Raw genomic sequence first — 112315 nt, 5'->3', positions numbered from 1 at the left:
ATCCCGGTCTTAGCTTAGATAACTCCTGCTATGGAAAGTGATTCCATCCCCTTACACCCGACTTAGGTACCACTGCCTGTGCCCCTACAGAAGTCCCAGTTGTTTCATAATAATGTGCAGAGGTGCCACCTCCTGGACGCATTACTTTTTTGCTCAGGTCACATTGCTAACATGTTCAATACATTTGGCTGACTCTGTCAGGACCTTCTTCTGAATGAGATTATTACTGAACTTTGGATCCCAGCTCTTGGACCTATCCTCTAATGGAAGTGGAGTCTAGCTGGACACCTGTACTTGAGAAGGGTCCTCTTTTACTAAGATCCAAGTAACTGTGGCTGCTTTCTGGTCCCAGGCAGGTAAGCTTGTGCAGAAGGCAAGATATCATCAGGACTCTGCACCCAAGACTCTGGCCCTGCACCTCCAAGAACAAGAAAGCTGACACAATGAACTTGTTGATTTAAGTGTAATCCTGTGTACCCAGTTTTCTGCTGAAGGTGGCAGGTATATGATTTGATTCTTAATTTGATGTTCTCAGCTATCTTAAGAGAAATAAAGGAACATGCCAATATGTCTTAGAGCTTCTTTCTTCATCAAAAATCCAAAGGTCTCCTGTAAGAACCTGAGAAGCATGGAAGAATATTCTCAGGAAACACCCTGCACTGGTGTCACTTTGCATGGGACAGTGCCCATTTATGGGTTCTAATTTACTTCATTCTCAAGGTAAAATCCAGAATCTTGTAGAGGAAGTTCTGCTCCTCTCCACAGGAAGCTGCAGGTGGAGCCTGGTATCTCAGGGCCTGTCCCAGGCACAGTTCTCCAAGTTTTAACTCCCAGCTAGGGCTCTGTTGATTGTGGGGCCACAATGTAGACAGTCATTGCAGGGGTCAACCTCCCACTTCCTGCCATGCCAGGCAGGACAATAAGAAGCTAGGAAAATTCCTGGACAAGTGGAATGAGAAAAAACGGAGACAAACTAGCTAAAGCAGTGGTTCTCAACCTTCTGGCCCTTTAAATACACTTCCTCATGTTGTGACCCACCATAAAATTATTTTCATTGCTACTTCATAACTGTAATGTTGCTACTGTTATTAATCATAATGTAAATATCTGATATGCAGGATGGTCTTAGGCGACCACTGTGAAAGGGTCGTTCGACTGCCAAAGTGGTCGCGACCCACAGGTTGAGAACCGTTGAGCTGAAGGAACAGCTGAACAATTAACATCCAGCTGATAAATCACAAGTCCCTCTCCTCCCTAACCAAGGACCCTTAGGAGCAGATGGTTTACATGTCTCCTTCCCAACCAGAGAGCAGGGAGCTTAAATAACCCAGTCACAGAGATAGAAAACAGAGACCCAGTTAGTGCCATTAGTGCTAATCAAACCCAAATAAATAAAGTCAGGCAAATAAATGAAAGAAAAAACAACAACAATTAGAGCAGAACAAATCCAAGATAGAGGTGAATTTGAGCAGAGATTGCTGCATCAGCATATTGAAGGACACACCTGGAAAGCTGATGAATATTCTGAGTGAGGCCTCCCTTAAAATTCCCTGCAAAAGACAGAAATAGCTTCCCACAGGGCCCAGTGCATGCATGTGCCCCACCCCTTTCCTCATGCACATAAGTTTACTTTCTTTCTCCTAAGCTGTGGGAACCCTCCTCTTAATAACTTTTTAGTGAACACAAAGCAGACCCACCTAGGCTTAATTCTGTTACTATGACTTCCTTTCTGCTACTGTTGAGAAGGCTAAAAAGGGCTAATTCTAAAGTAACCCTGACATTTTGGGGCAGTGGTCAGCAAACTCATTAGTCAACGGAGCCATATATCAACAGTACAACGACTGAAATTTCTTTTGAGAGCCAAATTTTTTAAACTTAAACTATATAGGTAGGTACATTGTTATTAACTTAATTAGGGTACTCCTAAGCTGGCCTTTGCTAAAAACGTCCTCAATCTGATTGAGGTACATTCGCTGAGGTCGACCCCTTCCAGCTCTCCCATCCACACTTGTCTTGTATACTTGTTTCACATAGACAAGTGTGGATGGGAGAGTTGGAAGGGGTCGACCTCAGCAAACGAACCTCAAAACAATGTACCTCCCCCGTGCTGCGTATCCTGCGGCCCGCCTGTGCCCCGTCTCCCGTCACCCTACTGACTGACACCCCCACTTCTTCTAACGCCACTTCTTCAAAATAGACTTGCCCAGGCCAAAAACTGACTTCTGCACATGGGCCACGAAGTTTCAATCGCACTGTACGTGCGCGCCCGCACAGGGTATTTTGTGGAAAAGCCACACTCAAGGGGCCAAAGAGCCGCATGTGGATCACAAGCTGCGGTTTGCCCACCACTGTTTTGGGGGCTAGCAATTGGAATCCATGCCAGCAAGCTCAATTTACATTCTTGATAACCTTTAATTAAGTCATTACCTCCTTCCCAGAAACTTGTTTGCAGAACCTGTTACAGAGGCCATAAAACTGTGAACAGTTCACTGCCCCGGTAAGAGGGTTATTAACGCTGGCAGGAGACCAAACCATCAGATATGGCCTGGAGACCCCCAACACCTGAGGGCCTTCTTGCAAGGCCCGCAAAAAATACCGGAAGCATAGTCCATATTTGCGGGACAAAGACCACAGGGAGATAGAAAAAAAGAAGGCCCCTGCATGTTTCCATACTCAGATTTGGAAAGCTATTCCCTGAGTCTGCTGGCGTAATTAAACAGTGTCCCTCCATTTCTTTAAAGCGTCGCGTGGTTTTTCTTGGGTCTTCTGCAACACTGTGGTCTGCCTAGACTCACTTCTGGTACTGTGATCTTGCTTCTCCTATCCTAAGCCCTTCCTTTGTTTCACCATCCCACGCTTGAATAAACATAATCTCAAAATCACCTACACCCATGTCTTCAATTCTTTCCTGCACAAAGTCAAGAACCCATGCATTCCAAGCCATGCCAGACAGACCCATTTCAGGCCTGTCCTGGTCCCTTTCAGATGACAGAAGCAGTGGCTGACCTTTGGGGGCTCCAAATGGCCCTCAATGATTGCTGGGGGAATGGGGGTATTTTTAGTAGCCCCGGGTATGTTCAAAGAGCAAGAGAACATAGGCATCCATGAAATTGAACCCAGACAGGTGCAAACACTGAAGTTATAGTCTGCTAGTGCGGCCACCCACCCCTGTCCGAATCTTTAAGTATTGCATGTATAAATTATTTAACCCTCATGACAATCAGTATTAGACAGAATTCTCCAGAGAAACAGAACCAATAGGATGTGTGTATATATAAAGAGAGATTTAGTCTAAGGAATTGGCTCACATAATTATGAAGGCTGGCAGGTCCAAAATCTGCAGGGTGGGCTGGCAGCCTGGAGACTCAGGGAAGAGCTGATGCAGCAGTTTGCTGACAGAGTTCTCTCTAGCTCAGGGGACATCATTCTTTTGTTCTATTCAGGCCTTCCCTTGATTACACCGGGTTGACCACAATGTGTAGGGCAATCTGCTCTATTAATTCCAATGTTAATAATTCCAGTGTTACTAATTCCTGTTCATCTCATCTAAAAACCTGCTGGAGTCCATTCATTGTCTTCACTAGCTGAGTTTAGACAGAGACCCCCCCAAAAGCTAGTAGCCATTGAAAGTCCTAGCAAAGGTCAGGGTTGTGCACCACCCAGTTAATCTAGGAACCACTCAGTTAATTTAGGTAATAATAGTTGAAGCATCCCCACCTTAGTTCCCTTAATTCCTTAGATACTTATGTAGATCCTTGTTGATTATTGTTAATCAGATACTCCCGGAAATCTATTGATGAGCTAATCAGATACTTTTGTCTACTCCTGGAAATTGTCTGCTGATCTGTGTGTCATTGAAACTTCCTTACCCTAAGGGCTACTCCAGATCAATAAAAGATTGGAGCAGCCTGAGCATGGGTGGAAGTCCTTCAGGACTTGCCCGACTAGTCCCCCAATATTGCAAAATTATCTCCTGTCTTTTTCTCTCATTTGCTGTGCGGCTCCTCTTTCAGGTACCGAACCCTACTCCACGCAGAACGTGGAGGGAGTGTTAATCGACAAAAACCCCTCACAGAAACATCCAGAATAATGTGTGACCCAATATCTGGGCACTGTGGCCCAGTCAAGTTGACATAGAATTAAGCATTACAAATGCTATGATGACAGGTACTACTATTGAAAGGGGGCAGAAATAGAATGTTGGGTAACCAGCTAATATTGTAAGAAATATTAATCATGCTCTGTTAACTGTGATTGTTTTATTCAAATTGAAGAAGGCACATTCTAACCTGGCTGGCAGCTGCACTCAGGATCTGGAAGCTCACCTGGAAGTGCAGCCCACCCTCCCCATTTGGAGCTGCTGATTATCATGGGAAGATGAACAGCTTTGTTGCAGAAACCAGAATCTCTAGCCCTTTGAAGAACCCAAGCTCTGCATATCACCAAGCCCTTTGAAAATCCCCAGCCTTTTTTTGCATATCTGTAAACTGCCTATTTGCCCTTTTGCCTACTTTCCTTTGAACTTCTACCTATATAAGAAATCAGTTGAGAAACCAAGATGGCGGCATAGGTAAACCCCGGAGTTTGCTGCCTCGAACAACCACTTCAAAAATACAACTAAAAGACAGAACGGACATCAACCAGAACCACAGGAAGGCTGGCTGAGGAGAGACTCTTCAACTAGAAGGAAAAACAACAGCATTACGAGGATTAGAGGAGGCGCAGTGTGGAAAATTTAAAGGTATGGTGCTGCGGCGGTGCGCGCGCAAAGCGGGCTGGTGGCTGAGGGCGCGGTTGTTGTTTTCAATCAGGAGGGAGTCTCAGACTCTGGGCTACAGATCCGGGCGAGTCTCTAGGGACCCAGACTCAAACGGGAGAAGCGGGACTGTCTGGCTACGGTCCCTCCGAGGTTTGCAGCAGTTGTGGGGACAGAGAGGCAGAGCTCCTGGGGACGGACTGAGAGCAGCCATAGCTGCTCCCTCCCCCCGCCCTGTTGAGCCCGCCCCGCCCAGGCCCTGCGCAGAGCCATTTGCCGAACTCCTCAGGCAAAGGCTAGATAAGCACCTCCCCAGAGGACTGAAGTTTTCCACACAGCTGATTCCTACAGCCAGTCGGCCTGGTGGTCAAATCCCTCTAGTGTTAACTACAACAATTAAGGATTGGCTAGAACAAGACTGCGCACAAAGACCACAAGGGGGTGCACCAAGAAAGCATAAAAGATGCGGAGACAAAAAAACATGACAGAAATGGAGGATATGGAGCTAAGAATCGCAATTTTGAGGGTTTGCTATAAACTTGAGCAGAGCCTCACGAAAACTAATGAGACCCTCGATGCTACGATAAAGAAATTAGAAAGTAAGCATACACGGACTGAAATAAAGAATATTATACCCAATAGCAGACCAGAGGAGCACAAGAATCAAACCAAAGATTTGACAAAAAACACCCAACTGGAAAAGCAAAATGAAAAAAGAATCCGAAAGTGTGAAGACAGTGTAAGGAGCCTCTGGGACAGTTTCAAGCGTACCAACATCAGAATAATAGGGGTGCCAGAAGATGAAAGACAGCAAGATATTGAAAACCTATTTCAAGAAATAATGGCAGAAAACTTCCCCCACCTGGTGAAAGAAATGGACTTACAGGTCCAAGAAGCGCAGAGAACCCCAAACAAAAGGAATCCAAAGAGGACCACACCAAGACACATCATCATTAAAATGCCAAGAGCAAAAGACAAAGAGAAAATCTTAAAAGCAGCAAGAGAAAGAGACTCAATTACCTACAAGGGAATACCCATACGACTGTCAGCTGATTTCTCAACAGAAACTTTGCAGGCCAGAAGGGAATGGCAAGAAATATTCAAAGTGCTGAATACCAAGAACCTACAACCAAGATTACTTTATCCAGCAAAGCTATCATTCAGAATTGAAGGTCAGATAAAGAGCTTCACAGACAAGGAAAAGCTAAAGGAGTTCATCACCACTAAACCAGTATTATACGAAATACTGAAAGGTATCCTTTAAGAAGAGGAAGAAGAAAAAGGTAAAGATACAAATTGTGAACAACAAACATGCATCTATCAACAAGTGAATCTAAGAATCAAGTGAATAAATAATCTGATGTACAGAATGAACTGGTGATTATAATGAATCAGGGACATAGAAAGGGAATGGACTGACTATTCTTGGGGGAAGAAGGGGAATGGGAGATTCTGGAAGAGACTGGACAAAAATCGTGCACCTATGGATGAGGACAGTGGGTGGGGAGTGAGGGCGGAGGGTGGGGCGGGAACTGGAAGGAGGGGAGTTATGGGGGGGGGGAAGAGGAACAAATGTAATCTGAACAATAAAAATTTAATTAAAAAAATAAAATAAAATAAAATAAAATAAAATAAAATAAAAAATAAAAAAAAGAAATCAGTTTAGCCGAAACCGGTTTCGCTCAGTGGATAGAGCATCGGCCTGCGGACTCAAAGGTCCCAGGTTCGATTCCGGTCAAGGGCATGTAACTGGGTTGCGGGCACATCTCCAATAGGAGATGTGCAGGAGGCAGCTGGTCGATGTTTCTCTCTCATCGATGTTCCTAGCTCTCTATCTCTCTCTCCCTTCCTCTCTGTAAAAAATCAATAAAATATATTAAAAAAAAAAAAAGAAATCAGTTTATGGGGGTGGGAGGGGGCTGCAGAACAGATTTTTGTTAATGACCTGCTGCTCTCCCATACTGATGGCAATATTGGAATAAACACTCATATGATTCAACCCTGCTCTGCTTAACTGGATTGAGTAGTGACAGGCAGCATGGACCCATTGTTTGTCTGGTTACACTATCTTCCTCATTTTACAAAACAACAGAGACAACCCTGGCAAGTGTTGCCAAGTGGTTACAGTGTCAGCCTGCGCAATGGAGTGTCACAGGTTCAAACCAGCCCCAGTTGGGACACATGCAAGAGGCAACCAATTGTGCCTCTCTCGCATCAATGTTTCTCTCTCTGTGTCTCTCCCCCTCCCTTACACTCTCACTAAAAATCAATGAAAAAAATATCCTCCAGAGGAGTAACAAAAAATTAATTAATTAATTAATTAATTAAAGGAGTTCCAGATATCATAATTCAATAAATAGGACTGAGAGTTTCCCGATCCAATCAGAACTGTGCAGCTATATCCTCATTAGCATCTTTAATAACCAGAAGGGCTCTATTTCAACCAATCAGAACAGTGCATTTTGGACCAAACTGTGAACGTTTAGAGTTTTCTATTTTCTTTTTTTAATATATTTTTATTGATTTCAGAGAGGAAGGGAGAGGGAGAGAGAGAAACATCAATGATGAGAGAAAATCACTGATCTTCTGCCTGCTGCATGCCCCCTACTCGAGCCTGCAACCCAAGCATGTGACATTGACCAGAACTGAACCTGGGACCCTTATTCTGCAGGTCAACGCTCTATCCATTGAGTAAAACTGGCTAGGGAAGTGGTCAGCAAACTGCAGCTCGAGAGCCACATGCAGCTCTTTGGCCCCTTGAGTGTGGCTCTTCCACAAAATACCACGTGCGGGTGCGCATGTACAGTGCAACTGAAACTTCGTGGCCCACGCGCAAAAGTCAGTATTTTGTGGAAGAGCCACATGTGGCTCGCAAGCCACAGTTTGCCGACCACTGGTAGGGCTAGAGTCTTAAATTTTCATCAGAACAGACAAAACAGGGAACAGGGGCCAGAATTCTCTCTATATCAGTGATGGCGAACCTTTTGAGCTTGGCGTATCAGCATTTTGAAAAACCCTAACTTAACTCTGGTGCCATGTCACATATAGAAATTTTCTGATATTTGCAACCATAGTAAAACAAAGACTTATGTTTTTTATAATTATTTTATATATTTAAATGCCATTTAACAAAGAAAAATAAACCAAAAAAAATGAGTTCGTGTGTCACCCGTGACACGCGTGTCATAGGTTCGCCATCACTGCTCTATATAGTCAGCCCCCAGTGGAGCTCACATTCCTCTTCTCCTAAGACTGCATTTCCTGCTAGAGATGAAACAACAGAGACTATTCACTGGACAGGAGTAAAGCTGTCCTGTTTCTGCAGACCAGGGTGAACCAGAGCTGAGCAGAACTGGCTAGCTCAAAAGAGGTCAACCTATAAGACCCAGCCAAGTGGCAACCCCTGACTGAGGTACAACATTGGGCTGAGCCGGCTTATGCCCAGTGCCACTTCACAGATACGCTGTTCCACAGCCATGCTGTTTCATAATGGAGCTGTAACAACATTGAGCTATTCCACAGCCATTTGGTTCCCAGTCACGAGGTATCACAATTGAGATGTTTGTATTAAATAAAGTCTCCCCCTTCATCACACCCCAAATGGAAGATTTCTATTGGTGTTAAATTGGAACCAATGACCCTAACCGCTTCTGCCTCGGCACTGCCACCATGGCTTTGTCCAGAAGGATGTCCAGAAGGTCTCCCAGTCTAATTAGCATATTACTCTTGTATTAATATAGATTTTATAACCTTTAGAATCATAAGCTTCTCCATTGGCAAACACTCACACTTTCAAGTCACACATCTCCAACAAAGCACAGTACATTTATCAACAGTTTCAAAACCACTCTATAGACACTCTGCAATAGAACGCCAAAAGCAGGTGAATGTAAGACTTTTGTGGCAAACATTTTAGTAATTCATGTTATTTCAAAGTATGTAGATATTCAATAACTTTAGTCAGAATTAAAAAGGAATATCTAACAATCTACACTAATAAAAGAGAAACATGGTAATTGGTGTACGACCGCTACCCTTTTCATTGGCTAATCAGTGAGTATATGCAAATTAACTGTCAGCCAAGATGGCGGCTGGCAGCCAGGCAGCTGGAAGCGAACATGAGGCTTACTTGCTGCAGTGAAGGAGGACTCCAACGTTCCCGCCTCACTAACCGGCCTCTGAGCTACAACTCTAAGCAACTATGTACTATGTTGCAAATAAGAAGATAAACAAAAGCCCAGAAACCGGCTTTCATTCAGCCGGGCTTTAGCAACATTGTATCGATGTTTTCAGCAGCAAGGCCTCAGAGCTAAAGCTGGCCCAGAATAAAAAGAAAAAAGAAAAAAGAAAAAAAGGAGCTGTTGGAAGCTTCAGTAGCTCGCTTCCGGAAGACAGCCCTCAGCCCCTCACCCAGACTGGCCAGGCACCCCAGTGGGGACCCCTACCCTGATCCAGGACACCCTTCAGGGCAAACCAGCTGGCCCCTACCCGTGCACCAGGCCTCTATTCTATATAGTAAAAGGGTAATATGCCTTCCGGCACCGGGATCAGCGGAGCAACGAGGCTCCTGGCACTGGGATCAGCGTGACAGGGGGCAGCGCCCAAACCCCCTGATCGCCCTGCGGCTCTGTGTGTGACAGGCGGCAGGGCCACAACCTCCCTATCCGCCCTGCTCTGTTCGTGACAGGGGAAGGCGCCCCAACCCCCTGATCAGCCCTGCTCTGTGCTTGATGGGGGGAGCTCCCCAATCCCCTGATTGCCCTGCGGCTCTGTGTGTGACAGGGTAGAGCCATAACCTCTCCATCGGCCCTGCCCCAAGTGTGACAGTGGCGGCACCCCAACCCCTTGATCGGCCCTGCTCTGTGGGTGATAGAGGGTGGCGCCCCAACCCCCCTCCACTGGCCTTGCTCTGTGTGTGACAGGGTAGAGCCATAACCTCCCCATTGGCCCTGCCCTGAGTGTGATAGGGTGCAGCGCCCCAAGCCCCTGATCCGCCCTGCTCTGTGTGTGACAGGGGGCGGTGCCCCAACTCCCCTATCGGCCCTACTCTGTGAGTGACAGCAGGGAGCTCCTCAACCCCCTAATGGGCCCTGCTCTGTGAGTGACAGGGGGCAGAGCCCCAATCCCCTGATCGGCCCTGCTCTGTGCATGACGGGGTGGCGCCACAACCTCCTCATCGACCCTGCCTTGAGTGTGACAGGGGGCGGTGCCCCAACCCTCCAATCAGCCCTACCATGAGCGTGACTGAGGGTGGCATTGCAACCTCCCGATCTGCCCTGCTCTGTGCATGACGGGGTGGTGCCCCAACTCCCCAATCAGCCCTGCTCTGCACCTAGGGATTGGGCCTGCCCTCTGCCTCCCCGGAGCAGGCCTAAGCCAGCAGGTCGTTATCTCCCGAGGGGTCCCAGACTGCGAGAGGGCACTGGCCGGGCTGGGGGAACCCCCCCCCCACCAGTGCACAAATTTTTGTGCACCGGGCCTCTAGTCTAATATAATAAGGAATATCTGAAATAAGTTAAATTGATTTGCTCAGATAGACCTAAGGTTTTTCCCATTTTGATAGGACTTACTTCCCAGAGATTTGTATTTTAAAAGATGGCCCAGTCAGGGGCGTGTCAAGGGCGGGGGGGGGGGGGGGGGGGGAAGGACACTTATGTAATACCCTTTGTAATACTTTAAGCGAAAAATAAAAAAAATAAATAAAAAAAAGATGGCCCAGACAAGAGATCTTGAAGAAGATCAGGTACTTGCATTTCAAAGGTGTAGAGAAAGAAAATCAATCTTCTCCTAGAAGGACTTTGGTTTCATAAAGTCAATTATCTGTATGTTGTTTAAGACGAATAGAGGAGATATTAGAAGGTAAAAGGATTTGGTGGGCTTTGACCTTCTGGATTCACACCTCTGGCCTTGTAAAGACTTCACTTGTAGCCCTGGCCGGTTTTGCTCAGGGAGCAAGAGCAGTAGGGGCATGTGAGGGAGGCAACCAATTGATGTGTCTCTCTCGTGTTGACGTTTCTCTCTCTCCCCCTCCTCTCTCTCTTCTACTCCCTCTAGAAATCAATGGAAAAAATATCCTCTGTTGAGGATATTTTAAAAATACTTCATTTGTAAAACAAGGACAATCATTTTCAATACTTCAATAGTGGGTTGCCACTCAAATGTTGTTGGTTCAGGATGGACAAATCCATTCACCCATTTTTTTTTTAAATTTATTGATTTGAGAGAGAGACATAGATGATTTGTTGTTCCACTTATTTATGTATTCATTCGTTGATTCTTGTATATGCCCTGACTAGAGATTGTACCCACAACTTTGGCGTATTGGGATGATGTTCTACCCAACTGGGCTATCTGGCCACCCACTTTTGAATTTTTTTTTTCCCCATCTGGGTACATTTTTTAAAATACATACCACCCTTTTGGGGGGAAAAAAGATATGTGGGTGTCACTGATTTCAAGAAAATATCACACTATCAGGTGAATCAAGCAGATTTAATTAGTAAAAAGACATATTGTCCCATAACGTTCCCTACTTGGATAGGCAACTGGTTCCGATTAAAAAACAGACACTGATTAGATAGCCCTACCATTTGTGTAGAAGCTTTATTCTGAGGGAGGAGGCAACTTAGTTAGGTGTGGTTTAGAACAGATAAGTAGCCCCATGATCTATGAGGGTCCTAAGTGGCTTCCCTTTTAATGATAATTCCAAACTATCAGTGAAGAGAAGGGGAAATGCCCTCAGAGCAACTCTATGCTAACTTTTGTTTCTTTTCTCTTTCTAAATTCTATTTCCACTTCCCATAATCTTTATTACAGTGACCTGGCTTTCTTTAATAAATACAGACTTCTCTATAGTAGTTTTCCAGCAGACTCTATTTGCTAATTCTATTGATTTGCTCCCAGAAACCAGTAGGTATATTAATTGGAATAGATCAGAATGGCCAGAACCATATTCTCTAACAGTTAAATTCCTTTGCAAAACCCATCAAGGTCCCAGAGAAAGTCAGGGAAATCTTTATGAGGGTAGATTCCTTAATTGTGTTCTACTCCAAGTGTGGCAGGATAGTAATAGGCTAGGGAAATTCCTCAAGTGGAATAATGGGACAAAACAATTAAACAAGGCCAAACGATTTGAACTTCACACCCAGCTAATGAATCATAAGATTTCATCTTCTCTAACCAGGTATCTTCTCTAACTCAGGAGGAAATGGTTTACACACTCCAGACCTTCTCAGGATAGAACAACCTTAGTCCTGGTCCCTCTTCAATGATGTTCTTGATGACATCCTTTAAAAATTAAACAAACCAGAACAAAATTCTGACGCCTGTCTTTGGTTGCTGGCGCCATTTGGGGGCTCAGCCCATCTGGTATCCAGATGACCTAATCCTAAAGGCCAGGCGTCAAGACCAGAACCAGCTGGCCCCGCCCCCCGGAGCGGTTAGGGGCGACCCTAGGCAATGCGATAGGGTGCGAGTGTGATGGGGAAAAGCCGAAATGGAGGGGAAGGTCTTAAGGGTCTGCGGGGTTGGGGTGGTCAGCCTGGAGTAGGTTGGGAGTGTGCCGGGGAAGGGAGAGGAAGATCCGATTGGAAACGGCTCAGCACAGTACCTTTCTCCTTGCGAACCAGGACGGCGCCAGCTGTGGCCTGAATGGGCGGTTGTTTCCTGAGTGCGCTTGGGACCGACATGCTCATGGCAGCGGCAGTGCTCCCGAAACTTCACTGATTCCAAATAGTGAACAGCTATCAACGCCAAAACAGAAAAATCCTCTCCAACTGGAGGCTCTGGACGCCGCAATGCACCTAAAGGAAACACCACTTAAGGAGGAGCTAGAGAAACCGGAAGTGTGCGACCAGAGGATTGTGGGATTGCGGAGGCCGCCTGGGTGCCTGCGGTAGACTGTGAGCCTGTTATTGCGCATGTACATAGTGAGCCCTATAGTCCTCAGTCTCGCAGTATTTGGATGTGACTTCTGGCGAGAAATTATTTGTTTGTTACCTTGGTTTGAAGCAGGGGAGAAGAGCTGGGAGTACGACCAGCTCTATGGGGAGTACACACGCGAATCTCCCAGGAACTGCAGATGAAGCGCACAGCAATCAAGCCTTCAATGAAACCATCAAGAACTTGGAAGAGCAGGGCCAGACTAAAGAGAAGGGCAGCCAGGAGTACCTGGAGCGCTTCCGGTGTAAGGGCAATGAAAACGAGATGCAGAGGACCCTGCTGAACTCAGAACAGCTCAAGTCTCGCATCACCAAGGCCTACAAGAGCCACACGAAGCTGGAACAGGAAATGCGGATAACAGGCCTCGGACAACCAGGAGATCGATAAGCGCATGAACAACCTGAAGCCAGACCTCATGCAGCAAGCGCAAGATCCGAGACCAGTGCCGGGTATGGCTCACCCAGAAAGGCGCCCGGCAGAAGAAAATCATCGAGTGGTTGGGAATCAAAAATGAGACTGAAGACCAGTATGCACTGATGGAGGATGAGGATGACCTCCCCAACATGAGGAACAAACCTGGTATGTGGGCAAGATCAACTGCACGCAGGCTGAGGAAATGCTGAACGGCAGGCGGGGTGGTCCCTTCCTCATCCGTGAGAGCCGCCCGGGGCTGCTGTGCCTGCTCTGTGGTGATGGATGGTGATACCAAGCACTGTGTCATCTACCGCACGGCCACTGGCTTGGGTTTTGCCGAGCCCTACAACCTGTATGGGTCTCTGAAGGAGCTGGTGCTGTATTACCAGCACACCTCCCTCATGCAACACAACGATGCACTTACCGTCACACTGACACATCCCGAGCAAGTCCTGGCCTCCCTCCCTAACCCTGCCCCCCACAGCCAGCTGACTCATACAGAGCAGGACTCCATCTTTCTGTCTGTCTCTCTTTTTTTGTGAATCTTTCTTTCTCTGTCTCAATCTCTCTCTCTCTCTCTTGCTTTCTCTGAGTCTCTCTCTTCCTGTCACTCTTTCTATCCCCATCTCTGTCCTCTCTGTCTCTCTTAGTCTCTGTACCTCTAAATCTCTGTTAGAGGAGCATACCTCCTCCAGCCCATGCCCCCTTTCCCCATGGGCACTGCCCTCCCCTGGCTCTGGCTGCCCCCACCAGTTCCTACAGTTCCCCCAAGCTCCCCCTGCCTGTACCTGCCATGTTTACAAAGGCCCCTGGGGTGCTCAGCCTCAGCCTGGTGCTCTGATTTTTAAGCCACAGACCTGGGATCAGGCCAGGAAGAAGGCAGGAAGGAACTCCCTGGGCCACTTCCAAGAACCTCAGCTGTGACATTTGGGGGCGGGGCGGGATCACCCCACAGACCCAACTTCCCCTCCTGAAGTGAAACCTGCACAGGTTACCCCCACATGGAGCTGCTGCCCAGAAGCCCTCCTTCCCGCAAAAGCAAAATTATTAAAAACGTAACCTCAAGAGCTGGGCCCTCTCTGACCCCAGGTTTCCCAGGAACTGAGGCTGCTGCAAATACCGCTTGGCCAGCCGAGATGCACCACTGCCCCCAGAACCTCCACTCAAGGCAGTTTCAAGGCTTCTCCTTGATCATGTTGAGTTCTGCTTTTGTTTCTTTGACTGTAAACCCATTTTCTCCTCTTTTGGGACAAGAACCATGGTTTTCTATGCTCCCATGGACCCCCCTCCTGCATGCCCAGCTAGGCTGGCAGGTGGGTTTTGTATGATATGTTGATACTTATGTGGATATAAAACATTAAACTCAAAAAAAAAAAAGAAAGGAAAATGGGATAGTGACGAATAAGAAACTTTAGAGACAGTGAAGGGCAATTTGTCCAGACTGTTGAGAGCTAAGAATTAGAGTTTAATTGAGATAGAAATCCTGCTAACAGACCTGATCCCTGAAATCTGAGCACTCTACTTTTAGGTTTTCCAATTAAAGTTTTTGGAGACTGCCTATTAAAACATTCCTGGTTGGAAAGTGTTTATATAGAAGCCCATATGTATTAAGTATTTGCTGTGTTTACCATGCTTAGCTCTCTGTGAGGAATATGGAATAATGTTAAATGCATCATGTTCTCAAGAAGCTTAACTTTTAAAATAAAAAATACAGAAGAAATACAAATACTAAAAATAAAAATAAAAATAAGCTTGAGTTTTAGGGGTGAAATCAGGCAGCCAGATGAGCAATTAGGGATGATCAGGCAGGCAGGCAGAGCAGTTAGGAGCCAACAGACCCGGATTGCGAGAGGGATATCCTGATCTGTGGGATCAGGCCTAATCTGGCAGTCTGACATCCCCCAAAAGGACCCGGATTGAGAGAGGGTACAGGCTGGACTGAGGGACACACCCTCCCATGCACAAATTTCGTGCACCAGGCCTCTAGTAAATTTATAATCCCTTACCACTTTGGCCTCATGCGCCTCTCCTTTGGTGACCCTAACAATTAGTGCTGAAACCCCAGGGAGTTCCCCAGGAATGGGGAGCCATCACCCAGGCTTTGGTCACCCTGAGTTTGCTACTGGCAGAGCAGTAGGCAGCGGCAGCTCAACCTGGGCGTACCTCTGAATCCTACTCAGGTGACTCGATTGCCAGCCTCAATTAGGCCTCCATCCCTTATTGACCCTCCAAAACCAGCCAAGGAGGACGCACAATCAGTAATCTCCCCTCCATTGCTGACCCTCCATCCCACACCAGCCAATCTTCTCTAGGTCAGACCTCAGCCAGTCCTGCAAGGCTGCTGCCATCTGGATACTGCTTGGAGCTCCCAGACCTCCTGAGACTGGCCATGGAAGACTGAAGCTGCCCATTCTCTGAAAAGGCCCCACAGACTTACATCACCAGGACAAAGCCTTGGTTAATGATTGGGGTGGCAGATAACATCTAGGCCTCAATTGTGTTTCAGCTCCAGGCCCAGAAAATCAGCAAAACCAAACAAATGACACTGTGGCAGCCTCAGGAACAGCTTTTACCAAGTCATTCAACAGGACCGCTTTTGAGCCTTCATCATCCAGTCTCTCAGGGAAATCATACTGCCACAGGCATTCACTCCAACCAGGAGGTATCTATACAATGTTCCAGCTTACTACAATCAAAGTCCAACCCCTGTGATCTCGATGGCCCCTCTCAGCAGGAAGTAACTATGGAAGATATGACCTTCGTCCCTGTTCCATAAAACAAAAAGGCTGGCATGTTAAGTATGATCATATGTAAGAATCAATTCCCCCTCCCCTGGGAACTGACCTTTAGGCCACTTCACAGTGGACATTCCACTTGTTTAAACCACATTCCACTGCTAAAACCATTCTCTCTCCCCTCCAGAGTTTCCCAGAATCCCAACATGTCCAGAGAATTCTTCACCCAGAAACAGCCTGCCATTGTCCTTTAAAAACCTCTGACTCCCATCTTTGGGTGCTGGCACCATTTTGGGGCTCAGTCCATCTGCTATTCAGGTGACCTAATGTATTTATAATCCCTTACCAAAAAAAAATAGAAAATAACCCCTGACCCTTCTTACCTATGTTTTAATGAATCAACACATTGGAGGACACACCTGAAAAGTTAATGAATATTATGTTAAAACCCTCCCATTTGACCTCCCCTAGGATTCTGTCCTGCCAGAGAAACATAAAAAGCCTCAAGACAAAGAACCCATGGTGCACTCTTGCTGGAGCATGCCTCCACCTTCTGTCTCTGCTCTTTTTCTCTAAGGGTCCTCATGAGACTTGCAATCAGGAGAGCAGTGGGCAGTGGCAGCTTGTCCCAGGCTTATCCCCTGAACATGTCTCCAAGGCCCCCATTTCTCTGACTTTCTTTTGTTGCTTCTTCTATCCTAAGCACTTTCTTCATTTCACTGTCCCCAGCTTTAATAAACATACCCTACCTAGGGCATGCTGTTGCTAGAGCATGCACACAGCTCATATCACTGCTCTCTGTCTCCTAAATACTAAGGTACCCCTCAAGACTTGCAACCAGGAAAGCAGTGGGCAGCAGCAGTTCATCTCAGGCTTACTTCCTGAACCTGTCTCCAAGGCCCCCTTTTTCTCTGACTTTCCAGTGAGCTCACTTCTGCCACTGTGACTTCTATTTCTCAGTGAGCCAAAGCAGCCTCACCTAGACTCTCTTTTGTTTATTCTTCTGATAGGGGCAGAAATAGAATATTGGGGACCAACTATAATTGTAAGAAATAGTAATCATGTGCTGTTAACCCTGATTGTTTTATTCTGATTAATGAAGGCACATTCTAACCTGGATGGCAGTTGCCTGTGGGACCTGGGAACTCACCTGGAAATGCAGCCCATTCTCCCCATCAGGGAGCTCCCTATTCTCGTGGAAAGCAGAAACCAAAGCCAGAACCAGAGCTGCCAGCCCTTTGAGGACCCCCAGCCTTTGCATATCACTAGCCCTTTGAAGACCCCAGCCCTTTTGCATATCTGTAAACTACCCATTTGCCCTTTTTGTCTACTTCCCTATGTAATGTTTATCCTTCTACCTAATATTGTTATGCCCAGATTTCAGGATCCCCAAAAGACCACCAGGGAGCCAGCCGAGTCCAATGAAAAAGCAAAAGAGTCTTTATTCGAGCTAGCTCGAGCTCCTCATCTACCACACTTGCTGACACAGAGGCAGGAGGCAGAGAGAGAGCCAGCTCTGTGGGGAGAGGGGTTTTATAGGGGGGTTGGAGTAAGGGGAGGAGAGAGGACTGTGGGCCCTGCCGATTGGCCAGGCGCAAGTCTGGGTCTTGTTACACAGATTGTGGTTGTGTCTATGGCACGCACTTCCCTTGATTATCATTGGTTAATTTAAAGAAATGCTAGGTGTGGCTAGCAGAGGCTTGGGCTTCTGGGAAGAAGCTCCTTGCTGAGCACATGGCTAATGGCTGCTGCCCAAAAATGGAGGATCTGGGGCAAGATGGAGGGCGTAGCCCTAGCCCTTTCAGTATAAGAAGCTGCCTTATGGTGGGGTGGAGAGCAGATTTTTGTGGATGACCTGCTACTCTCCCATGCTGCTGGCAGTATTGGAATAAGTGATCAGATATGGTTCTACTTAATTGGCTCAAGTAGTGACAGGCAACAGGGACCCATTGATTGTCTGGTTACACTTCTACATTCAGCCTTTCCTTTGTTTCACTGTTCCCACTTTTAGTAAACATGGTCTCAAAATCATCTGGACTCATATTGCGAAACCTTTCCTACATGAAGTCAAGAACCCACACACTACCTTCAGGCACCCGTAATACAAGGAATACATCAATTGCTATTTTCCCTCTACTTGAGAGTGTTTTTTTTCTGGTTTTCTACTGTGAGTGTGATTTACCTATGCTTTTCCTAGGAGCTTCTAGTTTGTACTTAAGATAAGATTTCCATTCGTTCCGTTTAATTTTAGAGCCAGCTTTTTCTAATTTTGCATGCAAAATTTGATTTAGGCATCAAATAGCTATGTTTTAACATTACATTTCCCCATTTCTGTAAATACTTGCAAGTAAAGGCTTCCTGTTTATTGTATATCTGCAGAAATATTTTTTTTAAAATATATTTTATTAATTTTTTACAGAGAGGAAGGGAGAGAGATAGAGAGTTAGAAACATCGATGAGAGAGAAACATCGATTAGCTGCCTCCTGCACACCCCCTACAGGGGATGTGTTCGCAACCCAGGTACATGCCCTTGACCGGAATCGAACCTGGGACCTTTCAGTCCGCAGGCCGACGCTCTATCCACTGAGCCAAACCGGTTTTGGCACTGCAGAAATATTAAGGAGGGCTGAGGCTGGGAGTTAAAAAACAGCCATTCATTTTTGTCTACCTGTCCTGCCTTAGCCTGGGTTCTCTCAACCCTTAACCTTTAGCTCTACCACAAGGATTTTTAAAAAACAGATCAAAGAAAGTGAGCCTCTTACCTTAAAATAGGGGTGAGAGGTAGGTCCAGAATTCCAAAGGAACTCACCCAATGCAAAATGAGGAGCATGTAGGGCCCAGAGGGCCCCAGCTGGTACCTAGCATGGGTCTGAGTCTACGAGATGGTTCTGGGTGGGCTCCTCTGGAATCCTGCCACTCTATACCATGACAAGACAATCCCAGTCAGAGCAAGTGAGCCAGCTGGGTTCCATAGCCTCAGGAAAAAATGTCCCCTCTGGGGCACCAGATGTTATTAGGCAGGGGACCTGGCCCTGAGCAGGTTGGCATAAGGGCGGCCAGTATGTGTGTTCTTGACAACACAAGACCAAGTGACTATGAGGGTGTGTTTATTATAGCTGGGGACAGTAAAACAAGGAAGGGCTTAGCATAGAAGAGGCCACAGGAGAGACCTAGGCTGGGCTGCTTTGGTTCTCTAAAAATGTTATTGGAAATAAATGAGCCAAGGCAGGGCTGCTTTAGCTCACTGGGAAGTCTGAGAAAAGGGAGACAGGTTCAGGGGGTTAGCCTGGGATGAGCTACTTCTGACCATGGCTCCCCTGCTTACAAGTCTTGTGGGGTCCCTTAGACTTTAGGAGGTGTGTGCCTGTGGGGGAAGAAGAGAGAGAAGGAAAAGACCTGGGTGTGTTCCCCAGAGGGAGAGCACATGCTGGGTCCTTTGACTGGAGAGTTTTTTTCTCTCTTGCAGGTGGGAATCCTAGAGGAGGGTTTTAGCAGAGTATTCATCAGTTTTCTAGGTGGGCTCTTTCAGGGTCCTGGTCTCTACTGATTGGTCAGTGCCAGGGCAGGGGGTCTTTAGTCATTGCAGCTGGTGCTGGTGTCACCTACCTGGTTTTGCTATTTTTCTGAGCCTGGAGCTGAAATACTGAGGAGGAAACTGGTCTTGCAAGGTGTGTCAGGCCATAAAAACTGTAAACAAAGCACTGCCCTGGGGAGGCAGGTCATTATCACTGGCCCCAGGACAGATCATGGGATATTACCTGGGAACCCCCAACACCTGGGGGCCTTCCTGTAAGCCCCTGAAAGGGGGTGGAACCGTATCTGCAAGACAAAGACCCCAGCGGAATATATATAGATAGGCTCTGCATGTTTCTTCACTCTGATTTGGAAATTATTCCCGGAGTCCCCCCGCCCCCTGCCCTGCGTAATTAAAACAGTGTCCCTCTGCTTCTTTAAAGTGTCCCTTGGTTTTTTCAGGACTTCTGTCACAATACAACTGAGAACTAGGTGTTATCTCTAGGGAGGTGACCTCTGTGTCTGCTGTAAATTGCTCTGCCAGTTTGTTCAGATATCTGCTCAGTTTCCCTCTTCCACTTGTCCTGGCTTACTGACCTGTCTCATGCATTACCACAGTACTCTACCAGAACTCATGCCCATGGCCTGCCTGTACATGTGGCCTGTGGATGTCTGGCTATAAGTAGTACAAGCTCTGCAGGCCTGTACTGGCCCCACCTCTCCCCTGGTTACACCCTCTATTCAGGCTCTGGCTGGGTGAGGCCATTCTCCCCCTTTGGTTGCCTAGGGCCAGGAGCATTCTGAAGAGACCTGGGAGAAGCAGCTCTGAGCTCCACCCTGGGATCTAAAAACCCACCCTGTGCTTTGCCTCTCCCCTCACCCCATCTCCTGTCAGCATTAAAGCTCAAGGTGGCTCCAGAGCTCCGGGTCTCACAGGAGGGAAGACTGGAGAGCACAGAACAGTGAGTATCCTGAAGATCCCATCCTCCCATCCCCACCACTTCACTCTTCTCACTGCCCCTACCCCAGCATCTCAGTAACCTGACTTCTGCAAATGTCTCTGCCTTCTCTGGGCTCCTCCCTTTATGGCTTTCCCTGCCTCTTCCCTTCACCTCCCTTCTCCCAGCATCATCTATTGGAAGAAACCAAGAGGATTTCAAAAATGGGTTCATAGTGCTGAAGAGGAGTTTGCCAGGGAACCAGTAATGACCCCGGTGGGGCGGGGGGGGGGGGGGGAGTCTGGTATTGGGATATGGTAGGGGACAAGAATGACTGCTATTCTTTACCTGCCTAATGCCCTCCCCACCTACCTCATCTCCAGTGAACATCCCTGAGGCCCTCGGAGTCGGAACTGAGATGACAAGTGCAGCAAACATGGCCAGTGCAGCAGACATGGCCAGAGCAGCAGAGATGGCCCATCGAGTCCAGCAGCGGCTGGCCCAGATGTTAGAGTGTATGAGCAAGGAGCAGCTGAGGGAGTTCCTGCTGCGGCTGCCTGATAAGCATCTCTGCCAGCACTCTCCTGGGGTGACCCCAGCGCAACCAGAGGAGGTAGCCTCATGCCTGGTGGCTCAACTTGGGGAGCAGCAGGCCTGGGACCTTGCTCTGCAGACCTGGGAGCAGATGGGCCTGAGCGAGCTGTGTGCCCGGGCCCAGGAAGAGCCAGCTATGAAGTCAGGTGAGTAGACAACATATCCTCTGCCTGCTGTTGATATCCTTCCCACACACAACCCACTGAACCCCATCAGGGGACTGCCCTGTCAAAGGGGGGATCCAGGCTCAAGCTAGACTGCAGCCAAGTGCATTCCCAGCAACCCATGGGTCCTCACAGCACCTGGGAGGGAACACTCAGAGGGCCAGAGAGACAAGAGGCTGACTCTCAGGAGGCACCAGCAGAGGGTGTGGGTTTCACATCCACCTCCCAAGAGGCCACTTGCCTGGTTTGTGCTATAAGCACCGAAGGGAGTCGGGGAAAAGCAAGTTCCAGTCCTGGCACGACCACATTGGGCAAGTCGCTTCACTGCTCTCTGCATCTTCTCTCCATCTGTAAAATGAGAGGGTAGGAATCTGCTCCCTGGACTGTAGGAGGGTAAAGAGGTAATCCATGTTAGATACCTACCCAGAGTCCACTTCCTAGCAAGTGCTCAATGAACTGTTCTGTTGCTAATGTTGCTGCCCCCGCGATGTTATTACTACTGACAGCTGTGGGTGGCAGAGGCTCTCAGCCTCATGTGAGGGGACTTGAGGCACAGAGAGGAGTCATGACATATATGGGGAGGTAGAGGCAGAACCAGAGATGCAAAGTTCCTGAAGCCCACATCAGGACAGTTGCCCAGCAGTGTCAGGGCACCATTCTCCAATGAGAGGGTGGGGCAGGCTGCAGTGGGCTCACTGGTTCCTCCTGACCTCTCCTAGTTAAGACAGGGTCTCTTGTTTTCTGGTGCTGTTGACTGTGACGGCGAGAACAGCACCAGGTGTTAGACTAGAGGGGTCAGACCAGACCTTGGTTCACCAACCTTGGAATTAGAGTTCTGACTAGGGAAGAATTCAGAGGCAAGACTCAAACTGTAAGAGAACTTTTACTTAGAAAATTGCAGAGGTATCAGAAATGGATGGCAGAACAAAGGAGTTCAGAAAACAACTTACAGAAGCAAAAGAAGGGCCCCTGGAGCTTGGGAGTGAGGAAGGTAAAGGTAATGGTAATGGGGGATGGGAGGGGAGGGGATGGGTGCAGAAAGGCATGGGCATGCTTCCAGGAGGGAGAGCGCACTGGGTCCTCCATCCTAAAAGCTTTAAGAGTGGAGATCTTAGGGGAGATCCCAGGGAGGATCTCAATGGAATATCCATCAGCTTTCCAAGTGGGTCCTTTCAGGGTTGTGGTCTCCACTGATTGGTTTGTGCCAGGGCAAAGGGTCAATGCAGATGGTCCTGAGTGGTTTGGCTGCCTTTCTGGGCCTGGAGCTGAAATACAACTGATGCCCAGATGTTATTTCTAGGGAGGAATGAGCAGCAGCTGTTGACTACGACTGACTGCGAGAACAGCACCAGGTGTTAGACCAGTGGGGTCAGACCAGACCTGTCATAAGAGGGGGTCTGAACAGCATAGCCAGAGATATGAAAGGTCAGGGAGTCCAAACCCCATGACCAGTGATATGTTAGGGAAAGTAAGATTACCCTAGGGTTGAAGTCCTTGTTTTCCAAGTTTTGCCAGTTGCTAGGCCTCCAGAGCTCTCCACCCTGGTGACCTCTGTACCTGACTTATCGTCCTTGCTCTGCTCATGTCTTTCTAACTGCCAGCACAGTTCCTCTCCATTGAAAACCCCCAATTTCAATGCCTGGCTCCTGCCCATCCTACTAACAAGCATCAACCCCTAATCTCCTTCCCCAGTCCAATTGCTCCCATCCCCCTACTCCAGTGATGGCAAACCTATGACACGCATGTCATAGGTGACAAGCGAACTCATTTTTTTTGGTTGATTTTTCTTTGTTAAATGGCATTTAAATATATAAAATAAATATCAAACATATAAATCTTTGTTTTACTATGGTTGCAAATATCAAAAAATTTCTATATGTGACAGGGCACCAGAGTTAAGTTAGGGTTTTTCAAAATGCTGACACCCCAAGCTCAAAAGCTGGCCTACTCCCCAATTCCACCCAAGCAGAATTCCCCCAGAGGGTTCACCTCCACCAAGGTGCTGAAATTCTTTGACCCTGAGTCCTGAGTCCTCCAAGACATAGAGAGAATTTGAAACACTTGCCTGACATATGGACAGAGCTGGAAATGTGAGACTTGCTGAGCTGTCCTGAGGCCCCAAGTGGGGCTACAAGGCAGCAAGTGAGTTCCCAGCCAGGTGAGCCAAGAGCTGCATGAGGACCTGAGCCAATAAAACACCATAAGAAGAGGAGAGGAAAAATGGCGGAGGCTTAGACGGACGTGTTGGGAGCAGATAGGGGCGAGCAGCTGAAACGGGTAACAATCAGCCCGATCAAGCTGGGGAGGTTCAGCTGAGAGACAGTCTGCAGCCAGGAAAGACAGAGAACTCCTAAAAAATGCGGATGGTTAGAGATTGAGGCTGAAACTTCCCCCTGGGCGCCAGCGCAGCGGCGAGACCGCGTCATCTTGGGAAGCGGTTACCGGCATCCAGAGATCGGCTACTAACCCGGCAGCTACTAACCCGGCGGCTACTAACCCGGAGGCAACGACTCGCAAGCAGCGCGACTGCAAGAGCCAGAGGAGACCTGCACCCCTCCACGGAAAGGTTAGACTTACCCCAAAGGTGCGGTTTGCAGTTCAGGTTGGAGCGAGGAACGCGCGCGCGGGCGCAGGGGGAAATTTCCGCCCTCCAAAACCCGCGCCCATAGAGGCCAGCGTGACTCGCAAGAGGGATGGGCTCCCGCAGGGCTGCTGCCAGAAGGTAACACTATAAATGAGCCCATAGTTGGACTGGATGCAAAAGGGCTGCCTCAGAGTTTCCCTGATAGCCGCCTACTTGTTGCCAGGGGCTTGAGCGCGCGCAGACACTCCACGCAGACACTCCGCGCAGACACTCCGCGCAGCTCTGGAGGGTGGAACCCTGCGAGTTCGAACAGCTTCCCAGGCTCTTGTTTGCACACTTCCTCTTACTTCTGTGAGTTTGATTGTTGACCGCAGTACATGTGATTGCCCAGTTGGGGTCACTAGCAGAGCTTGTAGGGGAAGATTGTTTTTGGGGAGCCTGGGAAACAGAGCTGGGAGTGGTGCCTGGGGAACCAACTCTGGGCGGAGCTGGTTCAGGTACAATAGAGAACTGGTCAGAGAACTGGTCAGAGAGAACTTATAGCCTCGGAGGTCAATCCAGACACACTGCCACCCAGAGGCAGAGCCACGAACTGACTCTTCTGTAAATACAGATAAGGCAATAAGGGGATTTTACGGCCGACTTTAAAATCAGGACTGTGGCTTACAACACGGAGGAACAGTGTATCAGAGGGAAACTCAACATTCTCCTGAATTCCGGGCGTGCCAATAAGAAGAGTAGAAGATCTGAAGCACCTGCATTACTCCACATTTTTATTTTTATTTTTTTAAATTACTTTTTCTCCTTTTAACTAAGAAAATATTTTTTTTATTTTTTTTATTTTTTCTTTTTCTCCATTACCTGATTTTGCCCCTTCAGCTACTACATTTTTATTTTTAACTAGTATTATTACCGCTACCATTTTACCATTTTTTAAAGTGTCATTTTATTTTGTCTTTATTTTATTTTGGGACTAATGTTCTCCATTCTATTTTCATCGTTCCTTTAGCAACATTTTTCTCTACTTCAATTTGCCTCTGTGCTAAACAATCTTCCCCACTTTTTCCCTTTTGCTGTCCTGTTTCTCTTACCCTACTCCAGCTTTTGATTTTCCCTATTCTTTTACCCCCTGTCAAAATTTAACCCTGCTTATATATCCTACGTCCAATCCCCTGTTCCAAATCCTTATACACCTTTCCCTAATCTTCCTTCACAATCCAATTTTTTTTTTCTCTTCTTCTTCTTTTCTCTCTCTAGTGTTTTATTGTTGTTTGCTTGATTGACGAGTATATTGGGGTTTTTTTTTTTTTTGGATTGTTTGAGATGTTAGACTGCTTATTCTTTTTATTTTCCTGCCCCTCCCTCTCCCCCCCGCCCCCCTGGTTATTTCTGTGCTTCTGTTTCCCCTTGCGTCGCTTGATATTATTGGTTGTTTGTAGTTTGTATTCATCTCCAGGAATCTGTTGCTGTAATTTGTTGGTATTAGTGGTGGACCTATAGGAGTTTTCTCCGCATATAAATAGTCTCTTCCCCTTTTATACTTCATTCTCTTTTCTCTCTTACTTTTTTTTTTTTCCTCCTCTTTTTCCCCTCCCTTTTTCCAATTTCATTTTTGCACTCCTTTTTTTCTTTCTTTCTTTTTTCTCTTCTACATTTTGCTCTTCTTTCCCCCTTATCTCCCAACTCTCTTAGCTCGGGTGGCCACCTTTATTTGGGGTTAGTAATATCGTAAATACAATAGTGTTCAGTGCCTGGTACATTGTGCCTTGTTGTGTTGTATTTTGTGCCTTTAAATCAACGCAGCAGATTCAAGCAACAGTGGCCTCCTGATCACCACACGCTCTGCCTGGGGAACAGTTGCTGTGTGTGAAGCCTCCCTCCACCAGCCAGAAGAGCCACCACAACTGTGAACAGCACCCACCAGAGGCTCTGCTATCAACAGAGGAGCCGCTGCTACCACAACCGCCCAAGGAGCAACCACAGCCCGAGGAGCCACTGCCACCCAGGGAGAGGCCACTGCCACCCAGGGTCCAGCCACTGAACGACTCAACAACTAGTCATGTCAGTGAGATCAAACATGGGTAGACAAAGAAACCCCCAAAGGAAAGAAAAGGAGGACTTGCCAGAAAAGCAGCTAAGTGAGACAGAGATATGCAACATGACGGAAAAAGAATTCAGAATAAGGTTCCTAGAGTACATGCACCACATGTTCAAGAAGCAAGAAGAAACAGATGAAAAACTCAACTACTTATGCAAGAAGCTAGAAGAAACAGATGAAAAAATCAACAACTTAAGTAAGTCCCAAGAAGAAATGAAGAGCGACATAGCTGCAATAAAAAACACCATTGAAAGTATCAACAGTAGACTGGGAGAAGCGGAGGACCGAATTAGTGAATTAGAAGACAAGGAAGCAAAACACACTCAAACTGTACTGCAAATGGAGAAAAAAATTAAAAGACAGGAGGAGAGCCTAAGGGAACTTTGGGACAACATGAAACGAAACAACATACGAATAATAGGGGTGCCAGAACAACAGAAAGATGAACATGGATTAGAAAACCTATTCAAAGAAATAATATCAGAAAACTTCCCTGAGGTGGGGAAGAAAAAAGTCACACAAGCCCAGAGAGTCCCAAACAAGGTGAACCCGAAAAGACCCACACCAAGACACATCATAATTACCATGGCAAATGTTCAGGATAAAGAGAGAGTCTTACAGGCTGCAAGAGAAAGACGAAAAGTAACATACAAGGGAGCTCCCATTAGATTATCAAATGATTTCTCAACAGAAACTCATCAGGCCAGAAAAGAATGGACGGAAATCTACAAAGTGATGCAAAGCAAAGGACTGAATCCAAGAATACTCTATCCAGCAAGGCTATCATTCAAAATTGAAGGGGAAATAAGAAGCTTCACAGACAAAAAAGGGCTAAGGGAGTTTATCACCACCAAGCCAGCCATGCAAGAAATGCTAAAGGGACTGGTGTAAAAAGAAGAAATATCAAGCTCAGAAAGAAAACAGCCACACACACACAAAAAAAGAAATGGCTACAAACAAGTACCTTTCAATAATAACTTTAAATGTAAATGGACTAAATGCTCCAAATAAAAGACATCGAGTGGCTGAATGGATAAAAAAACATGACCCATACATTTGCTGTCTACAAGAGACCCACCTCATTAGAAGGGACTCACACAGACTGAAAGTGAAGGGATGGAAAAATATCTTTCACGCAAATGGAAAGGAAAAGAAAGCTGGGGTAGCAATACTTATATCTGACAAAATACATCTCAAAGTGAAGGCCATAACCAGAGATAAGGAAGGCCACTTCATAATACTAAAGGGATCAATACAACAAGAAGATATAACCCTGGTAAACATATATGCACCCAATGCAGGAGCACCCACATACATAAGAAAACTTCTGGAAGATATCAGGGGTGAGATCGACAATAATACAATCATAGTAGGGGAATTTAATACACCACTGACATCACTGGATAAATCCGCTAGACAAACAATCAGCAAAGAAACAGCAATCCTAAATGACTCACTAGATCAGATGGACTTTATTGACATCTTCAGAACACTTCACCCCACAGCTGCAGAATATACATTCCTCTCAGGTGCTCATGGGACATATTCAAAAATAGACCACATATTGGGTCACCAGCAAAGTCTCCACAAATTCAAGAAGGTTGAAATCATAAAAAGCATCTTCTCAGACCACGATGGCATAATGTTAGAAATAAACTACAATAAAAACAACCCAAAATACTCAAACACTTGGAAGCTGAATAGCATGTTATTAAATATTGATTGGGTTACCGATGACATCAAAGAAGAAATTAAAAACATCCTGGACACTAATGACAATGAAAACACAACAATCCAAAACCTCTGGGACACAATGAAAGCAGTCCTGAGAGGGAAGTTTATAGCTCTACAGGCCTATCTCAAAAAACAAGAAAAAATGGTAGTTAACCATCTAACTCTACAACTCAAAGAATTAGAAAGAGAGCAACAAGAAAACCCCAGACTGAGCAGAAGGAAGGAGATAATAAAGATTAGAGCAGAAATCAATGAAATAGAGACCAAAAAAACAATACAGAAAATCAATGAAACCAAGAGCTGGTTCTTTGAAAGGATAAACAAGATTGACAAACCCCTAGCCAGGCTCACCAAGAAGCAAAGAGAGAGGTCCCAAATAAACAAAATCAGAAATGATAGAGGCGAAATAACAACAGACCCCACAGAAATACAAATGATTGTTAAACAATACTTCGGGCAACTCTACTCCAACAAACTAGACAACCTGGAGGAAATGGACAAATTCCTAGAAAAATACAACATTCCAAAACTCAATCAGGAAGAATCCAAAAACCTCAATAGGCCAATAACTATGGAAGAAATTGAAGCAGTCATCAGAAAGCTTCCAGCAAACAAAAGCCCAGGGCCAGACGGCTTCACAGGGGAGTTCTACCAAACATTCAAGGAAGAACTAAAACCTACCCTCCTCAGACTACTACAAAAAATTCAAGAGGAAGGAACACTTCCAAGTTCATTCTATGAAGCCAGCATCACCCTAATACCAAAACCAGGTAAAGACATCACAATGAAAGAGAATTACAGGCCAATATCCCTCATGAACATAGATGCCAAAATCCTCAACAAAATCTTAGCAAATCGGATCCAGCAGTACATCAGAAGGATCATACACCATGACCAAGTAGGATTTATCCCAGAGATGCAAGGATGGTACAACATCCGTAAATCAATAAATGTGATACATCACATAAACAAATTGAAAGAAAAAAACCACATGGTCATATCAATTGATGCAGAAAAGGCATTCGACAAAATCCAACACCCATTTTTGATAAAAACTCTCAGAAAGGTGGGAATAGAAGGATCGTACCTCAACATAATAAAAGCCATATATGACAGGCCCACAGCCAACATCATACTCAATGGTCAAAAACTAACACCATTTCCCCTAAGAACAGGAACAAGACAGGGATGCCCACTTTCACCACTCCTGTTCAACATAGTACTGGAAGTATTAGCCATTGCAATTAGACAAGAAGAAGAAATAAAAGGCATCCAAATTGGAAAAGAGGAAGTAAAACTGTCCTTATTTGCAGATGACATGATATTATACATACAAAACCCAAGAGACTCCATCCAAAAGCTACTAGACTTAATACATGAATTTGGCAATGTAGCAGGATACAAAATTAACCCCAAGAAATCTGAGGCATTTCTATACACCAATAATGAACTTTCAGAAAGAGAGATTAGAAAAACAATCCCATTTACCATAGCACCAAAAAAATTAAGATACCTAGGAATAAACTTAACTAAAGAGGTTAAAGACCTCTACTCAGAAAACTACAGGACGTTGAAAAAAGAGATAGAGGAAGACATAAACAGATGGAAGAATATACCATGTTCTTGGATTGGTAGAATCAACATCATTAAAATGTCCATACTACCCAAAGCAATCTATAAATTCAACGCACTTCCCATTAAAATACCAATGGCCTTCCTCAAAGATCTTGAACGAACTCTCCAAAAATTCATCTGGAATAAAAAAAGACCCCGAATATCTGCAGCAATCCTGAGAAAGAACAAAGTAGGTGGGATCTCAATGCCAGATATCAAGCTGTATTACAAAGCCACTGTTCTCAAAACTGCCTGGTACTGGCACAAGAACAGACATATAGATCAGTGGAATAGAATAGAGAGTCCAGAAATTAGCCCGAACCAATATGCTCAATTAATTTTTGACAAAGGAGGCATGAACATACAATGGAATCAAGATAGTCTCTTCAATAAATGGTGTTGGGAAAATTGGACAGATATATGCAAGAAAATGAAACTAGACCACCAACTTACACCATACACAAAAATAAACTCAAAATGGATAAAGGACTTAAATGTACGACAGGAAACCATAAAAATTCTAGAAGAATACAAAGGCAACAAAATCTCAGACATATGCCAAAACAATTTCTTCACTGATACAGCTCCTAGGGCAGTTGAAACTAAAGAGAAACTGAACAAATGGGACTACATCAAAATAAAAAGCTTCTGCACAGCAAAAGAAACCATCAACAAAACAACAAGAAAACCCACCTCGTGGGAAAACATATTTGCCAACGTCATATCTGATAAGGGCTTAATCTCCAAAATTTATAGGGAACTCAGACAACTTAACAAAAAGAAGATAAACAATCCAATCAAAAAATGGGCAAAGGATCTAAATAGACACCTTTCAAAAGAGGACATTCAGAAAGCCAAGAGACATATGAAAACATGCTCAAAGTCACTAATCATCCGAGAGATGCAAATCAAAACAACAATGAGGTACCATCTCACACCTGTCAGAATGGCCATCATCAACAAATCAACAAACGACAAGTGCTGGAGAGGATGTGGAGAAAAAGGAACACTTGTGCACTGCTGGTGGGAATGCAGACTGGTGCAGCCATTATGGAAGGCAGTATGGAGGTTCCTCAAAAAATTGGAAATGGAACTCCCATTTGACCCTGTTATCCCCCTTGTAGGAATATATCCCAAGAAACCAGAAACACCAATCAGAAAGGATATATGTACCCAGATGTTCATAGCAGCACAATTCACCATAGCTAAGATCTGGAAACAGCCTAAGTGCCCATCAGTAGATGAATGGATTAGAAAACTTTGGTACATCTACACGATGGAATACTATGCTGCTGTTAAAAAGAAGGAATTCCTACCATTTGCAACAGCATGGATGGAACTGGAGAGCATTATGCTAAGTGAAACAAGCCAGTCAATGAAGGAAAAATACCACATGATCTCACTCATTCATGGATAATAAAGACCATTACAAACTTTTGAACAATAATAGATACAGAGGCAGAGCTGCCTCAAACTGATTGTCAAACTGCAGTGGGAAGGCCAGGGAGGGTTGGGGGGGAGGAGAGGGGGGGTTAAGAGATCAACCGAAGGACTTGTATGCACCCATATAACCATAACTAATGGACATAAGACACTGGGGGGTAAGGGAGGGCAGGGGCTTGTCAAGGGCGGGAGGGAAAAAAGGACACTTATGTAATACCCTTTGTAATACTTTAAGCGGAAAAAAAAAAAAAAAAAAAGACTCAAAATAGAAAAAAAAAAAAAAAACACCATAAGAAGAATGGAAAAACCAGGGTGGTGGGGTCAGTAGGCCTAGGAGTGATCTTTCAGGAACATTCCAATGTTGAGGTTACACCCCCTCCAATTTGAAAGATGGGTAAACTGAGATCCAAGCAGGCCAGGCAGGGAATCTTACCCAACCAGATGCCATGTGTAACATGGTCCTTGGCCAGGCACAGCTGGGGTCATAATAACTCTGAAGTTCCCTGGGGTCTGGGTGGTCCAGAAAGTTCCAAGGAAGACTCTGTTCTCCAGGTGAACCCCAAGAGGAGGGTAGGCCTATTCCTCAGCTCAAGCCAGTCCCCTCTCCTGACTTCTCTGATTTCAGCCTCCACATACGGAGTCACCTGGGCTGGAAATCTCAGCTACACCTTTGCCTCTTTCTCCTTTCATGCCAGCATCCAAATCTACGCTCACACAGCACTTGGAAACAGCCAGGGCTGGAACCCAGACCCAGTGATCTCTCCCTCCACCCTGCTGCTGCTTTGTGAGGACCTCACCCCCAGTTTCCATGTCCCCTTTTCTCTTCCTTCTGTGCCACTCTCCCTCCTCCTGCCCCCAGGCCCTGGCAGTGATGGTTACAAGCTCAAGCTTCATTGTCTGACATAATAATAGCTAATCCTGCTCTCTTTGGTTTTCATTTGCATTGAATATTTTCTATCCTTTTCCCTTAGCCCAAGTGTGTTTTTTAAGCCAAAGAGAGTCTCTTGTAGGCAGCATATAGTCAGATCTTGAATTTTATTGTGCTTTGTTTTTTTTTTTTTGTTTGTTTGTTTGTTTGTTTGTTTTTTTAATATATTTTATTGATTTTTTACAGAGAGGAAGGGAGAGAGATAGAGAGCTAGAAACATCGATGAGAGAGAAACATCGATCAGCTGCCTCCTGCACATCTCCCACTGGGGATGTGCCCGCAACCCAGATACATGCCCTTGACCGGAATCGAACCTGGGACCCCTCAGTCCGCAGGCCGACGCTCTATCCACTGAGCCAAACCGGCTTTGGCTACTTTGTTTTTATTTTTAATCCATTCAGTCACTCTATCTTGTCATTAGAGCAGGTAATGCTTTTTATTCAAATTATTGATAGGAAAGGATTTATCCATTGTTTTTGTAGCTGTTATATACTTCTTTTATTCTTTCTTCCTCTCTTGCTGTGTGTGATTTGATGAGTTTCTATAGTGGTATGCTATGATTCCTTTCTTTCTCATTTGTGTATCTGCTAGTGGTTTGTCTTTGTGTGTACCATGAAATGTTCATAAAATATCATATAATTATTAGTCTATTTCAAACTTATAACATCTTAATTTCAATCACATGTAAAAATTATACCCTTTTATTCCTTCATTGTGATCACAATTTACATCTTTTATATTGTGTATCCATTATCCAATTATTTTAATCTGCACGAGATATTTGCAGGTGTGTGTGTTTGTGTGTGTGTTTGCATGAGTTATTTTTAATACTTTTGTTCTTGTTTCCTCTTGGAGTTTCATCCAATAAATTTATTATTTCAATATAATAAAAATGTTGTGACAGAAATTAACACACATAACTAATAAATTTGTTAAACTCCTCCCTTTAGGCACAGAGTATTCAGTAATGGCTCAGTCATTGCTGTCACATCATTGAGTCAGAGTTTACCAAAGATAATCACACATAGTTTTGCCATAATATTTTTATTACAATAGCCAGAAAACTGAGCATGCAGGTTTAGGAGGTGTCAAGACCCCTTCTTCAATATAGGAGTGTCTTCTCAAGGCTGTTTATATTTTTTAAAACATATTTTTATTGATTTCAGAAAAGAAGAAGAGAGAGATAGAAACATCAATGATGAGAGAGAAACATTGACCGGCTGCCTCCTACAAAGCCCCCTACTGGGGATTGAGCCCACAACTCAGGCATGTGCCCTTGACTGGAATTGAACCCGGGATCCTTCAGTCTACAGGCTGATCCTCTATCTACTGAGCCAAAGCAGATAGGGCTCAAGGCTGTATATTTAAATAAAGAAGTTCAAATGTAAAGAGAAAAGAATGCAATTTCTTCATAAACATTCTGACTCCTATTACCAATCACATATTCTTTTGTAAACATTGAAACACTTACCTGTAAAGAAAATTTAAACATACACACACACATACACACACACACACACACAGTGGCCAGATTATTATGACCACCTGACGTTTGTAGGCAAATTAGCTGTAATTTCGCGCTGAAGTTGCTAGAGGGCCAGACCATTATAAATAGGGAAGCAAGTTGTTTACCACGACAGTAGAAGTGATTTTTTTCTGAAGATATGCGTAAACAACGCTATTTAACAGCCTTTGAACATGGCATATATATACACTGAGTGGCCAGATTATTATGACCACCTGACATTTGTAGGCAAATTAGCCATACACTGCATCATATGGGATATGGAAGTCGAAGGCCTGTTCGAACACCTTTGCTGTCTGCAGTTACCAAGATAAAACGTCTCCAATTCTCACAGGAACACAAGGATTGGACAGTCGAGCATTGGAAAAAAGTCATGTTGTCCAATGAGTCACGTTTCCAGTTGCATCATGCAGATGGCAGAGTGAGAATTTGGCAGAAACAGCATGAAAGCATGCACCCTACATGCATGAGTACAACCCTTCAAGCTGGTGGGGGCAGTGTTATAGTTTGGGGCATGTTTCCCTGGCATGATTTGGGCCCTTTAATTCGTGTGGAACAACATCTGAATAGCACAACATACCTAAGTATTGTTGCTGATCAAGTTCATCCTATCATGTTGATGGCGTATCCCAATGGAGATGGCTTCTTCCAACAAGACAATGCACCATGCCATGGTGTTCATATTGTGCAGGAGTGGTTTCAAGAACATGAGGGAGACTTTACCTTGCTTAGGTGGCCCCCACAATCACCAGATTTGTGGGACGAAGTTAAAAGAACCATCAGGCAGCTGGTTCCACAACCATCAAATCTCACAGAACTGGACAGTGCTATTCATCAGGCATGGTGTCAGATTCCTCTCATCACCTTTCAACATCTCGTGGAGTCAATGCCAAGAAGAACCTCAGCAGTATTGAAGGCAAAAGGTGGCCCAACAAAGTACTGATGGGGTGGTCATAATAATCTGGCCACTCAGTGTATATATATATGCCATGTTCAAAGGCTGTTAAATCGAGTTGTTTACCCATATCTTCAGAAAAAAATCACTTCTACTGTCGTAGTAAACAACCTGCTTCCCTATTTATAATGGTTTGGCCCTCTAGCAAATTCAGCGTGAAATTATAGCTAATTTGCCTACAAATGTCAGGTGGTCATAATAATCTGGCCACTCTGTGTATGGTATGTCTGTGTGAGTTAAGTGTTATTAGCTACCCTTCCCTAAGATCAGGTGTTTTCCTTAATCATTTGTATTAGTGTCCACAAATGAGCACAGATACATATTACTTTGAGAATTAAATACATAATTGTGAAATTTAAACAAGCCAGGGAAGGGGGTAGACAAGAGGATAATGCATAGGCAGGAAGTGTATTTGGGGGTAAAGTACCAAAACATCTGTCTTTCCAAGTGAGCTATCCGTCTTCCAGGTTGAATTCCAAGGAAATTCTTTCTTTATTGCAAGCACAACCCCAAAGGCACTGGACAACTTCCTCACTACTGTCTCACTGGTGGATCCAGTATTGCTACCAGCAAACTTGTTCACTCCCTGGACAGTCACAGAGCCAAGTATGGGCAAAGGACCCCAACAAAGGCTGCTGGGACCAGGGACCTTCACCATGAAGGGCACTTGGGTCACTTCACCAAGGGCAGCTTCAGTGCATCTCCATTGGCCCCACTATCGGGGTGCTGACAGTATAACTGTTTGGAGAATCTATGGCTGTTTCTAATTGAGAAGAATAAACTGGACAAACTTGCGCTCTTCCATCTTTCATTCTCTAAAACTGACCACAGTAGAGAGGGGTGGCATTGGACCCTGGAATGAGGGCCTGGGATGGCAAGGGGGAGGCAGTTAGAAATAAAGAACTTGGACAGAAACATCAACCAGGCAAAGGAAGCCAGTAGGGCAGCGGTTCTCAATCTGTGGGTCGAGACCCCTTTGGGAGTCAAACAACCCTTTCACAGGGGTCACCTAAGACCATCAGAAAACACATATATAATTACATATTGTTTTTGTGATTAATCACTATGCTTTAATTATGTTCAAATTGTAACAATGAAATTGGGGGTCACCACAACATGAGGAACTGTATTAAAGGGTCTGGGCATTAGGAAGGTTGAGAATCACTGCAGTAGGGGAAGAACCACTGAACAGATGAGACCATAGGGGAGCCAGTGACCCACCATGTCTTCTTAAAGCCACCCACTCAGCTCTGGGTTTGTAAGTGTGGCACCAAGGCCTGGAGGTGGCAGGGCCCTGGGAGGACATCACTGAAGCACTCCGATGAGGTACAGCTTCTCCCCATGCTCACTGGTGAGGATGGGTGCCTTTTTGTAGTGTTCCACCACCTGTCCCTGGTTGGAAACCTCCATTGCCTAATGCAGTAGATACCATATTTTTCCATGTATAAGATGCTATTTTTTTCTAAAATCATTAGATTGGCCCGAGCTGGTTTGGCTCAGTGGATAAAGCATCGGCCAGCGGACTAAAGGGTCCTGGGTTTGATTCCGGTCAAGGGCACATGCCTGGGTTGTGGGCTTGATCCCCGTGTGGGGCATGCAGAAGGCAGCCAATCAACGATTCTCTCTCATGATTGATGTTTCTATCGCTCTCTCCCTCTCCCTTCCTCTCCGAAATCAATAAAAATATGTAATAATTCTTTAAAAAATAAAATAAAATCGTTAGACTGAAAATCGAGGTGCATCTTATACACAGATGTCAGCTGAGGAGGGAGCCTCATTAGTGTGTAGCTGCCCATACCTTATCAAACAGGCTTCCTCCAATCACGAGCCTTATTGTTACTGACATCAGCTGATGCTATAATTGGAGGTGGAGGTGGAGAGTGTGGACTGGAGCATTCTGAGCCTATAAAGATGTCAAAAAATAAAGGTAAATACTGGTAAGCAATTGTCTTACTCCACAAAATTCAAAGTGAATGTAAAAAGTTATGCAAAAGAGCATGAAAATAGAGCTACAGAGAGACAATTTGGACTCCCTCCCACTGAGTGTATGATCAGAGAGTGGAAAAAACAGGAAGAACGACTCCTTAAAATGCCAAAAACGAAGAAGGACTTGAGGAGAAACCAAGATGGCAGCATAGGTAAACACCGGAGTTTGCTGCCTCGCACAACCACTTCAAAAATACAACTAAAAGATGGAACGGACATCATCCAGAACCACAGGAAGGCTGGCAGAGTGGAAATTCTACAACTAGAAGGAAAGAGAAAAGCATACCCAGACTCAGAGGAGGTGCGGTGCGGAAGTAAAATACTAAGGTACAGAGGCGTACACAGAGCGGGCTGGTGGCTGAGGTCCCGGTTGTCATTTTCAATCAGGAGGGAGTCTCAGGCTCTGAGCTCCAGTTCCGGGCGAGTCTCTGGGGACCCAGACTCATACTGGAGAAGCGGGACTGTCTGGCATGGGTTGGAACTCGAGGGCAGCTTTCTCTCAGAAGGGCTTGCAGCAATTGCCGAGACACTGAGAAGCAGGGACTCTGAGAGCAGCCATAAGTGCTAGCCCCGCCCTGTTGATCCCATGGGACCCGCCCTGCCCAAGCCCTGCAGGGAGGCTTTTTCTGGATAGCCTAAGGCAAGGCTAGATTAGCACCTCCCTAGAGATCCAGGAGCCAGTATACCCAGAGGTCAGAGTGGGACCATCCAGTTTGAAGCTCCATGGAACCATAAAGGACACACTCAGGGGGCAGACTCAGTGAGCAACAAAGCCCCATTGAAGCAAGTCTTGCCCCGGAGGGGTGTCTCCGGCACAGAAGTTCTCCCACTGCAGACACAGCTGATTCTCACAACCAATTGGCCTGGAGGTCAATTCCTCCCAGTGATACCTACAATAATCAAGGCTTAACTACAACAAGACTGTGCACAAAGACCACAAGGGGGTGCATCAAGAGTGTCCTCCTCAGGTAATCAGGAAGGCTGAACCACTGGGCCCTAGAGGACACTTAGCACAGAAAACCACTTTATCAACACAGGGAAGCATAAAAAATGTGGAGACAAAGAAACAAGACACAAATGACAGAAATGGAGGAAAGCAAATGACTGGATATAGAGTTCAAAACCACACTTTTAAGGTTTTTCAAGAATTTTCTAGAAACTGCCGATAAACTTAATGAGATCTACAAGCAATCTAATGAGACCCTCGAGGTTGTGATAAAGGACCAACTAGAAATTAAGCATACACTGACTGAAATAAAGAATATTATACAGACTCCCAACAGCAGACTAGAGGATCGCAAGAATCAAGTCAACAATTTGAAATACGAAGAAGCAAAAAACACCCAACCAGAAAAGCAAAATGAAAAAAGAATCCAAAAATACGAAGATAGTGTAAGGAGCCTCTGGGACAGCTTCAAGTATACCAACATCCGAATTATAGGGGTGCCAGAAGAAGAGAGAGAGCAAGATATTGAAAACCTATTTGAAGAAATAATGACAGAAAACTTCCCCTACCTGGTGAAAGAAATAGACTTCCAAGTCCAGGAAGCACAGAGAACCCCAAACAAAAGGAATCCAAAGAGGACCACACCAAGACACATCATCATTAAAATGCCAAGAGCAAAAGACAAAGAGAGAATCTTAAAAGCAGCAAGAGAAAGAAAGTCAGTTACCTACAAGGGAGTACCCATACGACTGTCAGCTGATTTCTCAACAGAAACTTTGCAGGCCAGAAGGGAGTGGCAAGAAATATTCAAAGTGATGTATGCCAAGAACCTACAACCAAGATTACTTTATCCAGCAAAGCTATCATTCAGAATTGAAGGTCAGATAAAGAGCTTTACAGATAAGAAAAAGCTAAAGGAGCTCATCACCACCAAACCGGTTTTATATGAAATGCTGAAAGGTATTCTTGAAGAAGAAGAAGAAGAAGAAGAAAAAGGTAAAGATACAAATTATGAACAACAAATACACATCTATCAACAAGTGAATCTAAAAATCAAGTGAATAAATAATCTGATGAACAGAATGTACTGGTGATTATAATAGAATCAGGGGCATAGAAAGGGAATGGACTGACTATTCTTGGGGGGGAAAGGGGTGTGAGGGATGCAGGAAGAGACTGAACAAAAAATCGTGCACCTATGGATGAGGACAGTGGGTGGGGAGTGAGGGTGGAGGATGGGGTAGGAACTAGGTGGAGGGGAGCTATGGGGCGGGGGGGAGAAGAACAAATGTAATAATCTGAACAATAAAGATTTAATTAAAAAAAATAAAATTAAGGGCATAATCCTTTGAAGAAGAAGAAGAAGGAGGAGGAGGAGGAGGAGGAGGAGGAGGAGGAGGAGGAGGAGGGGGAGGCCTTAAGAGGAAAAGCAGCAAAAATGGGAGCAGAGGCTTAAGACTTGGGCTATGGAGCAGCACCAGAGTGGCTTATGTGTGTCAACCAAGCTTATTCAATGTCAGGCAAGAATGTTTGCAAGCAAAATGAGTATTGTTGATTTTACAAGAGGGAAAATGGTACTTCAATTTCATGAGGAGAGAAGGGTTGGACATGAGAACGTGAACAAAGTTAGCTCAGAATATGGCACCAGTTTATGAGGATTATCTCACATATATATATACAGTGACTCAGAAGACAGCAGTGATATAATAGGAGTTGAAGAAATTGATATGTCTGGAACTGATAGTGATGAAGAAGAGAGCAGTGATGCAACAGAGGCTGAATAAAGTGATAGGCTGTATGATATCATAGTACTGGTATGTAAACATTACCTGTTGTAATTACTAAATAAAAATGTGTTTTGTTTTATGTCTAAAATATTGATTTCTTAATTTGGGGTTGGAAAAGTGGGGGCCATCTTATACACGGGGGTGTCATACATGGAAAAATATGTTATTCTTCACAAGCTGCACCTTGAAATGTTCATTCCTCTCTGATGCTTTGAGAGACACATGACAAGTCACTGGGTGAGGATTTGCTGTCCCCAATAAGGAAGTCACCCTCTGGCATCCCTATTGAGGGCACATGTGGCCTGGTGGCGTTTTATTTCCATAGTACCTGCAAAGCACCCACTGCCCTTACCTCAGGTATGTAATGTATGGGGCATTTGACGTGGACAGGGCAGGCCTGTGGCTGAAGACCACAATGTAGTTTGAGGGGAACAAGGCCTGCCTGCTCCCAGGCATTTTTGCATTTCCCCCTCTCCTGATAGTTCTTGGGCTTCTCAATTGCCTTCATGGTCTCTCTCTTCTGGAAGTTGAGTTTCTCGGTGGCCAAGCTGAAAGGGTACAATTTATGGACCACATGCAGGATGCAGTGCCCTGGCCTTTGCTTGGGGATGAGCCCTGCAGAAGGCTGAGGAAGCTGGGGGACTCGGTGGTCAGCTTGTCCACCTCCTCAGAAAGTGGTTTTAGGGGAACAAGCCCAAAGGCCAGTTGTAGCTGCCACACCACCAGCCATTGCTGCACTCCTCATGACAGTGACACCAGGCGCCTTTACCAGGATTAGTTCATCTACCCCTCCATCATGTAGGCAAATTTTCACAGTCCAGGATGTTAAGGTCCTGGATGCAGTTGGCACCACCTCCCCCCATTGTCAGGGTACTTAGCATTGGTGCTGGGTATTAGGGACAATCCCACATGCTGGTCTTACTCTTGGTATTGCCGAGGCATGGTGTGTCCTTCAGGTTCTTCATGAGGGAGCCCTTCTTCAGGCCGTTCTTCCTCTCCACATAGTTGGACAGCACTGTGGCCTGTTCTGTTGGCCACGTCCTCACCTGCCACCACATCTTGGAGTCATTCAGCAGCCACATACACTGATTCTTCTTGATGTAAAGTTTTTGGTCCTTCTGGACAATTTAGTCTCCTTGCCTATAACAATAACTTCTGTCATCTTTCACAGAGCCCTTTGGCACTCAGTTAGGAGAGATAACTGGCAAAATACAATTCCTCAAAAGATGAATGTTTGCTCTGACTGGTTTGGTTCAGTGGCTAGAGCGTCGGCCTGCAGACTGAAGGGTCCCAGGTTCGATTCCAGTCAAGGGCATATAACTTGGTTGCGGGCACATCCCCAGTAGGGGATGTGCAGGAGGCAGCTGATCAATGTTTCTCATTGATGTTTCTAATTCTCTATCCCTCTCCCTTCCTCTCTATAAAAAATCAACAAAATATATATTGTTTTAAAAGGTGAATGTTTTAGCTGATTGCACCTCTGAAGTTACAAAGCTGCAGGTATTCCCCAAATCCTCAAATCACACTCAAATCTCAGCAGAGAACTGTAATCTGCAAAATCACTTGTACAAAAGGAACATATAAACTCTGAACTGTCTAAAGTGATAGGGCCAATCCACTCACATTCTCACCTAGTCTATGAAGCTGTTACAATGCTAAAGTCAGGTGCCTGATCAGCATCCAATAACCCACTGCATACCCTGAAGAGTTTCTAAGACCAACATTACTGTCCTGTTCTAGTGCCTCCATGGCCCCCTTCACCAGCCCCAGGATTTGCTCCAGCCTGACTACCCCAGCCCCACAGCACTGGCCAATACTTTTGTCTTTGAACCACTCTACTAGAGATATTTACCATCATTACCGTACAGCATATTCTGAATTTGACTATATATTTACCTTTACCAAAGAGATGTATACTTTCACCTGTTTTCATGTTTCCAATTAGCATTCTTTATTTCAGCTTAGAGAATGTCTTTTTGCATTTGTTCTGAGTCAGCTCTAATGGTGTTGTATGAACTCCCTCAACTTTTGTTTACCTGGAAATACCTTTATAGCTCTTTCATTTCTGAACCTTTCCTGGGTCAATTATTCTTGACTATTTTTCTTTCAGCACTATGAATATGTCATGTACTGCCTCCTGAACTGTGAAGTTTCTGCTGAAACTTGCTCATAGTTTTGTGGGAGTCCCCTTGTATGTGATCAGTCATTCTTTTGCTGCTTTCATATTCTCTTTGTCTTTCATTTTTGACAATTTTATTATAATGTGATAGGTGATGTCCTTTTAGAGTTGGATCTGTATCAGAACTTAAGAGTTTCATGTACCTGGATGTACATACTTCTTTGCAGATCTTGAATTTTATATAATTTTCATGTCATGAAATAGTCTTCTTTGACTCTTTCAAACATCCTTAGGACACAGGTTGGTCATCAAGAGTTGGCCATAGTTTGCCAACCCCTGGTCCAAAGCCTAATATTAAAATGTAACTTGTTTGCCATAACCAGTTTGGCTCAGTGGATAGAGTGTCGGCCTGCGGACTGAAGGGTCCCAGGTTCGATTCCGGTCAAGGGCATGTACCTTGGTTGCTGGCACATTCCCAGTGGGGGCTATGCAGGAGGCAGCTGATCGATGTTTCTCTCTCATCGATGTTTCTGACTCTCTATTCCTCTCCCTTCCTCTCTGTAAAAAATCAATAAAATATATTTTTTTAAAAATGTAACTTGTTAGAATTATTGGTGGTGGGGGAGAATTTTGAAAGTTTTACTAAATCAAGAGGATTTAGATATGTGGAATGCAAGCAGATGCATTAAAACCAGGATATTTTGGAGAACATGGCACCAAAAGACCTAAGCCCTCTCTTGGCACCTCAGGCAATCACAGGACTCATATTGGGGTGAGGCAGGGCGGGGGGAAGGGGGCGGGCATAGCCATGACGCAGAGTGGCCATACGGAAGATCTTCATTTTGCCAGAAATGTTTTCACAAGAGACAGTAAGAGTGGATCATTAGATCATGATTCCAGAGGAGGGAGTGAGCCCCTAATATCCTATTCTCACCAAGCTACAGGTGAAAATTGGCCCCAGATGCTCTGAAGGTCCAGCAGGTTTCCCAAGATGAACTGGGTTTCAGGATCCCAGGTGGGTCACTTGCATCATCTCAAACATTCCCTTAAGAAGAAAGTAAGAGTCACTCAAAATATTCTGAAGGGAAGAGGATGTAACAGTAATTCGATTTGAAATCTGACTAAGACATGAGCTTGAGTTCCTTCCCAAGCACACAGTCCCTGACATGTGCTCAGCTTCTCACTGTTCACAAACCCCTTTCTTCTCTGTCCAGGTGTTTTCTCCCGGAAGCAGACCCTGACACTAAATTGGAGAGCAGGTGGCTTATTCAGGAAATGGTTTCCTGGAAGCACCATTAGGAGAGAGAAGAGGGAAGGTAAGGTAAGGTAAGGTAAGGTAAGAATGAAACCTGCATTGTAGAGCAACTGAGGTTCGATGTAATAGGGATCTCCAGGAGACAGCAGAGAACACACGTCAGAGATGTCTCTGCTGGGGGACAGGGAATTGCCTCTGTCAGGGGTTAAGCACTCATCCTGGAGCTTTAATTCCATGGGGTTTCTGGCCTGTCATGCTCATTGCCTTGGAGAGAGCCCTCAGACAGATGACCTGAGGTGATTGTAGCAGATTATCCTTGGCATGTACTTCAGTGGTGGGTGCAAAGAGAGTTCTGTCAGGAATCAATAGTATCTGTTTCACCATCCATTATCTCCTTCACTCGACCATGACCACTTACAATTTATTAATAAAAAATTGTAAGCTCAGTGGAGCTAATAGCTCAGGTCATGGAATTAATGAGAGCAAACAGGGGTGTCCATTTGTTCACTCTTTATCCCAAGCCTCTAAATCAGTGTCTGGCAGTGTTAGCCATTGATTAATATTTGCAGAAAGAAGAAGCATCACACTATGAGAATGATTTGCTCAAGTCAAAACTTGAGCAGGGATCTTCTCCCCAAAAACCCATATTTCCTCCACCATCTGAAAAGAATGTACCTCTATCAGCAGCCACCACAGTGTGTAGCTTCAAGTGACTTCAAAAAACAATTGTGGAATGAATAAATGGAGAAACCATTAAACAAATGTTCCATCTTTCTCTTGTTTCTGTAGGAATCAAAGAAAAATACCAGAACCAAAGAAGAGAGAGTTCCCACCCCACACAGTCATGGAGAAATGAATATTTGCACCAAAAATTCATACAGCTGCTACTTCTATTCAGATCTCAACCCAGGGGCTATGGTGTCCTGAATCAAGAGATAAGTGAACAAATACATTTGATGGAGATTGGAGACTTATTTGGCCCAGGCCTGAGTACCCAGAAACAGCCTCCCACTGTCGTGGTGCATGGAGTTGCTGGAATCGGAAAGTCAACCCTGGCCAGGCAGGTGAGGAGAGGCTGGGAGGAAGGCTGGCTGTTCAAGGACCTCTTCAAGCATGTCTTCTACTTCAACTGCAGAGAGCTGGCCCAGTCAGAGACCATGAGTCTCGCTGAGCTCATCACAAAAGACTGGGCAGCTCCTGATGCTCCCATTGGGCAGATTCTGTCTCAGCCAGAGCAGCTGCTCTTCATTCTTGATAACTTAGATGAACCCAAATGGGACTTGAAGGAGCAGAGTTCTGAGCTCTGTCCACACTGGAGCCAGCAGCAGCAGGTGCACACACTGCTGGGCAGTTTGCTGAAGAAAACCTTACTTCCCACGGCTTCCCTGCTGATCACAGCTCGAATCACAGCTCTGAGAAAACTCATTCCTTCTTTAAAGCATCCTCGCTGGGTGGAGGTCCTGGGATTCTCTGAGTCAGCCAGGAAGGACTATTTCTACAAATATTTCACAGATAGGAGGCAAGCGATAAGAGCCTTTACCTTGGTTGAATCCAACCTGGCTCTCTTCACCATGTGTCTCATGCCCTTGATGTCCTGGCTGGTCTGCACTTGCCTGAAGCAGCAGATGGAGCAGGAGCAACCACTCTCACTGACCTCCCAGACGACCACAGCCCTCTGTCTCCACTACTTTTTCCACATTCTCCAGGCTCAGTCCCTCGAGACCAAGCTGAGGGGCTTCTGCTCTCTGGCTGCTGAAGGCACCTGGCAAGGAAAGACTCTGTTCAGCCTCGAGGACTTCAGCAAACATGGGTTAAATGGGGACAACATCTCCAGTCTCTTAAACATGGGTGTTCTTCGAGAGCACCCTACCCCTCAGAGCTACAGCTTCATTCACCTGTGCTTCCAGGAGTTCTTTGCAGCAATGTCATGTGCTTTAGGCGATAGCGTATTCAAATGTGATAGCTTTAATGAAATCAAATTTATAACAGACTTGACAGATGTATATGACAGGCATGACCTATTTGGGGAACCAACCATACGTTTCCTGTTTGGCCTTTTGAGTGATCAGGGGATGAGCGAGATGAAGAGCATCTTCAAATGCAGCCTGTCTCAGAAGAGGTTTTCCTCTCTGATGCACTTGGTCCAAAGGGAGGTCCTTTTGAAGCAACTGAACCTAGACGCATATTCTTGGCATTTGCTGCACTGTTTTTATGAGATTCGGGATGAAAACTTTATGAAAGATATTTTCACTTTCTATGAAATGAGCATATGTGTCCAAACTGACATGGAGCTCCTGCTGTTCACTTTCTTCTTTAAATTCTGCCACCGCATTGAAAGGCTTCAACTAAATGAAGATGGACAGCACGGACAAGAAGAAAGAACTTCCACTGTATTTCTGTAAGTACTCTCCCTCTCTCCTCTCTCCAGCTCCTCTGTTGGTATCACTGTCCTGGCCACTGGGGGCACTCTCACTAAGCCTGGCCCCAGGGGCTAAAGGATTGATGTAACCAGTGACTTCTAACAGCCAAATCTGACCCCCATTCTCTGTCCACCTAGGATCCTCTGCAGCAGTTTCTGACCATGTGACCTTCCGTCTCTGCTTCTGGGCGGCCTGCTATGGCCCTGCCTCGCACTGCTGCTTCTCTTCCTGTCTCTGTCACAATGGCTACCTTCTCGCTTGGGTGCACTTTCAGCCCCATGCTGACATCAGCTGCCCTCCACCCAGCCCACCTGCCTCTGATTCTCCCTCACACATGCTTCCTTCATGCAACAGCTCACTCAGCTGCATCAGGCACCCCTTTGATGGCTGTTGACTATGACATTGGTCCTAAGTTCTCCCCTGTCTCCTCAGAATGTGTCTATCTGAAAAGGAATCTTTCTTTTTCTCTACAAAACCAGCTTCCCTGTTCGTTTCAATGATGCACTATTGCCCCAGGGACTCCGCTAAAACCCACCATCTTAGTATGACAGAGTAGATTTCTCAAATTACCCTCCAGCACCAGCAACCCTGTTATCTTCCACATCCGGGTTCCCCACCTCAGTGGCAGTTTTGATCCTTTAGTACTTCGAGGTGCCTATCTCCCCTTTAAATGACTCACTCCATAAATGTGTATTAAGAACTGATTTTACACCAGCTCCTAAAGATCACAGATTAGTAAAGCATAGTCCTGTCCACTACAAACTCAAATCTGGAAGAGAAGACAGATATCCATCCAATAACTACAACAGCGTGCAAAGTCCATGGTAAGAGAGGCGTGTACCCCTCCTGTTGGGCAAGAAGAGTGGGGAAGGGGTATTTAGTAAGATGCAGTGTAGAGGTGAGGTAGCTAATGACTGTGAGACTGATCCATCAACCGCCTTAACAGGGACTGAGGAGGGGACAAGGGTCCCAGCAAATTCAGAGAGGGCAGAATAAGTGGCCCGGGGGCCCCTTAAAAAGGAGATCAGCTTACCTGTCACCACAATCGTTACCCAAAGCACTCTCCTGGTGGTGTAAGTCTGTGGGGCCCTCTTGGGACCTGGGCAGCTTCAGTCTTCGGTGGCCGGTCCCAGGAAGTCTGGGAGCTCCAAACCAGATCCAGAGGGTGGCCTTGCTGAGGTCTGACCTGAAGGGGCCAGACTACAGTCTGATTTCCAGTGGCCTTCCCTCCCGAACCTTGGGCAGGACCCAGGCAGGGTCTCAGGTTTGGGCAGGACTTGGTCCTGTGTACTTTCTTGTTGCATTTGAAGCATGGGCCCGGAGGAGGCTTAGCCCCTGACTTACCCTTGGTTGGAGGACAGGCACTTTATTTGGGGTTTATGAGAGTGGTGGCTAGGGGCTGAAAAGCCTTCTTCTGGGCCTCAGCCTTGGCCTGATCTCATCTTCGTTTTTTGGATTTGGGTCTCTTTGTCTCTATCATTAAAAACCTTAAAGGTCATGTTTAAAAGTCTCTTTTGGGGTTTAGTTCCTTCTGGACGTATAGGGTCAAGGTTGGTGTATTTTCTCATGGCCTGTGTAAGGTGAGAGAGGAAGACTGCTGGATTTTCATGTCTTTCCTAGGTGACCTCTGCTTATTTTTAATAATTAACTGCTTTGTGGGTTGCCTTTCTCAGTCCTTCTAGCAGGCAGAGAACCATGTGGTCTCAAGACCTGTGATCTGTCTACTCTTCTTGATAATTCCATTTTGGATCCGGTTAGGGACAACATCTGCTCTGAGTGGGAGAGCAGGGGCTTGCCAGCAGAGAATATTCACGAGGCCCTGGGCATGAGGCCAGATTTGACACCAGCAATCTCCCCAAGGGGGCACTTTAAGACTAAAGCCAGAGTCGGGGGAAGAAGAGAGCCAAAAACTTGCTCCGGAGCAGGTATAAGATAGGATGGTGACAGTGGGATCCGCTGGATAGGGTGGTGGACTCTCAGGCTGTTGAGACAGGAGCTATAGGCTGGGGGACTGAGGAATGGTCAGCGGGATCAAAAGTGGTGAAGGAGGAGGAGGATTTGAGATGGGGGGAGGGGAGGCTTTGAGTGAGGAAGAAAAATCTGTGAGGGAGAGCAGCTGTTACAGAGAAAAGGATGTGTCCTTGAGTGTAAAAAAACCTGGCTATACGGGACCTCAGGCCATCTGCCCTGCTGGCAGCAGAAGTTACCAAGGTCAATGAGAATTTGGAAATCTAAAGTACCATTCTCAGGCCATTAGGACCCATTGTCTAATTTTTTGTTGCTGCCAAGCGGTATTGCAATAGAAAATGAGGTGCTTGGGACATAAGTCCTGAGCGAACCCTAGGGCCTGTAGATTCTTAAGAAGACATCCCAGGGTGTGGTGCAGGGAATGGCCGACTGTGTGTTCCCCTTAAGTGAGAGTCTAGTTTCCCGTGTACACCAAGTTAAAGAAAGGCGTCCCCTTCCTCCTGAGCGTCAGAAACATAGGGGCGATCACACCTCATCAGTAGGCGTCCCCATAGACAGGTGGACCAGGGAACCTGGTTCCCGGGGAGTGTGTCCTGACCAGCACTGGATGTCGGCGAGGGAGTGGCTGTGCAGTCACACCCCAGAGCCTGGCCCCAATTATCCCAGACAGAAAATGCAGGACAGCCCAAAGAGAAAGGGATAAGAGACTGGAGCCACTTACCAGTTAATTCAGTGTCTGCAGACATGAAGGGAAAGATGAATGGAGTTGGGGACATATTGGGTCAAGGTGCTACTGGGCTATCGAGGTGGATTTATCTGGCAATAAAATAGAGATGGCAGTTTGCATCTTGAAAATTTTATCTAATTTATTTGGGAGTAGATAAAATCACATAAATAGTGTGTGACATGTAGAATTTAAATTGGTGGAAATTATACAAGGCAGTCTATCCTATAACTTTCAAACAAAGCCCATCCTCCTCTCCCACATTCTGCAAATGTTCTCTCCTAAATCATTCCCTTTTGTCACCTCTCTCCTGGGGAACCTCTCTATGGTATTGCTATCCTGGGAAGGGGATATGGTCCCACACAAGCCAATCTGGACAACAGTATAGTATATAGTAATACACAAAAATCCCATCACAAAACTACCTTTCAACCACCTCTCCCAGGTTCTGTTCCCACCTCCCATCTCTTCCTTTCCTTTCTGGAAACTGGGACTTTACAAAATCTGTGCCAAAGGAAGAAAGGCATGTCTGCATTGATGAGAGGAAGACTGTCTGCATCCCCAAGGTCTTTGTCAGGCCCTGTGATGGACACTAAAGATAAAAATAAAAAAATGAACATCTGCCTCAGCCCACAAGAAATTCCCAGACTGAGGCAGAAACAGACACACTAAATGAGCACTGCAGTGTAGAATGGCAAGAGCTGTACCATGAGAAACCACAAGGAATGGGCGCAATTAGCCCAGGGTGGTGGGAACAGAGGGGCAGTTCCAGAGACTGATCACCCCTGGCAATAGCCCTGCCCATTGCAGCCTGGCACTCAGAGGGCCAAACCCAATGGTGTAGAGCACAGTGTGCACATAAGACCCCACACACACTGGTCACATCTCCCCTGTCCCTCTCTCTCCATCAGGTACAGCTGGGGCCCGTTTACAGATTCCTGGTGGCAGATGTTCTTCTCTATTCTCAAAGTCCCTGGAAGCCTGCGGGAGCTGGACCTGAGTGGGAACTCTCTGAGCTGCTCTGCAGTACAGAGTCTTTGTGACGCCCTGAAAAGCCCTCACTGCCACCTGGAGACCTTGAGGTAAGTCTGACCTGGGTTCTGATCTGAAACAGGGGTAGACAGGAGATCCAAGGTAGGAGTTGTGTCTAGGATGGGTGTGAGGTCTTTGTTTTTGTTAGGTTTTTAACATTATTTTTTATTTTTCAATTACAGTTGACATACAATATTATATTATTTCCAGGTATACATCCCAGTGATTAGATATTATAAAACTTACTAAGTGATCATCCTGAAAAATCCTTGTATCCAACAAATATTCATTGAGCCCTCTCTGACCATGGCTACTGCAGTAAGCAAACACAGACAGGATTCTATTTCCACAGAACTTGCAAATGATTGACATTAACCACCCAAACAAATATGTAATTACAGGCCCACATAAGGGCCTCTAGTGGAAAATGACCTTAATAAAGTGAATATTGAAGGACATGGGAAGACTACAGAGGGTTTACCTAAGTGAAGCAGGAGGGCAGAATGGTCAAAGGCCCTGTGGCAGGAGGGAGGATGGGCTGTCATGGGATTGAAAGCAGACAAGTGAGGCTGGAGGATGGAGAGCAAAGGAGCCACAGGAGGCTTCAGAGGTCATGAAGTAAGACTGTCTATGCAAGGCCCTGTTGGAATTTGGGGTTGTTTTTTCTAATGCAATGTGATTATAATCAAAAGGTTGATAAAACCAGTACATTTACAAAGTAGAACCAGACTGCCATATAAAACTGGGAGCGGAGGATAGCAATGGTAGAGCTTGGGAAACCAGTTCATAGGAAAGTTTTTGTTTTCCAATAAAGATGGTGAGAGGTTGCACTAAGGAACGTTACCATAGTTTCTGCAAGAAATAGTTGTATCTTGGACTATGGTGTCGGCCATGGAAATGGAAAAAAAGTGAATGGATTTAAGAGATCTAAAAAGAAAGTAAAATCCAATAGATTTGAATTATGGAGAAAGGGAGATGGAGATATAGAAGATAAACTTAGGTTCAGGCCAGAGATATGCATGGAATAGTGGCACCTTCACTGAGATGGAAATCTTGGAAGAGGAGTGAATGGGGGGTGGAATGTCAAGGCTGTGATTTTGTGCAAAATCTTCAAGTTTTTTTGAGATAACCAATGGGAGATGTCAAGCAGGTATCAAATTAACTTCTGTGCAAAAATAAGATGCCCCATAAGACAAATCTCAACAAATTTAAGAGAATTGAAACCATGCAAATTATATTATCTGAACATAATGAAATGAAATTGGAACTCAATAACAAAGGGAAATTTAGGAAATTTACAACAACAGACTCCTAAATAAACAATGGGTCAAAGAAGAAATCACAAGGGAAATTTAAAATGCTTTGAGATGAATGAAAACAAAAACAAAACGTATTTGATGCAACTAAATCAGTGCTTACAGGGAAATGTATATTATCATTGCCAGGATTTTAGAAATAAGGGCTACAACTACTCACCCATTAGAACTGCCAAATCTAGAACACTGACACCACCAAATGCTGACAAGGTTGTGGAGAAAAAGAAACCCTCAGACATTGCTAGTGGGAATGCAAAATAATACGGCCACTTTGCAGAATCCTAGTGAACTAAACACACCCTTACCATATGATCCAGCAACCGTGCTCCTTGGTATTTACTCAAATGAGTTGAAAACCTATGTCCACACAAAAATCTGCACAACAGTGTTTATGTCAGTTTTATTTGTAATTGCCGGAACTGGAAAGCAACCAACTTGTCCTTCAGTAGGTGAGCAGGTAAATAAATCATGGTATATCTATATAATGAAATATTATTTAGTATGTGAAAAAATGAGCTCTAAAGCTATAAAAAGAATGGGCGAGCCTTAACCAGTTTGGCTCAGTGGATAGAGCATCGGCCTGCAGACTCAAGGGTCCAGGTTCGATTCCGGTCAAGGGCATGTACCTCGGTTGCGGGCACATACCCAGTGGGGAGCGTGCAGGAGGCAGCTGATCAACGTTTCTCTCTCATCGATGTTTCTGACTCTATCCCTCTCCCTTCCTCTCTGTAAAAAAATCAATAAAATATATTAAAAAAAAAAAAAGAATGGGCGAAACTTAACTGCATATTACTCGTTGAAAAAAGGACATTCTGAAAAGCTATCTATGCTAATAAAAGGGTAATATGCTAATTAGACTGGACATCTTCTGGATGTCCTTCCAGACAAAGTCATGGTGGTGGAGGCCGAGGCAGAGGCGGTTAGGGGCAATCAGGCCAGCAGGAGAGGGCAGTTAGGGGCAATCAGGCCTCAGGGGAGGGCAGTTAGGGGTGATCGGTCCAGCAGGGGAGGGCAGTTAGGGGCAATTGGGCCAGCAGGAGGGAGCAGTTAGGGGTGATCAGGCCAGCATTGGGGAGCAGTTAGGGAGCAATCAAGCAGGCAGGCAGGTAAGTGCTTAGAAGCCAGTGGTCCTGAATTGTGAAAGGGATGTCCCCCAAGGGGTCCCGGATTGGAGAGGGTGCAGGCCTTGCTGAGGGACCCCCCCCCCCAATGCACGAATTTTGTGTACCAGGCCTCTAGTATACTATATGATCCCAACAATATGAAATTCTTAAAAAGACAAAAATATGAAGACAGTAAAAAGATCTGTGATTGCCAGGGGTTTGTGGGAAGTAAGGATACATATATGGAGCAGACACTATAATGGCAGCTACATGTCATTTTATATTTCAAACAACCATAGAATGTAAAGCACCAAAAGTGAGCCATAATGTAACCTATGGACTTTGGGTGATTATGATGTGTCAATGTAGGTTCACTGATTCCAACAAATTTACTACTCTCTTGCCAGATGTTGATAATGGGGGTGGCTGTGTATGTGGGGGCAAAGGTATATAAGAACTCTCCAGAAAGTTCCAGAGACATAGAAACAGAACAGATTGCAGAACCTCAGAGGGAAGGTGGGAGAGGGTGCCAATTTTGCTGAAAAACTAAAACTATTCTATAAAAGAGAAACAGTCTAGAGCCGTGGTTGGCAAACCGCGGCTCGCGAGCCACATGTGGCTCTTTGGCCCCTAGAGTGTGGCTCTTCCTAAGCCTTAGGAGTACCCTAATTAAGTTAATAACAACGTACCTACCTATATAGTTTAAGTTTAAAAAATTTGGCTCTCAAAGAAATTTCAATTGTTGTACTGTTGATATTTGGCTCTGTTAACTAATGAGTTTGCCGACCACTGGTCTAGAGGATTAAAAATTGTGGCAGAGCCCCCAGAAGACAGACGTTTTCCGCACAGCTGATTCCTACAGCCAGTCGGCCTGGTGGTCAAATCCCCCTAGTGTTAACTACAACAATTAAGGCTTGGCTAGATCAAGACTGCGCACAGAGACCACAAGGGGGTGCACCAAGAAAGCATAAAAGATGCGGAGACAAAAAAACATGACAGAAATGGAGGATATGGAGCTAAGAATCGCAATTTTGAGGGCTTGCCATAAATTTGTGCAGAGCCTCACGAAAACTAATGAGACCCTCGATGCTACGATAAAGAAATTAGAAAGTAAGCATACACGGACTGAAATAAAGAATATTATACCCAATAGCAGACCAGAGCAGCTCAAGAATCAAACCAAAGATTCGACAAAAAACACCCAATTGGAAAAGCAAAATGAAAAAAGAATCCGAAAGTGTGAAGATAGTGTAAGGAGCCTCTGGGACAGCTTTAAGTGGTCTAATATCAGAATTATTGGAGTGCCAGAAGATGAGAGACAGCAAGATATTGAAAACCTATTTCAAGAAATAATGGCAGAAAACTTCCCCCACCTGGAGAAAGAAATGGACTTACAGGTTCAAGAAGCGCAGAGAACCCCAAACAAAAGGAATCCAAAGAGGACCACACCAAGACACATCATCATTAAAATGCCAAGAGCAAAAGACAAAGAGAAAATCTTAAAAGCAGCAAGAGAAAGAGTCTCAATTACCTACAAGGGAATACCCATACAACTGTCAGCTGATTTCTCAACAGAAACTTTGCAGGCCAGAAGGGAATGGCAAGAAATATTCAAAGTGCTGAATACCAAGAACCTACAACCAAGATTACTTTATCCAGCAAAGCTATCATTCAGAATTGAAGGTCAGATAAAGAGCTTCACAGATAAGGAAAAGCTAAAGGAGTTCACCACCGCCAAACCAGTATTATATGAAATGCTGAAAGGTATCCTTTAAGAAGAGGAAGAAGAAGAAAAAGGTAAAGATACAAATTATGAACAACAAATATGCATCTATCAACAAATGAATCTAAGAATCAAGTGAATAAATAACCTGATGTACAGAATGAACTGGTGATTATAATAGAATCAGGGACATAGAAAGGGAATGGACTAACTATTCTTGGGGGGAAAAGGGGTGTGGGAGATGCGGAAAGTGACTGGACAAAAATCATGCACCTATGGATGAACACAGTGGGTGGGGAGTGAGGGTGGAGGGTGGGGTGGGAGCTGGAAGGAGGGGAGTTATGAGGGGAAAAAAGAGGAACAAATGTAATAATCTGAACAATAAAGATTTAAAAAAAAAAAATTGTGGCAGAGTAAGTGGATGCTGCATGGACATGCTCCCAGGCTAGCAATATATTAAAAAGATCATACACCATGATCAAGTGGGATTATTCCAGAGATGCAAGGCTGGTACAATATTCACAAATCAATAAACATGAACCCTCACATAAACAGATTGAAAGACAAAAATCACATGATCATATCAATAGACGCAGAAAAAGCATTTGACAAAATACAACACCCATTTTTGATAAAAACTCTCAGCAAAGTGGGAATAGAGGGAGCATATGTCAACATGATAAAGGCCATATATTGACAAACCCACAGCCAACACCATACTCAGTGGGCAAAAACTAAAACCATTTTCTCTAAGAACAGAAACAACACAGGGATGCCCACTCTCACCACTCCTGTTCAACCTAGTACTGGAAGTACTAGCCATAGCAATCAGACAAGATGAAGTAATAAAAGGCATCCAAATTGGAAAAGAAGTAAAACTGTCATTATTCGCAGATGACATGATATTATACATAGAAAACCCAAGGACTTCATCAAAAGCTACTAGACTTGCCCTAGCTGGTTTAGCTCTGTGGATAGAGCATTGTCCTGCAGACTGAAGAGTCTTGGGTTTGATTCTGGTCAAAGGCACATGCCTGGGTTGTGGACTTGTCCCCTAGTAGGGGGCATTCAGGAGGCAGCTGATCACTGATCCTCTCGCATCATTGATGTTTTTCTCTCCTTTTCCCTTCCTCTCTGAAATCAATAAAGATATATTTTTTAAAAGAACTACCAGACTCAAGGGTGGGGGGGAAAAAAAGGAAAAAAAAAAAAAAAAAAAGAACTACCAGACTTAATAAATGAATTCAGCAATGTAGCAGGATACCAGATTAACACCCAGAAATCTATGGCTTTTTAATACACTAATAATGAACTCACAGAAAGAGAGAAACTAAAAAAACAACCCCATTTATCACTGCACCAAAAAAATTAAGATACCTAGGAATAAACTTAACTAAGGAGATAAAAGGCCTGTACTTGGAAAACTATAGGGCATTGAAAAAAGAGATAGAGGAAGACATAAACAAATGGAAGAATATACCGTGTTCATGGATTGGTAGAATCAATGTCATTAAAATGTCCATACTACCCAAAGCAATCTATAGATTCAATGCAAACCCACAATGAACACTATACCTAATGCTGAAAATACTGCATGTTTTCCTCTAACATCAGGAACAAGACAAACTTCTCCACTCTTTCCAAGTCTATTTAACTTTACACTAGAGGTTCTCATCAGAGAAATTAGGTAAGAAAATGAAATAAAAGTCTTTCAGATTATAAAGGAAAAAGTAAAACTATCTCTATTTGCAGCTTTCATGATTATATGTAAAAGTCCCAAGGAAGGCACACACAAAAATAGCTATTAGAACTAATAGGATAAAAGTTTTCAGGATAAAAGGTCAATATATAAACATCAATTGTATTTCTACATATTAGCAATAAACAATCTAAAATGTAATTCAGAAAACAACTCCATTTACAATACCATCAAAAATAATGAAATATTTAGGAATAATTTTGACAAAAGAAGAGCAAGGTTTGTATACTGAAAACTACAAAACATAGTTGAAGAATTTAAATAAAACTTAAATAAATGTTAAGACTTTCCATGTTCATGGACTGGCAGACCAAATACTGTTAAGACAGCAATGTTTTCCAAACTGGTCTATAGATTCAACTCAATCCCTATCAAAGTCACTGCTGCTTTTTTTGCATAAATTATCAAGCTAATCCTAAAATTTATATGCAAAGAAAAGTTTGCATGTCAAGTCTTGGGAAACCCACCCTCCAAATTTTAATGGCCAAGAGAAGTCAACAAAGATGCCTGAGGAAGAGCATCCAGGGAGGTGGGAGGAACACCAGGACAGTGTGGTGTCATGTTACTTAGAGGAACAGAGGCTTTCAAGGAGTGTGTGGTCCTCAGGATCCATTGCTGCAGGGAGGTCAGGTAAAATAAGGACTGAAAGTTGTCCATTGGATTTGTGATAGGGAAGTCATAGATGTCCTTAGCAGGAACAATTTTGTGAGGTGATGAAGCCAGAATCCAAATTGGAATGAATTAAAGATGTAGACAAGGGTGAAAATGAGATTACAAATACAAACACTTTTTTCCAAGATTTTGGTAGTGAAGAAGAGAAAGGAAGAGGGATTAAAAATGGAGGTGGAGTAAATGGAAGCTATACTAACATGCTCCAAGAACAAAGTTGGAAATACAACTAAAATGTCGAAAAACCACCCTGAAAAATCTACTGAAGACTAGCTGGAGAGAACCCTGATAACCAAGACAGAAAGTGGAGCTATAGAGAGACTAGTAGGAAGTACAGAGATGTGAAAGGGGTAGACAGGCTCCCACAAACAGCAGCTGAAGGCCTGGAGGGATATCTCAGCTGTGTGGGGGTCCACTGATAACTCTGCAGTCTAAACCCCAAGCTGGGCTCCAGAGGCCAGAGCACCAGAACTGAAAACAGTGCCCACATAACATCTGGCTGTGAAAAGCAGCAGGGTTGCTGTCTGCCAGCAAGAGACAGCTGGAAATGCAGGCACCCTCTTAAACGGCCAATGCACAAAATTATGTGTGAAGCCACTGACCTTGGACTCCAACAGAAGGAGGGCAGAGTGGACTGGAGCTGTGTGAGGAGTGTCCAGGGTTGGGGGCTGGGATTGGAGCTTGGAGGGCAACCACCCAGCTTTCCTGTGCTTGGTCATTCCCTCACACTGTGGAAGACATCTTTCTTCAAGAATATTTGCATAAGCAGTATTTGGCTGGGGAAAAGGCAGTTGCCACACCCTTTTGGAAGACCACTCGCTCCACCCTGTGGTCAATACCCTGAGACTAATCAAGGCTGATAACAATCAAACTGCAGGCAGAGGATGATCTTTGGAGGCTTTGAGTCTTTGCCTTATCTCCTTCTGGGCCCAGGGCTAGGAAAAGCAGACCCTGGTGCACATCTTGGTCCTTTCCAAAGGCACCGGCCCCAGAAGAGTGAGCCACAAGCTCTGCGTTGCTGAGAGCCAAAAAAGAGGACACTCAGGGCCAGTCAGAAACAGTGCCTGACATCGTCCTGCACTGGAGATTGGGAGTCATAGCAGATCTACCTAATACACAGTCACAAACCCAAACAGGCAGCCAAAATGGGGAGACAAAAAACAACTCCTAAATGAAAGAACAAAGAATTTTTATGGCTATCATCAACAAATCAATAAATGACAAGTGCTAGAGAGGATGCAGAGAAAAAGAAACCTTGTGTTGCCGGAACCGGTTTGGCTCAGTGGATAGAGCGTCGGCCTGCGGACTGAAAGGTCCCAGGTTCGATTCCGGTCATGGGCATGTACCTGGGTTGCAGACACATCCCCAGTAGGGGATGTGCAGGAGGCAGCTGATCGATGTTTCTCTCTCATCGATGTTTCTAACTCTCTATCTCTCTTCCTTCCTCTCTGTGAAAAAATCAATAAAATATATTAAAAAAAAAAAAAGAAACCTTGTGCACTGCTGGTGGGAATGCAGACTAGTTCAGCCACTGTGGAGAACAGTATGGAGTTTCCTCAAAAAATTAAACATGGAACTGCCATTTGACCTAGTGATCCCATTTATAAGAATACTAGGGGCCCGGTGCACAACATTCGTGCACTGAGGTGTGTGGGGGTCCCTCAGCCCAAACTGTGCCCTCTCCAATCTGTGAGCCCTCAGGGAAGCCCTCTCCAATTCAGGAGTTTCTGTCTGTCTTTGCAATCATATGAGCAAATTGTCTAAGACCCCAACTCAGTTTGGTTTGTTGCTCACAGAATAATAGAGGTTTTTGGGGTTTTTTCTTTGCTTCATTGGTGGAGATTTCCTGGACATTTTAGGATATCTTCCCTTTAATTTTTCCTAGACACTCTGATTTTACTTATGTCTCTCATCTTTGCTTTCCCTCCATCCCCCACCGCAACAGTAGCTAGCTGCAGGCTCACTTTGCTCTAGTGTTTAGGACAGTGGTTCTCAACCTTCCTAATGCTGCAACCCTTTAATACATTTCCTCATGTTGTGGTGACCGCCAACCATAAAATTATTTTTATTGCTACTTCATAACTGTAATTTTGCTACTTTTATGAATCATAATGTAAATATATGATATGCAGGATATATTTTCATTGTTACAAATTGAACATAATTAAAGCATAATGATTAATCACAAAAACAATATGTAATTATATATTGTGAAATATTTATTTCTAATTACAAATAAATGAAATTTTGTCTTGAAGCATGGTGTAGCATGGGTAACAGTCTTAATATAACAACAGCAAACTACATTGCTACATTTTGCGACAGTATGCGTAAAAAGCCAACGTCAGTGCAAAGGTTCAGATTGCTTCTTTCTCACCAGATCAGAAATTCTCAGGGCAGTCTTTGCAAGAGCACAACGAAGATCATCTTCCACAATTCTACTTCTGTATTTAGACTTGATAACCAACAAGCTGGAAAATCCTGTTTCACAAAGATACGTTGTTGGAAATGGAAGAAGAAGGCGCAACACAGTCTTAGAACAGGATATGACTACAAACACTTGATTCAGAATTTTGTAACTGTCATTGTAGAGAAATCAGTTCTTGCTGCATTGTTGTTAATAAGTTCAACGAACTCCTCTTGTACTGTCTCAGGAACATCTTCAACTTTGACATTGAATGGGCTTCTGGCAAGTGCAAATGAGGTGTCAGGTAGATTTGGAAAGTACAATGAAATTTCATCTGCAAGCATGTGCAAGTGTTCTTTCACAGAAATTATCATCGTAATCCTTTTGTCTCGTTCAATGTCATGTTCCTCAAAGAAAGCAGATAAGGTAGGCAACATATAAATTTTATTTTCATCCAATTTTTTTTGCCAAAGCTGAAGTTTTATTTGGAATGATCAGATCTTTTAAAACAAATCATTTGGTCCTTGCAGTGATAAATTTAACTCATTCAAGATGGCAAAGATGGCAACCAAGTAAACTATTTTCTGCAGTCCACTTTTATCGCCGAAAAGTGCTTTGAACTGCAGTCTTGCTTTCTGATTAAAAAACGTTTGAGTTCATCACGAAGCTCAAAAACACGTTTTAACATTTTTCCTCTCTACAACCATCTCGCTTCAGTGTGAAATAGCAGAGCATTGTTCACCGCATCCAACTCATTTCACAGTTGTGAAAACAGTCAACTGTTTAAAGTGCTCGCCTTTACAAAATTGACACAATTTATGACGCTTTTCATTTCTTCTTGTAACTCTTGTGGCAGCGTCTTTGTTGCTAATATTTGCTGATGAATCATACAGTGAGTTCCGATGACTTTTGGTGACTCATTCAGTACCAAACGTTGAAATCCAGATCGACATCCTAGCATAGCTGGAGCACCATCTATGCAAACACCACAAACCTTTTCCCAAGAGATCTTATGCTCTTTCAGAAATGAACCAACTGTGTCAAATACATCACATGCAGTAGTTGTTGTTTCAAGAGGTTTGCAAAAAAGAAACATCTTTAAAGTCGCCATCATTAATATACCTCACGTAAACCAGTAACTGAACAGTTTGCAATGTCCGTAGATTTATCAAGCTGGATACTAAATATTGGAAGTGAAGCAGATTTAATTTCCTGGATTACCTGATCAAGAATATCAGCAGACATGTCATCTATTCTTCTGCGGACACTGTCGTTAGAGAAGGAAATTGCACTCAATTTCATAACAAATTTGTGTCCGATCATAACTCTAACAATGTCTTTGGCCACTGGCAACAGTAAATCCTCAGCAATGGTGTGAGGTTTCATAGCTCTGGAGATTCTGAGTGCCACCAAATATGAAGCTTCAAGGGCTGCTACATTTTGTTTGTGGTACTTGCCACCAGTGTCAAGTCTGGCTTTCTTGAGTCTATCAGCTTTGCTTCTAATATACTTCATATCTTTGCTGGCAAAGCTCGGATGCTTTCCATCAAAATGGCATTTTAGTTTGTTCGGCTTCATAGATTCAACTGATAGAACTTCACAACAAATGACACATTGCGGTTTCTCAATTCCTGCTGTAATTATTGAGGTAAAAACATACTATAAAAAATCCTCACTATATTTTCTTTTCTTGACGTTCTTCTCTACACAATCCATTGTCATGGGATGGTTTGCTAATGAAAATAATATATAACAATAGCTTTAATAATACAAAAGATGATACATGGCATAGTTCAGTCAATATAGTTCATTAAAGTTTCCTATGATTTACCATTCTCTGTGTTGTTTTTTTACATACCTGTTACTATTACAAGGGGGCAGTATTCACATCAACCACAGCTGAATATAAAAATATCGATCAGCATCCAGATTAAGTTCCCATGGTACAGATATATTTTTTTTTTGCAGTAGTTGATGATTTTACAGTATATGATTTTACATTTACCCAGTAATTATAATTCATGAAGTGTCGTTTTACCTCCAATACTGCTGCTTTCAACACAGTAGCTGCTTTTAACAGAGTAGCTGCTTTCAACACAGCAGCTGCTTTCTACACAGCAGCTGCTTTTTACACAGTAGCTGCTCTCTACACATGTGTGACTGGTCTGCATAAGTACATTATGGCACCAACCCTGTCACATACACCTGTATTTGTAAGGGGTGTATGTGATGGGGTTAGCACGATGATGTCATCACGCCGGGTACTCATATGTGGGCGTATCTGCATGTAGGCAGACCCGCCTGGAGATGAATAGAGGAGCAGTGTCTCAGTTCCTAAAACCATCGAAAATATGTGTTTTCCGTTGGTCTTAGGCGACCCCTGTGAAAGGGTCATTTGACCCCCAAAGCGGTCATGACCCACAGGTTGAGAACCGCTGGTCTAGGAGATTCATCTGTCACCAGAACTACAATTCCCAGCATTCCTGGTGCTCCCCGCACTCTGGGCTTCCACTTCTGGTCCTGAGCTGCCACCAAAACTACTATTCCCAGAATTCTTGATGCTCCCCGTGATCTTGGTTTTTTCTTCCTGCTCTATGTCCCACAGCTTCTGCCAAGTCCTCCAAGCCACCAGCTCTCCCTCTCTACTCTCCCTCTGGTGTCTTGGGGAGCCAATTTCTTTTCTTTTTTTTTTTTTTATTGCTTAAAGTATTACAAAGGGTATTACATATGTGTCCTTTTTTTCCCCCCGCCCTTGACAATCCCCTGGCCTCCCCAACCCCTCAGTGTCTTATGTCCATTGGTTATGCTCATATGCATGCATACAAGTCCTTCGGTTGATCTCTTAACCCCCTCCCTCCTGCCCCCCAACCCTCCCCGGCCTTACCACTGCAGTTTGACAATCTGTTTGAGGCAGCTCTGCCTCTATATCTATTATTGTTCATAAGTTTATAATGGTCTCTATTATCCATGAATGAGTGAGATCATGTGGTATTTTTCCTTCATTGACTGGATTATTTCAGGTAGCATAATGCTCTCCAGTTCTATCCATGCCGTTGCAAACGGTAAGAGTTCCTTCTATTTTACAGCAGCATAGTATTCCATCGTGTAGATGTACCACTGTTTTCTAATCCATTCATCTACTGATGGGCACTAAGGCTGCTTCCAGATCTTAGCTATGGTGAATTGTGCTGCTATGAACATATGGGTGCACATATCCTTTCTGATTGGTGTTTCTGGTTTCTTGGGATATATTCCTACAAGGGGGATAACAGGGTCAAATGGGAGTTCCATTTTTAGTTATTTGAGGAAACTCCATACTGTCTTCCATAGTGGCTGCACCAGTCTGCATTCCCACCAGCAGTGCACGAGTGTTCCTTTTTCTCCACATCCTCTCCAGCACTTGTCGTTTGTTGATTTGTTGATGATAGCCAGTCTGGCAGGTGTGAGATGGTACCTCATTGTTGTTTTGATTTGCATCTCTCAGATGATTAGTGACTTTGAGCATGTTTTCATATGTCTCTTGGCTTTCTGAATGTCCTCTTTTGAAAGGTGTCTATTTAGGTCCTTTGCCCATTTTTTGATTGGATTGTTTATCTTCCTTTTGTTACGTTGTATGAGTTCCCTATAAATTTTGGAGATTAGGCCCTTATCAGATATAACATTGGCAAATATGTTTTCCCACGCAGTGGGTTTTCTTGTTGTTTTGTTGATGGTTTCTTTTGCTGTGCAGAAGCTTTTTATTTGTAGTTCCATTTGTTCATTTTCTCTTTAGTTTCAAGTGCCCTAGGAGCTGTATCAGTGAAGAAATTGCTTTGGCATATGTCTGAGATTTTGTTGCCTTTGGATTCTTCTAGAATTTTTATGTTTTTCCGTCGTACATTTAAGTCCTTTATCCATTTTGAGTTTATTTTTGTGTATGGTGTAAGTTGGTGGTCTAGTTTCATTTTCTTGCATGTATCTGTCCAATTTTCCCAACACCATTTATTGAAGAGACTGTCTTGACTCCATTGTATGTTCCTGCCTCCTTTGTCAAATATTAATTGAGCATATTGGTTTGGGCCGATTTCTGGGCTCTCTATTCTATTCCATTGATCTATATGTCTGTTCTTGTGCCAGTACCAGGCAGTATTGAGAACAGTGGCTTTCTCATACAGCTTGATATCTGGTATTGAGATCCCACCTACTTTGTTCTTTCTCAGGATTGCTGCAGATATTCGGAGTCTTTTTTTATTCCAGATGAATTTTTGGAGAGTTCGTTCTAGATCTGTGAAGTATGCCCTTGGTATTTTAATGGGAAGTGCATTGAATTTATAGATTGCTTTGGGTAGTATGGACATTTTAATGATGTTGATTCTACCAATCCATGAACACGGTATGTTCTTCCATCTGTTTATGTCTTCCTCTATCTCTTTTTTCAACGTCCTGTAGTTTTCTGTCTAGAAGTCTTTTACCCCTTTAATTAAGTTTATTCCTAGGTAGCTTAATTTTTTTGGTGCGATGGTAAATGGGATTGTTTTTATAATCTCTCTTTCTGAAAGTTCACTATTGGTGTATAGAAATGCCTCAGATTTCTTGGGGTTAATTTTGTATCCTGCTACATTGCCAAATTCATGTATTAAGTCTAGTAGTTTTCTGATGGAGTCTCTAGGGTTTTGTATGTATAATATCATGTCGTCTGCAAATAAGGACAGTTTTACTTCCTCTTTTCCAATTTGGATGCCTTTTATTTCTTCTTCTTGTCTAATTGCAATGGCTAATACTTCCAGAACTATGTTGAACAGGAGTGGTGCGAGTGGGCATCCCTGTGTTGTTCCTGTTCTTAGGGGAAATGGTGTTAGTTTTTATCCATTGAGTATGATGTTGGCTGTGGGCCTGTCATATATGGCTTTTATTATGTTGAGGTATGATCCTTCTACTCCCACTTTGCTGAGAGTTTTTATCAGAAATTGGTGTTGGATTTTGTCAAATGCTTTTTCTGCATCAATTGATATGACCATGTGGTTTTTTTCTTTCAATTTGTTTATGTGATGTATCACATTTATTGATTTGCAGATATTGTACCATCCTTGCATCCCTGGATAAAGCCTACTTGGTCATGGTGTATGATCTTTCTGATGTACGGCTGGATCTGATTTGCTAAGATTTTGCTGAGGATTTTGGCATCTATGTTCATGAGGGATATTGGCCTGTAATTCTCTTTCATTGTGTTGTCTTTTTCTGGTTTTGGTATTAGGGTAATGCTGGCTTCATAGAATGAGCTTGGAAGTGTTCCTTCCTCTTGAATTTTTTGTAGTAGTCTGAGGAGGATAGGTTTTAGTTCTTCCTTAAATGTTTGGTAAACTCCCCTGTGAAGCCGTCTGGTCCTGGGCTTTTGTTTGCTGGAAGCTTTTTGATGACTGCTTCAATTTCTTCCATAGTTATTGGCCTATTGAGATTCTTAGATTCTTCCTGATTGAGTTTTGGAATGTTGTATTTTTCTAGGAATTTGTCCATTTCCTCCAGGTTGTCTAGTTTGTTGGAGTAGAGCTGTCCATAGTATTTTTTAACAATCCTTTGTATTTCTGTGGGGTCTGTTGTTATTTCGCCTCTTTCATTTCTGATTTTGTTTATTTGGGTCCTCTCTCTTTGCTTCTTGGCTAGAGGTTTGTCAATCTTGTTTATCCTTTCAAAGAACTAGCTCTTGGTTTCATTGATTGTCTGTATTGTTTTTTTGGGTCTCTATGTCATTTATTTCTGCTCTAATCTTTATTATCTCCTTCCTTCTGCTCACTCTGGAGTTTTCTTGTTGCTCTCTTTCTAATTCTTTGAATTGTAGAGTTAGATGATTTACTACCATTTTTTCTTGTTTTTTTTTTAGATAGGCCTGTAGAGCTATAAATTTCTCTCTCAGGACTGCTTTCATTGCGTCCCATAGATTTTGGATTGCTGTGTTTTCATTGTCATTAGTTTCCAGGATGTTTTTTTTTTTTTGGGGGGGGGGGGGGTTTCTTAGAATCTTTTTTTTTTTTAAATCTTTATTGTTCAGATTATTACATTTGTTCCTCTTTTTTCCCCCCATAACTCCCCTCCTTCCAGCTCCCACCCCACCCTCCACCCTCACTCCCCACCCACTGAGTTCATCCATAGGTGCATGATTTTTGTCCAGTCTCTTCCCGAATCTCCCATTCCCCTTTCCCCCCCAAGAATAGTCAGTCCATTTCCTTTCTATGTCCCTGATTCATTATAGTCACCAGTTCATTCTGTACATCAGGTTATTTATTCACTTGATTCTTAGATTCATTTGTTGATAGATGCATGTTTGTTGTTCATAATTTGTATCTTTACCTTTTTCTTCTTCTTCTTCCTCTTCTTAAAGGATACCTTTCAGCATTTCATATAATACTGGTTTGGCGGTGATGAACTCCTTTAGTTTTTCCTTATCTGTGAAGCTCTTTATCTGACCTTCAATTCTGAATGATAGCTTTGCTGGATAAAGTAATCTTGGTTGTAGGTTCTTGGTATTCAGCACTTTGAATATTTCTTGCCATTCCCTTCTGGCCTGCAAAGTTTCTGTTGAGAAATCAGCTGACAGTCGTATGGGTATTCCCTTGTAGGTAATTGAGCCTCTTTCTCTTGCTGCTTTTAAGATTTTCTCTTTGTCTTTTGCTCTTGGCATTTTAATGATGATGTGTCTTGGTGTGGTCCTCTTTGGATTCCTTTTGTTTGGGGTTCTCTGTGCTTCTTGGACCTGTAAGTCCATTTCTTTCTCCAGGTGGGGGAAGTTTTCTGCCATTATTTCTTGAAATAGGTTTTCAATATCTTGCTGTCTCTCATCTTCTGGCACTCCAATGACTCTGATATTAGTCCGCTTAAAGCTGTCCCAGAGGCTCCTTACACTATCTTCACACTTTCGGATTCTTTTTTCATTATGCTTTTCCAAAAGGGGGTTTTTTGTCGAATCTTTGGTTTGATTCTTGTGCTCCTCTGGTCTGCTATTGGGTATAATATTCTTTATTTCAGTCCGTGTATGCTTACTTTCTAATTTCTTTATCGTAGCATCGAGGGTCTCATTAGTTTTCGTGAGGCTCTGCACAAATTTATGGCAAGCCGTCAAAATTGCAATTCTTAGCTCCATATCCTCCATTTCTGTCATGTTTTTTTGTCTCCGCATCTTTTATGCTTTCTTGGTGCATCCCCTTGTGGTCTCTGTGCGCAGTCTTGTTCTAGCCAAGCCTTAATTGTTGTAGTTAACACTAGAGGGATTTGACCACCAGGCCCACTGGCGGTGGAAATCAGCTGTGGGAAAACTTCAGTCCTCAGGGGAGGCGCTAGTCCAGCCCTTGCCTGAGGCGATCGGCAAATGGCTCTGCGCAGGGTTTGGGCGGGGCGGGCTCAACAGGGCGGGGGGGAGGGAGCAGCTATGGCCGCTCTCAGTCCGTCCCCAGGGGCTCTGCCTCTCTGTCCCAGCAATCGCTGCAAACCTCGGAGGGGCCGTAGCCAGACAGTCCCGCTTCTCCTGTTTGAGTCTGGGTCCCTAGAGACTCGCCCGGATCTGTAGCCCAGAGTCTGAGACTCGCTCCTGAGTGAAAACGACAATCGCGCCCTCAGCCGCCAGCCCGCTTTGCGCGCGCACCCTCACCACCACACCGCCGTACCTTTAAATTTTCCACACTGCGCCTCCGCTGAGCGTCGGAATGCTGTTGTTTTTGCTTCTAGTTGAAGAGACTCTCCTCAGCCAGCCTTCCCGTGGTTCTGGTTGATGTCCGCTCCGACTTTTAGTTGTATTTTTGAAGTGGTTGTCCACGGCGGCAGTCTCCGGTGTTTACCTATGCCGCCATCTTCGATTCTCTCCCCTTAGAATCTCCAGGATGTTTTTAATTTCTTCTTTGATCTCATTGGTAACCCAATCAATATTTAATAACATGCTATTCAGCTTCCAAGTGTTTGAGTATTTTGGGTTGTTTTTATTGTAGTTTATTTCTAATATTATGCCATCGTGGTCTGAGAAGATGCTTGGTATAATTTCAATCTTCTTGAATTTGGGGAGACTTTGTTTGTGACCCAATATGTGGTCTATTTTTGAATGTGTCTTATGAGCACTTGAGTAGAATGTATATTCCGTGGCTTTAGGGTGAAGCGTTCTGAAGATGTCAAGTAAGTCCATCTGATCTAGTAAGTCAGTTAGAAATACTGTTTCTTTGCTGATTGTTTGTCTAGAGGATTTATCCAGTGATGTCAGTGGTGTATTAAAGTCCCCTACTATGATTGTATTGTTGTCGATCTCTCCTTTGATATCTTCCAGGAGTTTTTTTATGTATTTGGGTGCTCCTGCATTGGGTGCATATATGTTTACCAGGGTTATATCTTCTTGTTGTATTGATCCCTTTAGTATTATGAAGTGGCCTTCGTTATCTCTTGTTATGGCCTTCACTTTGAGGTCTATTTTGTCCGATATAAGTATTTCTACCCAGCTTTCTTTTCCTTTCCATATGCCTGAAAGATATTTTTCCATCCCTTCACTTTTGGTCTGTGTGAGTCCCTTCTAATGTGGTGGGTCTCTTGTAGACAGCAAATGTATGGGTCATGTTTTTTTTTCCATTCAGCCACTCGATGTCTTCTGGTTGAAGCATTTAGTCCGTTTACGTTTAAAGTTATTATTGAAAGGTACTTGTTTGTAGTCATTTCTTTTTTTGTGTGGCTGTTTTCTTTCTGAGCTTTTTATCTTCTTTTTACACCAGTCCCTTTAGCATTTCTTGCATTGCTGGCTTGGTGGTGATAAACTCCCTTAACCTTTTTTTTTTTTTTTTTTTTTTTTTTGTCTGTGAAGCTTCTTATTTCCCCTTCAGTTTTGAATGATAGCCTTGCTGGATAGAGTATTCTTGGATTCAGCCCCTTGCTTTGCATCACTTTGTAAATTTCTATCCATTCTTTTCTGGCCTGATGTGTTTCTGTTGAGAAATCATTTGATAATCTAATGGGAGATTCCTTGTATGTAACTTTCCTTCTCTCTCTTGCAGCCTGTAAGATTCTGTCTTTGTCCTGAACATTTGCCATGGTAATTATGATGTGTCTTGGTGTGGGTCTTTTTGGGTTCACCTTGTTTGGGACTCTCTGTGCTTGTGTGACTTTATTCTTCCCCTCCTCAGAGAAGTTTTCTGATATTATTTCTTCAAATAGGTTTTCTAATCCTTGTTCCTCTTTCTGTTATTCTGGCACCCCTATTATTCGTATGTTGTTTTGTTTCATGTTGTCCCAAAGCTCCCTTAGGCTCTCTTCCTGTCTTTTAATTTTTTTCTCCAATTGCAGTACAGTTTGGGTGTGTTTTGCTTTCTTGTCTTCTAATTCACTAATTCGGTCCTCTGCTTCTCCTAGTCTACTGTTGATAGTTTCCATCGTGTTTTTTATTGCAGCTATATCGCTCTTCATTTCTTCTTGGGTCTTACATAAGTTATTGATTTTTTTATCTGTTTCTTCTTGCATAAGTAGTTGATTTTTCATCTGTTTCTTCTTGTTTCTTGCATAAGTTGTTGATTTTTCCTCCATCCGGTTTATGCACTCTAGGACCCTTATTCTGAATTCTTTTTCTGTCATGTTGCATGCCTCTGTATCACTTAGCTGCTTTTCTGGCGAGTCCTCCTTTTCTTTCCTTTGGGGGTTTCTTTTTCTACCCATGTTTGATCTCACTAACATATCTAGATGTTGAGTCGTTCAGTGGCTTCTCCCTGGGTGGCAGTGGCTCCTTGGCCTGTGATTGCTCCTTGGGCAGTTGCAGTAGCAGCTGCTCCTCAGTTGGCAGCAGTTCCTCTGGTGGGTGCTGTTCACAGCTCTGGTGGCTCTTCTGGATGGTGGGGGGAGGCTTCACGTACAGCTGCTGTTCCTCAGACAGAGCATGTGGTGATCAGGAGGCTGCTGTTGCTTGTATCTGCTGCGTTGATTTAAGGCACAAAATACAACACAAGAAGGCACAATGTACCAGGCACTGAACACAAATATATTCACGATATTAATAACCCGAAATAAAGGTGACCACCCGAATTAAGAGAATTAGGGGATAAGGAAGAAAGAAGAGAAAAAGATAAAAGACAAAAAAGAAAAGAAAAGCAAAGTAAGAAAGAAAAGGAGTGCAAAATTGAAATTGGGAAAAAGGAGGGGGATAAAAAAGAAAATAAAAGAGCGAAAAGAGAGAATGAAGTAGAAGCGGGGAAGAGACTATTTATATGAGGAGAAAACTCCAATAGAACCACCACTAATCCCAACATATTCCAGCAACAGATCCCTGGAGATGAATGCAAACTACAAATAACCAATAATATCAAGAGAGATAAGGGAAAACAGAGGCACAAAAATAACCGGCGGGGGGAGGGGGTGGAGGGAGGGAAGAAATCAGCAGAAAAAAATAAAAAGAAAAAGCAAAACAACCTCACAACCAGTCCTAAAACACACACACACACACACACACACACACACACAACAATATACTCAACAATCAAGCAAACAGCAACAAAACAATAGAAAGATAAAAGAAGAGAAAAAAAATTTGGATAGTGAAGAAAGATAAGGGATAGGTGTATAAGGATTTAGAGCAGTGGATTGGAAATAGGATATATAAGTAGGGTGAAATTTTGACAGGGGGTAAACAGACGGAATAGGGAAAATCTAAAGCAGGAATAGGGTAAGAGAAACTGGACAACAAAAGGGGAAAAGTGAGGAAGAGGGTATTAGCATAGAGGTAAAATTGAGGTAGGGAAAATTGATGCTAAAGGAACGATGAAAATAGAATAGAGAACACTAATCCCAAAATAAACTAAAGAGAAAATAAAATGGCACTTTAAAAAATGGTGAAATGGTAGCAGTAATAATACTGGTTAAAAATAAAAATGTAGTAATTAAAAGGGTAAAATCAGGTGTTGGAAAAAGAAGAAAAAAAATTGGTTTCTTAGTTAAAAGGTGAAAAAAGAAAAAAAAATTGCAGTAGTGAGGGTCCTTCGGTTTTTCTACTCTTCAATCTGGCTCGCCTTAGTCCTGCCAGGTATTCAGGAGAGTGTTGAATTTCCCTGCAATACACTGTTCCTCCGTGTTGTAAACCACAGTCCTGATTTTAAAGCAGGCCTTATTTGTGTCCCAGACTGCCTTAATTTGTATTTACCTAAGAGTCAGTTTGTAGCTCAGCCTCTGGGTGGCAGTATTTTTGGTTTGGCCTCTGAGGCTATTCGGCTTCTCTATCCAGTAGCAAGGGTTTATTTTCTCTATTGCACTTAAAACTGGTTTGGGGAGGTCAATTGCCCAGAGATGGTTCTTTAATCGTTACCCTGCTTGGTGTTCTTGCTGGGACTGAAAGTTCCTCTATAGGCCAGACCCTGTTAACTCCCAGGGACTAATCAGATTATTTTAATCCTTCATCTCCTTCAGGGTGGAATCTGGGTGTGGCTGTGCTCCTTGCCTGGGGGCTAGGTGGAGGAGTCCCACCCTCCGGAGAGAATGGCTGCCCCAGTCCTGGGCCCAGGGGTGTCTCAGCACTCAATTCGCTGCCACCTCTCCTGCACCCTCCCCCCCCGCCCCCCCCCCCCTCCCCCCCAGCTCTCCTCAGTCTCTCCCCAGATTCCACTTGTCCGCACCTTCTCCTTCTCTTCAGCACAGGTGAGTGTCTGTATCTGAAATGTCCTATGAATAGGGTTCAGTGAAAACAAAAAAACAAACTCCAGCCGCGGAAACGGGGAAGGCTGAATTTCTGAAAGCTCCTCTCTTACTGGCACTGCATGGTCTGGTCAGCTCTTCAGGTTGCCCCCCTTAGGCTCAGTCCTCCGTAATCACAGAACCCAGATCTAAAATCCCCCGGTGCCAGCAATCCCTCGGATCTCCTTTCCCCATTCAGGGGGTGTGTCTGTCCCAAGAGACGTGGCTGTCTGCCATGTGGTCTCCCTCTGACCCTCTGGGCTCAGAGATCTGGCAAACTTTCCTGCCCAGATCCCTGTTTTTTTTTTTAACTTTCCAAGGGAGCTCTGCCCTTCCCGGCTGCAAACCGCCTCACCAGCTGAGTAATTTCGCCAATTCGGGTGAGCTGCTTACTCCATTTGCTCCTGGAAAGACCTGGGACGCATCTGCCTATATCGCCACCATCTTGTCTTCTCCTTGGGGAGCCAATTTCCCCAAGCCGCTCCACTCTCTGACAGTTCTCCCACTCTGCTTTCCGCCTGGTGCCTGTGTATGCAAATTACCCTGCCATCTTTGTTGGGTTAATTTGCATACTCACTCCTGATTGGCTGGTGAGCGTAGCAGAGGGGTGGTCAATTTACATGTTTCTTTTTATTATATAGGATAGGATATCCTAAGAAACCAGAAACACCAATCAGAAAGTATGTATGCACTCGTATGTTCATAGCAGCACATTTTATAATAGCTAAAATCTGGAAACAACCCAAGTGCCCATCAGCATACGAGTGGATAAAAAAAAGCTATAGGACATTTACACTATGGAATACTACGAAACTATATAAAAGAGGGATCTCTTGCCCTTTAGGCCAGCATGGAAGAACCTGGAGAGTATTATGCTAACTGAAATAAGCCAATCAGAGAAAGATAAGTGTCACATGATCTCACTCATATGTAGAATCTAATGAACAAAATAAATTGCTGAAAAACGTCAATCCAGGGACACAGAAGCATAGAACCAACTGCAAAATCTCAGAAGGAAGGTGGGGGAGAGTGGGTCGGTGGGAACAGATCAACAAAAGAAATTATGTGCATATAAAGATAACCCCTGGACACAGAAAATAGGGTGGTGAAGGCCTGGGGTGTGGTGAAGGGGAGGGGTTAGGCTAGAAGGAATCAATGGAGGACATATGTAATATTTTCAAAAATAAAGATTTACTTTAAAAATAAATATAAGATAAAAGAACTGAAGCATAAGGGAATGTGGGACTGACTAGGATTGTGTGTGTGTGTGTGTGTGTGTGTGTGTGTGTTTGCACACCTTCATGCACGCTTGTTTACACTAAAGAAGGAAAAGGTCTAAGTTTGAATATATGTTGATAAAGGATGATGAAAGATACAAGAGAAAGGACTAATTGATGGTCTCCCTTTCCTCAGAGGGAGGCAGTGGGGGAAGGATGGCTCTGGAGGAGCTGGGAAACACCTCCAACTGTAACAGGAGGGGAGAAGAACTGGCAGAGGGACATTGGCCAAAAGACACATAGATTTGATTGTGGGAACTTGATGGGTTATTTTCTATTTAAAAAATGTACATATGTTTTTATTGATTTTAGAGAGAGAGAAATGGAGAGGGAGAGAGAGATAGAAACATCTATGAGAGAGAAACATTGATCAGCTGGCTCCTGCACAATGAATGTAGGAATGTCTAAGACCTTCAAGCAAAGTCCTAACTAATAATTGGATTTCTCTTGAAAACAGTTGAATATTCAAGACTCAAGGATTCTGGGTGCTTTACTTTTCATGGACATGTAAAACTGAGCATAGTACATAGACAAAGGAGAAGAAACTGGTAAAGGAGAGGTTGGAGGTCTGAAGAGGGGATTCCAGAACAAGGTCAGAGGGGAGGCAGGAAATTGTGGAGTTGAAGACAGAGGAGCCTTGCCCTTCTGGGACAGCAGGATATAAGAAGGGCGACATGAAAACTGAGATTCGAGGCTGTGTAAAAACAGGAAGGAAACTTAGAAGAAAGTCAAGGGGCTCAGATTTCATCCTTTAAGAACTGTTTAAGCACATGGGATATGTTATCTCCTTTGACCTTGGCAACCACCATGTGCAAAGGCATGTCGAATTCATGTTACAGACCAGTAAACTTGAAGATTAAGAAACCTGCCCCCAGTCTTCATCTAGTAACTGAGAGAGGTGAGCTTTGACACCAGGCCTATCTGACGTCCAATCAGGTGACCTGTAACCAGGTCCCAATTTTATTGTCCTCCACCTCATTCAGGGCTTCCCACCATCGCATCCCAGACCCCTTTCAGCGGGTACCTGCCAAGCTTCCATCTTCAGCTCAGGACTGAAAAACCACACCCTCCTCCAGGATGTGCCAGGGGCTCCTCAAATTCAGTGTATTCTAAATTAGACTTTCCTCCCTAACCAAAATACACCTGTTCCTCCTCTCAGGACTAGCTTGATAATTTGTAGGATCCATACAAAATGAAAAGGCAGTGCCCTTGCTCAAACATCAGGAAAGAAATGAAATCAAATGAACTAAGATATAAAGCTTTATTCCCTCCACTCCACGGCTGCAGCTGTAATTGCTCATCATTGACATTGCTTTGAGGGCTGGGCAGCCACAGGAGGCGAGATAGCTGCCCTAAGACCATGAATCAGAGAGAACTAGGCAGGATAGGAGAATGGGGGTGGGAGCAGATACATACCCTCAGGTTGAACCCCACCAAAGCATCCTGAGTCAGCTAACTGAGCATTTGGAAGGGCTGATGTAGTTAACAATTAGGCCCAGTACACAACTGGAAGGTTGGGTCGATTAATGGTGCAGTGCTGATGTGGAGAGTAGGAAGCATTGCTAAGAATCACACAGGAGTGAGAAATGTTGACTAGTGGCTCCTCGGCTGCAGGAGAAAATGAAAATCTCCCATGTTCTGGCCGATTTGGCTCAGTGGTTGGAGCATCGACCCTCAGATTGAAGGTTCACGGGTTCGATTCCCAGTCAAGGGTGAGAACCTCAGTTGCAGCTTCAATTCCTGGTGCCCCAACTGGGGCCGCTTGCAGGAGGCAACCAATTCTTTTATCTTTCATATCGGTGTTTCTCTCCTTCTCTCTCCTGCCTCTCCTCCCTTCCACTCTCTCTAAATATCAATGGAAAAAATATCCTTGGTGAGGATTAAAATAATTTTTTTTGCCGGTCTCTGTAACCTTTATTTTATTTTTATTTATTTATTTTTCAATCTTTATTGATGAAAGTATTACATAGGCCGTCCTTTTTCCCCCATATACCTCTTCCAGCCTGCTCCCATACTCCCCCCACCTCCCCCCCAAAATAAAATAAATTTAAATAAAATGTCCCAGGTTACTATAAGCCAGACATGTGTTTTTCTTCCTTTAATATCACCAAGGACCCCAAAAGGGCCACAGTACTAGAAATGGAAACCAGATCCCAGTTACCCTGAGGAGAGGGTCCTCAGGACTTGCAAATCTCTCCCACAGGCTGGCCACCTGTGGCCTCAGGAAGAACTGCTGCAAGGACCTGGCCTCCATGCTGGGTGCCAGCCCCAGCCTGAGAGTGGTGGACCTGTGGCAGAACAAACTGGGTGACAGTGGTGTGAAGCTGCTCTGCGAAGGGCTCAGGCAGCCTGCCTGCCAACTCAAGCACCTGAGGTAAGGTCCTGGGGTCATTACTGGGCAGAGGACAGGGAAGGGGAGGGAGAGCAATAGAAAGGGCTGTGGGGGCCCTGAATTAGACGGGAAAGTAAAGGGGAAGAAAAATGCCTGGGCAGCCTGGCTTCCCTACCGGATCCGCCTCTGACTTAGGCCATAAGACGGGCAGGTTTCATCTGAGACTCGGTTTCTTCATCTGTATAACAGGACTATCATACCCACCTCATAGATGTGATGAAATAAAATGCATGTAAAACTAGAGCAGCGCTGGGAACAGAGTTGAGAGGTTCCAATGAGAACCACTGGTGAGGCCACATGTTCAGAGGATTCCTGCCCTGGTTTACCTCTCCATCCAAGCCAGGCCTTCCTTCCTTCCTTCCTTCCTTCCTTCCTTCCTTCCTTCCTTCCTTTATTCCTTCCTTCCCTCCCTCATTCACTCATCCACTCTTTTATCCTTTCATTCATTTCATGACTCCCACGTGCCAAGCACGGGACCAGGCACTGAGGAGACAATATTGAGCAACAAACACGGACCCTTCCCCCTAAAGCTTACACTTAAGCCTTGGCCCTTCTTGATTCCTTCCTTCCTTCTGTCCTTCCTTCCTTCCTTCCTTTCATCCTTCCTTCCTACTTCCATCCTTCTGTCCTTCCTTCATGGTCTCTTTCATTCACTCATTCATCCTTTCATTCATTTCATAATTCCCATGTGCCAAGCACTGGACCAGGCACTGAGGGGACAATATTGAACAACAGACCCAGGTCCTGCTCCCCTAAGTTTGCACTCCAGTGAGAACTAGACAGATGGTAACACACAGTGTGTATCTCTGAGCTTCATGCAGTTTGTGAAAGAAAAGTGCACTCTGTTATGAGAGTGTAACAGGGGGGCAGGATGGAATTAGACTCAGGGGGAGGGAGGGCCTCTCTGAAGAAGTGACATCAGGCCAAGACCTGAAGCAGAAATAGGGGTTGACCAGGCCCAGTCAAGGAGAGCAGTCCAGGCTGAGAATAGCGTGGGGGAGACCCCAGGACAGAATCCGGCTTCGAGCACTGGAGAGCTGTATGGCTGGGGTGCAGTGACCCCAGCCCTCATTTCCCACACTGTCTCCCGGCCACTTCCAGTCGCTCCCCCCAACCTGAAAACAAGTCCACAGCCAGTTTCTGACTGAACATTTCCCTGCAGCTCCTGGCTGGGGCCTGTCTCACACACACAGAGCTGACAGGGCTCCAAACCTCTGAGTCCTGACCCCTCAGTCTTGGCTGAGGCTCCTGCTGGCTCTCAGCCTTTCCTCTGAGAGTCCTCCTTCCTCAAACCTAAAGCAGCAGGAGGTGAAGACTCTACATGTGGGTCCTCCCAGAGCCTATTCTCATCCTTCACAACCAAGGGAACTCCATCCTCTGGGGCTGGCATCTTTCCACCTCAGTCCCCTCCCCTCTGAGCATGTGTGGCTATCACCATCTCCTATATGTCACCACCTCTCCAGAGCTGGGCCTTGGCAGTAGGTCTGCATCCATGCCCCGCTCACCTGTTACTCCTCACCTCTTGGTTGCCTCAGAGCAGCTCTAGGAGGTCCTGCAAAGGTTTCTGCCTCCTTCCTTCTAGGGCCCTGGAACTGGGATGAGAGGGACAACCTCTGCATCATGGTCCCATACCCTGCCCAGGGGAGAACAACTCTGACAGCAGGAATGAGGAAGGTGTGCGCCCTGACAGGTGCAGGGTCTTCACACCTGCCTGTCCATGGCTCATAATAGGCTGAGCAGGGCCCTCCGTGTTGGAGGTGAGGGCAGCAGCCATCCCAAATCCAACGGAAACCCCAGAGCACACGGTGTGTGAAAATGGAAACAGGCTCTTTCTTTCCAGGAAGCCCCCTAGCCTCTAGGAAGGCAATCCCAGGAACTACTTCTGTGTGGTCATTTGAGGCCATGAACACTGCCTGTCCTCTGGTGGATGCTGTGAAGTGCTGCCCAGTTCACTTTCAGGGAAGAAGACCCAACCCCTACCCTGGGAGTGCTGCCAGCTACAAGGATGGCCTCTGCCAACCAGGGCCATCTCACACAAGGTCACCTCCCCTCCCTGGGTGGCCTGCATCCAGTGACTGGGGTAGTGGTATAAGGACCCTCCTCCAAGTATGGACAGCTCTGGAGGGTCATCCCCATAAAAGAATTCCCACAAAGTCAGCTGTGTCCCTGGGGACTGCATCACAACACACCCCAACTTATCCCTCGACCCCAGTGGTTCTCAACCTGTGGGTTGCAATCCCTTTGGCGGTCAAACGACCCTTTCACAGGGGTCGCCTAAGACCATCCTGCATATCAGATATTTACATTACGATTCATAACAGTAGCAACATTACAGTTGTGAAGTAGCAACGAAAATAATTTTATGGTTGGGTCACAACATGAGGAACTGTATTTAAAGGGCCAGAAGGTTGAGAACCACTGCACCCAGTCTTGTTACCTCCCTTTGCCCTGGTATTGACCCAAAAACACTCCCTAATAAACCTCTTAACTCTACTTTCCATCATACAACGTGTTTTCAGGGAACCCAACCTACAACAGGTTCCTGCAGGACCTGGAATGTTCCATGATTCTGGGCCCTGAGGCCCTTCAAATCGTATGGGCGTCCCAGTACAACCAGGCTTCTTTTGTGCTTGCAGGCTGAACCAGACTCCGCTGAGTAAGAAGGTGAATAAGATGCTGATGCTCCTGCAGCAGGAAAAGCCTCAGCTGGTCATCAGCAGCAGATGGTAAGGGGGAGACACAGAACTCCCTCAAGCTGACCCAGTCCCAGGGCTGACTCCTAGAGGCTGTTCCAGGAACATGGGCCAGAAGTAAGTTGGGGTAAGGTTGGAAGCAGAGACAGAACCAGGAAGAAGCCAGGAAACCACAGCAGCCAGAGTGAGGTTGTTTATGTGTTTATTTCTTTAGTTCAAACAAGATTATGCCCCTTCTCTGTTTAACCCTTCCATGAGATGATAAGGAGGTGAAAAAAATGAAGAAAAGTGTATGAGTGAGTGGGTAAGATTTGGAACATGAAAAGCAATGACCATGAGGGGGAGATAAGGACAAGCAGAGAGAGCTATGGAAAGGACAGACCACCCTCATTCAATCTCCACCCATGCACACAGCCCAGCTGAGGGGAATCCTGGTAACAGGAGAATACGATTTCCTGCTGGGAATTTGCTGCAGCCCCGTGGGCTTTCATTTTGGTATATTTTGGCCTGTGACTGCAAAGTACATCTATGCCCTGGTTCCCATTCCTCTGCCTCACCTAGTCTGGCAGAAGCCATTAGGAGGCCTTAGGAAGAGCCATTCCTCAGGGAACAAGCATTCCCCTCAGAACCACAGTGTGCTGGGCACCAGACCATGGACACAAGCCCAACACCTAGGAATTAACTCAGCAGGGACACAGGCCCAGGTGATCCACAGCATGAATCCTTGTGCCTGGGATCAGCGTGAATGTGCTCATGGCCTATGTGAGTCCGTCCAAAGGACCTGAACTGAGTAATGAAAGGTGGGAGGGCGTAGCTGGGCCGAGAGTGGGTAAATTCCTGGCAGAGGTAGAGACTCCGATCTCAGCTCCTTTGAGGAATGGAAGGAGGCCAGGTACCAGGAACACTGCTACTCAAAGTGTGGACCATGGCCCAGCAGTGTCAGCATCAGCATCACCTGAGAGCTCATTAAAAATGCAAATCTCAAGCCTCACTCCAGACCTGCTGAATCAGAATCTGTGTGTGTGTGTTTTGTGTTTTTTTATTGCTTAGAGTATTACAAAGGGTATTACATATATCTCCTTTTCAGAATCTGTGTTTTGACAAGGCCTCTGAGCAGCATTGAATTAGAAGTGAGTGAGCAGAGAGAGTGGCAGAGGTGGGATTGGAGCTGAGGGGTGGTAGGAAGTTGGGAGGACAAAGAGGCCTTTGGGCCATGTTAATAACTTCCACTTCTACCTCAAAAGCAATAAAGAAAGATTTCAGGGCTTCAGCAGCTACGTGATGACTCAGGTTCAAATTGAAAATCAGAGGCTATGTAGAAATGCCCTGGAGAGGGACAAGAAAAAAAGAGGGCACCTTAATGTTGGGTGTTTCCTTCCCACGTCCCACGTGGGTCAGGGTTCAGGGCCTGGAAGCAGAGCCGCACACAAATGAAAATGAAAAGACAAGAGATAATTTGAAATATTGGGGGACCAGGCGGGCAAGTCCAACTCAAGTGGAAGGACTTCCTCCTGTGCTCGGGCCTCACCAACCTTTTATTGATCTGGGATGCACCCCTAGCATAGCCCTTAGGCAGGCGACCCCCCATTAACAGGCAGACTAGCCCACCAGCAAGGATTTACATAATAAATGGGGGAGTAGTTTCAGCTACCACTGTCTGGACAAACAGAGGTGGCACCTAGCTCCGACTTTTGTTAGGGCTTCAAAGGCACCCAGCCTTCGGGGGTTTTCTGTCTATGCTTATCAGATAGTGAAGGCAATAAACAGTTTCCCATAACTTAAGGGGCAAGATGCAGTGGTTCCAGCCACATATACCAGGGCCTTGACTGGAGGTGGAGGCTGTGGAGGTGGAGAGAAGGGACTAGAAAGGAGAGCTAGACTAGAGCCAGTGACAAGGTGGCCAATCAACTCTCAGAAGGAGCCAGGACTACATCCCAGTTCCTGCATGGATGGAGGGATGGATGGGGGCCATCATGAAGACAGGGTCTATGAGAGAACGTCAGATGAAGGCCATGAGTTAAAATTCAGATGGGTTGAAATTAAGTGGGGATGTCACATAGACAGTCCCAACTTCCTCCAAGATCTCAGGGAGAATGACCAACTCTGTGTCTAGGAAGCCAAGTGAAATGATCACTAAGATGGTCCCAGGTGGAGGACAGACGAGTGATGGCCCATCTTCACCCCAATGGCAGAGATCAGAATCAGGTACATTGAAGGAGCCAGGCTGGGAGCATTGTTAACTGGGACAGGGGTGAGGAGGATATGGAAGGTCATCCCCTCCATGGTCCTGCTTCTGGGGTGAGGCATGGCAAAATTCACAACTAGTGAGGCCTCACTCCATGCAAGATCTTCCACACCTAGAATCTGGCAAGATCTCTGGTTTCCTCCCTCCCGGGCTCAGGGGCTGAGACTGCTCCTCTCCAGCTCATGTCTGGCATGTCTCAGACTCTGATCCACGCTGGGCTTCTGAAGCCTGGGAATCCCTTTCTGTCATTGTCCATCCACCTTTAGAGCCATGTTCTTCTTATAAGCTACCCCTCTGGTGGATGAGGGAATAGAAATGCCTTCTGTACCAGTGGGTAGGGGTGGCATTAGGGGACAACAGGGTTGGGCCTCCTCAGATAGCAGGTAGTCAGCCCCAGGAGCATGGACAGAAGCTACTAACATACACCTTCCAAAGTCCAGGCACAACAGCCTTGAGCAGGACCTCTCCATGTTCTAGCTTAAGGGGTAGGAGAGGCCATACAGGAGACTCTAAAGCTGACCACTTCCCTGTCTGTTCCTCTCACATAGAAGAGATGGAATCCTCATATTGGCCTTATCCTGGACTTCAGAGGAAACAACCAGTGGAGCCTCTAATGAGGCTTAATGACTTCTAGGGCCCCACAGGGCCTGTGGCTACAGAAATGGTTGACAAACACAGGAGGAGTTGGTACCAGTGAGTGAGGGACTCTACTGTGCCAGGCTGGCCCCCAACCCGGCCATCCCCACAGTGGTTCCCCACAGACACTCAGCACCCCAGTCATAGCCATGTGGGCCCACTCTCATTGCTGAGCCACCAGGCAGACAGACTAGGACTGGATTAGTGCTTTTATTATTAAAACTGAAGTTTCATTATGAAAAGTTGCAAACAACAAAGAAAAAGAGTCCAAGGGCTACCACTTACTCATTACTCAGCTTCAACAACCATTTTCCAAAATCTGTTTCAACTATTTACTTTCCCCGTCTTTTGTTATTATAGTACTTGAGGCCTGGTGCACAATATTTGTTCACTGGTAGTATCCATAGGCCTGGCTGGCGATCAGGCCCATCTGTGGGGCGAGGGGTGGGGTGATCGGGGGGACCCCTGCTGGCACCTGCTTTGGCCTGCCTGGGGCCTGTGGGCTGGGGGCAAACCCTGCATTGAATATCTGCCCCTTGGTGGTGAGTGCACATCATAGCAACCAGTCATTCCACTGGTCATTTGGATTTGCATATTAGGCTTTTATTATATAGGATTTTGTTTTATTTTTTATAAATACTTTCATTTTATTGTATGTCGTGTATACCTCAATCAAGTTTTTCTTTTGTTTTGGTTTGGTTTTTTATTGATTTCAGAGAGAAAGAGAGAGAGAGATAGAAAGGAACATCAATGATGAGAGAGAATCATTGATCACCTGCCTCTTGCATGCCCCCTACTGGGAATCGAGCCCACAACATGGCAGGTGCCCTTGACTGGAATCAAACCCAGGACCCTTCAGTCCATGGTCCGATGCTCTATCCACTGAGTCAATACAGCTAGGCCGTTATTATAGTATTTTAAATACCAAGATATCAGGTGATCTTGTTCGTATATATTTTGTGATGCATTTTGAAGAATAGAAATAAAGACCTTTTCCCCCATAACCACAATGCCACTATCATATCTAAGAATGTTTACAATAAGTCATTTTCATATCATCTAATACCCATTCTGCATTCAATATGCTCAATTGTCCAAAATGTGTCCTTGCAGTAGGTTTGTTCTAATCAGGATAAAAAAAAAGTCCACTCGTTGTATTTGGGTTGGTATGTCTCATAAATATCATTTAAATCTCTTTCGACCTATATGTTCCTGTCTTATTAACATCCACTGTGTGCAAAGTACCATACCAGCAACAACCAGCCATGAGTCCTGCCTCCCAAGGGTTTCCAGTCATAAGCAATTAACATCTATAATCTTAGTCCTGATCTCTTACATAACACATTACCATTCACTGCACAGAATTGATCTCGGCTGGGTGATAATATTACTCCCAACTTACACACACAGAAGCTGACATCCCAGGAACCCGCTCTATACCAACAAGAACCTGGGGAAAGTCTATGTAATATCTCTGTAAGTGTTATTTTAAGCTCAAGTGGTTATCATTAATATCACCATATAGACTGCGTTAATTGTTGAAAAGTGGGACCTTTAAAAATAATAACTTTCCTATTTTATTGTCCATAACACTATTATTATTTTCATCATCATCACCATCGTTCTAGAAACAGTTAAACATCTGCAGTCATATATTAAGCTGTCAGCATACATTTAGGTCACTTATTACTCACAACTCTATGAGATGGTGCTATTATTACTTTTACTTACAAATAAGCAAACTGATATTAGGCAGTTCCAATGACTTGCTCAGGGATCCACAGTAGAGAGCAGAGGGGCTATGACACAATTCCAGATCCCACTGTGATATGTTTGAGCTTGCAGCCACTCTACTAGCAATGCAGTGCACAGCTTAGGGTGGGATATTCAGTACATACTCAGGGGGCTTGTGTAGAGTAATTAATTCAATGTCTACTTCTCTCTGTAATCCCCAGAGTTCACTTCCCCATGGGTGGCTCCTACCCCTGGAACAAATCCAACAGAAAGCCCAGAACACAGGGCCTGTGAGAGTGGCTCTTTCTTTCCAGGACACCTCCTAACCTCTAAGAAGGAAATCCCAGGAACTACTCCTGTGTGGTCAGTTTGAGGCCATGGGGCCTGGCTGTTCTCTGGTGGATGCTGAGAAGTGCTGCCCATGCACTTCTTTCAGGAAAGAAGATGTAACCCCAGTTCCTGGGAGTGCTGCTGGCTACAGGGATGGCCTCTGCCAAATCACGCAAGGTCACCTCCCCTCCCAGGGTGGCCTGCATCCAGTGACTGACTGGTGTAGTGGTGTAAAGCACCTACTCCCAGTATGGAACAGCCTGGAGGGTCATCCCCACATCAGAAGTCCCACAAAATCAGATATGTCCCTTGAGATTGTGTCATAGCCCAGCTTGTCCCTCTGCCCATTCCTGCTTCCTCCCTTTCTTTGCCCTGTTTGACACAAGACCGTTTCTGAATAAACTTCCTAACTCTATTCTCCATCTCAGAACCTGATTTCAGGGAACCCAACCTACAGTAGTTCCTACAGGACCTTGAGATCGTGTGGGGGTCCCAGGTAACCAGGCTTCCTTTGTGTTTGCAGGGTGGCCATGTCTCCCAGTAATGAGAGGACAGAGATGGAGGACATCCAAATGCATATGATACATGAGCTGTTAACCGATGATTGGTAAAGGGGGAGACACAGACTTTGCTCAAGCTGGCCCAGGCCCAGGGCTGACTCCTAGAGGCTGGTGCAGAGACATGGGCCAGAAGTGGGGTGGGGTGAGGCTGGAGGCAGAGACAGACAGAACAGGAAGAAGCCAAGAAAACACAGCAGCCAGAGGGAGTTTGTTTGTTTGTTTGTTTGTTGCAAATAAAATGATGTCTCTCCTCTGTTTAAAGCAGTGGTTCCCAAACTTATTTGGCCTACTGCCCCCTTTCCAGAAAAAATATTACTCAGCGCCCCCTGGAAATTAATTTTTTTAAATTTTAATAGCAATTAAACAGAAAGATATATGTATTAATGTTTCTACCTTTTTCGTAAAATATAGTAAAGAAAGGTGTAAATTAGAAACATTGAAGTTTGAAATTATGAAACTATTTATTGAACTCAGAATAGAAAGGTAATACAAAAAAAGTTAAAACAAATGTACCTGTGGCCATCACCGCCCCCCTGGATTGCTGCAGCACCCACCAGGGGGCGGTAGCGCCCACTTTGGGAATCACTGGTTTAAAGCCTTCTGCTAGATGATAAGGAGATGAATAAGTGAAAAAAAGTGAATGTGTAATATTTAGAACATGGAAAGCAACAACATGAGGAGGAGACAAAGACAAGGAGAGAGAGCTTTGCGGGGGAAGACCACCCTCACTCACCCTCCACACATATAAACACCCATGTACAGAGCCCCGCTGAGGGGAAGCCTTGGGAAGAGGAGAATGGATCTTCCTGTGGGGCATTTGGTATATTTCGACTTGTGACAACAGAGTGCACTTATGCCCTGGTTCTGACTGCTCTGCCTCACCTGGCATGGCAGCAAATGCCTCCTAGGATTAGGAGGAGCCATTCCTCAGGGAACAAGCATTCCCCTCAGACCCACAGTGTGTGAGGCACAGGACCGTGGACACGGGCCCAACTCCTAAGAATTAACTCAGCAGGGGCACAGGCCCAGGTGACCCACAGCATGAATCATTGTGCCTGGGATCAGCGTGAATGCTCTCATAGCTTATTTGAGTCCGTCCAAAGGACCTGAGCTGAGTTATGAAAGGTGGGAGGGCGTAGCTGGGCCTCGAGTGGGTAGATTCCTGGCAGAGGTAGAAGCTCTGATCTCAGCTCCTTTGAGGAATGGAAGGAGGCCAGGGACCAGAAACACTGCTACTCAAGTGTGGACCATGGTCCAGCAGTGTCAGCATCAGCATCAGCATCACCTGAGAGCTCATTAAAAATGCAAATCTCAAGCCTCAATCCAGACCTGCTGAATCAGAATCTGTGTTTTGACAAGGCCTCTGAGCAGCAATGGATTAGAAGTGAGTGAGCAGGGAGAGTGGCAGAGGTGGGATTGGAGCTGAGGGGTGGCAGGAAGTTGGGAGGACAAAGAGGCCTTTGGACCATGTTAATAACTTCCGCTTCTACCTCAAAAGCAATAAAGAAAGATTTCAGGGCTTCAGTAGCTACGTGATGACTCAGGTTCAAATTGAAGACCAGCTGCTGTGTAGAAATGGCCTGGAGAGGGACAAGAGAAGAAGAGGGCACCTATAGGGGTAGGACGCAGTGGTTCAAGCCACTGATACCAGGGCTTTGGCTGGAGGTGGAGGCTGTGGAGGTGGAGAGAAGGGACTAGAAAGGAGAGCTAGACTAGAGCCAGTGACACGGTGGCCAATCAACTCTCAGAGGGAGCCAGAAGGAGTCAGGACTACATCCCAGTTCCTGCATGGATGGAGGGATGGATGGGGGCCATCATGAAGACAGGGTCTATGAGAGAACGTCAGATGAAGGCCATGAGTTAAAATTCAGATGGGTTGAAATTAAGTGGGGATGTCACATAGACAGTCCCAACTTCCTCCAAGATCTCAGGGAGAATGACCAACTCTGTGTCTAGGAAGCCAAGTGAAATGATCACTAAGATGGACCCAGGTGGAGAACAGACGAGTGATGGCACATCTTCACCCCAATGGCAGAGATCAGAATCAGGTACTTTGAAGGAGCCAGGCTGGGAGCATTGTTAACTGGGACAGGGGTGAGGAGGATATGGAAGGCCATCCCCTCCATGGTCCTGCTTCTGGGGTGAGGCATGGCAAAATTCACAACTAGTGAGGCCTCACTCCATGCAAGATCTTCCACACCTAGAACCTGGCAAGATCTCTGGTTTCCTCCCTCCCGGGCTCAGGGGCTAAGGCTGCTCCTCTCCAGCTCATGTCTGGCATGTCTCAGACTCTGATCCACGCTGGGCTTCTGAAGCCTGGGAATCCCTTTCTGTCATTGTCCATCCACCTTTAGAGCCATGTTCTTCTTATAAGCTACCTTTCTGGTGGATGAGGGAATAGAAATGCCTTCTGTACCAGTAGGCAGGGGTGGCATCAGGGGAAAACAGGGTTGGGCCTCCTCAGATAGCAGGTAGTCGCTCCAGAAGCATGGACAGAGGCTACTAACACACACCTTCCAAAGTCCAGGCAGACCAGCCTTGAGAAGGACCCCTCCATGTTCTAGCTTAAGGGGTAGGAGAGGCCATACAAGAGACCCTAAAGCTGACCACTGCCCTGTCTGTTCCAGAGGAGAGCTCCCCTCAAGTATTACAGAAACCCTACTGTCTGTCATCTCATGAACTTCTGGGGAACCAACCAGTGGAACCTCTAAGGACGGATGAGGACTTCTGGGGCCCCACAGGACCTGTGGCTACAGAGATGGTTGACAAACACAGGAGTCTGTACCGGTGAGTGACAGGACTCTGGTGTGCCAGGCTGACCTCCCCACCTCCGCCATCCTCACACTGGATCCCAACAGACACTCAGCACCCCACTCATGATCCATTGGGTCCCTTCTCATTGTTGAGCCACCAGGCAGAGAGACAGGGCTGTATTAGTACTTTTATTATGGAAACAGAATTTTTATTATGAAAAGTTGCAAACAACAAAGAAAAATGTTCAAGGGACTACCACTTACTCATTACCCAGCTTTAACAACCATTTTCCCAAATTTGTTTCAACTATCCACTTTCCCTTTCTTTTGTTGTTATACTATTTTAAATACAAGATATCGGTTGATTTTATCTGTGTATGTTTTGTGATGAATTTTGAAGAATACAAAATAACCATAATACCATTGCCATAACCACAATGCAATTGTCATATTTAACAACATTTACAGTAAGTCATTTTCATATCATCTAATACCCCATCTGTATTCAATATGCTCAATTATCCAAAACATGTCCTTGCAGTAAGTTTATTTTAATCAGGACCCAAACCGAGTCCACTCATTTTACTTGGTTTGTTATGTATCATAAATCTATTTAAATCTCTTTTCATCTCCACATTCCTGCTTTATTAACAGCCGCTATGTGCGAAGTACCATACCAGTAACAAGGAGCCATGAGATGAATATGGAGGCGTGCCTTCCAAGGGTTCCCAGTCTTAAGTAATGAACATCTATAATTTTAGTTCTGATCTGTTACATAGCACATTCCCATTCACTGTCACAGACATGATCTCAGCTGGGCGATAATATTCCTCACAACTTACACACAGAACCTGACATCCTAGAACCCGCTCTATACCAGCAGGGAACCTGGGGAAAGTCTCTGTAAGTTTTATTTTAAGTTCAAGTGGTTATCATTAATATCACTATGGAGATTGTTATTAATTATTGAAAATTAGGCCCTTTAAAAACAATAACACTTGCCTGTTTCATTATCGTTAATATTACTAGCATTATTATTCTCATCATTATCACCATTATAGAAACAGCTAACCACACCCACCCAAGTAGTAAGCCATCAGCATACATTAGGTCACTTATTACTCACAACTCTAAGAGATGGTGTTGTTATTACTTTTACTTAAAATAAGAAAACTGAGATTAGGGAGGTTCAATGACTTGCTCAGGGGTCCACAGTAGGGAGAACAGGGGCCCAAGAATCAAACCCAAAGCCCTCTGGCTGTGACATCTGAGCTTGCAGCCACTCTACTACATACACAGTGCACTGCATGGGTTAGGCATCCAGTAGGTAGTCCATGAGCTTGTGTGGAGTAATTAATTCAATGTCTACCTCTCTCTGCTATCCCCAGAGTTCACTTCCCTGTGGCTGGTTCCTACCACTGGTCCAACGTGGGTCTCCACTTTGTGGTGACAGAGCCAGTGACCATTGAGATTGAATTCTGTGCTTGGGACCAGTTCCTGGACCAGATTGTCCCACGGCACAGCTGGATGGTTGCAGGGCCTCTTTTTGACATCAAGGCTGAACCAGGAGCTGTGGCAGCTGTGTACCTCCCTCACTTTATAGACCTCCAAGGTGAGTGACAGGGAGGAGTGGGGGAAGGTGATGGTGGTGAGAATGGGCTCGAAATGGCTTCCAATGGCAATATCCTGAGGGAAGGACTTGGGGCTTCCTTATACTGACTAAGGGGGTGTGGTGTTGAAGAAGTGGAGAGAGCTTTCTTTTTCATTCCACAGTGCTCTGGGCATCTTTTTTGAAACATTTTTGTTCCCAAGCATCATAATCATTTTTCCCTGAATTACTTGAAGATTCCCCTAAATAGAAAGTGGTCTCCTCAATAACAATAATAGCCATCATTTATTAAGTTCTCTTCACATAGATCATATTACTCAGGGTCTCAGCAGGAAATATATGATGTATCAGTTGAGATTTTTTAGAAGACTTTTCAAAGACTAGTCTATTTGCAAGTAAGGCTAAGTGAACAAATGAGAAAGGTTGAGGTACCTGGAGAATAGGAACAAATAGGAAGCCATCGCTACTGTTAGAGGCAGGGAGAAGAAACAGTGTCACCAGACTCCTTATGAGAACTCAAGCCACAAAAGTAGGGCATCTCAGAAGGAGACTTAGTCATAAAGGGTAATGTTATTATCTCAACACCTCCCAAGACTTCCCACAGATAAAATTCTGAAAATATAAGCTTACAAGCAAAACCTTAGAAACAGGAAACAGGCATCATAAGTAAGAAGCAATAGAAACCTCAGGTTATATCAGGCCTATAAAGAAGTCAGACATTTAAATGATCAGAAAAAAATAAGTATGTTTTTTATGCTTAAAGAAATCATTTTTAAAATATGAGCAAGAAGTATTAAAATGATGAATCAAGTTTGAAACAAAGCTATATTGACAGAAAATATAATAAAGCATAATTAAGAAAAGAATAAGTGACATGGAAGATACTATGAGAAGGCCTAACATACATCTAATCAGAATTCCAGGAGAATATTATAGAGAGAATGGAGAAGATGTTATATTCAAAGAATTACCAAGAAATTTCTAGAATTGCTGAAAGATGTGATTTCTAGGAAGGAAACATATCCAAAGCAGGAGAGAGGGATACATGGAAATCAGTAATCAACCCATTAAAGTGCATCTCCAAAATATAGACATCTAAGAGCAGTTTTTAACAGCACCCAAAAAGGTGCTACAATTAGGATGACAACTGATTTTCAACAGTAACAATGAAAGGCAGAAGACAATACAATATTCTCATAGTAATGAGGAAATAATTGTCAATCAAGAATTGTAACCACAGAAAAATTATTGTTTAAAAAGTAGGTAAAATAGACATTTTATTATTTCTTCATTAAGTTTATTTTTTTCCAATATACCAAAAAAATCTTCTATTTGTAGTTACAAAACAATTAGCCATTTACATGCAATAAACATTAATATTTCAAGAAAAACGATCTTAAATATAATAATACTAGAGGCTCCGTGCTCAGATTTGTGCACAAGTGGAGTCCCTCAGCATGGCCTGAAGAGATCGGGCCAAAACTGCCATCCAGCACCACCTGCCACTACTGCCTGCTGCTCGTGTTCATCCCGGCCCCGCTGCACCTGCATCTGCCACTCAGTAGACTCGCTCCACTGCGGACTCTGTGAGCCCTGTGTCTGGTGCCCCTCAGTCAGCTGATCAGCACTTCCACTGTGGGAACATACTGACCAGCAGAGGGCAGCTCCTGTGCTAAGCATATGCCCCCTGGTGGTAAATGCATGTCATAGCAACTGGTCAACCGGTCGAATGGTCAACCAGTTGAACGTTCGCTTAGGCTTTTATATATATACTATAGGCCTGTTGCACAAAAAGATTCGTGCAATAGGCCTTCCCATCCCCTGGTTGCCTGCACCGGTTTTCCTTCTGCACCGGGGACCCAGGACTTCGCTCCAACCAGAGCCGCCTTCAAAGCCTTCGCTGCTCTGGCCAGAGCCGCCTTCAGTCTTCGCTCCGCTGCTGCTGCTTCGCGCCTATATATGCAAATTAACTGCCATCTTTGTTGGTGGTTAATTTGTATATCTCACTGATTAGCCAATGGGAAGCGTAGTGAAGGTAGGGTCAATTACCCTGTTTGTCTAGTATTAGATAGGATACTACAATCCTGATGCACAAAATTCATGCAAGGGTCTCAATCCTCACAGCCACAGCGATTTGCCTCAGCCTTCACTGCTACTGCAGTGGCTGCCCCTGCCTCAGTCCCTGCCGCTGCAGTGGCAACCTCTGCCTTGGCCCTTGCAGCCCCTGCTTCATCCAGAAGGACGTCCAGAAGGATGTCTGGAAGGACGTTCAGCTGTCCAGTCTAATTAGCATATTATGCTTTTATTATTATAGATAGATTACATGCAATAAGCATTAATATTTCAAAAAAAAGATTTTAGATATAATAATATTACCAAAACTGTACTAACATTGTATATCACTAAAGTTGTAGGAAATATTAAAAATCTGCAAATAACAGGATTACTTCCATTATATTCGAGAATCTTTTTTCTCCCCCCCCCCTCCCCCCCTCCCCCGGCTCTATTTTTGTTCATCAGTTTATGTAGTTCATTATATTCCACAAATGAGTGAGATCAGCCGAAACCGGTTTGGCTCAATGGATAGAGCGTCGGCCTGCGGACTGAAAGGTTCCGGGTTCGATTCCGGTCAAGGGCATGTACCTTGGTTGCAGGCACATCCCCAGTGGGGGGTGTGCAGGAGGCAGCTGGTCGATGTTTCTCTCTCATCGATGTTTCTAACTCTCTATCTCTCTCCCTTCCTCTCTGTAAAAAATCAATAAAATATATTTAAAAAAAAAAAAAAATGAGTGAGATCATGCGATATTTATCTTTCTCCGAATGGCTTATTTCACTTAGCATAAAGCTCTCCAAGTCCATCCATGCTGTTGCACATGCTAAGAGTTTTCTTTTTTACGGCAGGGTAGTATTCCATTGTGTAGATGCATCACTGTTTTTTAATCCACTTAGCTGCTAATGGACACTTAGCCTGTTTCCAAATTTTAGCTATTGTAAATTGTGCTACTGTGAACATAGGGGTGCAAATATCCTTTCTGTTGTTGATCTCTCTGTTAAAGTCTTCTAGAAGGCTTTTTTTTTTATATTTAGGAGCTTCCATATTGGGTGCATATATGTATGTTTACCTGGGTTATATCCTCTTGTTGGATCGATCCCTATAGTATTATGTAGTGACCTTGGTTGTCTCCTTTGATGGTCTTCATTATAAAAACTATTTTGTTGGATATGAGTATTGTTTTTTTGTTTGTTTGTTTGTTTTTTAATTTATTAAATCTTTATTGTTCAGATTACATTTGTTCCTCTTTTTCCCCCCCATAACTCCCCTCCTCCCCGTTCCCGCCCTACCCTCCACCCTCACTCCCCACCCACTGTCCTCATCCATAGGTGCACGATTTTTGTCCAGTCTCTTCCCGCATCTCCCATTCCCCTTCCCTGCTCCCCCCCTCCCCAAGAATAGTCAGTCCATTCCCTTTCTATGTCCCTGATTCATTATAATCACCAGTTCATTCTGTACATCAGATTATTTATTCACTTGATTCTTAGATTCACTTGTTGAAAGATGCATGTTTGTTGTTCATAATTTGTATCTTTACCTTTTTCTTCTTCCTCTTCTTAAAGGATACCGTTCAGCATTTCGTATAATACTGGTTTAGTGGTGATGAACTCCTTTAGCTTTTCCTTATCTGTGAAGCTCTTTATCTGACCTTCAATTCTGAATGATAGCTTTGCTGGATAAAGTAATCTTGGTTGTAGGTTCTTGCTATTCATCACTTTGAATATTTCTTGCCATTCCCTTCTGGCCTGCAAAGTTTCTGTTGAGAAATCAGCTGACAGTCGTATGGGTATTCCCTTGTAGGTAACTGACTTTCTTTCTCTTGCTGCTTTTAAGATTCTCTCTTTGTCTTTTGCTCTTGGCATTTTAATTATGATGTGTCTTGGTGTGGTCCTCTTTGGATTCCTTTTGTTTGGGTTCTCTGCGCTTCTTGGACCTGTAAGTCCATTTCTTTCACCAGGTGGGGGAAGTTTTCTGCCATTATTTCTTCAAATAGGTTTTCAATATCTTGCTGTCTCTCATCTTCTGGTACCCCTGTTATTCTGATGTTTGTATGCTTGAAGCTGTCCCAGAGGCTCCTTACACTATCTTCGTATTTTCGGATTCTTTTTTCATTTTGCTTTTCCGGTTGGGTGTTTTTTGCTTCTTCACATTTCAAATCTTTGACTTGATTCTTGTGCTCCTCTGGTCTGCTATTGGGTGTCTGTATAATATTCTTTATTTCAGTCAGTGTATGCTTAATCTCTAGTTGGTTCTTTATCATAACATCGAGGGTCTCATTAGATTTCGTGAGGGTCTCATTACATTTCGTGAGGCTCTCATCAAGTTTATTGGCAGCTTGTAGCACATTATTGCAAGCCCTCAAAATTGCGTTTTTTAGCTGTATATCCTCCATTTCTGTCATGTTTTTTTGTCTCCGCATTTTTTATGCTTTCTTGGCGCACCCCCTTGTGGTCTTTGTATGCAGTCTTGTTCTAGTTAAGCCTTGATTTTTGTAGTTAATACTAGAGGGATTTGACCACCAGGCCGACTGGCTGTAAGAATCACCTGTGTCTGCTGGGAAAACTTCTGTCCTCTGGAGAGGTGCTAATCTAGCCTTTGCCTGAGGCGATCTGGCAAATGGCTCTGCGCAGGGCTTGGGTGGGGCGGGTCGCACAGGATCAACAGGGCAGGCAGAGGGAGCAGTTATGGCTGCTCTCAGCCCTGTTCCCAGAGGTTCTGCTTCTCAGAACCCCCACAACCGCTGCAAACCTCTGAGAGAAAGCTACCCTCCGTTCCAACTGATGCCAGACAATCCTGCCTCTCCCATTTGAGTCTGAGTCCCTAGAGGCTCGCTCGGATCTGGAGCTCAGAGTCTGAGACTCCCTCCTGATTGAAAACGACAACTGCGCCCTCAGCCACCAGCCCGCTTTGTGCACGCACCTCGGTACCTTTGTATTTTCCACACTGCGCCTCCTCTGAGCCTCGGTATGCTGTTTTCTTTCCTTCTAGTTGAAGAGTCTCTCCTCAGCCAGCCTTCCTGTGGTTCTGGGTGATGTCCGTTCTGTCTTTTAGTTGTATTTTTGAAGTGGTTGTTTGCGGCAGTAATCTCCAGTGTTTACCTATGCCGCCATCTTGGTCTTCAACCATATATGAGTATTGTTACTCCAGCATTTTTTCCTTTCCCATTCACATGGAAAATTTTTTTCCATCCCTTCACTCTCATCCTCTGTGTGTTTTTTGCTTTGAGAAGGGTCTCTTGTAGACAGCATATAGTTGAGTCATGTTTTTGTATCCATTCAGCTACCCTATGCCTTTGATTGGAGCATTTAATCCATTTAGGGTTATTTTTGATAGGTACTTAATTTGTTGCCATTTTAATTCTGTATGGTTAGGTTTCTCTCTCTGTTTCTTCTCATTTAGAAGTCCCATTTCTTATAATTCAGGCTTGGTGGTGATGTAATCCTTTAGCCTTTTTTGTCTGAGAAGGTCTTTATTTGACTGTCTATTCTGAATTATAGCCTTGCTGGATATAGTAATCTTGGTCTCAGATCCTTGCTTTCCATTACCTTGAGTACTTCATGCCATTCCCTTCTGACGTGTAGAGTTTCTGAAGACAAATCAGGTGTCAGTCTTATGGGAACTCCTTTGTAGGTAACAGTTTTCTTTTCTCTGCTGCATTTGAGATTCTCTCTTTGTCTTTAATTTTTGGCATTTTAATTATGATGTTTCTGGGCGTGGGCCTGTTTTGGTTCTTCTTGTTTGAGGTTCTCTGTGCCTCCTGAACTTGTGTGACTTTTTCCTTTACCAGGTTAGGGAAGTTTTCTACCATTATTTCTTTTTTAAAAAAAATTAAATCTTTATTGTTCAGATTATTACAATTGTTCCTCTTTTTCCCCCAATAGCTCCCCTCCACCCATTTCCCACCCCACCTTCCACCCTCACCCCCCCACCACTGTCCTCATCCATAGGTGCACGATTTTTGTTCAGTCTCTCTCGCATCCCCCACACCCTTCCCCCCCCCCCAAGGATAGTCAGTCCACTCCATTTCTATGCCCCTGATTCTATTATAATCACCAGTTTATTCTGCTCACCAGATTATTTATTCACTTCATTTTTAGATTTACTTGTTGATAGATGTGTATTTGTTGTTCATATTTTGTATCATTACCTTTTTCTTCTTCTTCCTCTTCTTAAAGGATACCTTTAAGCATTTCATATAATACTGGTTTGGTGGTGATGAACTCTTTTAGCTTTTTCTTATCTGTGAAGCTCTTTATCTGATCTTCAATTCTGAATGATAGCTTTGCTGGGTAAAGTAATCTTGGTTGTAGGTTCTTGCTATTCATCACTTTGAATATTTCTTGCCACTCCCTTCTGGCCTGCAAAGTTTGTGTTGAGAAATCAGCTGACAGTGTTATGGGTACTCCCTTGTAGGTAACTGACTTTCTTTCTCTTGCTGCTTTTAAGATTCTCTCTTTGTCTTTTGCTCTTGGCATTTTAATTATGATGTGTCTTGGTGTGGTCCTCTTTGGATTCCTTTTGTTTGGGGTTCTCTGTGCTTTCTGGACTTGTAAGCCTATTTCTTTCACCAAGTAGGGGAAGTTTTCTGTCATTATTTCTTCAAATAGGTTTTCAATATCTTGCTCTCTCTCTTCTTCTGGCTCCCCAATAATTCGGATGTTGGTATGCTTGAAGTTGTCCCAGAGGTTACATACACTATCTTTGTATTTTTGGATTCTTTTTCCATTTTGCTTTTCCAGTTGGGTGTTTTTTGCTTCTTCATATATCAAATCTTTGACTTGATACTTGCAATTCTCTAGTCTGCTGTTGGGAGTCTGTATAATATTCTTTATTTCAGTCAGTGTATGCTTAATTTCTAGTTGGTCCTTTATCACAACCTTGAGGGTCTCATTAGATTTCTTGAGGGTCTCATTAAGTTTACTGGCGGTTTCTAGAAAATTATTAAAAACCTTAAAAGTGTGGTCTTGTACTCTATATCCAGTAGTTTGCTTTCCTCCATTTCTGTCATTTGTGTCCTGTTTCTTTGTCTCCACATTTTTTTAGGCTTCGCTGTGTCGATAGAGTTGCTTTCTGTGCTAGGTGTCCTATAGGGCTCAGTGGCTCAGCCTCCCCAATTACCTGAGGTGGACACTCTTGGTGCACCCCCTTGTGGGCTTTGTACACAGTCTTGTTGTAGTTAAGCCTTGATTGTTGTAGGTAACACTGGGAGAGATTGACCTCCAGGCCAATTGGCTGTGAGAATCAGTTGTGTCTGCAGTGGGAAAACTTATGTGCTTGACATTGTTAAAGGCTGATTCGGACTAATTAGATCAGGCAAAAACTCAAAACCTCCAGAGGCCGACTAATAGGATTCCAACTTGAATTGCCCCTCAGGCAATTGTATTCAGGTGTGTTGAGAGTTTTTTCAACAGTGGGGGAAGTTGCTTCTGTCTGAAGGCTAATTGTTATTTTTAATGTCTTAAATGGCCTCAGAGGAAGGTGTTTTCCAATAGAGTGTCAACTGTCTTCCCCTCAGGCAAGACAAATGTATCTGTGGGAAAGATGTCCTTTGCTGTGTGAAGGAATGACTCAGCCCAGGAAACTTGGGGTGTCTGCCTTCTGAGATCTATCCCCTGAGTCCCTAGTCCTGACTTCTGCTCTCACAGCTCCAGTCCATTTCACCTTGCCTCTGCCAGAGCGCAGGGTGGGTGGCACCACAGAGAATTTTGTGCATTGGCCCTTTAAGAGGGTGCCTGAATTTTCAGCTGTCACTCCCTAGCAGACAGCACCCCACTGCTTTTCACAGCCAGATGTTATGTGGGTACTCTTCCCAGTTTTGGTGCACTCTTCTGAGGGTGTGGGGGAAACTTGGGGATTAGATCCCAGATGTCTCAGTGGCAACGCCCAACAGCTGAGATATCTCTCCGGGTCTTCAGTTGCTGTCTGTAGGCACTTGGCCAGCCGTTTCGCACCTCCGCCCCTTCTACCAGTCTCTATGTAGTCTCCACTTTCGGTTCTAGGGTATCAGGGTTCCCTCCTGCAAGTTTTCCGTTGATTATTCAGGAAGTTTTTTCTGTATTTTAGTTGTAATTCCAGTTTGTTCCTGTTAGCATGTCTGTGCAGCACCCACTTACTCTGCCGCCATTTTTAATCCTCTAAAATAGACGTTTTATTTTTTTTATTTTTATTTTTTTACTGTTCATCAGATTATTTATTCACTTGATTTTTAGATTCACTTGTTGATAGATGTGTATTTTGTTGTTCATAATTTGTATCTTTACCTTTTTCTTCTTCTTCCTCTTCTTAAAGAATACCTTTCAGCATTTCATATAATACTGGTTTGGTGGTGATGAACTCCTTTAGTTTTTTCTTATCTGTGAAGCTCTTTATCTGACCTTCACTTCTGAATGATAGCTTTGCTGGATAAAGTAATCTTGGTTGTAGGATCTTGGTATTCATCACTTTGAATATTTCTTGCCACTCCCTTCTGGCCTGCAAAGTTTCTGTTGAATAATCAGCTGACAGTCGTATAGGTACTCCCTTGTAGGTAACTGACTTTCTTTCTCTTGCTGCTTTTAGGATTCTCGCTTTGTCTTTTGCTCTTGGCATTTTAATTATGATGTGTCTTGGTGTGGTCCTCTTTGGATTCCTTTTGTTTGGGGTTCTCTGTGCTTCCTGGACTTGGAAGTCTATTTCTTTCACCAGGTAGGGGAAGTTTTCTGTCATTATTTCTTCAAATAGGTTTTCAATATCTTGCTCTCTCTCTTCTTCTGGCACCCCAATAATTTGGATGTTGGTATGCTTGAAGCTGTCCCAGAGGCTCCTTACACTATCTTCGTATTTTTGGATTCTTTTTTCATTTTGCTTTTTCGGTTGGGTGTTTTTTGCTTCTTCATATTTCAAATCTTTGACTTGATTCTTGTGATCCTCTGGTCTGCTGTTGGGAGTCTGTATAATATTCTTTATTTCAGTCAGTGTATGCTTAATTTCTAGTTGGTTCTTTATCACAACAGCGAGGGTTTCACCAGTCTTCATGAAGATCTCACTACATTTATCGGCGGCTTCTAGACAGTTCTTTAAAGACCTTAAAAGTATGGTTTTGAACTCTATATCCAGAAGTTTGCTTTCCTCCAATTCTGTCGTTTGTGTCCTATTTCTTTGTCTCGGCATTTTTTATGCTTTGCTGTGCCAATAGAGTGCCTTTCTGTGCGAAGTGTCCCAATTACCTGAGGTAGACACTCTTGGTGCACCCCCTTGTGGGCTTTGTGCACAGTCTTGTAATTAAACCTTGATTGTTGTAGTTATCACTGGGAGGACATGACCTCCAGGCCAATTGCCTGTGAGAATCAGCTGTGTCTGCAGTGGGAGAACTTTTGTGCTGGAGACACCCCTCTGGGGCTAGACTTGCTTCAATGGGGCTTTGGTGCTCACTGAGTCTGCCCCCTGAGTGTGTCTTTTATGGTTTCACGGAGCTGCAAACTGGATGGTCCCACTCTGACCTCTGGGCTTCCTGGCTCCTGGATCTCTAGGGAGGTGCTAATCTAGCCTTTGCCTGAGGCTATCCAGCAAAAGTCTTCCTGCAGGGCTTGGGCGGGGTGGGTCCAACGGGGTCAACAGGGCCGGGTTAGCAATTATGGCTGCTCTCAGTCTTGCCCTCAGAGACTCTGCTTCTCAGTGTCCCATTAATCGCTGCAAGCCCCTCAGAGAGAAAACTGCCCTCAGGTTCTGACTGATGCCAGACAGTCCCGCTTCTCCCGTATGAGTCTGGGTCCCTAGAGACTCGCCTGGAACTGGAGCTCAGAGCCTGAGACTCCCTCCCGATTGAAAACAACAACCATGCCCTCAGCCGCCAGCCCGCTCCACACGCACCTCCGCACCTTAGTATTTCACCTCTGCACTGCGCCTCCTCTGATTCTCGGTATGCTTTTCTCTTTCCTTCTAGTTGTAGAATTTCCACTCAGCCAGCCTTCCTGTGGTTCTGGATGATGTCCGTTCCATCTTTTAGTTGTATTTTTGAAGTGGTTGTGCGAGGCAGCAATCCCTGGTGTTTGCCTATGCCGCCATCTTGGTTTTCTCCACGTTTTAAAACAAACTAAAATCAAGGTAGCTTTCCATGAACAAATCCTTAGTGAAGGAAATTCTAAAGGATGTACTTCAGGCAAAATGATCATATAGAAAGCATGGGATGCAAGATGAAATTATCAGCAAAGATACTGAGACACATCTGGGTAAATCTAATAAACCAATAACTAGATAAAGCAACAATAATAATGCCTGATGTATGGGGATTTTAAAAAGAGAGAGAACAAAGTGACAACAACAACAATAGCAAGTTGAGTGTTAAAGAATCCGAAGGTCTCGGTGTAGTTCACAAGAGGGTGAAGGCTGCACTAGAACTGCCATCTGGGTTAAAATGCTGAAATATTTCAGTACTGATTAGGAAAGATAAATTCTCCACATTTTGAGATCACAAGTGACCTGACAACATAAACCAGTACTGGCCACAGAGACAAGTAATGGGGCCTGCAGGAATAGATGGGGTGGCTGAGGCAGCATCCCTCCACATCGCCCAGGGATAGGCAGCAAGGTCTGAGCCTATTTGGTAGCAGGAGCAGTGTTGGTGGAAGGGGCTGAGGCACAGGCTTTCCAATCCAGGTCATAAGATGCACAGCCAGCCAATGCTGGTTGCCTCAGACATAATGTCTATCAATTTAGTGAGAAAGTTAGAAGAACCTGATGCAATTCTCCATATCAAATCATGACTCAGACAGGAACTGATGGAATTATGATGGAATGATTTAATAAACAGCTCATGCTATAGCTTATATCAGTTGAAAGCACTTTTTTGATATGCATAGCTTATTTATATAGTAAATGGGGATATACTAGTAATTATAATGCTTCATTTATAGTCATGTACCACATATCAATGGTTTGGTCAATGACAGACTACATATACAATGGTGGTATTCTGTATAGTCTAGGTATGTAGTGTTCTGTACCTTCTAGGTTTGTGTATGTGCACTCTGATGTTTGCACAATGACAAAATTATTAAAAGATGCTTTTCTCAGAGTATATTGCCATAGTTCAGCAGTGCATGACCGTGTAGATTGATATATTGATTTAAAATGCCATTCTAGTAGTTGAATGTATTTAGTATCACTGCTAGGTAGAGGCATTGATTTACTTGAGGCTCTAAGTATGGGCATTAAAATATATAATATTTATATGTATGTGTGTGTGTGTGTGTGTGTAAGAAGAATTTACAACCTGATAGAAAAATAAATAGAATGAGAAAGCTAAAAAAACAAAGAACTGACCAGACCCAAAAGAGACTAATTTGTTGAGACCAAAGGTTTAGTAAACAATTCAAGCTACTCATCAGGAGGAGAGCTTGGGTGCAGGAGCAACAGAGGCCAGTCCCAAGGGTGCAGAGGGAGATGAGAAATAGGTCAGGCTCTGTAGAGGCCCATTCACATGTGAAAAGTTGAGGAGAAGGTGCATAGGGCTCACACAACAAGCTGGGACTGGTTAATCCTTCCCACCTGACCATCTATACAGTGATGAATAATGCCACCACAACAAATATTTTGCCCATTGTTCAAAGTGAGACCTTGGCCCCAGGCATCTCCAAGTGCTTTGTCAGGGAGATAGGGGGTTGGCCAATAGAGTCAACAGATTTTGGCTCTGCCCAGGTCTGTTATTGGCTTGGGATGCTCAAGGCTACAAAGCCACTCCCTGCTCTACACCAGAGTATTCCAGGAGGAAAATCCTCATATGTCTAAGGCAGGGGTGGGCAAACTTTTTGACTCGAGGGCCACAATGTGTTCTTAAACTGGACCGGAGGGCCGGAACAAAAGCATGGATGGAGTGTTTGTGTGAACTAATATAAATTCAAAGTAAACATCATTACATAAAAGGGTACGGTCTTTTTTTTTTTTTTTTTAGTTTTATTCATTTCAAAGGGGCCGGATCCGGCCCGCGGGCCGTAGTTTGCCCACGGCTGGTCTAAGACCTGGAGTCAGAATGTACCAACAGGGCCCAAGAGGACAAGATGTGCCTTAGCTCCTGCTCCCAGCTCCCAAATCATGCTACTATCTTGGGGGTGGGTGAGTTGGCCCCTCCCTGTCATGAGGACACCCTAGCCATGCCTTGGTCAGTCCTATACCTCCTTCTGGTTGATTTAGGAAATGGGATTTACCCAAAGAACAGGAATCTGTTCAAGCATAGACAATCTAGCCTAAACTTTTGAGATGGAAATCCATTTCTGAACAGGAGTGAATTCACCTGGTGGCACTTTTCTTTGAAGGGTCCTGGGACTTGGTTAATAATTACAACTATAGACTGTTACTGAGCATTCTGTGTCCCATATCATGCAAGTCAGCTACATATATGTTCATGTCATCTTGATTGATATACCTACGAGGAAATTAAAGCTCAGAGAGGTGAAGATACTTGACCAGAGTTGAGGTTGTAACCCAGGTGTATTACCACCAGGAAAAGAGCTACACCACTACTCACTCCAGGTCTACCCAAGCCCATGTCCACCAGCGTTCTCTAGGCCAAATTCTGGACCTCACCCTTTAACCAGTCAAGACTATTCCTTTGGGATACTATACAAAAAGCAAGAGGCAAAATGCACAAAGTCTCCTTGTAGCTCACTGTGCTGAGCCCAGCCAGGAAATCATGACCCCAGGAATCCCTGTCGCCTGCTGTCTGGGCTGAAGCTTCTTGTTGTCCTGGAAACAATGACCTCAGTGACTAATAGTGGCCTCATTTAGGAATTTAGCACTGGCTGCTTTTTACCCTCATTGGTGAGGTCCTACATGCAGTTCTTAACTCTCTCAGTCCTAGGCAAGCCAGAACAGCTGGTCACCTTAGCAAGAAGACAAGTTGGATACACACACAGCACCATCCAGAATTCAGTCAAAATTAGTGTGCCACAGAGTTTAAGTGCCACGAACTATGGTCTGAGAGCAGGGATCTCAGCCCAGGGCTGTAGCTGACTCATGACCTTCGAAAAAGCATTTCCCTCCAGGAGCTTCAGTTCCCCCATCTGACATGTGAGGACATTCCAGCTCTGTGGAGGGTGAGGTGACATCATCCAATTAGTGTTACCAAGGCAGTGCAAAGTGCACCACCTCTTGGAGAGCAATTTGGCAAAACCTGGCATCCTTTCACACCCTTTCTTGTCCCTTGGGACTTACAATTCCAAGGTAATAGCTCAAGGGAAACAGAAAAGTTCTCTGTAGAAACATGTGCATTGAAGGACTATCTATCATGGCAAAGAGGTGGAAGCAACCTCAACACTAAAACAAGAAGCAGTGAACTAGGGATGCTACATCCACTAGGAGGGATCAAGTACTGCAGTCATTAGAAAGGTCCACAGGCTCTTGGGGAAATTTAAACCAGCTTGGGAAAGGCAAAGCTACATAGCCAAAATGAAAACATGAAAAGGTGTTGCTGCAGAGAAAGACTAATGGAAAAGGGAAAGATAATAATAGTAGTTGTACTGCTTGGTAAGATCAGATGTAAATATTTCTGAATTTTGTCAGATGGTGTAAACCACTATGATCTTATTTTTCACACACACATAAGAAGGAATTAATAAATGAGAAAACTTTAGCTGTAGTCTCCACAGCTGCTCCTGGGATTAAATCAGTCAGCCATGCAGACCAAGGGCCTGTGAGCTTTGCTGGATGTCCCTGTGCTGCCCAGAAATGGCCTGCACTACAGCAATTTCCAGGCAACACAAGGATGGAGCCAGGACTCCTGACATTTAGGCCAATGTATCTCCCACTACCAGCCTTCATCCCTCAAGCTCTCTATTGTGGTGACAATGTCCATACCTGATACACTGGTCAGAGATTTTGGCTGCAATCAAAGGAACCAATTCTGGCTGATTGGGGAAGAAAAGGAATGTATAAGAATATTATCGAGTAGCTCATAGACTTTAGAAACAATTAGACACAAGCATTAAAGGAAAAGAAGACATTGACCAAATAGTGCTGAGAAGCCAAGAACACAACCAAATCCCATAGAGGAAAAATATGGAGAAGCTAGGCTATTGTAAAGGTTTGGCTTGAGTGGCTTCTCGTGATGCTCCCACTCTGGAAAACCTATTGCCCACAACCCCAAAAGGACCCAGACCCAGGATGCTGCCTTCCCTGCTGGGTTCCCCAGGTAGGCCACTGAGTCTATGCCTAAGGACCCCACTGCCCAGGCATACATGACTCAGTGAGGGCACCAAATGCTCACCTTTCAAATTTATTCTTTTCAGGGCAACATGTGGACATATCCTGGTTCCAAGTGGCCCACATTAAAGAGGATGGGATTCTAATGGAAAAGCCAGCCAGTGTGGAACCACATTACATAGTCCTGGAGAACCCTAGCTTCTCCCCCATAGGCGTTCTACTGAGAATGATCCACACAGCCCTGTGCATTCCTGTCATCTCCAATGTGTTGCTCTACTATCGCCTCCAATCCGAGGAAGTCAACTTCCATCTCTACCTAATCCCCAGCGACTGCACCATTCAAAAGGTTGCCCCAATAGCTGGAAAGGGCCGGCCAGGATGGGATGATAGAGACATGACATGCATCCAGAGAGCTCCTTAGATGGGTCAACAGGGCTTAAGTATGGGACATGGACTGGTCTCCTGTCCCCAAGGCCTCCTCCAACTGGGCCAACTGCTTCACTACTCATTGCTAGACACCTTTTGCAGCTTCTTTCCAGGAGTCAGAAGGATGGGAGGGCTCCCTGCCCAGAGCTTCACCCACTCTTCCATTCTCATTTCTTCTTTAACAATGCCCCAATTCACACCCTGAACACAGCACTGGCCAAGTATTGGGATCTCTGTGTAGCAGTCATTGGGGTGGGAGAATTCATGGGTGGTATAACCCCTTCACCCACATAAATATGTAGAAACACCACCTCATCTTGTTCAGACCAGATTCTATAGGGTGGAATCTCTGGATTAGACCACAGAAACCCTCCTTTATTAATCAGCGTCCGTATGCCCCTTAGGCCATAGATGATGAAGAAAAGAAGTTCCAGTTTTTTCGAATTCGCAAGCCACCCCCGCTGACACCACTCTACTTGGGCTCCCGATATACTGTGTCTGGTTCAGACAAGGTGGAAATAATCCCTAAGGTGAGTAGTCTAAATATTCCCTCCTCCCTGAGAGGTCATGCTTGGGAATAGCTGTGAGGCAGGTTTCAGAGCTTCCCCAGGGGCAGGCCCAGTTAGGGTTGGGCAGACAGCGAATGGAATTTTGGGTAAGCAGGAATGCTTCAAAGATTGGGAGAAAGGAGGATAGTAAGAGGCAGGTTCATATTCAGGGTAGGGATAACAATGGGGTTTGATTTAGGGGAACTGGAAGTGTTGGGCTATAGGGTGTCCATGCTCTTCAAGCAAAACCAACAGGAACACATCTGAAGCTGAACACAGTGGGATTATTACTCATTGCTGTGAGAGAACACACACCAATGGGAACTGTGGGGCTCCTCATATCAAGAGATGCAGAAAGAACCTATTTCAGGATTTGGGCCTTAGTTGGGTAATTTCGGGGAAGGTCTAAGGAAATGAAGATTTGGTCTAGATCTGGTATTGTCAGAAGGCAGGGCAATTCTATGATTGGGAACCTCTACACATTTTCTCTCTTGGAAGGGCAGGCACTGCAAGTGTGTAGGTATAATTGCTGAAATAGCTCATTTTGAAGTGGATTGGGGCAAAGTTTGGCGATTGTGAGGTTGTATGCGTTCAACAGGAAGATAACACAGCAGAGATTGCAGCATCAGATTAGTTTGTAATAACAACGAGGTCTAGTTGTGAGCATCGCATTAGGTTTGGACATCAGGGGTTGTCTTTTATCCTTTCTCAGTCTCCCCTTTCACCAAAGGGAATGACGTCAGGCCACTGGACATTCATCCATGATATCCACATGTCCACCATTGCCAAGATTTGTTGCCTAGGGTCAGATTTTCAACTGAATGGTAGTTTGTAGTTCAACTAGAGTCAATCTTTTTTTTCCCCCTTCTGTTTTGAGATGAGTCCTTGGACCAATTTTAGTGATAATGATAGATGGTATACATTTCCAGCAGGAAGGAGAAAGAATTACATAATTTTTTAAAAATATATTTTATTGATTTTTTTACAGAGAGGAAGAGAGAGGGATAGAGAGTTAGAAACATCGATGAGAGCGAAACATCGATCAGCTGCCTCCTGCACACCCCTGCTGGGGATATGCCTGTAACCAAGGTACATGCCCTTGACCAGAATTGAACCTGGGACACTTGAGTCTGCAGGCCAATGCTCTATCCATCAAGCCAAATTGGCCAGGGCGAATTATAGAACTTTTAAGTTGAGAAACATGAATCCAACCATGACTACTTTACAATTCCCTGCTGTGTCAGATCTTAACAAGGGATGAGAGACATGATTCAGTCATTCACCACACATTTACCCAGTGCCAACCCTGTGCTGTCTTCATTTGTGATCAAGTTCAGTGAACAAGACAGACAAGGCTCTGCGCTTGGGAAGATGACATTCTGGCGGATGAGACCTACATCATTAAAGAAATGGACCAAGAACCATGAAGTGCTTTGAGGAAAACACAACCATGCCACTTGTGGGAGTGATTTGGACTACTTTATACTGGGTGGTCAGAGGAGGAACTTTTGAGAAGTAATATGTAAGCTGAGACCTGAGTGACAAGAAGGGTCCTGGGAGATGAATATTTGTAACAGAGCACTTTAGGTCCAGAGGATAGAGGAGCAGCCACCCTGATCCCTCCACGTGACAAATGGGAAGTCAGTGTGGCAGAGCTTACTGAGTGTAGCAAAGAGAGAAGTAAGCTGGGGTCACACAAGAGACAGAGGTTTCCTAGGGCCCATCAACTCTGTTGCCTTTATGTGGAGTTTGGATTTTGTTCTAAGTGCAATGACAAGATCTCAGAGGTTGTTGCTTAGTAATACAACCTGCTTTAGTTTCATATAGATGCCTCTAGCTGCTGGGTAAGAATGGGTGAGAAGAAGACAAGAGTGAAAACAAAAGACAAATCAAAAGACCATTGCTATGGTACCGGCAGGAGCTGCAGATGCCTTGATTAGGGAAGAAGCAGCTGAGATGAAGATAAGTTGATGGATTGAGAGTATATGTTGCAAGTGCAGTCAATAGAACTTGACTTATAAGAGAGAAAGCTAAGGAGGAGGAGGAAGAGGAGGAGGAGGAGGAGGAGGAGGAGGAGGAGGAGGAGGGGAAGGAGAAGAAGAAGAAGAAGCAGCAGCAGCGAGAGAGAATGCTTAGAATTAAAGGTGATGTCTGAATATGGAATGTGGATATTCAGTGGTGGTAGTGCCATTTACTGCATGTGGGGAAACTGGGAAGGGAATGTTTTTGGAAGATAGTTGGGAATCAAGAGTCATCTCGAATGTGATTTAGAAAAGGGGATGGATACAAATTTTCTGTTGATTAATAGTGGGTCAATCTGGGAGATGGGAGTGGCCAGGGAAAGATCAAAGGGGGGTTGCGTGGGGGGGAGGAGACATATGTAATACTTTAAATAATTAATAATTTAAATTTATAAAATACATAATAGCCTTAGCAGATTTGGCTCAGTGAATACAGCGTTGGCCTGCAGACCGAAAGTCCCAGGTTTGATTCCGGTCAAGGGCACATGCCTGGGTTTTGGGCTCAGTCCAACATGCAGGAGGAAGCCAATCAATGGTTCACACTCATCATTGATGTTTCTATCTCTCTATTTCTCTCCATTCCTCTCTGACATCAATAAAAATATTTTTTAAAAAAATACATAATACTTGGTAATGATAATAAATTACTATGTTACTGTCTTTTAAAAAAAAAAAAAGGTATGTCAAGCTTAGGATCCATTAAGAAGACAGTAGGGGACATGCAGGAGGCAGCCTATCTTTGGGCTGGAGAAATTAGAATTTGGGTTCAAGATGGGGGAGATGGAGGAAGAAGGATCTGGTTCAAGATGAAAGGAGAAGGATCTGGTTTAGGATGTGTGAGCACTGCATTATGGGTGAGTCCTGACTCATCCACGGGATACCCAGCCATGTCCTCTCCCTTCTGAGTCAAGATTTGTGGAAAAATGAGGAAGAGAGCAGTGCCTGAGATGGCATTAATTTCAGTAGAGATCATCCAAGGGTCCCCATGGGCCAAGAAGGTGTCAGGTGGGGAGGCACCTCACTTGCAGGATGAATGGGAGCTTCTCACATCACCACTGTTTCTACAGGAACTGGAGCTCTGCTATCGAAGCCCTGGGAAAGCCCAGCTCTTCTCTGAGTTCTATGTTGGTCATTTTGTGTCGGGGATCCGGCTGCAGATTAAAAGCAAAGATGATGAGACTGTGGTATGGGAGGCCTTGGTGAAATCAGGTAAAGTCAAGACAAGTCCAGGGAGCTCAGTGGTGGGAAACAGAAAGTCAATAAAAGAATCTGCCTCTGTGTATGTGCGTGTGTGTGTGTGTGTGTGTGTGTGTGTGACAGAGAGAGAGAGAGAGATCACAATTTGTTGATGAGAAGAAATAGCCCAGAGAAGTTATGTGATTTTTTTTTCTAGTTACATAACATTTGGTGTAACTAGAATTTGAATTAAAGTTGGTCTGACTCTAAGCTCCATTCCCTCTCCCGTGCACCATGGTGTCTCTATACTGCCCTTGATTTAACAAATTTTTTTAAAAAATAAATGTATTTTTCATCATCCTATACTGTGTTTTTGTCGCTCGAATGAATTTTATTATTTCTTCTTTTTTTTTTTTAATACATTGATTTTTTTTACAGAGAGGAAGGGAGAGGGATAGAAAGTTAGAAACATCGATGAGCGAGAAACCTCAATCAGCTGCCTCCTGCACACCCCCTACTGGGGATGTGCCCGCAACCAAGGTACATGCCCTTGACCTGAATCAAACTCGGGACTCTTTGGTCCACAGGCCAACGCTCTATCCACTGAGCCAAATCGGTCAGGGCGCTTTAACAGATTTTGACACCCACAAGACATTTGGCAAAATTTCTCATAATTGGTAAAAAATAAGAACTAGACAGTTATATGGTTGTATGAATTAAGCCAATTATTGCAATAGCACATACACTAACCTGGATCATACAGGTATCTTCAAAGTAAACAAGAGGGAATCAAATAATGAACTTTCAGGGATGAATGTAACTTTACAGTGTCTTAAACGAGCACCAACACACCCAAGAAGCAAAATCCCTCAAAAGTCCTTCTAGAGCCCGCTGGTGTTGCTCAGTGGGTAAGAGTCGATCCATGATTCAAGAGGTCCTGGTTCGATTCTCAGTCAGGACACATGCCTGGGTTGTGGGCTCGATCCCCAGTAGGGGACATGCAGGAGGCAGCCTATCAATGATTCTCTCTCATCATTAATGTTTCTAACTCTCTCTCACTCTCCCTTACTCTCCTTGCAATCAATAATAAAAACTGGTTTTAAAAATAAAATTCCTTCTAGGAAAAAGCATATCATGTTCAATGTTATAAAGCCTAGTGAAACTGGCCCACTGCAGTGTAGGTCAGTAGTTAGAGTGTCAGCCCATGGACCAAAGGATTGCAGTTTATTCCCTGTCAAGGGTAGATACCTGGGTTGCAGGTTCCATCCCCGGCCACAGTCAGGAATGTGGGAAGCAACCAATCAATGTATTTCTCTCACATTGATGATTCTCTCTCACACTCATTCTCTCTCTCTCTCTCCTCCTTCCTCCCTCCCTTTCACTCTCTCTGGAAATTCATGAAAAAAATATCCTCAGGTGAGGATTAACAACATCAAAAATATATATAGTGAATCTGCCTCCTGAGGTGCTACAACAGGCTTTCCAGGGAGGAGAAAGATAATGGTCTTTACTCGTCTTGGCTCGGGCGCAATCACAGGTGTGGACAAACCAGCCCCAGCATCAGACCTCCTTTGAATCTCACTCTGGCACTTACTTGCTGGGTGATCTTGGGAAAATGACTTCACCTTTTTGAGTGTCAGATTCCTCATTTATAAAAAAAGGGTCATATTGCCTAACTTGTAGGATTGTTGGAAAGATTAAATAAATTATGTACATCAAGCATGTCAAACTCAAAAGCTAACACAGGCCAAATATACAAGGTTTAAGTTTATGTGGTTTGAAAATAAAAGCTTTATTTTTTTTAATTAAATCTTTATTGTTCAGATTATTACATTTGTTCCTCTTTTTTTCCCACCATAACTCCCCTCCACCCAGTTCCCACCACACCCTCCGCCCTCACTCCCCACCCAGTGTCCTCATCCATAGGTGCACTATTATTGTCCAATCTCTTCCCGCATCGCCCAAACCCCTTTCCCCCCCAAGAATAGTCAGTCCATTCCCTTTCTATGTCCCTGATTCTATTATAATCACCAGTTCATACTGTTCATCAGATTATTTATTCACTTGATTTTTAGATTCACTTGTTGATGTGTATTTGTTGTTCATAATTTGTATCTTTACCTTTTTCTTCTTCTTCCTCTTCTTAAAGGATACCTTTCAGCATTTCATATAATACTGGTTTGGTGGTGATGAACTCCTTTAGTTTTTTCTTATCTGTGAAGCTCTTTATCTGACCTTCAATTCTGAATGATAGCTTTGCTGGATAAAGTAATCTTGGTTGTAGGATCTTGGTATTCATCACTTTGAATATTTCTTGCCACTCCCTTCTGGCCTGCAAAGTTTCTGTTGAATAATCAGCTGACAGTTGTATGGGTACTCCCTTGTAGGTAACTGACTTTCTTTCTCTTGCTGCTTTTAGGATACTCTCTTTGTCTTTTGCTCTTGGCATTTTAATTATGATGTGTCTTGGTGTGGTCCTCTTTGGATTCCTTTTGTTTGGGTTTCTCTGTGCTTCCTGGACTTTTAAGTCTATTTCTTTCACCAGGTAGGGGAAGTGTTCTGTCATTATTTCTTCAAATAGGTTTTCAATATCTTGTTCTCTCTCTTCCTCTGGCACCCCAATAATTCGGATGCTGGTATGCTTGAAGCTGTCCCAGAGGCTCCTTACACTATCTTCGTATTTTTGGATTCTTTTTTCTTTTTGCTTTTCCGGTTGGGTGTTTTTTGCTTCTTTGTATTTCAAATCTTTGACTTGATTCTTGTGATCCTCTGGTCTGCTGTTGGGAGTCTCGGTATGCTTTTCTCTTTCCTTCTAGTTGTAGAAATTGCACTCAGCCAGCCTTCCTGTGGTTCTGGATGATGTCTGTTATGTCTTTTAGTTGTATTTTTGAAGTGGTTATGCGAGGCAGCAATCTCTGGTGTTTACCTATGCCGCCATCTTGGTTTCTCTCAAAAGCTTTAATTTTCATTGAAATGTAGGTTTATTTCAATAGAGACATGCTGAATACAAAGGACTAAAATAAATGAGTAATCGTTAAAATAATAGAAAATTTTAATAAAATTTGATATTTTTTCTTGAACATTAACTTACCAGACACTGAATAACTGCACAAATTAATAAGTGTAACACAACAAACCTATTTTTCTTGTTCTCTGAAAGTGAAATATTTCCTGTTGTGCACACCAAACAAGTCAGTACAAGACTAATGACATGGCAATCAGCTGCTAAAATATTCGCTGCCAGTATTAGTGGAGAGAAATGGTGCGCCTGTGTGTAAGGCGTGTAAGGGAAATGAATGCAACGTAATTATGTAATCAGTCATTAGTGAACATTGTAGTTCATCATTAATAATTATGTACAACAGGATATTGTAAAAATTAAGTTAAGAAATTTTTATTAAAACCTTTCTTACATACCATTACATTGGCTGGGCCTCAAAAAAGTATTCACTGTTGGCCTGCAGGCCATGAGTACATCCTTGATGTACATGCATATCTCATGCAGTGGTCCTTATAAATCAGGGATGGGGAACCTTTTTTCTGCAAGGGCCATTTGGATATGTATAACGTCATTTGTGAGCCATACAAAGTTATCAACTTAAAAATTAGCCTACTGCCCTAGCCAGTTTGGCTCAGTGGATAGAGGGTCAGCCCATGGACTGAAGGGTCCTGGATTTGATTCCAGTCAAAGATATGGACCTCAGTTGCAGGCTCTATCTCTGGACATGGTCAGGGCCCATGTTTCTCTCTGTCCCTCCTCCTCCCTTCCACTCTCTCTAAAAATCAAAAGAAAAATATCCTCAGGTGAAGATTAACACACACACACACACAAACACATAAAATAGCCTGCTATTTTTGGTCAAACATTTAATTAAGTCACCCCCAATGTGTTGGCAGGGCCAGACCAAATGATTTCATGGCCTTATACAGCCCATGGGCTACCAGTGGTTCTTAACCTTCCTAATGCCACAACCCTTTAATACAGTTCCTCATGTTGTGGTGACCCCAACCATAAAATTATTTTTGTTGCTACTTCATAACTGTAATATTGCTACTGTTATGAATCGTAATGTAAATATCTGATATGCATGATGTATTTTTGAATGACCCCTGTGAAAGGGTCGTTCGACCCCCCGAAGGGGTCACGACCCCCATGTCGTGGCATTAGGAAGGTTGAGAACCACTGGGCTAGACGTTCCCTACTCTTATTATAAATAGTAGCAGTATTATAATTTATCCTTATGTTAAATGATCTTCTTAATTCTGCTCTTTGGAGCTGGCAAAAGAATTTATCTCCACCCCCATGGGAAAGCCCTTCAGGTACCTAAAGAAGGATCCTAGCCTCCCTGTGCAAGTTAAACATCTCTATTTTCTTCCATCATTCCTCTTACATTTTGGATTTTAACATCTTTGCCTCCTCAGTAGATGTGCCCATTTGAGGACGAGTCAGGATAGACTCTAAGACTGTCCAGTCAGCATGGAGGACATGGGACACCCTCCTTCCTCCATCCAAGTGAACCCGCTGCTCCCAACACCAGAACCAGAGCTCCCCTGTGTTTGACTTCCCTCCCACACTGTCAGGTCACACTGAACGTGGGTCCGCTCAAAACAGGCCGTGTCCACAGGGGCTGCTGTGGACTCCCCCTTCCTCTCCATGTGCAAGTAATTATTTAATCCCCTTTTGTTGTTGTTTGTGTTTGTTTGTTTCCATTGAAATTCACCTATTACTCTGAGGTGCTAAGAGTTTCTTGATGTTAATTCTTGATTCTGACATCAAACTCCAGAACAAACAGTGTGGGAGTCAAAGTGCAAAAAAGGTCAAAGAGGTAGATTTACACTCAGAATAAGATCTCATCTTTGAAGATATCTAGCAAAGGTCTCGGCTATTTCTCCACCAGAGTTCCATTCAGGCCAAGACAGAATTAAAACATGTGCAAAGGAATGTAAATGGAAAAATTGGGCCTCAGTTTCCCAATATGCATGAGGAAATGATTCATCAACATTGTCTCTAAGGGCACTTGCAACCCTTAATCCTTATTCTATCAGAATTAGTCTGTAGCTTGTTCTCAGAATAAATCTTAAAAGAGAAAAATGGGTAGGAGTTTCAAGGCTTATTGTTTGTGTTAATAACTACCATCGATACTGATGCTTATTCATATCTCTTTTCCTCCAGGAGACCTCAGACCTGCAGCTCCCCTGATCTCTCAAGCCCTGACAGGTCAGTAGCAGCTGTTAGAGACCACAGGAGCCATGGCAGTTCTGGAGTGTGCTACCTGGTCCTGGAGGGAGGGAGGAGAGAAAGAAAGGGGACTCATTAAACCTCACAAGGGTTCAGTCCTTGGAGAGGTGTGTGCCCCAGGGCAGAGTTCTCCCCCATCCCTTTTATTCCTGCCCATCATGGCTCTGGCACCTTCCCCTGAACAATCTCAAATGTCTCCATCATGAACCTGACCCCCACCCTTAGCTCAGCAGAATGCTAGGCTGGAAGTTTTTTGTTTTTTTGGTTTTTTTTTCTGTTAATCCTTTCCCCAGAATATTTTATTTTTTATTTTTTAAATTAAATCTTTATTGTTCTGATTACATTTGTTCCTCTTTTTTTTCCCATAACTCCCCTTCTCCCAGTTCCCGCCCCACCCTCCGCCGTCACTCCCCACCCACTGTCCTCATCCATAGGTGCACGATTTTTGTCCATTCTCTTCCCGCATCTCCCATTCCCCTCCCCCCCCGCCCAAGAATAGTCAGTCCATTCCCCTTCTATGTCCCTGATTCATTGTAATCACCAGTTCATTCTGTACATCAGATTATTTATTCACTTGATTCTTAGATTCACTTGTTGATAGATGCATGTTTGTTGTTCACAATTTGTATCTTTACCTTTTTCTTCTTCCTCTTCTTAAAGGAAACCTTTCAGCATTTCGTATAATACTGGTTTAGTGGTGATGAAGTCCTTTAGCTTTTCCTTATCTGTGAAGCTCTTTATCTGACCTTCAATTCTGAATGATAGCTTTGCTGGATAAAGTAATCTTGGTTGTAGGTTCTTGGTATTCAGTACTTTGAATATTTCTTGCCATTCCCTTCTGGCCTGCAAAGTTTCTGTTGAGAAATCAGCTGACAGTCGTATGGGTATTCCCTTGTAGGTAATTGAGTCTCTTTCTCTTGCTGCTTTTAAGATTCTCTCTTTGTCTTTTGCTCTTGGCATTTTAATTATGATGTGTCTTGGTGTGGTCCTCTTTGGATTCCTTTTGTTTGGGGTTCTCTTCACTTCTTGGACCTGTAAGTCCATTTCTTTCACCAGGTGGGGGAAGTTTTCTGCCATTATTTCTTCAAATAGGTTTTCAATATCTTGCTGTCTCTCATCTTCTGGCACCCCTATTATTCTGATATTAGTGCGCTTGAAGCTGTCCCAGAGGCTCCTTACACTATCTTCACACTTTCGGATTCTTTTTTCATTTTGCTTTTCCAGTTGGGTGTTTTTTGTCGAATCTTTGGTTTGATTCTTGTGCTCCTCTGGTCTGCTATTTGGTATAATATTCTTTATTTCAGTCCGTGTATGCTTACTTTCTAATTTCTTTATCGTAGCATCGAGGGTCTCATTAGTTTTCGTGAGGCTCTGCTCAAGTTTATAGCAAGCCCTCAAAATTGCGATTCTTAGCTCCATATCCTCCATTTCTGTCATGTTTTTTTGTCTCCGCATCTTTTATGCTTTCTTGGTGCACCCCCTTGTGGTCTTTGTGCTAAGTCTTGTTCTAGCCAAGCCTTAATTGTTGTAGTTAACACTAGAGGGATTTGACCACCAGGCCGACTGGCTGTAGGAATCAGCTGTGTGGAAAACGTCTGTCTTCTGGGGAGGCGCTAATCCAGCCTTTGCCTGAGGCGATCGGCAAATGGCTGTGCGCAGGGTTTGGGCGGGGCGGGATCAACAGGGCGGGCGGAGGGAGCAGTTATGGCCGCTCTCAGTCCCGTTCCCAGAGGCTCTGCTTCTCAGAACCCCGGCAGCCGCTGCAAACCTCGGAGAGAAAGCTGCCCTCAGGTTCCAACTGATGCCGGATAATCCCGCTTCTCCCGTTTGAGTCTGGGTCCCTAGAGACTCGCCCGGATCTGGAGCCCAGAGTCTGAGACTCACTCCTGACCGAAAACGACAACCGCTCCCTCAGCCACCAGCCCGCTTTCGCGCGCACCTCGGTACCTTTGTATTTTCCACACTGCGCCTCCTCTGAGCCTCGGTTTGCTGTTCTCTTTCCTTCTAGTTGTAGAGTCTCTCTTCAGCCAGCCTTCCTGTGGTTCTGGGTGATGTCCGTTCCGTCTTTTAGTTGTATTTTTGAAATGGTTGTTTGCGGCAGCAGTCTCCGGTGTTTACCTACGCCGCCATCTTGGTCTCCTCGCTAGGCTGGAAGTTGACATGAGGGAGGCAGAGGTACCTTTCTGGTGGTCCAGGAAACGTGTGGGGATCAGGGAGGAGCCAGGGATGCAGATAAAGAGAGTGAAGAGTTAGGCTGAGGGATTAGAGGGAGAAGATGTGATGGAAACCCTTTCTTATTTATTACTGGCCTCACCTTCACCCTCAGATGCCCCTACTTTGCTGCACTTTGTGGAACAGCATCGGGAAGACCTGGTGGCTCGAGTGACATCGGTGGACATAGTCCTGGACAAGCTGCATAGACAGGTGCTGAGCGAGGAGCAGTATGACAGGGTGCGGGCTGAGCACACCAATCCAGACAAGATGAGGAAGCTGTTCAGCTTCAGCAAGTCCTGGGACTGGGCCTGCAAAGATCAACTCTACCGAGCACTGAAGGAGACCCATCCTCACCTAATTGAGGAACTCTGGGAGAAGTGACGCAGTGGCAGCGACTAGCGGGGCTACTGACAAGCTCGGCAGCTGAAGTCTGAACACCTGCTTATGAGTCCTGGCTCTGACTGTCCAGGCTTTGGGTCTAGGTTTCTTCATGTCTAAACACATTGCCATCGCCCAGCCAGAGTGGCTCAGTTGGTTGAGTGTTGTCCTGTTGCTGGTTCAATTTCTGGTCAGAGCACATACTTGGATTTCGGGTTCAGAAGACAACTAATTGATTTTTCTTCTCTCTCTCTCTCTCTCTCCCTCCCTCCCTTCCTCCTTCTCCCTCTTTCTAAGCATGCCCTCAGTGAGGATAAATATATAAACAAACAAACACATTGCCATTTGAGTTGCCTTCTTGCCCTAAAGTTATGGATCATTGGTAATACCTTTGCTGGGCATTATATGTCCATGCTCAGTGATGCCACAGGGGCTCCCAGACTGCCTCCCTATTATTAGGGACCAGTAGATATTTGTATATCATGATACATTTTTCATATCATGATACTACATTTATGTATCATGCTACTACACTATAGTAAGGCAGAATACTGCGTAGACAGAGGGCCTAAGATTGAGAAATATGTGGGAGACATTAGATTTAGACTGTACAGTGTATTGACTTGTGAGACAATAGAGAGGCCAGCACAGGAAGCCATAAGTTCTAATGGGAAGACAAAGGCAGCCATTGGGCAGGCCTGCTATTGGAAAAGAGGGAGGCAGGAGCAGGAAAGGATGAGCCCAGATAGTGATGGGTCAATAAAAGGCAGAGAAGAGCCAGGAGGAAGGACGCTAGGTCCTGCAGGGCCAGCCCCTACTAATTAGAACCTGAGTGCCAGCCGCCATGCCCTCTGCACCCCTAGAATTTTCCTGTAACCTCGCTCCCATGACACCTCACCCCCTTCAGAACAGGCCTGGGAAGGCAAGGCCGACCCGGGCAGGGATCCCTGCCTTTGCTCAAGGGAGGAAGGTGCTGGGTCCTCCTTGACTGGGCATCTTCAGCCCTGGGGCATGCAAAAGTGAGCTCAGGGCTGGTCAGTGCCCAGAGAAAAGA

At 44.4% G+C, this 112315-nt stretch overlaps 1 protein-coding gene and 2 pseudogenes across 3 annotated transcripts; 2 read left to right on the top strand and 1 right to left on the bottom strand.

Annotated features, from left to right (window-relative positions):
- The first annotated feature begins 12675 nt into the window (after nucleotides 1-12675).
- LOC138994979 (phosphatidylinositol 3-kinase regulatory subunit beta pseudogene) lies at nucleotides 12676-13653 on the top strand (annotated as a pseudogene).
- A 7218-nt stretch (nucleotides 13654-20871) lies between these two features.
- LOC138993990 (NACHT, LRR and PYD domains-containing protein 1-like) lies at nucleotides 20872-111693 on the top strand. 3 transcript variants are annotated; one of them, XM_070393553.1, is made up of 15 exons: nucleotides 20872-21038; nucleotides 41990-42091; nucleotides 42820-44428; nucleotides 48054-48224; nucleotides 72284-72454; nucleotides 75109-75198; nucleotides 80634-80717; nucleotides 82627-82718; nucleotides 83298-83457; nucleotides 84812-85035; nucleotides 99346-99605; nucleotides 100090-100215; nucleotides 103322-103463; nucleotides 108604-108648; nucleotides 110996-111693. In XM_070393553.1, exons 1-15 carry the CDS (start codon nucleotides 20984-20986, stop codon nucleotides 111262-111264), a joined length of 3600 nt encoding a protein of 1199 aa, XP_070249654.1. In that variant the 5' UTR covers nucleotides 20872-20983; the 3' UTR covers nucleotides 111265-111693. The 3 variants fall into 3 exon arrangements, with proteins under 3 accessions (XP_070249654.1, XP_070249652.1, XP_070249653.1); XM_070393551.1 differs by lacking the exon at nucleotides 80634-80717 and having other exon boundaries at nucleotides 20912-21038; XM_070393552.1 differs by lacking the exon at nucleotides 103322-103463 and having other exon boundaries at nucleotides 20912-21038; nucleotides 110996-111076.
- Nucleotides 35243-41616, bottom strand: LOC138994518 (cytoplasmic protein NCK2 pseudogene; annotated as a pseudogene).
- Nucleotides 111694-112315: the final 622 nt, after the last annotated feature.

This window comes from Myotis yumanensis, unplaced genomic scaffold (assembly GCF_028538775.1).
Source record: "Myotis yumanensis isolate MYYU_CA2020_CCGP unplaced genomic scaffold, mMyoYum1.0.hap1 SCAF_16, whole genome shotgun sequence".
NCBI lineage: Eukaryota > Metazoa > Chordata > Mammalia > Chiroptera > Vespertilionidae > Myotis > Myotis yumanensis.
This window is presented reverse-complemented; position numbering and strand designations above follow the sequence as displayed.

Bases quoted from the DNA above. Each gene is read 5' to 3' on its own strand.
- LOC138993990 (XM_070393553.1), top strand. From the start codon at position 20,984: ATGGGCCTGAGCGAGCTGTGTGCCCGGGCCCAGGAAGAGCCAGCTATG. The intron at 72,455-75,108 runs GTAAGGTCCTGG...TTGTGCTTGCAG, and splicing joins TGCCAACTCAAGCACCTGAG to GCTGAACCAGACTCCGCTGA. The intron at 100,216-103,321 runs GTGAGTAGTCTA...CTGTTTCTACAG, and splicing joins AGGTGGAAATAATCCCTAAG to GAACTGGAGCTCTGCTATCG.